The sequence below is a fragment of the Leiobunum rupestre genome, chromosome 9 (assembly GCF_980474605.1).
Source record: "Leiobunum rupestre chromosome 9, qqLeiRupe1.1.hap1, whole genome shotgun sequence".
NCBI lineage: Eukaryota > Metazoa > Arthropoda > Arachnida > Opiliones > Sclerosomatidae > Leiobunum > Leiobunum rupestre.
The window spans coordinates 22,471,420-22,596,761 of NC_143392.1; the positions used below are offsets into that span (position 1 = coordinate 22,471,420).

At 35.1% G+C, this 125,342-nt stretch overlaps 5 protein-coding genes across 7 annotated transcripts; 3 read left to right on the forward strand and 2 right to left on the reverse strand.

Annotated features, from left to right (window-relative positions):
• Positions 1-16,832: 16,832 nt before the first annotated feature.
• PH4alphaEFB (prolyl 4-hydroxylase subunit alpha-1) lies at positions 16,833-20,086 on the forward strand. Its single transcript, XM_090158050.1, has 10 exons — positions 16,833-17,177; positions 17,258-17,937; positions 18,001-18,052; positions 18,124-18,317; positions 18,381-18,554; positions 18,615-18,839; positions 19,353-19,418; positions 19,482-19,550; positions 19,612-19,708; positions 19,777-20,086. Exons 2-10 carry the CDS (start codon positions 17,278-17,280, stop codon positions 19,845-19,847), a joined length of 1,608 nt encoding a protein of 535 aa, XP_090014176.1. The 5' UTR covers positions 16,833-17,177; positions 17,258-17,277; the 3' UTR covers positions 19,848-20,086.
• mip40 (Myb-interacting protein 40) lies at positions 19,861-21,201 on the reverse strand. The gene is made up of 2 exons (XM_090158051.1): positions 21,070-21,201; positions 19,861-20,972 (listed from the first exon to the last, which is right to left on the reverse strand). Exon 2 carries the CDS (start codon positions 20,948-20,950, stop codon positions 20,159-20,161), a length of 792 nt encoding a protein of 263 aa, XP_090014177.1. The 5' UTR covers positions 20,951-20,972; positions 21,070-21,201; the 3' UTR covers positions 19,861-20,158.
• Positions 21,202-28,005: 6,804 nt separating this feature from the next.
• Positions 28,006-30,501, forward strand: LOC149926869 (uncharacterized). The gene has a single exon (XM_090157769.1). The coding sequence runs from the start codon at positions 28,006-28,008 to the stop codon at positions 30,499-30,501; it is 2,496 nt and encodes an 831-aa protein (XP_090013895.1).
• Positions 30,502-30,540: 39 nt separating this feature from the next.
• On the reverse strand, positions 30,541-33,103 carry LOC149926870 (uncharacterized). Its single transcript, XM_090157770.1, has 2 exons — positions 30,608-33,103; positions 30,541-30,549 (listed from the first exon to the last, which is right to left on the reverse strand). Exons 1-2 carry the CDS (start codon positions 33,101-33,103, stop codon positions 30,541-30,543), a joined length of 2,505 nt encoding a protein of 834 aa, XP_090013896.1.
• Positions 33,104-35,656: 2,553 nt separating this feature from the next.
• Positions 35,657-104,232, forward strand: kat80 (katanin p80). Of its 3 annotated transcripts, none has more exons than XM_090158034.1 (18): positions 35,657-36,195; positions 39,844-39,974; positions 78,084-78,201; positions 79,535-79,635; positions 79,719-79,760; positions 80,803-80,886; positions 80,955-81,070; positions 82,310-82,378; positions 82,443-82,596; positions 82,659-82,819; positions 82,882-83,060; positions 84,577-84,624; positions 84,794-85,134; positions 85,902-86,294; positions 86,377-86,624; positions 86,696-86,770; positions 96,075-96,191; positions 102,862-104,232. In XM_090158034.1, the coding sequence occupies exons 1-18, from the start codon at positions 36,150-36,152 to the stop codon at positions 102,992-102,994; spliced, it is 2,556 nt and encodes an 851-aa protein (XP_090014160.1). In that variant the 5' UTR covers positions 35,657-36,149; the 3' UTR covers positions 102,995-104,232. The 3 variants fall into 3 exon arrangements, with proteins under 3 accessions (XP_090014160.1, XP_090014158.1, XP_090014159.1); XM_090158032.1 differs by lacking the exon at positions 35,657-36,195 and adding an exon at positions 39,396-39,772; XM_090158033.1 differs by lacking the exons at positions 35,657-36,195; positions 84,577-84,624 and adding an exon at positions 39,396-39,772.
• Positions 104,233-125,342: the final 21,110 nt, after the last annotated feature.

Sequence of the window (125,342 nt, forward strand, 5' to 3'; positions counted from 1 at the left end):
CTTGTTGGGGAATTATCTGGTGTGTGAAATGTTTCTTGATTGTGGAGCTGAACCTCTTGATTTACTATTAGTTCTCCATTATCTTGATGTACTCTCCTCTTTTCTCATTTTGAGTTGTTGGATATATATAAATCTTAGCACCAGCGTCTTCCTCTAGCTCTGCAAGATTCTTTGTAGGTGTGTTTTGTCTTATGTTGGGGTCCTGAGCTTGGTTATAGTATATGTAACATAATTACTCATAAGTATGCCTCTGTATAACATTTCCATTGAAAAAAATTCAATGAGACCTTGTTTCACGCGTAACATACATTGAGCGGACCCAAAAATGCCAAAATGCTTATAATCCTTGCGCTATTGAAAAGGTTACCATGGAAATGAAATCATGTGATCGCGAAGCACGAGCTAAACTTGACATGGGCAAAGCCAGAAACGCGAGAGGAATTCTCACTAACTTCTCCTTTCTTTTTCAGCCTTACTCATCAGATGTTTTAGGGACGGAACCGTTCGTTCTGTGGAAAGTATGGACTTGAGGTGACGTGTTTAATACACCATTTCTTCAGGAAAGTTTCAAACATGTAGGAGCTATAAGGTGGTCCATTATCTGATATTATGCGTTGAGGTACACCATGTCTTGTGAAATGTGGTACCATGAATCTCATTAAGGCTTCTGCATTTGTACTTGTTAATTCCTGAGCCTCCACGTACTTTGAATAGTAGTTCACAAGTAGTATTACACTCTTCGAGTTGTACTTGAATATGTCTGTTCCCACAGTATGCCATGGTAAAGGTGGTATGTTATGAGGGTGTAACGGTGTAGGTATATTTGCTCGACTTCTTTGGCAGCAAAATAGGACATGTCAGAATGAAATCGGTAATGTCCTTTGTCATGTTGGGCCAATATACATTTTGGCGTGCTTTTGCCAGACATGCCGTGACTCCCTGAAGAACCCCATGAATTTGAGACATCGTATTATTTCTTAATTCTGTGGGTACTATCAGACGGTTTCCACGATATAGAAGGCCATTGCTTTCGTGCAATTCCTCCTGTAGTGACCAGTATGGCTGAAGTTCTTTGGATGCAATCTTATTGTGATGTTGAGGCCATCCTTCTGATATGTACTGTTTTAGTAACTGCAGTGTTTGGTCCCGTTGTGTTGCTCCTTTGAATGTTTGCTCTCGTTCTTCTGACATAGTAGTTAGACTGTACACTGTAACATGAGGACCCTCTAGGTGATTGGTGTTAATAGTTTCGTCGGGTACAGGTGCCCGTGATAAGGTATCAGCTATGTGAAGCAAGGATCCTGGAACGTATACCAATGTCGGGTTGTATCGTACCAATTCCAAGGAGAGTCTTTGAAGTCTTGGTGATAGCAAAGCTAATGGTTTCTTTGTGACGGCCAATAGTGGCTTATGATCAGTCGGTATTGTTACTGGTGAAGCTGCAATATAAAACTCAAAAGCCTTACAGGCGTCGACAACTGCCAGTAATTCCTTTTCTATTTGCGCATAGCGCTGTTGAGTCGGTGTCAATGTTCTAGATGCATATTCTATTGGTTGATTGTTTTGTAGCAGGACTGATCCTATGCCGTGTTGGCTTGCGTCCACAGAGATGACTGTCGGTTTATTTGGATCGAAGAAAGTGAGTACCGGAGCTCTGGTAATTACGTCTTTGAGGTGATCAAATTCCTTTTGGTAATTGGCATCCCATCGGAAATCGGCCGTGCTTTTTAGGAGTTGGCGGAGTACTGCCGTAATTTCGGAATAGTCAGGAATAAATCTGGATAAGAACTTCACCATACCTAGGATACGACGTAAGTCTGATTTATCCTTTGGTGGCGCCATTTCCTGTATCGCTTTAATCTTTTCTGGGTTCGTCTGAATACCTTGTTGAGAGATTATGTGACCCAGGTAGGATATCTTTGGGACCGCGAGTTGAATCTTTCCAGTACTAAATTTTAATCCTACTTTTCGAGCTTGTTCTAGGACTGCTTTTAGGAGTATCATGTGTTCTGCTGTTGTGACACTATGGATTAGGAAATCATCGGTAGATATCTGGGTTTTTGGGATGTGACAAAAAATGGTATTCATTGTGCGTTGGAAGATTTCAGATGCCGTAGCTATGCCGTAGGGTAAACGTGTGAATCTATATCTTCCAAATGCGGTGTTAAAAGTACAATAGTAAGAGCTTGGTTCGTCCAGTTCAATTTGCCAGAATGCACTTTGTGCATCTAGTACAGTAAATATTTTGGCATCGTACAAATTTGCGAATATTCCTTGTGAAGTGGGCATCTGATAATATTCCCTTAATAGGCTCGCATTTAACACTCTTGGGTCCAAACACACTCTTACTTCTCCATTTGGTTTAGTAGCCACCACTATGGGGTGGTTCAATCACGGGTACAATCACACCCAGTTTTTCCATTCTTGTTAATTCCATCTTTAATTTCGGTTTAAGTTTTTGTGGAATATAATGGGGGGTGATATATGTGGAACTGCGCCTGGTTTGAGTCGCAACGTATGTTTCCCAGGTAACTTTCCCATTGAATCAAAGCAGTCGTTGTACTCTGTTGTAAGTCTTGCGGTGTTTGGCCGGATCCGGAAGGTGACGCTAATGGTCGTGCCTCTCTGAGGTTTAATAGAACTTGTGGAAACGACACTCTATCCGATGTAAGTTTCTGAACTAACTGTACCACATCCAATGTGTAATGTGGTTTGACTTGGTCAACCGTGCTATGTGGTAAACGTGCAATTAGGCTTAGTTGTAAAGCTTCTGTACCACCTATTATGGGTATATTGTTCTGCCGTATGATGTGGAACAAAGTCGGGAATGTAGCAACTGTTGATGAACAGGGCAACATAGCTGTACCAATAACAACAATCGTGTGACCAGAATAATAATTTCGGGGCGTCTAAGCCTAACATAAAATACGGAATTGAGACCTAGCAGACGCCGAGGAAGGCACGTGACCAAAAGCGCGAGCTCTCTTTGCATTTTAGTACTAAGTGCTTGACCTTTCCGCAGGCCGTAGTCTTTAGACACCATCTGTTGGTGACTTTTAGTATAATTTTAAAGCAGGAGACAATGGCTCTCGCGACGATAGCACGAGCTTTCTTACCGATAGATAGCGCCTTATAAGGATAGCCTGCAGAAATTACGCGTTTCTGCTAGCTGTCACCTTCGTATTGACTCCCTTTGAAATATTTTATCTAGACCTTTATATACGTTTCATATATCTATGGGTAAAACATTGACTTGGGCTCCTGTATCTATCTTGAAAATTATAGCTTGACCTGCCACATATAATCTAGTTGTTCATGGATCACCTGGTACCTGATCTTGCCATGAAGTAAGCGAATGAATTTTGTGTACCGTGAGACTATATAGGTGTAGGAAAGGATCGCTCTCATGGTTAGTAAGGCTGCCATAGTCAGTTTCATTTGGTACCTGAGTCAAATGGTCCACTGGATGGTACGTAGACGTATGGGAAAGTTCATACTGGGGTGGTGATATATATTGATGTGAAGATTGATATTGATCTGAGGGTAGATATTGTTCCAATGTATTTACTGCACGACAAGTAGCCATGAAATGATCCAAGCCTCCGCAACCGCGACAACGTTAGCCTCTAGCTGGACAAGTTTGTGGAGGTCTATGTGAATGGTTACAACGTTGACATCTGCTGGTATTTGAATTTGAACGGAAGGTGTTATTCGGGCGTTGCCAAGGTCTAGGATATGTGGTGCGAGAAGTTGTGGTATCACTGTATGCCCGTGGTCGAAAGTAATCTTGTCGAGGTGGATCTGTCCGATCATTAGTACGAGCTGTTTTGTGTCGAAGTAGTGCATCCACCGAAGTGAGCATCTCTGTAGTCGAGTTACTGGTTGCACTAAAAGATTGAGATTGTTTATGTGCTGTTTCGTGAGTTTTACACAAGGATGTAGCCAATTGTAACGTTAGAGTCGGTTGTTGCAATAGTTTCTTTCTGAGTTCCGCATCCTGGATTCCAAAAGTAATGACTGTGGCAATAATGGAGTCCTGAAGAGATCCCCACTCACACCCATCAGCCAAAGTCTTGGTTTATAGTGTGAATCAAAAGCGGCAAAGATCTCGCCTAAGGTCCTGTCTGCTGGTGCACTTTGAAATGGGAGAGTTTTGTATAACTTCAAACCATCATCGCCCACCACGTGTAAGAAAATATCACGTAATTGTGGGGCATCTGCCTCCCCCGTCAATTTCACCGCTGCCGCAAAAATATAATACTTTTCCTTATAAAACTGTCATGATTCCACCGGATTCAACAAATTCAGTTGGATACTTGATATGAGCCATGAGGTAGACAAGGCTTAAATTGACGGCCTTGGACTGCAATCGCCAGTGCCGTATTTCCGCCTAGGCCAACCTACGCCGTGGCCTAGGGGCCCATCCTTGGAAGGGGCCCCCCAGTTACCGTAATTACTTTTGGAAATTCAGACAGAGCCTAGCGGTCTAGTTCGAGGGATAAGAGTAAATGCAGCGCGTGAAAAGGGGGCCCAGACTCCTTATTTACCTATGGGCCCAGGATCTCTAAGTCCGACCCTGGCAATCGCACCAAAAGTTCAGGAAACAAAATAAATCAACACCGCGGCGATGGAAAAGGTTCGACCACTTCTGACACCATATTGTGTTATTTAAATAAACTAACGATTTAAATAAATATATTCTTTTTATTAGTTAAAACATACGATCATGACTGGTTTGCGTGATAGCTACAACATAATGATCTAGGTGTTAGTTCTTAGAGAGTCATGTGTCATGACTCATGACACATGAAGCGCCCCTGGTGGATTAATCTAACATAATGATATAAACAATATATAACAATATTACAATTAGATGCCGTTGGATTGAAAACTTGTCAATAGGTGTTTTCATAAACTCCGGTTATGTTGTTTTCCCTCCGACAAAAATTTCCCCCGTCAGTCTTTGATGGGAGTTCAGTTCAGTTCGTTCCAGTTCTAAAACCATCGGCGCGACTCGCATGAATGTACGTCAACAAGCTGGCAAACATGTTTCCCGAAAAATCAATGACAACTAAAGACTACATATAGTTACATGTCCCTTCCTAGAGTATACCACCTCCTAGGTAGTTCTTTGATGGGGATTTTATGAAAACGCCTATTGTGGTGCGATTTCCACTCGAAGAAATTATTGGTCAGTGCTATGACGGGGCAATGTGGTGTCGGGAAATGACGGTGGAATTCAAAGCAGTTATGCCAGATTGCGAAAATGGAATTTCCCTTTCCGACCCTTGAAATCTCTCTTTTCGACTAAAATGTCCCTAGTTTTCCAAAACACTATAAACAATGATAAACAATTACTTGAGGACGTTATAAATCCAAAATAAACAATGTAGTGAAGAAAATGATACTTTTATTTTCATCTCGCATGCAATGAATAAAAATTACAGTTGGTACTAAGGATAGAGCAGGACTCATGTGGGCCAGTTATTTAGCAGACGACTTTCCAAATTGCCAAAAAAAATCGCAGGGGTGCCAGCTAAAGTGAATCCAACAAAACACTAATTAAAAAAATATATTAATTTATTCTTTCATAATAAGTCAATTTAATGAAGGCGTGCCATTTTTATGTTGGCTTTGAATAAAATAATTTTCCCCTCGAATTTCCCTAGATTTAGCTAATTTTTGATCAGATTTCCCTTTTCCCCTTTTACTATTTTAAGGGGTAAAAATTTCCCTAGATGTGGGAAGTTTCCCTCAATCTGGCATCACTTATTCAAAAGGTAATGCAAAAAAAGTTAAAGAAAACGATACCCTACAACAATCACGAACTCCATCTGGTGTGAAAAGATTTCCGATATTAACGAATTTTTCACTCTCTGTGGCTCTCTCTACAACGTTTTTAGAAAATTTACAGTTAGTCAAGTCTACGAAGGCTAATGATTAAAGCTACTCTTATATCGAAGATGTTCGGGTCATTTGGCCACATCTTGCCCGACATTATGTCAGTTATTAAATATTTATCTTCGCCCCTAAAATCCATTAAGGTTCCTGTCGAATTAAGCATCGAAGCTACTGGTCTTTTACACAAGTGTGGAAACTTAAAATTTGTTGTACTAGCGATCATTATGAAAGACACTTTAACCATTTTTGAACCTGCAAACAAGACACTTCAACACAAAGAAATGAATTTGACTGTTTCGGCACGATTAGTTCAATGGCGCATTAGCATCATGGAAGAAAACAGAAACATCGACTCAGTTTTCGAAAAGCAATATGAAGCTGTAATCAGTGCCGTATTTCCGCCTAGGCCAACCTAGGCCGTGGCCTAGGGGCCCTCCAGTAACCGTAATTACTGTATTCGAAGGCATAAATAAATAATATCAATCGTAATTTATATTAGAGAAATTCCTAGCTAGAAGATTTGGTTTTAAAATTACCAAACTTTCTGCCTGGCAGTTTACGGACGCAGCCTTAAATCACAATGTTGCATAATTATCGCATATTTAGTCGACGATTGTTAAGAGCTTTTATTTATTAATGTAGCCTTAGAGCTCAGACTTCTACGCTGAATCAGGGAAATTCAGGCACAGCCTAGTTCCAGGGATAAGAAAAGGGGGTCCCGACTCCTTATCTGCCTATGGGCCCAGGATCTCTAAGTCCGGCCCTGGCTGTAATAGAAATCTGTAAAAACCTTAATATCACTGAAAAGACAACAAGATCGATTCCAAATCGAAAAAAAAAGCTACTAACCACGCGCTAAACGTTTACGTTGTTGCAAGTTGTTGGAGCTCGAATTCGGACGAATTGCCTTTAAAGAACTCTATTAGACGTATCTCAAACGAAGTTTATGACTTCGCTATTTCGGAAGCATCCGAGCGGTTTTCTAGTCGAAATATTGAGTATTTAAATGCACTTGCCGCCCTGTTTCCATGTTCTGAATCATTTTTGGACCCTATTCAACTAGAACCGCTTATTAAACATTCATTGGTGGACGCAACTGTATTTAAAACAGAATCTGCAGTACTGAATAAGTCAATATAGGGACTTGGCAGTGCTACGTCACAGTTTTTTTTAAATAGTTTTTATCGTGGGGAGAAAAATAATACCACAATGGCGCCCATGGCCAAAGCTACGGAGTGCCAAGTCTCTATTTTTAGACCAGAAAGTCAATTTTCCATTCTTGGTTACATTTGGAAAATTGAAGCTACGTTTTCTTGCCTCAGTCGAGTTTTTTCTCCTCACCGACGCGGTATGTCACAAGAAAGAAAGAACCAGTTGGCATATGAAAAAGATTTGACAAGAGACTTGGATTAAGCTTTGGTTATTGATAACTTCAAAAAAGAAAAACCCCGTCATCTCCATTTATAAATGTATAATTTTAAAGTTACTTTTTAAACTTTTAATAAAGCGATGTTACCGTACCTGAATAAAATATATTAATTCCAGAAGCAAACGAAACCAGATTTTTGCTAATACCCTTTGCAGACGAGGCTTATAAAACCGGATTTGGACTCCGTTTATGAAACCAAAGTTTATTTTCTATAACGAAATGTGTCATAAAAAATAAACTACGGTAATTACTTAACTCAGTAAAATTATAAGCCACGTCTGGAAAGGGTATTAACTGTGTTTTTGAGCGGGGGTGGGGGGAGCCGCTTGATATAGTGTTCCGTAAATTTAACTTAATTCAGGTTTTGCAGTATAATCCAGGGCCGTTTTAGCCTTAGGCAAAAACGAGGGGCAGGCCACTTCCATTTTGGGTGCATCTTAATCATAGTAAAATGATTAAATCAGGGTAATCAAGATTAAAAAATCTAATCACGATTTAAATGAGATTAATCATTCTAATCATGATCTAATATTTTTAATCAGGATTTAATCATTTAAACGAGATTTAATCATTCTAATCATGATCTAATCTTTTTAATTAGATTTAATCATTTTAATTAGATTAAATCATTTTAATTAGATCTAAACATTTTAATTAGATTTAATCATTTTAATTAGATCTAAACATTTTAATTAGATTTAATCATTTTAATCACGATTTAATCAATATAATCGGTCGAATAGAGAATTTATCATTAAAATCAAAACTAAGTACGAAGGGTAATCAAGATTAAAAAATCTAATCACGATTTAAACGAGATTAATCATTCTAATCACGATATAATTTTTTAATCAGGATTTAATCATTTTAAACAGATTTAAACATTCTAATCATGATTAAACGTGATTTAATCAACTTAATCGTGATTAAATTTAATTTAATCAAAATAATCACGATAAAATCGGATTTAATCTTTTGAGGGGTGCGTCGTTAATCAAGGAAGTGACCTACAAGAGAAAAGTTTCCATTATTTCAACAAGCACAGCAACAGTCCTTGCAGGCCCTGGCTCCCGGAAATATTACTTCTAGGCGATTTCCTTGAAGGGTGTTTTATTTAAGCGCCTATTGAGTATGTGTTCACAATTCACTACTTAAAAATGTGCGAATTATTTGAAAAACTATATTCACTTGAAATTATAAATTTTTATGGATCGTTTATCATGCTTAGGGATACTGCTTCCTCGATTTCTGAAATTGGTTTCACAGTTTTCAAAAAGTATTTTTTTCACCACTATAGGTGCTAGATCAAAATTGCAATGTGAAAGTTGTAGAGCTTCATCATTAGTTCACAGAAAATCGAGACTTGAAAAGCTGGGCATGCCAAAATCTAGGAGCAACAAACACAACACCCCACACAAGGAGAACGCAACCCGTCAAAAGTCGTGGATTTTCTTGTGTACGTTTTTCATTGGCTAGACTCTTTAGCGCCTGCTGCCGTCGGAAGGGGAAAATTCGGAAATTGTCTTCTCCCCCGCCCGTAAAATAAACTAAATTTTTTTCCAATTGTACTTTTACTGGGAATGCCTTATCCACCCATCGGCTGCCTTACTGGCTTGAGCTCGAACGATCATATCGTCAAATCTTGGATAAATATATAATAGTCTTACACTATTATTTATCGAAGGTCAAACGCAAGATCGATTCCGGTGTTACTTCTCGGCAAACACTTCAGATAAAAGTGGAAAGCAGGCGAGATGACCATCCCGGTCTCGCGTCGTCGCGAGTTACGAAATTTAATGTAAAAGTCTCGTTCTCCTTAAAAAATCAATCTACGAGCTTCATCTATTAAAATTTCAAAACCGTTGAACAAGTCCTCACTTTTGAAGCCGAAACGAAGAAATCTACTTTGAAAGATTTGGACACATATCTTTACCAAATAAAGCCCGCCCACGAAATTGAGAGTATACGAGATGAGGAATTCGACGAAACATTAGAGGAAATCTTTGACGAAGACAATCGCTACACAAAGCATCTGCTGAAAAAATTGGTGAGCAAGTACCGGAAGGCTATTATGCCGCATACGAAGAGCATTATTATTCAAGTGATAACTTTCTTCAACGTCATTGAAGAATTGCAAAAGAAGCACGAAGAAATGGTGAAGAACGTGAAACGCGGGACCAAACGCAATTCCAAAAGCAACGTCGGAAATCTTCTCAAAGAAAGCTTTCTTCGTAAGGACACGGGCTTACTTTCAAGTTACAGAAAGTACTTTGACGCGTTGAACAAGCTGATGCCGCAGTTAAATAGGAGAATCAGTAGCTGTAAGGAGTTGTTTCAAACGGTTCTGGTTCTCAACCACGAGGACAACGATACGTTGCTGTCCTTGATGTACAGACCAATGACGCATCTTTTGTTCCTCACCCACCGCATCGAAGAGTTAATCTTTTTGCTAACCGGATTGTCTAACTTAGAAATTGATAAGCTGGTCAAGACCAAAAACGCGTTGATGAGATGTTTTTTGAATGGACCACGTATGCCAGCGCCAATTTCGCCAGAGCTCTCCCCGTCTAGAACGCTGGTTTCTACGATGTCAGCACCAACCATAACCCTAAAGCGATCACTACCGAGCGAAATGAAGACGCCCCAGAGAACTGGTGCTAGTTCCAAGATATCCCAGCCGGCGAAGATACACCTGAAAAAAATCCCCGCCATCAAACGTATCCAATCCCAGGAATTATAAAAGGTCCCCTCAAAATGTTAAAGCTCCAACGATAAAATTCAAAATTGTCAAAAATGAAATATTATCAAAAAGGGATCGTATTAAAATTTATATTTGAGAACGATGTTGGTCTAGTAATTTTGTTAAGCAATTCATATATGTATACCAGCGCAAAAGGACTCTTTAGTCACAAATAAAATATAGAAGATAAATCTTGATAATCACATTATAATTACTAAAGAGTCTCAAGTATCAAAATATTATTGAGTAAATACAGAAGTTTATAATAAACCCTTCGGGGTTAGTAACAACATAAGTCTATAATATTGTTCCATAAGTTTGTCACTTTGGGCTAGGAGTAACAAACACAACGAGAACGCAACTAGCCTTTAAACACGCTAACGCAGTGTTGTGTACAAATTTCATTGGACGGTGAACGTTTTACAGGTGGGGAAAGACAATTTCCGAATTTTCCCCTTCCGACGGCAGCAGGCGCTAAAGCGTCTAACCAATGAAAATTGTACGCAAAAAAATGTTTTTGTTGCTCCTAGCTTTGGGGGATATTTTACTGAGTACTAGTAACGGAGTGACGTCATCAGAAGAAGAACATCTCCCCCTAGCGAGGCGCTGTCAAAGCAAAGAATATAAAGCCCCAGGAATGGAAGGATTGATATTATTGGCCGCGTGTTTTGGCCGAGCTAGAAACTTACGGCAAAGCAAATCAGAGTAACCGGAAACGGTTACCGCAACCCGGTCTCTCTTTAAAAACGAGACTCTCGTTTTACGAGAGGCGCAAAAGTTCCACTAGACGAGTTTATATTCTTTGATCAAAGGCTACGTGTGACGCGTTAGCAAGCGGACGCAAAACTGCGACGAAGCCCGTAATGCAGTCTGTTGTGTACCTAAAAAATCTTTTTCGTTGAAAATGATTTCGGCGGTGGATTTCTGCCTGTTTGCTGCGTATTTTCAAAAAGCTAAGAGGTTCGTTTTCAATCTATTCGTTCTAAGTTAGGCTTAGCAAATTGAGTTTTGAGTGTTATATATTTTAGCTTTTTTTACTTTTCTTCGCCGGGGCCCAAGGCGGCTGTAGATTTCAATAATGCCGAAAGACAAACCTTTCACGACTAAATTTACTCGTCGAGACATTATAAACTCCAATATAGACTGGCTTGCATGCAAAAACTGTAACCGTTGGGAACTCTTTGAAAATTCCCCTCTTTTCGAAACAATGCAATTTGAGGATGTCACTGATGCAACGCCTTTCACCTGCAAATTTTGTGATTTCCTCATAACTCAGGACAAACTAGTTATTGATCTCAACGCCCTCAAGCACGAAACATCCTCACTTCATAAAACGGACTCCGAAATCACAACTAGAATTGATACTCTTGAAGCTACACTATCATCTACTACAGAGGGTATCAAATCTGCTCTTGATTCCCAATTTAACATTTTTACGAGTAAACTCTCTACTGCTTCAATCAGTATCAAAGCTGATCTTGATTCACACTTAAATATCCTGGCCATAAACCTCTCTGCTGACTCTGCGAAAATCAAATCCGACCTTGACTCTCAACTTCAAGGTTTCTCACAAAAACTCGACGACCAAACTTCCTCTATTGCAAAGACTGTTTCTGAAAAACTCGACCCTGTCCTTCAACAGAGAGAAAAGAACTATTTTAAAAAGATGGAAGATTCCTTTTGCTCCTCCGCTAAAGTCGAAGAACTTCTCTCTGCAACCAAATCTTCTTTCACCGCCAATATTGAAACTGCCTGCGCAGAATCTCTCTCAACTATCTCTCGGCGTAACAATGTCCTCCTTTTTGGAGTTAAAGAAACTTCTACTGAAGACGACCACCACTTTGTTTCGAACTTCCTTTCTGCAAGTGGCATTCTCAGTTTTGTTCGACTCTTCCGATTGGGCACTGTTCTTCCTCCTGAAGGTGCTCGCCCACGTCCCATAAAAATTGTACTGGAATTCCCGCATCATAAATACAAACTTTTCAACTTTATCCGGCAACAACGCCTCACGGATTCTGACTTTCCCTACTCTGCACGTGACGACTTCACTACCCTGCAACGTCACCGTTTTGCCAAAGCTAAAGAGGAACTCAATGCTAAATCCGCTTCTGGTGACCATAACTGGATTATTCGCAACTTTCAAGTTGTTAAAAAACGAAATCCAACACCTTCTCACAATGATCTTCCAACCCTTGGGGAATACCTTCCTCCTTCCTTTCTCAACTCCTTCTCGCTCCTCCGGTGATGCTCGTGTTACTCAACTGACTACCACCATATTCCATCCCCGGCCTTGCCTTCTAACTCGTCGAATTTCAACGGTGCAATTCCAAAGACTTTCGCGCTCCATCCGCCGCGCCCTCACGGTCCTCCCCCCGCCCCGGTTGAACTCACGTGCTCCGGACCCCTCAGGTCATTACCGTTTTCCCTCCTCTGGACATTTTCACCTCAACGCTCATGATTCCGTCGGAGTCAACTATGCTCTTCCCAGTACTACTCTCACCGGCTCCGCCTTTCATTTTCCTCCCAACCTCCCAAACGATTTAAACGTTTCCCCTCAACTCTACCCTCATCAGCCCTTTCAATAGTGTTCACTCTTTTAACGTGCTTGCTAAAAAATTTCGCCCATCCCATGCCACTTATACTCGCTCCGTTATCGCGAACTTTTTTCCTAGCTCCCCCGTGACTTCTAAACTAGATACTCAACATCTTACTGCCACCTCAACTATCTCCACCGTCCTCCTCACCAATGCGGCTGGTCTCTCGCGTTATAAACTTGATGAACTTGCCCATATTATTTCCATTAACGAAGTTTATCTCATTGCTATCACCGAAACCTGGTGGAACTGTGATATTTCGGACTCTGAATCAAAATCCCTGGATTCTCTTTATTCCGGTCTGATCGTAGGCGTGATCCCCGTGGAGGTGTCCGTAACCCTCACGGGGGCTCTGCTCTTTATGTTCTTGACACCCTACGTGTTCGCCCTTTTGACTTCAATATTATTGGTATCGATTGTCTGGCCGGAACTGACCTTTATGGTATTGAATCTGTCGCGGTACAAATTACTACCCCAACCTTAAGTACAATTGTTTGTGTACTATACCGCTCTAACAATATCGCCTATACAAACAATCCTTATGTTATCTCCCTTATTCATACTCTTTGCTCCCACTGCGATGCTAATCATCTTGCCCTCCTTCTCCTAGGCGATTTTAATTATCCATTTATTGACTGGTTTAACTCTACTGCCGCAGTCGGTGCCAATATACAAACCCAACTTTTTCTTGATTGTATTAATGAAAATTCCCTCACTCAATTTGTCTTATCTCCCACTAGACATGGCGATGCAATGTGTCGAGACAATATACTTGATTTAATATTCTCTTCAGACCCAGACCTTGTCTCTAATGTAAAAACTTTGCCGCCTCTTGGGTCCAGTGACCACGCTGTTCTTAGTTTTTCCTTTGCCCCAGCTTGTGACTCCCCCGTTTTTCGCCCTAAGCCAAATTTTTTTAAGGGTGATTATTCATCTCTTAATGCTCTTTTCTCCAAAATTGACTGGTCACTCGTGTTATCCAGTAGTTCTATAACAAATTCTTGGGCCTCTTTTCACTCGATTCTCCACGCCGGCATTAGCTCTTTTATCCCGACTACCTATCCCCTTCGTCGGCCCATTCTCTCACGCCGTACCGCCTTAAGCCGCAGGACCAAAACCCTTGCTTGGCACCGTTTATCTCTTTCAAAGAAACGCCTAGCTACCCTTCCCGTTATCTCTCACCACCTCGATACCTATCGCAAAGCCCGGAATGGTCACTCAAATCATTTGCGCACTCTTAGACGGAAGTCTGAATCTGCTCTCTCCAATCTCATCGCTGATAACCCCAAGTCATTTTACTCCCACATAAATAAATTCCGCGTGGCACGCTATAAACTTTTTGAGGTCCAAAAACCTGACGGTGCCTTTACAGTTTCCCCTAGGGATGCTGCTAACATTTTGAATAACTACTTCGCCTCAGCAGTCATAATTCAACCATTCCTCCCATGCCCCCCTCCCATTTCCCTACCCGCCAACCCTTGATAAATTTAGTTGCGAACCGTCAGACATCCTTAGCCTTTTAAACAAACTAAAAACCGATAAATCTCCCGGCCCTGACGCTATCCATCCACTCCTCCTTCGCAACTGTGCTGAAACTCTTGCTTTCCCCCTCTATCTGCTTGTCTCCCTTTCCTTCTCATGCTGTACCCATAGAAATCTCATAGGTAACTAGAATGCTGCCGTGTAACTGGCAAATGGGCCAAACGCCGTGGCAGACGATAGCCAGATCTCAGCCAATCAGAGCTCAAAGAGTGGTTCTGCCAAGAATTTAATGTCACCAGAGAGAATGACGTCACCCATCTCCCGCTATTGTAGCGGATCCAAGGAGGATTATTATCCTCCTTGGCGGAACCACTCTACGGCCTCTCATTGGCTGAAGGTTTAAGGCGAACTGGCGTCAAGCTCGGCCGTAGGCGGCAGCATTCTAGTTACCTATGAGATTTATATGGCTGTACCCTGCCGCCTTCTTGGAAAGAGGCCAATGTAACGCCTATTCACAAAAAAGGTTCACGTTCTCTACCGTCAAACTTCCGTCCTATTAGTGTTCTGAACCAAGTCCCTAAACTTTCCGAATCCCTAGCCTACGACCAATTAAATGCTTTTTTGCACTCCTCAAATTTTTTTTCCTCTGCCCAACATGGCTTTCTCCCGAAACGCTCTTGCCTAACCAACCTCATATCCGCCACTAATCACTGGTCGAGCTGGCTTGACAAAGGCTTTGGCGTTGACGTTATTTTTCTGGACTTCGCCAAAGCCTTTGATTCTCTCCCCCACCCTGCTATTCTCTCCGCTCTTCGCGATGCTGGTGTTTGTGGTGACGCGCTTGCTTGGCTCACTTCCTACCTTTCCCACCGCAAACAACGTGTAGTTCTACATGGTGAGATGTCTAACTGGTCAGACGTTCTTTCCGGGGTCCCTCAGGGCTCTATTCTTGCACCCCTTCTCTTCAATGTTTTAATCAACTCTCTTCCTGCTGCAGTTCGCGAGGCCTTCGTCGCACTCTTTGCTGATGACACCAAACTTTACCTTTGCATTAAAACTTCTACTGATTGCCTTAGGCTACAATCAGACCTAAACGCTGTGGTTTCCTGGGCTACCTCTAAGGGTCTCTCCTTCAACTCAGACAAATGTTCGGTCCTACACCTTGGTAAAAAAAACCCTAACCATATCTATACCATTAACGACGTCCCCATTAAAACCACACTTTCTGAGCGGGACCTTGGTATTTTGGTAGACCCTGCTTTAAAATTCTCTAGCCATGTCAATAAAGTCTGTAAAAAAATTCGTTCAACCACTGGTATTGTCCGGCGCAACCTCCTTTTCCGCTCTCCAAAACTAATCCGAACTCTCTACAACTCCCTTATTCTCCCCCACCTTGATTATTGCTCCCCAATCTGGAAACCCTCTCTTCTATCTGACATTACTGCCCTCCACAAAGCTCAAAATTCATTCACTAAACTTTCCCACAAACTATCTCATCATCCTGCCCCCACCCGCCTACGCCTTCTTCATATCGACCCTGTCCGCCTTCGTCATCGCGTTAACAACCTCTGCTTACTGTTTGATTTCTACCATAACAATTTAACCCTTAACCTTTCTGACTTTTTCTCCATCAATACCTCCTCTACCCGTGGTCACTCCCTAAAATTATCTAAACCAAGGGTCTCCTCCGCCCAGCGCCTAAACCATTTTTCATCCGGGGTCATTAATGACTGGAATTCTCTCCCACAAGACATAGTCTCAATTTCCAATCGCCACACATTTCGCCGCCATGTCTCTGATTTTTTACGTAACAAATGTCCCCTTTAATTATTTAGTCTTCCGCTTGTATATTGTTTTGTTTTTTTTTTCTACCCACTGCCCCTTTAGCCGTGCCATTTACTTGTCATATTCTCCTAAATTTTGATCTCTTATTGTCACTGAATCTGAAAATAAGTATTTTTTTTTCTGTCTAATTTCTTCTCATTGTTTCGAAGCTCCAAGAGAAGCCCACTCTGTGGCTTTTGGAGTCTTTGTATATTTAAATAAATAAATATAACATATTTGATACAACAGATATCGCGACGAGTGCAATTTATTATACAAAGCACTACAGAGTAGACTAACATAATATAATTTTAATTATGACTAACAATTTTTTTTTATTTACTTTTAAAATTGTTGATTACATTTCCATTAAATCCTAAAATTTTGGTATTTAATAGATATTTCAAATATCAATTAAAATCACAATTTTACGATTTTATGAAAGCGTAATCAACAATTTTAAAAGTAAATTTTAAAAAAATCGACTCTTTCGGCGACTCCTCCGCCCCCGCCTTATTGCGGCCCTGCAACAAATTACCATTTTAGTAATTTAATTACTTTTTACACAGCCGAAAAATATTTCCAGTTAACCACTTTAAACAATTTTCAAAACCGTCTTTAGAAACAACACAACACCCGAAATATCTACTTGAAGGAAAAAATAATTCATGGTTATTTTATGAAAATTGCGTATGCATTTCTATTCATTCTCCGAAACTACAGAAAAATTTAAAAAGAAGAGAAAAAGCACTAAACAACATCTTGAAAAATAATTACGCTGCTGCGTTTAAGCATTTGAGCATCCCGGGGCTATTACTGAACTATGCGCTTCAGATGAAATTGTTAGTTTTAAATCCCTCTCTTGGGACAATTTATCTTTAAAGTGTGGAGAAGCCGTGTAGCTTCCTAGACGCAGTCATCGGCCTGCCTACGTGACGACATTGACTTGGATTCGTTCGACTTCACCCTTTTTGCCTTTTTGGGGAGTGATTTTGCTAAGCAGCTACCCTAACGTTGTAATAATAACGGACTTTGGATCATTGCGATGGAGGATTAGATTTTATGTTAATTAGGCCTCTAGGCTCGCACTAAAAAGGAAAACCCGGTGGTTTTCTTTCAGGAAAATAGGATACTTGCGGTGATGTAGCTATGTCTGGGTTCAATGAAATTATAAGGTTACATTTTTAATTAATATCATAAAATCATTGTAAGTATTTATATTTGTTAATTTCTATTAAATTCCATGTTAGTTTGTATGTTGATTACGTTATTTTTTGTTTTATACAGAAGAAATTAATTTCGAAATCATGGGATCAATTTTTATAATCTGCTTAATTGGGACAATCGGGTTTCACTATGTCAGTAGTGAAATGTTTACTGCTGTAGTTGATTTAGAGAAGTTACTTCAGACTGAAGCGGAAATTGTGAAAACTTTAGAAAAATATCTATTGGTGGAAGAGAAACGTTTACAAAAAATTCGTAGTTTGCGGGAGGAATATGGGAAAATATACCAAGCTGCTAGTCAAGATACAAACAGTTTCTTAGCAAACCCTGTTAATGCGTATTTGCTAGTTAAGAAATTAACAGCTGATTGGAAGGCTGCTGAAACCCTTCTACTTGGGGGTGTTGGCAAAGAAATTATTGAAAACATGACGAGAAATCATCAAGGTTTAAGATTTCCTGATGATGAAGATCTCAACGGTGCGGCCATTGCCTTACTCAGGCTTCAAGATACTTATAAATTAGAAACATCGGCTCTTGCTCAGGGGAAAATCCAAGGAACTAAACAAAGCCCAGAACTGACCGCGGGTGACTGTTTCGAATTGGGGCGACAATCTTATAACAATGGTGATCACTATCATACAGTACTATGGATGCAAGAAGCCCTGGATCGAGTTGATGAAGAAAAGAACAAAACTACAGATAAATCTGAGATTTTAGAATATTTGGCTTTCTCTACTTACATGGTAGGCTCTTATTTCAGTATTTTAAATCATGAATTATCCAATCCACATTTTATATTTTTAAAGCAAGGAAATTCTCGTCACGCACTTAAATTGACAAATGATCTCCTGGAATTAGGTATCATAATCTTTTTTGGTGTTTAATATTACTGGTTTTTTATTTATATTAAAAATATTGTGAATTTTCAGTCCCAGACCACCCGAGAGCGCGTGGTAATAAAGTCTATTTCGAAGAGAACAGCCAAAAATCGGAAGGTCGCAAACGAGGGGATGATGGAGATGTCCCAATTGAATCTAAAATCTCTTTCACTGATACTGAACCCACTAAAGATATAACCGAAAGGCAAATGTACGAAAAGCTCTGTCGAGGAGAAAGAACACTGGTGAGCTACCACTGTATTTGAAATGAATGTCATTTGAATTTTATTTATAGTTTTTCTCTTTAGTCGCCAAGTGATGAAATGAAACTTAAATGTCGTTATCGAACAAACAATCATCCATATTTACTTCTTCAACCTGTGAAGGAAGAAGACATTTTTTATAAGCCAAAGTTAACATTATATCATCAAATCGTTGGGGAAGCAGAAATGGAAATAGTTAGGAGTATGGCCCAACCTATGGTAATATATTGTAAATAATTATACATTTATTACCTTTTAATTATAACAATATAAATTTAGCTCAAGAGGGCTACTGTGCAAAATTACAAGTCAGGAGAGCTTGAAGTGGCAAATTATAGAATTAGCAAAAGCGCTTGGCTGAAAAATGGAGATCATCCATCTGTTGCGCGAATAAGTAGACGTATACAACACGTAACAGGTCTAACCATGGACACTGCCGAAGAATTGCAAGTGGTTAACTATGGAATTGGAGGACATTACGAACCTCATTTTGATTTTGCAAGAGTAAGTATTGTCATATCAATGGTGTAACTAAGGTCTTTGGGGTAGTGATCGTACGGGGACTCCAACCCTGACCCGGTAAGTTTTCCAAATCCAAAAATAATGGAAAAAACGCTCGAGCGAGCCCTTAGCTACAACCAAAACGGGGATGGAGGGGGCAAGCCAGCCTATTCTCTCAGCGACTTCTCTCGTTCGAATGTACAAATGTTGCATCACACTCCTCTTGATAGCTGTTGTTTTGATTTCGTTTTTCTTTTAATAGAAATAAAGATGTGCTATTTTTGAATGAGTTTTGTCCCTTTTGTAGCTAGAAAATGCTTAAAAAAAATTCAAAAAACCCTGACCCAACCCGGTTTTTCTCTTCCCGACCCCAACTCAAATGTTACCCTGTACGATCACTACTTTGGGGTGCGTCCCTGAAACTGATCATGGGGATCATTGTTTTCTGGAATTTTTTATACCAATGTGACATTTTCATAATCATAAAGTTTTTTTAATTGATTTTATTAAAATCAGAGAGAAGAGAAAAATGCGTTTAAAAGTCTGGGAACTGGCAATAGAATTGCAACCTGGCTAACTTATGTAAGTATTTTTGCTTTCTGCTAGAAATTGTTTTGTCATTTTCTTAACATTTAATTTTTTTAGCTGAGTGACGTTCACGCTGGAGGGGCAACTGTATTTCCCCAAATTGGAGTAGCAATATGGCCAACAAAGGTATTGAATTTGTTAAATATGCTTTTCAAGTCTATTTTTGTAATTTTAAACTTTTTTAAAGGGATCAGCTGCATTTTGGTATAATTTACATATGAGCGGAGAAGGAGATATGCTTACTAGACACGCAGCTTGTCCAGTTTTAGCTGGTTCGAAATGGGGTAAGGATTTTCAAAAAAGCATAAATTTTGGTAATGGAAAGGTTTAATGCAATTTCACTTTTATACAGTTGCTAATAAATGGATTCATGAAAGAGGCCAGGAATTCCGCAGGAAATGCGGGTTAAGATTTAACGATTAAAAATCATTGCTGCTTTTTATTTTTTAATATAATCATGAGCGTAAGTAAAAGATTCCTGCGTCAACAAAATGGGCGTTTTATTCATGCCTTTATTTTTATGTTTAAAGTAGTATACAAGCTAGATTTTTATTTTTTAAAAACCATTAGTACCAGCGTCTCTTTACACAAAAAAAGCTATTACTAAAAGGTTAATGTTTTAGTGCCATAAAAAATAACAAATTTCCCGGTAAATGTATTTGTAAAGTGTGTAATATTACAACAACCAAATATTAAACATTTCTACATGTTTTAATAACACGAGTTGCTTATGATTATCCTGACCATTGGTCATTGGTCTCAGGAAGATCTTTAGGGAAAGCATTTTCAAACATAGTTTTTAAGACATTAGTGCTCTGTCTGTAACGTTCTTCATTCAATGCCGCAGAATCTTTCCACTTCTGACGGACCATTCTCCAGCGAGTAATGTGTTCCGTTAATAAAGTTTCCGATGCAGGAGCATCATTGGATGAAGAAACCAACAATTCTTCCTTTTCCTTAGGAAGTGGAGAGGGAATCCTTGGACTCTTATTGTGGTATTTCCTTGGTAGAGGAGCGGGTAAAGGAAGTTGATATATATTTCTATTTACATCACTCGAGTCATCTTGTGAGTCTTCAGTAACTTCGTTGTCTGGTGGCCTGGGTGACGGAGATCTACTACGACGATTTGAAGGTCCTGGAGAACCTTTTCGTGGTTTATTTCTAATCCAGGCTCTGCAAACTGGGTACAATGGTGTTTCAGCTCCAAATTGGGCTAAGTCAACACTACGGTCAAATAGTTTCAAAATGTAGCTGTTTTTCAGTGAGTAGTCGTCTCTACTCTTTCGTTTGCGCCCAGGTCTTCGGATTGTACGTCTTAGAGGAGTCATAACATCTGCTAACTTTTCAAGATCTTCTTGTTTAACAACTATGTCAAGGTTTTTAAGGCTTTCATCGGATGAAGAAGAACTTTCCTCAGCTTTGTCAACGAGAAACTGGAGGGCTCCATCTAATTTTTGACGAGCTCCTTCCAATTCACAGTCAACCTTTTCTTGCTTTATAATCCTGTTTAGGGAGTTGTGAGCCATGTTTTCCTGTAATCTTTCAAGCCTTGGCAAAATATGTAAAATTAGGTCATTTGAATTAAAATTAAATATAGATAATGAAGGTTATAATTTTAAATCATATCTATATAAAATAAAAATACCTTACGATATTAAAATATAGCGCCAAGAATTAATTTAGGCGCACTTTTTTAAATCGACATGTAGTTCAAAAATCCTGTCTTGCTAAAACATAGCTAACATTCTCACTTCCACACGTTCGCCTAGAATTCACCGGATAAGGCCAACTTGTGTAGATAGCATTAAACCAACAAACGACATAATATTACAAAAGCCTTAAGCGCCAAAATGTGTGATTTTGAGGTTAGAATTGATTGAGGTACACTCTGTTTGAAAAGTCTTCGACAGCTGAAATTTTTGCCCTCTTTTTAATTCTGCTAGAAAACTATAATAATGCAACTATAATGCAACTTTTATTTATTTTCCAATATCTTTCGTTATTTATTGGTTTCGTCCGCCAAAAATTAATAGTTTGGCGGGAACCGTCAAAACTCATTTTTGACAACTTTTTAAATATTGGTTCTACGGCACTGACTCGCGCGTTTTTGAATTCACAATGGTCGATTCATATTTAGAAAGTGGAAAAATTATCCCTCTACAACCAACGGTTGAGAAGTTATCGCGTTTCCAAACTTTCCTCGAAACTAGGAAACACCTAAAATGCATCAAGCGATTATAAATAACGCCACTTCGATGACAATTTGGAAACGCGATAACTTCTCAACCGTTGGTTGTAGAGGGATAATTTTTCCACTTTCTAAATATGAACCGACCACTTGTGAATTCAAAAACGCGCGAGTCAGTGCCGTAGAACCAATATTTAAAGGGCAACGCAAGCTCTGAGGCAAAAAAAGAAAAAGCATGGTGCTTTTTAACCCCCTCCCCCCCCCCACTCGATACTGGCGAGACCATGCAGAGTTTACCGTAAATTTCGCACTTTGCATACATAGGCACACAAATGCCAGCTCACTTGCGTTGCCCTTTAAAAAGTTGTCAAAAATGAGTTTTGACGGTTCCCGCCAAACTATTAATTTTTGGCGGACGAAACCGATAAATAACGAAAGATATTGGAAAATAAATAAAAGTTGCAATTGGTTTCATCGAGCTATCTATTATAGTTTTCTAGCAGAATTAAAAAGAGGGCAAAAATTTCAGCTGTCGAAGACTTTTCAAACAGAGTGTACAAGGGCAGCACTTTTTTGGGGTTATCCCTGGAAATAGGTATATATATATATATAAATATATAGAACGAAACCGGTCTACCGTTGGAATTTCTGGCTATTTTATTTAGTTTTTATGTAGTTTATTACTCGAAGATCTATTTGATCCGAGATTCTCGTCTTTTGTTTTGCTCGAAGACCTATTGGTACGAGTTATTAGTAAGTTTTTTAATTTCTTCAAATTTGTTTAGGCTTTAGCTATATTATCCCTTTTACCATATGTAACATAATTACTCATAAGTATGCCACTGTACCTTTATTCCATTTAAAAATCTTCACTAACGGTTTATTTCACTACGAACCATAAAAAGGTGGACTACGTTAGATTTTAACTTTTTTATTCATTCTAGTAATTTTGGGAGTCACGCTATTGGCTACTAACATATTTATTTAAGCCAATGGAAAACCTCTAAATTGAGAAGGAATTTTTTGCGTCGGAACTTTAGTCAGCCCAATGTAGCTTTATTGAAATTTATAAACTCGCTCGGTTTGTGCGAATGAAGTTAAAGGGGCTCCAAAGTTCGGTGGCAAAATGTGTGTAAAGTCAGTAAAGTGCGAAATTTACGGTTGACTCTGTCAAGGCCGAGTGAGGGGTTGGGCCCGCAGACTTGTAAATAGTGTATATTTTTAAGAGAGTCCACTGGACGCGGACCCCTCTGCCGATCTATTTTTTCGACGAGTCCAGGACTCTTCCCTCTTTTTCCCCCCCCCCTCGTTTAAATTTATATGTTCTTTAATCTCTCTTTATTCCTCCATATTATATTCGAAAATAAATGGCACCTAACCAGGCAAAGCCTATAAAATTTTTATGGTAATTATAAAAGAGACAGTCAGTAATCGAACTACAGCATCAAAGTTTACATATTTTCATATATAATCGTGATCGGGTAAATTAAAATGCTCGAAAATATTATCACAATTAATAGAGCTTAAATTTTGGTTTTCTACCTTTATTCATTTTAATAAAGCAAAATTTTGGTCTTCAATGGCACTGTTACAATTACTGTGCCTAATGGAATACAGAGCAAGACTATTAATTATGGACTAATAATTTCCATTCCCCACACGGGCCACACCTGTTTAAGTTAAAAGAGGTTTTTCCCTGGTAGGCCCAAGTTTTCCAAATTTTTCATTGGTCATTGTAAATTTCTATAAGCCTCACAGATGTAAAATAAAAAATATATATAGTATCATTAGAAAATTGATATCGTGAAGTCATTAGAAAACAAATAGTAACATAGTAAAATTGTAGTATAAACGTTTATTTGTAGCATTTGGGTCATTCCATGACAAAACGCCTGCCACAGAACACCCGACCCCTTTCGATTTTGCCCAAATTTTGTATACAGGGTTTTTTGGGCCTAGGAAAACGATTTTGACAGTTTCATAACGATCGGTTCAGCCGTTTACGAGATACAGCATACGCGTTTTTTCAAAAGTACGCCTTGACCCCCTAAATGTTTTCTACTATATCTTAAGACATAATTATCGCAAAATCACATGTAATACCTCATTTTAAAGACAATACGCACCCTAATATGAATATTTAATCAGAGTTGTCATTTGACGTAAATGTCATTAAAATCTGGGCCTTTAAATAATTTGACCTTTGTAGTTTTCGAGATATTAATTTTTGAAATTTACCCCTCAAATTAATGAAAATGCTATTTTATACACGAAACTAGTTGACCTACTAAATAAATTAAAAATATTATTATTTTGGTAATTTTGAGTTTAGAATATCAAATACACTAATTCTTAAATTAAGTTGAGTTATTTACATATTATTTTTAGTTTTGCATGTTATCTGTAGACAGAAGACATCACTAAATTGCTTGTCCTTAGTATAGTCTGGCGTTCAATATTATTGTAGCGTATCTTACTGCACCCTAAAATGGAAATGTGCTAGATATCTCAAGAAAACCCAATATTGCTCTTAGTCATATCGATTACGTTTTTAATAACGTAAAAATGTTTTAATATCTTTTTAATATATAATAGTTATAATTGAGTAGTTAAATATATTAACAGCGATAATTGAGTAGCGAAATAGAATTTATTTAACTGTATATTATCGAACAAAGCCCTGAAATGGATCGAAATTGTTCGTTTTGGAGAGACAGTAGTAAATGTCATTTGCAAACACTTTCGAAAACAGTTGGTATCAACAACCGTCTGTCCGAGGATGACAAATTAGTTCTTAGCAGCCGAACAGCTATACCTATGTCCAAAATAAGAAACATATGTCGTCACCATGAAGAACTTTTTATGAAAAGCTATTCAACGAGTCAAAAGAAGTGTATGAATCCTTTTGGGACTCACGACGCTGAAAGAAAGAGTGGACTAAAAACTATTTCATTGGATTTGTTCAAAAAATTAAAGTTACGAGGAATTGAAGTTATCGCTGGAAATAAGTTGTGCATCCAGTGTTTTATGTCTGCTGGAAAAAAAAGTAAAGGATGAACTCCAAATACAGTTGGACGTTTCAGAAGTTCACACTGCACAAGAATCACAAGAAAGCGATTCTTTTTCATTTAGTCAACCTTGTTCATCGGGAGATGCGACGCAAGACGACAAAGCTATAGCTTTAGTGGCAGTTAACGAAACTCTAATAAACTTGGGAGAATCTCCTGTTAAAAGAAGTAAGAAATATATTCAATTTGAAAGAATTTATATATGTATACATATATTTTTTAACTTTTGTACAGAAGGTTTGTCATCTCGCCAAAAAACAATTCTAAGCAGGACTAAGTTAAACGCTGTGAACAATTCATTGAAACGCAAATTAGAAGAGTCAATGGAAATTTCTCTTGATGAAACAGACGATAATATGGTTACGGACGATGTTTTTAGAAAGCTCGAAGAACATCGATTATATGAGAATATTTTGAACGAACTGAGAGAGAAATTCAATAACTCCAAGACATCATACGGCGAAAAGCTTCAGATCCTGACCTTGTCACCATTTGGAATACAACGCACAATGGAGGAATTTGGAGCACCAGAATACATGGTCAAACGAAGCAGGAATCTTAAATCTAGTCAAGGAATTCTTTCGCTACCAGAGAAACAATCGAAGGGATTAATATTGACCGAAGACGTTAAATCAAAGGTCGTTGAATTTTACGAAAATGACGATAACAGTCGTATGACACCTGGACAAAAGGAGTTTGTGTCAGTTAGAAACCACGAGACAGGTCAAAAAGAACATCATCAAAAGAGGCTTGTACTGCTGAACCTGAGAGAGCTCTATAACAAATTCAAGGAAGAGCATGATTTGACGTTAGGATTTTCGTCATTTTGTTATCTACGACCACCTTGGTGTGTATTAGCAGGTTCGTCAGGTACACATTCAGTGTGTGTCTGCACCTATCACCAAAATGTCAAGCTAATGATATCAGCTCTACCGTCTCCTTGTCCTTTAAAATGTGATATCGATTTCATGGCGCTCACCGTGTGTTACACTCAAAACAGGAATTGTATGATGAGGGTGTGCAAGGACTGTCCTGGGAAAAAATGGTCTACTTGAAAATGAATATTTAACGAACCTTTTAGAAGATTTTGAAAATATAAAGTTCATGCAATGGGTGACAACTGACAGCACAAAGCTCATGACCTTGAGCGAGAGTGTTGAAAACTTTTTCGACTCTTTGGCCATTAAACTACTTGAACTAACGCGTCATCATTACACATCTAAGTCGCAATCTAATTATAATTATCTTAAAAACCTCAAAAAAACTCTAAAACCTGGTGACGTAATTGTTCTCGGTGATTTTGCGGAGAACTATTCCTTCGTAATTCAAGACGAAGCACAAGGGTTCCATTGGGACAATTCTCAAGCGACAGTGCATCCCTTCGTAATCTACTTCAGGGTAGTCGAAAACGGAGAACTTAACCACTTAAATTTTTGTATTATCAGTGATACCAGAACACATACAACCAATACTGTTCACAGTTTTTTAACTTATCTAATTCCAAATATAAAAACACATGTTCCTAATGTTAGAAAGCTAATTTATTTTACGGATGGATGTGCTGGACAGTATAAAAACAAATACAACTTTTCTAATCTCTGTTGCCACAAACAAGATTTTGGTTTGGACGCTGAATGGCATTTTTTTGCCACATCTCATGGCAAGGGACCTTGTGACGGAATTGGCGGAACAGTGAAGCGTAAAACAGCAAGAGTCAGTCTTCAGCGACCAGTGACTGGACAGATTTTGACTCCAACAGATATGTTTAATTTCTGCCTATCAAACTTCGAAAATATCAAGTTCATCTATGTTAAAAACGAAGAAATTGAGCGACAAAAGGAACTTTTAAAAGAAAGGTTTTCTAAAGCCATAACAGTAAAAGGAACTCGAGGGTTTCGTAAATTCGTTCCGAAATCGTTAAATGAAATCATGGTTTCTCCGTTATCTAATGATGATTCGCTAACCACAGTTAAGGTTTCGACTTTAGAATTGTCAGATACTCGAAATCAAGAGGCTGAAAACTTTAAAGTGGGAAATTTGGTAGCCAGCGTCTACAAAGGCCAACTTTACGTTGGATTAATTGAGGAAGTATCAGAAGAGTTTGGAGACTTCTTTGTAAACTTTTTGCGTCCCCCTGGTATTTCGGACAAATACACATGGCCCAGAAGGATCGATAGCAGTTGGGTGTCAAGTGAAAATGTTCTATGTGCAATTGAAATTCTTGTAGGTTTACCAAATTCGAAAGGCTATCAAATCAAAGAACACGATAAAAATAAAATTACCAAAGCCTTTTCCACGTATAAAGAAGTTTAAGCTGTTTCGTGTAAATAAAAAATTAATTGGTGTGTAAACTATAAAAATAAATGGTTTTGGTATTTCATTTTGTGTGTGGTGGGGTAAATTTCAAAAATTAATATCTCGAAAACTACAAATATTACTTTGAGATTTTGAGTGATTATTATGTATTCGATAGTGGGAATTTTAAAAATGCTAAAATCGTTGACCTACGACTGAGGTGTCTGGGCAAGGTCAAAGGTCAAATTATTTAAAGGCCCAGATTTTAATGACATTTACGTCAAATGACAACTCTGATTAAATATTCATATTAGGGTGCGCATTGTCTTTAAAATGAGGTATTACATGTGATTTTGCGATAATTATGTCATAAGATATACTAGAAAACATTTAGGGGGTCAAGGCGAACTTTTGAAAAAACGCGTATGCTGTATCTCGTAAACGGCTGAACCGATCGTTATGAAACTGTCAAAATCGTTTTCCTAGGCCCAAAAAACCTTGTATACAAAATTTTGGCGAAATCGAAAGGGGTCGGGTGTTAAAATTAAAAAAAACTAGGTCGTTTTGTCATGGAATGACCCATTTGTAAATAGAAATATAAGTGTAGAATATAATAGAGTGCCGCGCGTGAAAACTGTACGTGTTTCGTAAAGAAGAGTTTTATTTTTTTATTGTTAGATGCGAATTGCTGTAGCTCGAGAAAAGACGTTTTAAAATTTGTATCTCGTGATAAATGATTTTTCAAAAGGGACTTGTTTTCCGTTAGGCTTAGTAAAAATAAAGAAAATTCGAAAAAGCGTTAGAGTCTGTTCGTCTCACACCAAACCGATCGGTGTTTCAGTCCGCCGATAACCGCTCTCCCTCACTAATTCCAGGACCTGTTTAAGTTCTATTACCTAAGGTAAAATAGTGGGAACAAAAAACTTCAAACTCCCAACATTTGGTGCCGAAACCCGGGAAGATCAAACGTCGCGATAACTAGTTCGCAGTGTGAGACAACTGATTGAAGTGAAAGAAATCAATCAACAAAATGCCAAAGAAAAGAAGTCACACAAAACGAAATCAACCTCAAAATTCGGAGGAGACGACTTCGAGCAGAGTAGTTAGAGAAACAGCTATCATAGAAGATTTAGAGTCGGAGGGAGATAATCCAAACCGACGTGAGCCGATGGAGTTACAACGCCTTAAGCTACAAAGAGAAACAGTTCGTTCTCAAATAAATAAAGTAATCAAGGAAATAGAGGATCTACTCAATAATGTTAACTCGGACGTCGCTGATGTCGAAGATCACCTTAATATACTGATCAGAAAAGAGCCAACGCTGACTTCGTTGGAAGAACAAGTTCAAGATCAAACGCTCAATCTAAAGGAACTCCAACGAGAGTTAAAGGCCGCCGACGAGTACGTGGATATAATCACCATCGCAAAATCAAGAGCTAACCGGAGAATAAAGGAGGCAGCAACGCGAGCTATCAACGCCAGCCAAGTTCACGATCCAAATAATAACATCGCAACAGCTAGTATGGGTCAAAATATGACCATCTGTCAAGTACCTTCGGTGACCAAGCTTCCCGAACTCAAAATGCCAATCTTTGATGGAGATATTCTGAAATTCAACGGGTTTTGGAGCAGATATCAAGCGGCGGTTGATAAAACCAACCTTCCTAAAGTAGAAAAGTTTAACTATTTGATATCATATCTATCAGGTGAAGCTAAAAATTTAATATCGAGTTATGAAGCTGACGTTTCTGATGGCTCTTACGACGAAGCTGTTAAATTGTTGAAAGATACCTACGGCCGGACAGATCAAATGATACTGCACCATCAAAAGTTAATGTTAAAATTAGAGCCAGTTACGAAAGTTAGAGATTTAAAAGCGTTGCGTAATTTGCTTTTGTCGTGCGAATATCACATCCGTAGCTTAAAAGCGCTAGGTTGTGATACTGGAAGTAGTAGCTCATGCTTGTGCCCGGCTGTCTTGCGCGCTATACCCGAAGAAGTGAGATTAGAATTTAGCCGTACGCGTACATCGGACGCTGAATGGAATTCCGATACGCTCGTAGCGTTTCTGCGCAAAGAAGTAGAAAGCCGCGAAAGATGCAGTCTTCTAGGCGGAGAAATCGAAAAGGAGAAATGTGAAAGCAAACACCCCGTAAAACCGCCAAAACCAGATTATCAAAGCGCCATCGAAAACCCTTATTCGAGTTCCGCGGCAGCCCTCTCAACGCGGGTAAATCAGCAGCCTTTTCAAGGAAATACGTATTGCATTTTTTGGGAAGTGGACACTCACGGGTCATCAAATTGCTCCGCGCATTCCATTGACACGAAACGAGAAAAAATCAGCAAGGATCGAAGATGTTTTAATTGCCTAAAAAGGAATCACAACGCGAGGGTTTGTCCTTCAAAATTTAGATCGTGTCGAATTTGTCACAAAAACCACAATATGGCCGTATGTCCATCAAGCAACGCCAACAAAGGGGCACCGAAATCGAAACCAAAATCAGAAGAAAAACTAAAACGTACCGACGAGAATTTCAGCACAGAAAACAAAACATGCGCCTCAGTTACGGTAAATCAAACTGTATTTCTACAGACAGGGCAAGCGATCGCGAGAAACCCCCGAGACTACCTTTCAAACAAGGTGTCGCGCGTAAGATGCTTGCTGGATGGAGGGAGTGAAGCCACCTTTGTCCATGAAAGCATTTCGCGTCAACTCAATCTGCCAGTGATAGGAATTGCCTCAATAGCTATAAACAATTTTGGGAACGAGACACCTGAGTCATCTCGAAGAAGAAAAGTATTGTTGACATTGGAAAACGTCAATCAAAAGGGAACCAAAATCGAAGTAGTGGCCATTGAGGTACCTTATATTTGTCAAGCGGTCGCCAATGTGAGCTGTGAAGCAATGAAGAAATTCGTGGAAGCAAACAATTATCAATTGGCGGATGAATTTGGACAAGGTCCAAAAGGTGCTTACAAGGTAGACGTTCTCATTGGAAGCGATTTCTACTGGGAATTCGTAACTAGCAATATGCAAAGGTTAAGCCCTTCGTTAGTGGCGCAGGAAACAAAACTAGGCTGGACTCTACAGGGACCCATCAACGTAAATCAAACTGGAATTGGGAATTATGAAGTGGTGCAAGTGCTACGAGTCAGTGTTGAAGAAAGATTGATATCGGATACGATCAAAAAGTATTGGGAGCTGGAGTCGCTAGGTATCGATTCAAACGAGGACCAAGTTCCGACAAACAATAAAATTATGGAAGAGTTTCAAAACAATGCCACCTTTCAAGGCGAACGTTATCAGGTTAAACTACCTTGGCTCGTCGAAAAATCAACAAAGCGAATGGGAAGTTTAATCAAACAATTTGAAGCAAATAGAGAATATTATGAAACCTACAAAAGTATCATTATGGAACAAAAGGACATTGGAATCATTGAAATCGTAGAGACTCCAGACACTCCAGGAACATTTTATCTTCCACACCAAGGAGTCAAAAGAGAATCAAGTAGCATAGGGATATGACTTCTTCTTTAGTTTGATCGTATTTTTTTAAATGTAGTTTTATTCTAGCTGCCAAAAGGAATGGTGAACTTGTAACTCCGAACGCGGCCCTTGTTACTCGAAACACCTGAAACTGATCTCCTTTGAATTTACCACCTTCTTCAATTACCCATAGGAATCTTAGACAATCTCGATCTTCCTTCTTTAATTCCACCTGCAGGAAGGCTTTCTCGAGATCTGATATTACGGCTATGGCGTGTTTTCGAAAGCGTAACCATAATTTAAGCAGCTCAGGATTTAAATTTGGACCAGATGCCAGGCAGTCATTTAGGGACGGTTCTCCAACGGCGTGGGCTGACGCGTCGTACACGATTCGAAGTTTGGTTGTGCTACTTGATTCTCTTTTGACTCCTTGGTGTGGAAGATAAAATGTTCCTGGAGTGTCTGGAGTCTCCCAATACTTTTTGATCGTATCCGATATCAATCTTTCTTCAACACTGACTCGTAGCACTTGCACCACTTCATAATTCCCAATTCCAGTTTGATTTACGTTGATGGGTCCCTGTAGAGTCCAGCCTAGTTTTGTTTCCTGCGCCACTAACGAAGGGCTTAACCTTTGCATATTGCTAGTTACGAATTCCCAGTAGAAATCGCTTCCAATGAGAACGTCTACCTTGTAAGCACCTTTTGGACCTTGTCCAAATTCATCCGCCAATTGATAATTGTTTGCTTCCACGAATTTCTTCATTGCTTCACAGCTCACATTGGCGACCGCTTGACAAATATAAGGTACCTCAATGGCCACTACTTCGATTTTGGTTCCCTTTTGATTGACGTTTTCCAATGTCAACAATACTTTTCTTCTTCGAGATGACTCAGGTGTCTCGTTCCCAAAATTGTTTATAGCTATTGAGGCAATTCCTATCACTGGCAGATTGAGTTGACGCGAAATGCTTTCATGGACAAAGGTGGCTTCACTCCCTCCATCCAGCAAGCATCTTACGCGCGACACCTTGTTTGAAAGGTAGTCTCGGGGGTTTCTCGCGATCGCTTGCCCTGTCTGTAGAAATACAGTTTGATTTACCGTAACTGAGGCGCATGTTTTGTTTTCTGTGCTGAAATTCTCGTCGGTACGTTTTAGTTTTTCTTCTGATTTTGGTTTCGATTTCGGTGCCCCTTTGTTGGCGTTGCTTGATGGACATACGGCCATATTGTGGTTTTTGTGACAAATTCGACACGATCTAAATTTTGAAGGACAAACCCTCGCGTTGTGATTCCTTTTTAGGCAATTAAAACATCTTCGATCCTTGCTGATTTTTTCTCGTTTCGTGTCAATGGAATGCGCGGAGCAATTTGATGACCCGTGAGTGTCCACTTCCCAAAAAATGCAATACGTATTTCCTTGAAAAGGCTGCTGATTTACCCGCGTTGAGAGGGCTGCCGCGGAACTCGAATAAGGGTTTTCGATGGCGCTTTGATAATCTGGTTTTGGCGGTTTTACGGGGTGTTTGCTTTCACATTTCTCCTTTTCGATTTCTCCGCCTAGAAGACTGCATCTTTCGCGGCTTTCTACTTCTTTGCGCAGAAACGCTACGAGCGTATCGGAATTCCATTCAGCGTCCGATGTACGCGTACGGCTAAATTCTAATCTCACTTCTTCGGGTATAGCGCGCAAGACAGCCGGGCACAAGCATGAGCTACTACTTCCAGTATCACAACCTAGCGCTTTTAAGCTACGGATGTGATATTCGCACGACAAAAGCAAATTACGCAACGCTTTTAAATCTCTAACTTTCGTAACTGGCTCTAATTTTAACATTAACTTTTGATGGTGCAGTATCATTTGATCTGTCCGGCCGTAGGTATCTTTCAACAATTTAACAGCTTCGTCGTAAGAGCCATCAGAAACGTCAGCTTCATAACTCGATATTAAATTTTTAGCTTCACCTGATAGATATGATATCAAATAGTTAAACTTTTCTACTTTAGGAAGGTTGGTTTTATCAACCGCTGCTTGATATCTGCTCCAAAACCCGTTGAATTTCAGAATATCTCCATCAAAGATTGGCATTTTGAGTTCGGGAAGCTTGGTCACCGAAGGTACTTGACAGATGGTCATATTTTGACCCATACTAGCTGTTGCGATGTTATTATTTGGATCGTGAACTTGGCTGGCGTTGATAGCTCGCGTTGCTGCCTCCTTTATTCTCCGGTTAGCTCTTGATTTTGCGATGGTGATTATATCCACGTACTCGTCGGCGGCCTTTAACTCTCGTTGGAGTTCCTTTAGATTGAGCGTTTGATCTTGAACTTGTTCTTCCAACGAAGTCAGCGTTGGCTCTTTTCTGATCAGTATATTAAGGTGATCTTCGACATCAGCGACGTCCGAGTTAACATTATTGAGTAGATCCTCTATTTCCTTGATTACTTTATTTATTTGAGAACGAACTGTTTCTCTTTGTAGCTTAAGGCGTTGTAACTCCATCGGCTCACGTCGGTTTGGATTATCTCCCTCCGACTCTAAATCTTCTATGATAGCTGTTTCTCTAACTACTCTGCTCGAAGTCGTCTCCTCCGAATTTTGAGGTTGATTTCGTTTTGTGTGACTTCTTTTCTTTGGCATTTTGTTGATTGATTTCTTTCACTTCAATCAGTTGTCTCACACTGCGAACTAGTTATCGCGACGTTTGATCTTCCCGGGTTTCGGCACCAAATGTTGGGAGTTTGAAGTTTTTTGTTCCCACTATTTTACCTTAGGTAATAGAACTTAAACAGGTCCTGGAATTAGTGAGGGAGAGCGGTTATCGGCGGACTGAAACACCGATCGGTTTGGTGTGAGACGAACAGACTCTAACGCTTTTTCGAATTTTCTTTATTTTTACTAAGCCTAACGGAAAACAAGTCCCTTTTGAAAAATCATTTATCACGAGATACAAATTTTAAAACGTCTTTTCTCGAGCTACAGCAATTCGCATCTAACAATAAAAAAATAAAACTCTTCTTTACGAAACACGTACAGTTTTCACGCGCGGCACTCTATTATATTCTACACTTATATTTCTATTTACAAATGGGTCATTCCATGACAAAACGACCTAGTTTTTTTTAATTTTAACACCCGACCCCTTTCGATTTCGCCAAAATTTTGTATACAAGGTTTTTTGGGCCTAGGAAAACGATTTTGACAGTTTCATAACGATCGGTTCAGCCGTTTACGAGATACAGCATACGCGTTTTTTCAAAAGTTCGCCTTGACCCCCTAAATGTTTTCTAGTATATCTTATGACATAATTATCGCAAAATCACATGTAATACCTCATTTTAAAGACAATGCGCACCCTAATATGAATATTTAATCAGAGTTGTCATTATATAATTTGAGGGAGTCCCGTGGACTCTTTAGCCCCTTCTAAAGACATTTTTTTAGGAGTCCCGTGATTTTTTTCAGGGGTTTTTGACGCGTGGACTGCCGCTATTTACAAGTCTGGGTTGGGGGGAATGAAAGCATGCTCAATTTTCTTATTTTTGCCACCGAACTTTGGAGCCCCTTTAAATTATGAGTAATTTAGAAAAATAAAAGGTTGGGGTAAATGACCAATAAGTGATCGCTTTCCGGAAATGGAACAAGTCGTCAAAGTGGGATATTCCACCAGCGTTATTAAAACCCATATCAAGCCTAGAAGAGCTAGGCCCAAGGTTGTTAAAAATACTGCGTATAATAGAGCTAGGCCTAGGATCAAAAGAACCAACCTTGTAGATGCGCCAGAAAATATCAACCTGAATTTCAACTATTTTTTTCCAATAAACCTGCTTCTTTTATTTCACAATGCAAATTTAGTTTAGAACGTGAGTCTCCGAGAACTTGATTAATTTGCAAATTAATTACATTAACAGAACTTGACACTATATTGTAGTTCATTTTAGCTCTAAAGCCTTGGTTGTTCAAACTGGTTTGTTTACTAAAATAATGGCCGTCAGTTTATCAGACGTAGAGCTAATTATACGACGGCATTATCGGCATTTGAGATTGGGTGACGTCATATATATGACATCAAATATGACGTCAAATATTACGTAGGGTACGGATGACGCAATATCTGTGAAACAAACCGTTAGTGAAGAAATATAACTAGTGGCATACTTATGAGTAATTATGTTACATATGCTAGAACGCTTAATCGAATGGCTGGCGGATAAAACGACAGTAACACCATCTACGATGCGCGCACGAAGCTTATTTTATCTAGTGATCAGGTCTACTTTGTGAATAGCGTAGGTACGGATGCAAATAACCATTTACAGGTGTTGTTGATTCATTAGTGGTCTTTTCCACTTTCTTTAATGGGTTTAGCTTGAAGTACAAAGCGAGAGAAGGCTGCAACTATTCAGAATGTGGTTTTCGGATTCATATTTTTCGAAAGGTAAATACAGCATATTATTTGTTATTTTACGAGATGATAGATTATCTTTTGAATAATTGTTGTATCTTATCTTTATTATTAAAAAAAATATTTTACTGTATTTAGGGCTATTTAGGAAGGCTTAGGCTAGCCTTTGCTCTCTGATTCTGTCACTCTTGTAAGCTAATGTTATGCAATTATATGTTACCAGGCCAGCCTGCTCATATCCAAAAGTTAAAAGGCCCCAAAGTTCGGTGGCAAAATGTGTGTAAAGTCAGTAAAGTGCGAAATTTACGGTTGACTCTGCCTGCCTCTGCCAAGGCCGAGAGAAGGGTTGGGGGGTATGAAAAGCATGCTCAATTTTCTTTTTCTTTTTTGCCACCGAAATTTGGAGCCGGTTAAGTTTTTTTTAAATTACCGTCTTGTCGCTTAATGCTTTTATTCTTTGTAGGGCTACGTATTATAAAAAAAGTAGTTCATACTATGTGCATAGGAAACCTGTATTATCTGTATGAGCAATTTTGGGGAAAAGACTTTTAGAATTACCCTTCATAAAAAGAGAAAGTTATTAAAATGTTTTAACGCCGTCTATTGGCTGATTTTGAAGAAAGGTCACCGCAAAATTTCGGGAAAGCGCGTAAGCGGCTTTTTGCGTCATTTCATTTGTGGGGTTCTCACAGGGTGGGTTTCCTCGGTGTCGATATTTAATTTAAATAGTTCTATAATAAAAATAAATTAAAACTGTTTAGCAATCTTTATTACATTTTTTCTTGTGTATTACATTCTTTTAATGGAATAAATGGTAACTGTTCCGCATATTATTCTGAAATAACAAATCACCGCTACCGCCGGAGAGCGCGACCAACTTTGCTAGTTCGTTTTTTTTTTTCAGTCAGTACGCGAACGCGACAAGTGATTGTAGTTGTGAGTGATGACTGTTCCGAAGAATGCTAGTTTCGTTGCTCTTTAAATCTTTTTATTTCGCCGAACGTTGCCTTCATTAAATATTTGTAACAATTCGTGAATATGCCTTTCTTATAACGTATTATTATATTAAACAACAAATGGTATTAAAGTAAAAGTGATTATTATTTTGGGCCTTGGTTTCGGGAAATAGCCGTTGGACTTCAAAAATGGCAAAACGCGTTTGAAAACGACGCTTTCTGATGGTCAAGACAATATACTGAGTTTAAAATCAATAATGTGCGACCGCGAATGCAATCGTAGTAGAACAACAAAAACACTTTGATATATACTGTTTCGTACAACATGGCTTCTACAAACATGATGCCGACCAAACGTTTTTGGAAACTACGTAAGTTTTTCTAAGTTGCCTTTACCTCATTCATGGTTTTAACTGGTTTTATTTTGTTAGAAGTTTATTAATTTTGTAAAATAAAGTAAATTAGGTACTAGTCCCTCTAAACCAGGGCCCTTTCCTTATTAAGTATGAAATTCCATTTTTGTTCTCAAGCCTATTTCATAATGAAAACCTTTATTATGTAGCGTTATAATGAAAAAGAAAATGTTGCGTATCACGTTTCATTAATGGAGTTTATTAATAACAAGTTAAGTTAAAATTCCTGCATGGTGTTGAGGGTGTTGGTTAGGCTTTTTACTGGTTTTTGGAACATAAAGTTTTAAAAAATCTAAAAAAAATGGTGTTTCAATTGTTTATGCATGATTAGTGAAGGAGAAGCGTTTCTGATGTTAACACATCCGTCTTAAATTACCTTCTTTTAAATTTGAATGTACCCTATTTCTTTTTCTGATTGCAATTTGTTTTTTATTTGAATGATTATCAAAATATCAGTTCACAAAAAAAACTGTTAATAGGGCTCTGAATTCAACAAACTTTATTCAGTCTCCCCGCAATATTTACTAATGGTTATTGTAGTATTATAATGGTTGTGTAAATTATTTTAAATCAACATTCCAAGTAAAAATTAACATGCCTCAAACTACTCAAGTTACAGATTTTTACCAAAAACTATTCCCTGAAGGGGAGATTTCTAAGAAATTATTTAGGGAACCAATAGGTACCTAATAGCCAAAATGTTGGTGTTAAATCTTTGGATATAATAGAGTAATGGCACTGTGACATACTAGTACGTCACTCATGCTTTTTCCTTTAGAAAATAAATCTGCGACCCAATAGGCAGCCAGGGCCAAACCTAAGGAGTGCTATTAATCTATTGTGATAGAGATGTGTTCTATGACCGATTTCAAAGCTAATAAACCTGTAATTATGCTAATAGCGTAATATTAAAGTTCCATTTTTCATCTCTTTCTAATTTCAATAACTTTCATCGCTGTATCCAAAAATATTTTGAACTTAATAAACTCTCCTGAATTTCATTTAATAATGAAAACATTTAATTTTAATATCTTTTTTATGTTATAAACCACTAAAAAAAACTTTGCATATTTTTCCAAGTTGCAGTCAATTTGTTTGTGGTTAGTTCATGTTAATTTGACACTGAAAGCATCGCGTCTGATTTTGAATGTCAAGAAACCTATGGTACACAATAACTATTAGTAGTACTTCTGTTTTCAATAACTACGCCGTAATGATTTGTTAATGATTAGAATTGGGTAATAACCCCCTACACGACCTCCTTAAAATAATCGACCATAATGAAAAAGAATGGCTTAATTAATTTTCTCGGGAGATTGGGGTCGCAGATAGCCGTAGCGTCCATCCCAAATGTAGGTCGCAACTCCAAGCCGGGCTTTCCGCTTCTACCGCGATAGAATAAGGTCAAAGGTTGGAACCCTGCCCATTTTTCATTCTCTCGGCGTTTTTAAAATCATCGCGTGCTGGGAGTAATTTCTTCAATCCTTTTTCCTCGCTACTTGCGCGAAATCAGAGCCTATACGGAATCGCTTGGCGAGAAACTAGTTTTCAATACCGCTATATATATTGTCCTTTAATTATTTTAAACTCTGTCTGGACGGATGTATGGCAGAAAATTCAAGCTGGTTTAGCCCCACAAACTCATTCTTAGTTTGATTTTGACCTTGATTTACGATATAGCTGGATATCTTAATTTCGTATTTAAGAATCTGGGCAACTTTATTAAAATTTTTATAAACAAAAAAAAATATATAATTTGGCCTTATTTTTGCAAATCTTTTGTTTTGATAATTTTTAATTTGTTTAAATTAATAAAAATTTCTATTTTTATTAAAGGGAGTATAAATTACCTTATTTCACATTTAATCCACCAGGTTAAATGCGCTAGTTACGTTAAAGGGACTTTCAAGTTACATATTGAAATCACCTAATTTAATATTTTAATTATCAGATTTAAAATTATTAATATTTTTGTTTTTATTATTTATTGAATTTTCATGGAATATTTGCTAATAAAGTGTAAGAGTATATAATTTTAAAATCTTATGAAGAGTCGCTTCGCCTACGTCATATTACGCAGGGCTGCCCCTGTACCTGAAAAACCTGGAGTTCGTGGAAACGTCAGGGAATTTGAAAATAAGTCCTAAAGTCAGTTAATTTAATGTTTCTTGCAAATAGGAGACGTCTACTAACATTTAGGCTAAAAATTGCAAAATATTGGTGTTAAATAAGTTAGGGTAAATCTGGAAAAGTCGGGGAATTTAAGCCTTGAAAAACTGGCAATCCTGTTTCGTCTGCTATTACGAATTCTTCCATCAAGCTCAAGAGAGTAGTACAGACAAGGCTGCCAGGGAAAGGTTAGGGAATTTAAAAATTAGCCTAAAACTTCAGGGAATTTAAAAACTAGCCTAAAAAGTCGGGGAAAGGTTAGGGAATTTAAAAATTAGCCTAAAAAGTCTGGTAATTTTAAGAATCTGTAAAAAGTCGGGGAATTCAGTTTTATTTTCACACGTTTTTAAGGTAATTTTACTCTAGATCTATGGCAAATTCTGTTATTATCATTTAGGTCGTTGAAATAACTTTTGTACTTAAATATAAGTTGATTAAATTTATTAACTTCTGATAAATGTAAAAGATAAAAACTGTCTAATTTTGGCCTTATATAACTTATATATAGTCAGGGAATTTGAATCTGAGAATATTGTGGCAACCCTGTACAGAAGACGACGTTATGACATAAGGGAAGCGACTCTTCCCAAGATAGGGGGAACAAAATTTTCACCCACTGAATTTCGGAATTGTATTTAAGTTATCGTTCCAAAAACCAATATCCCACGCGTATTTTAAAGCTCGCTAATTTGTCAAAAATCAGGTATAGAACACCAACGCCGTGACTTCGAAGTGCATTGATCGGAAATGTAACGTTTTAAGGAGTGAAGAGACAAAAAGTATTAGGAGATGCGTTTGTGGTAGGCTGGAGTGAAACAACCCTTTTGTTGTGTCGTCTGGCGATAGACGTATCTACTACAGACGCTGGAAAGGAGCGTGAGCGTGCGTACGCTCCCCCCCCCCCTTTCGGAGTACACCCCCGTAAAACTTCGATCGAAATTGCCTTCCCCCCTCGTTGTTTCCCCTCGAGCGGTTGGCTAGTCGTTCTCACAAAGCAATAGGTACCTGCCTAGAGCGGTCATCAGCTTAGACGTCTTTTCAACGCGATTTTTGCCGGGTTTTCGGATTTTAAATATATTTCTTTTTTTTTAAATTAATTGAAAAATTAGAACGCGTTATGGTGAAACGGTTATCGCTCTTTGGATTATCGCTAATCCTGACGAATGGATTAACTTGGATTAATTGAACCGATACCGCGTTATTAAAGTGTGAGCTGATTAGAAACTGGAAAATATTTTATCAATGTTTTACAACGGTTACCAAATGGCCAGTTCAATGGGATACTACACGGCTAATAGTTTTAGAAGGCAGAAACGCAAAGAAATCAAAGAAATTTCGCGCCAAACCTCTTATACCGTTGGTTGGGGTACGATATTTACAGTGTGTTTTGCGTATTTTGTTAATTTAAATTTTTAACAACGTGTTGTTTATTTGCAGAAGAGTTCGTAGCGCATGGCCAAAGCGTCAACTGCCTGGCTTTGGGTCGGAGGTCAGGCAGGGTCATGGTGACCGGAGGGGAGGACAAAAAGGTCAACTTGTGGGCCATAGGGAAACCGAATTGTATCATGGTACGTTGCATTTTTTTTTGGGACTATGTGTTGGTTTAGTTTAGTGTCGGTTTACTATTGAATTGGTTCGATTTATAGAGTAACAATGGTTGACGAAACTATCGAACTTTTTATTTTGTTTCGGTCGCGATGTCATGGTCTGTTAGTCGGCGTGTCCCCGATTTTAACCCTTCTGAAAAAAATCCGTTTTGGCACATAGATACTTGCCAATAACTTTGCCGTCCACATGTTCGTTGAAGGCTCGGAAGTATCGATTCTTCTTTGTGACAGAAAATATTTGTAGTTAGATAAACAAGCTCTGAATTAGTTTTCAACCATGGAAATAATTTATTAGTTAAATAATCTTTTAAAATATTTAATTCTTGACGTAATTTTAAAATAGTTTATTCTTGACGTAATTTTAAAATAGTTTATTCTTGACGTAATTTTAAAATAGTTTATTCTTGACGTAATTTTAAAATAGTTTATTCTTGACGTAATTTTAAAATAGTTTATTCTTGACGTAATTTTAAAATAGTTTATTCTTGACTTAATTTTAAAATAGTTTATTCTTGACGTAATTTTAAAATAGTTTATTCTTGACTTAATTTTAAAATAATTTTTCTAGACTTAATTTTAAAATAGTTTATTCTTGACGTAATTTTAAAATAGTTTATTCTTGACTTAATTTTAAAATAATTTTTCTAGACTAAATTTTTAAAATAATTTTTCTAGACTAAATTTTTAAAATAATTTTTCTAGACTAAATTTTTAAAATAATTTTTCTAGACTAAATTTTTAAAATAATTTTTCTAGACTAAATTTTTAAAATAGTTTTTCTAGGCTAAATTTTTAAAATAGTTTTTCTAGACTAAATTTTTAAAATAGTTTTTCTAGACTAAATTTTTAAAATAGTTTTTCTAGACTAAATTTTAGTTTTTAATCTTGGCTAAATTCCTGATGTTGTCTTTATTTTGAACTATCAAAAATTTTAGACAATTTTTGGAATTAGGTAAAGAATAATTGGAATAGAAAAACACCTGTGTGTATACTTTAATAAATGACAATAAAAGACAACTTTAAAATTACACCGTAAAAGAATGCTTGAAATTATGTTTTTAATCTTGGCTAAATTCCTAATGTTGTCTTAGAGCTCTGCGTAACAGATAAATTAACTGATAAAATTTCCATTAATCGAAAATATTTTGGTTAACTGTTTATTTATGGATATTATCCATGGATAAACAACGATTTAACATGCGCAAAATAATTTATATTTTCGGATAATTGTAGGTTATGGATAAAAATAAAATAAGTGGTTAATTTTTATCCAAACGCCGAACTCTATGTTGTCTATATTTTTAATTATCCAAATTTTTAGACAACTTTTGGTATTAGGAAAAAAATGATTTAAATTAAGTTTTTCTATCTGGGCTAAGTTTCGCTAAATTCCCAATGTTAGCTATATGTTTAGTACCTAATTTTTAATATTTAAATTATTAAAAATATTTAAGACGAATATAAGGGCTGAAACTAAGTTTATATCTGAATAATTTTTTTTATATTTGGTTTTTTAGTTTTATCAAAATAATGAAAATATTGAATATAATGGTTTTCGTTTTGAACTTTGGTAAATACATTTTTGGGTATTTGAACCGGCTTTGAATCATCGTAAACCAGAAAATAAACTTGTAAAGGCTGTCACCCCCCAAACGATAAAAAAGCAAAATGTTGGAAAAATGGTGGTTACGCATGAATCGGATTTGTCGCGGTTTCAACGACCTTCCCCAAATCCATATACCCCGTTGCGTGATTACTGGTCTGGGACATCAGCCGTGAACGGAGATATATTACATCTTCTTTATCTGTTACGTTTTAGTGACGAATTTCGGAATTAATTAAAACTCTAATTCGCATCACCTACTACGAAATAATTTCCATTTTTGAATTACGAAATGTCTCGTGTAAGCTTTAAGGAAAAATAATTAGCATTTTTTTTTAGCCCGTAAATTAACAATCTCTATTGACTTAGTTAACGTCCAGGTTGTGTATCTTATTGAGAAACTCTACTTTCATGTACGCGTACTTTGCGAAGCCAACTGAATGATCGCACGCTGAGTTTGGCTTCTTGAGTAGTCCAAGGTTGCTTAGTGGGTCCCTTATAACTCGATTATCTTCGCTTTAGATGGCATCCTTTTTGCACCCACCATACCTATAGCTTCCGATCGCTCTTTTTAAATTTCCAGTATTTCGCAATTCTTATCTGCCTGTGAGCGACGTGTACAAAAATGTCTTAACAGATGGTTTAGAATTTTGGGAAAATTCCTACGCTTTCTTGGCCATTTTTATAGTAAAAAAACTTGTATTGGCTAATAGTTTTTTCAGACGATGATTAAAATGGTTAAAGTTAACTTTTTATACTGAAATTTAATCGAATTAATCTGTTTTCTTTTATACTGAAATATATTAGAATTAATCTGTTTTCTTTTATACTGAAATATATTAGAATTAATCTGTTTTCTTTTATACTGAAATATATTAGAATTAATCTGGTTTACTAAAACCAATTTTCTAAGTATCATCTGGAAGCTTTCAAGCAAAAGAAATTGCGCAAAAATTTATATTTTATTTTGAAAATTTACCAAGGCTTCCCATCATACCTCAGGAATGCCTGCATTCTGTAAACCACCCTAAAATCTGTATTTTGTACCTTAATTAACTATGGGCTTTTATTTAATACTTAGGTTATAAATAATCGAGCCAGTTATCGTGATAATGAAATTCGGTTTTCAAATAAATATCTAATTTTGCTTTTAAATGATCTTTATTTGGTTGCTATTATCAAACGTTACGTACCAGTGTTCGAAAAATACCACCTTTTTCGAATATTGGGTGTGGTAAATATTGGTTTACATGGTACAGGATTGGCTGATTTAAATAAGTGATTTTTTTAAATCGTTGATTCAAATCACTCAATGTATTTCAATGGGGGAATAAAAATTGCCCAAAAAAAAAAGGTTCTTAAAAAATTAAAATACATAGAAAATCTGAGCAAACTAAAATATGAAATAATAATTAAAATTATGATTTCATTTAATTCAAGATTGCCTAACTGATAAAAGTAAAATATCCGTTAATTATTAATTGTATAAAAACCAATAAAGTTATTGATTTGATTTTAAATAAAATGCTAACCCTGACATTATATTGCAATTCCAAAAAGGGAATATATCAACTTTAGGAGACTTTAAAACTTTCATTACTCTACAAGTCTGTTTTAAAGAGAGGTTTTAGTTTTAAATACTGTAAATAATTCATGGAAATATATTGTTTACCACTTCTCCCATTTTATACCATAACGGTATTTACCACTGTTAAATACTACTTCGGAAACCCTGTTTGATACCTATATTACCTTATTTTTACCATCGAAAGTCTAATTATTTAACAGATTTTGGTGGGAGCTAACGTTTCCAAATATAATATCACCCCGTTCTTTAGAGAAAAACGCTTGTTCAGGATTATGAGTGATTTTTTTTAATGAAATTTACGGTAAAACCGGCCCAAAGGACCATCGATCTTTAAGTCATCGAAGTTTCAACCCATCGATTTCGTTGCTTCTAGGAAATTATTACTTAAAAAAAAGCATAGTTACGTAGGCTCGTTTTTCTGCGGAATGTATTTTGGTTGGAAGTAAATACCTACGCTTCGCGATACCCACGTTATCCGAGAAAAACCAGCCCTTTTTGCAAACGAATGTTCCTTAGGATGTTTCGCACTTTGGAAGCGGAAATTCTCAAAGTTTATTATAGCTTAGCTTTTTGCCCGCTTTTCGGAGTCTGCTATTAAAAACACTTTGTTTTTTAACCCGTTCATTTACGGGGGTAAGTTATTAAATAGACCGTTGTAGAATGTTATCACCGCATTAAACCTGCCATACTATACTTAAATTTATGTAAAATTTATTGAAATTTGTCCTTGAGAAAAAAACTATTAAACTATTTATTCCAAAAGTAGGGATGCACCGATGTGGGTACAGCCGATATATCGACTATTTGTGGCCAATAATGTCGGTCGATATTAACTAACAAGGGGAGTACCTGAGGTGTTTATTTCCGGTTTGGTTCAAAGTTGGGCGTAATGTAGACCGATACGAAATTTCCCAAAAGGAGACGTTGCACTACCCATTCGATTTGCCATGGCAACCGAAAATGTTTTTGACCACTTAAAACCAAAAAAAAATTCCATTTTAAAAAAGCATGGGATTATCTCGGTTTCAAATTTGAAATAAAAAATCGTAGGTCTAAATTAGGTCCGACTTTGTAAGTTATCTATCATAACAGTAGTGTATGTGATAAAATCATTTTAAAAGTCGGTTCAGTACGCTGTCATACCATTTTATTCTAATTTTTCATGGAAAAAAGTTTCATATCCGAATATGTTTCTTTTCATTTTACTGGATACATATTTTCGATCACAAATCGAATATCGTTGTTTTTTTATTTGTTTACACTCGTAACCTCCTGTCTAAAAAAGTATGATCTAGCTTCTGAAGTCTGGCGTTCGTGGCGGGCCAATCAAATAAAATATTATTAATAGTTAATCGAGAATTTTCTTATATTTCCTGAAAATATTTTTCTAATATCTGCCAATATCGGCTTCGTGTTTAAGACGATATTGGCCGATACCGATATTAAAAAAATAGGCTGATATATTGGTGCATCCATACTTTAACTATACCCCAAATTATATTAAAAATATTATAAATTATATGATATTACCAGAAGTAAACGAGCTAATTTTCCATACTGAAGATAGTTTAATTGATTTTATTTCAATCCCCACCTAGTTATATTTAAAAAATTTCAGTATGCTACAATTTTGGGCACTTTCTACGTAAAATATTTCTTAGTATTTTCATAATTCGTGTCAAGCTTTAGCTCCCATTTACATAGCTTAATATTTCTGAAATTACCAATAATAATAATAATGTCCAGCGACCATCCGGTGAAACCCTATCATGGCACTGTCTAACTTGTTTTCATACGCAACCGCTTGACAATGCCCACGCACGGTGGCCTGGATTTGAATTTTTCTCTTGCCTCTGCTTCTACGCTTTATCAAAATTCTCTCTAGGTGATTTTCATGAAAATGAAACCCTCGGAAGTTCACAACCGCGCGCGTTCTTCAACGGCTCTCCTTGTTGAGAAATAACGTCGGGGGGAATGTTTGTGGCGAACGTTTCAACGGCTCTGACCTTTTTATCATTTCTCTCGAACGCACCTTTTGTTTTTTCTTCTTCCACCCCAAGTTCCGACCGATTTAAAAAAGAAGTCGTTAAGAAAAGAAACGCGCTTTTGCAAATCCGGCGAGAGAGTGGAAGCCCATTGTCTTTCCCTTTCCGAAGATAGCGCCTCTTTTCAGCCACCTCTCCTATTCTTATGCATAAATATTGGCGCTTTCCAACTCGCTGAATTTTAAAAGTTCCGTTCATTAGAGACCCTTTTAAATTAGACGTTTAGAAAGTGACTAGTCAGTTGCCATGGAAACGCAGGGCCCCCAGGAGGTCCGATAAAGTCTTATATTTTCAAAAATGTCCGATAAAGTCTTATATTTTCAAAAATGTCCGATAAAGTCCTATATTTTCAAAAATGTCCGATAAAGTCCTATATTTTAAAAAATGTCCGATAAAGTCCTATATTTTAAAAAATGTCCGATAAAGTCCTATATTTTAAAAAATGTCCGATAAAGTCCTATATTTTAAAAAATGTCCGATAAAGTCCTATATTTTCCAAAATGTCCGATAAAGTCCTATATTTTCCAAAATGTCCGATAAAGTCCTATATTTTCCAAAATGTCCGATAAAGTCCTATATTTTCCAAAATGTCCGATAAAGTCCTATATTTTCCAAAATGTCCGATAAAGTCCTATATTTTCCAAAATGTCCGATAAAGTCCTATATTTTCAAAAATGTCCGATAAAGTCCTATATTTTCAAAAATGTCCGATAAAGTCCTATATTTTCAAAAATGTCCGATAAAGTCCTATATTTTCAAAAATGTCCGATAAAGTCCTATATTTTCAAAAATGTCCGATAAAGTCCTATATTTTCAAAAATGTCCGATAAAGTCCTATATTTTCAAAAATGTCCGATAACGTCCTATATTTTCAAAAAATGTCCGATAACGTCCTATATTTTCAAAAATGTCCGATAACGTCCTATATTTTCAAAAATGTCCGATAACGTCCTATAATTTTGATATTTTACTCATTTCAAATCCCGCCACTCACGAGGAGACTACCCGAGGTGATAATCACCGATTTTGTTGAAACTAGGTGGTTGTGTAAAACTTATTGGAATATGAAATTTCACCAACGGAAAAGTTGCAATGGGTATTAGTTTTGCCATGTCAACCGAAAATGTTTTTGACAACACAGTATGTATATTTTTCCCATTGAAAATAACATGGGAATCTGAGCACTTCCAAGGTAAAAAAATAATGATAATAATTCAAATTAAAAATTGTTAATTTTGATCAAATTCAAACAACCTAATTCCATTTTATTAATTTCGATAAAATTCGTTTATTATCGTCGATTCGGCGATTAGTTGGCAAATACAACTTTTTTATCTTCATATTTCGCTTTTCTCCATTTATACCGATTCTGAACAATTTTTACATATTTTAATCAAATTGACCAAAATTCATCAAAATATCATAAAATTAATTTAATTTGTCAATTTTTATCTATTTTTTTTTTGGTTTTGCTATTTTTCACAGGGGGGACCCTTAGAAGTGCTTAGATTCCCATGTTATTTTCAATGGGAAAATATACATACTGTGTTGTCAAAAACATTTTCGGTTGCCATGGCAAAACTAATGCCCATTGCAACTTTTCCATGCAAATCGGTGATTATCACCTCGGGTAGTCTCCTCGTCAGTTAAATTGCAAGATTTAGCTATATGATAAATTCCTATACAAAGTCATTCTAGTCTATACTTCTGTTACAAAATTATTTTGATTTTTACCCATTTCCCATCTATACAATAAGCGGTATGGTATATATTTAACGAAATACATTAATTAGTGATTTGTTTATCATTAACTTAATTTGAATTTAATATTATATCGTGATTAAATTACCATACTCCGGTTTGGGTGCTTATGAATGCGATAATTATAAGGGTGGGTAGGGAGGGTGTCACCGGAAGTCGAGTGTGTTGGTGCAATTAAACCGAAAAGAACCAGTTTGTTTATACCATGATGGTAAGTTTTTCCCTCAAATATTATAATCGGACATCTTCTCGTAACGCGACGTAACGAGGCCCCAGCAAAAAAAGTAAGCGTGCAAAATTTGCATCTCCGCAAAACTCAGAACCGTCTAATACCCTGGTACCAGGAAAAGTTAATTTCTCTTATAATCTTCACGGGTTTTATCCTCACCGCATTTCGTCATAATTATCAAATTCATGTATAATTAGCGTTTAAAATTAGCGAGAATATTTACTTATAATCTTTGTTTGTGGAATTTCGTCGAATATCTGGAAATTCACGCTGTATCGAGAAATTGATCATTTAACTAGAAACGCAATTTAGATAATGAAAGCCATTCTTTGAAATACGATGCTCGCTAATTTTTTCCTCCGAAAACGCTTAGCTGGCAATGACTGGTGAATACTGATTTGATAAAAGGTATATTCGTCTCACCCCTACCACTCAAACTATCTCTCATTCGCGTCCAGCCGGCCGTTCTTTGTTTTAGTGGTCAGTTAAAGAGGGCGGTCAGTTTTCGGACGAAAAGGGTAGACGCGACGGGGTGGGGACCTTCGCTCTCCGCGTGGGGGGGGGGGGGGGTTGCTGCGGAGAGTGTCCGTCTACGGCCATTGACCTTCATGCCAAAGTGCGTCTCTGCTAGGATTTCCTCAACTGTATCGGAAAGAGTCTCTCCCCCGTTTAAATCTTACGCCGAGGCTTAATGGAAATCTATTTTGTTTTGGATTTTTTATTTAGGCTTAGCAAAGGCCACTAACCTATAGTTGTTTTTTACCGATTTCTCGGGTTTTGTATCTCGATAGTTCAAGTTATGATATGAAAAAAGGTTTCTGTTATGTGGTAAATGTTTTTTTGGAGAAAGTTATTTATTTAAATCGTCTATTATACTTATAATATAATTATTTAAGTAACATCGTAATACCAATAAGTATGATAAGTGCCGTATTAACCCATGGCGGGGGCCCTAGCATGGGTCCCTGCTCTTGGTGGGCCTAGTTCAAGGGGGTCTCGATCAATTTATGTACGAATTAAAATTGATGACGTCACCCAGATGAGTCTCAGTTGTTTTTCAATATGATCTCATCTGGCTGACGTCACGATTTTACCTAGCAACGCAAAAGCCGTAATATTTTGTTAAAAAAACCACGCGATTGAGGCAACCTTATAGTTCCCTTTTTTACAAACCTTGGGCCTAGTTAGCCTTACGGATAATGTGGCACGAGTATGACAATTTGCAAACATTATCACCAAATTTATTTTGATTTTCAAATTTATTTTATTCAGTACAGAGCCTTCTAGCTAGGGACAACAAACACAGCACTGCCCACACAAGGAGAACGCAACCCGTCAAAAGTCGTGGATTTTCTTGTGTACATTTTTCATTGGCTAGACGCTTTAGCGCCTGCTGCCGTCGGAAGGGGCAAATTCGGAAATTGTCTTCTCCCCCGTCCGTATAACGTTCAGCGTAAAGGCTCGTGACGCTCGTCCAATGAAATTCGTACACAACCCTTCGTTAGCGTGTTTAAAGGCTAGCTGCGTTCTCCTTGTGTTTGTTGCTCCTATAGCTTCGTGTCTAAATATGCCCAAGGAGAAATGTACTGCTACCAAGGACGAAAATATACTACTCAGTTCGGTTACGAGTCCAAGTCTGAGCTGGCTGAAAATGTACGTGTCGAGAAAAAGGTTCAATCAAAAAAATAACATTAAAACCATAGGAAGTCTCATACTTATGATTATTATGTTACTTATTATATATTGTTTTTATAAAAATAGTTTCGGTAGCAATACCAATTCAGAGCAAACTAAATTACAAGTAGTCATTATTTTTATATAAGATTAATTTGAATTTTAGTTTAAATTACCGCCGCACACAAATTATCAAGATTGATATAGTCATTTAAAATAAATAATAGATAAATAACAAAAATTGGTTTAAATTAAATTGATTAAAATAAGAAATTGGTTTAAATTAAATTGATTAAAATAAGAAATGGGTTTAAATTAAATTGATTAAAATAAGAAATGGGTTTAAATTAAATTGATTAAAATAAGAAATGGGTTTAAATTAAATTGATTAAAATAAGAAATGGGTTTAAATGAAATCGATAAAAATAAACAGTTGGTTGAAATAAAATCGATTAAAATAACCAGTTGGTTGAAATAAAATCGATTATATAAAAAATCCGATTTAAATAAATAGATTAAAATAACCAGTTTTTTTAAAATAAAATTGATTACGTAAAAAAATCGGAGTTAAATAAAAATAAAGTAAAAAAAACTTGTTTAAATTTATACCAAAACCCCAATGGTATATTTTCGTACTTTTTTTTATTTCAATGCGGGTATTTTTTATTGAGTGTGTTCCGAAATACGGTTGGTGGTGTAAAAGAAAAGCATTCCGGAGATATTTTTAAATCTTATCAATGGAAGGTTAATTATGAGGGCGTACCGAGTATTTACAAGCTGTTGGAAATACACGTAAATTCGCTATTTAAAACCGTAGACAAAAGCCGCGTTCACACTAGACACTTTGGAACCGTTTTAAAACGATTTCGAAAGTACAAATTGTAAAATTTTGCTGTCGAATGTATTTATCGTATGGCTATTAATACAGTTGACTCCGAAAATGTTCAATTTTAGCTTTCGAAACCGTTTAAAAACGGTTCCAAAGTGTATAGTGTGAACACGGCTTATATGGGTGAAAACTACTCCTTCCGCGTTGAGTTTGCAAGTTCTCTCGCCACTGGTTAAAGTGGTTTTCCCCCGAGTTCTTAAGTTTAACTTTCGATAAAAACTTGTTGAGGTGAACGGTAATAGTGAGTGTAGAAAAAATTGCAAAGAAATAGCTTATTTTAATCTTTTTCGTTTTCGTTTCGATAGATTTGAGACCTGATAGAAATATTCTTGTTTTATTCATAGTGACAATGCACGGGTTAAGACACCTCAATAAAACGTGAACGGGGAAACTTGTAGAGGTGTAGATTGTACGTATACACTCGGCTACAATTTTGTCCGTTCACGTATATAAAAAATTATAAAATTAAACCATATAAAAAATATGGTTGATTATAAATATTAAACTTAATTTTTTTTATTCGTTAAGATTTAATTTAGCGAAGGAAACACATTTGAATAAAATTAATTTAATCATATTCAATCACTATAAATAAAATTAAACGATATAGTTTTGTTAAATATATTCTTAATACAAAAAACTTAAGAGGTTAACGGTAATAGTGAGTGTAGGGAGCTGTTAGCTCGCTTCGCATGAAGCGCTTGCCACCACCCTCCTACGCATTGTAACCCGGCCACCTGTTTAAAGGCATTAAAAGTGGCTAGATGACTTGGCCTATGGTGGTGCCTTGGGTATTAGCCTAGCTGATAATTATTATATATCAGAGGAATAACGACTCTAGATTGAATAAGTCTTGTATCTGATTAAGTTCAATCTGACTTACCGGAAATTAATAGGTCAAAAAATAAATAAATCCTCAAAGTTGCTACTCTTCTATATTTTCTAATTTTAATTATTTTTAATTCAGTCTTTAACATTTAACGTGCATCGCTGAAAAAATACCCCCAATAAATCAATTTTTAAAGCTTCAAAATTTATTAAAAAATATACCAGTGTTTCCTTGTAGACTGAATTTCGAAAATGTTAGAATTTGGAACAAATTCCTTAGATTTAAGATTCAAAGCGGCGTTTGTGCCTTTGGGGCGGCAGACGACGTAGCCGATTGCAATGATGACCTAGGGCAAGTCATAATGGTCGATTGTCCCCTAAACGGTTTCTTCCTTGTGCGATCCCAACTTAAACATCCTTCAAACTTTCCCACCGATTCTCTTGGCGAAATTGCCTCCAAAGGCAGAAAGTATGCAATATAATCGTGGTAATATTTTAGCAAAAAAAAAAAGATTACCGGTAATAGGTAATAAGGAGAAGTTATCTCCAGTTTTGACCCCAATTTAGCGTCGCTAACTGACGGGGTCAACAGATTCAACCCCTTCTCGATCATAATTTATCCGTCGTGAGGTGATTAATATCACCCCTGGAGACAGTGACGAGCAGGTGCGTAAACCAGTCATCTTTTTTACGGCATATTTTTTCGCGAAAACCTTGAATTTTCGACCAAGTTTTCCCCTTCTTGTATAACGAGGACGAGGGTAGACTGTGTATCATTTTAATTTCGTAGCATTTTCACGCTAGTCGACTTTATAAGACACGCGAAATAAGGCCACCGAAGGAAGTATTGTTTCGACGTTATCTGTCCCAATCGGACAACGGACGCTTTTCTACTATAAAGGAGAGAATACCCAAAACTCATTGTCTTAAAACATTACGTATGAGAAATTGCTGCTATTTTTCTCTCCAATCTCCCGTTTCAAGCCGAACTAATTGTTTCATTGTTTAGACCTTGGCGCTTATGCCTTTTTCAAAAACGTTACTTTCCCGATTGGGCTTAAATTATGTCAGTTTCGCTGGCTATTTTGTCTCTGTTGGCGGGTGCAACTTGGTCCTTTATGAGCTGCCATGGCGGGTTCCTATCTCTCATCTAAGGTTACTATTTTTAAATTTCAATGTTTTCAAAGTTATCTTAAAGTCCTATTTGTAAAAGCTAATTTTTAAACCAACTTTGTTAGCAAACTAGGTTTTGAATTGGGAACGTTTGAAATATTGTCGTAAATATAATAATTTTATACTAATCTTTGTAATTGAACAAATAGTTATATTAATACCGGGCTGCCACACGTCAGGGAAATTTAAAATGTCCATAAAAAGTCAGGGAAAGGTCAGGGAATTTTAAGAATTGGTAAAAAGTCAGGGAATTCAGTTTTATCTTTTTTAAGGCGATTTTTCTATAGATCTATCGGAAATTCGGTTATTATTATTATTTAGATCCTTGAACGGTTTTTTAACATTGAAATAACTTTTGTACTGAAATAAAGGTTGATTAAATTTATTAACTTCTGATAAATGTTAAAAAAAAACGATAATTTTGGCCTTAAAATGGTCGGGAAGAGCAGGGAATTTGAATCTGAGAATATTGTAGCAACCCTGTAATATATTAAACACCTTCATCGTAAGAGATTTTCAGTAGTACGTGTATTTTTTGTAAGAAGGAAGTGGTTGTCTTCGGCCGTTAACGCCTGAAGTTTTCGTTAGTAGATTTTAAAAAATGTACTATACCATCCTATATTTTCAAAAATGTACTATACCATCCTATATTTTCAAAAATGTACTATACCATCCTTTGATTTTAGCCAAATCCCCGAAAAGTCCTTTAAAAGTCTTATAATTTTGATATTTTGCCCATTTCAAATCCCGCCCCTCAGTTAAATTGTTAGATTTAGCTATAGGATAAATTCCTATACAAAGTCATTATAGTCTACACTTTTGTTATTGTTAACATGGTTAGCTAGTAGTATATTTTTGTGATAAAATTGTTAAATAGTTTTTGTAAGTTAAAATCGAAGATATAGATTTTGTTTTTAAATGCATAAAGTTAGTAAATGAAATGGCATATAAAGTCCGATAATTTAAAAAAGAATCCTACCAAGTCCTATATTTTTAGAAAAATATCCTAGAAAGTCCTATATTTTTAGAAAAATATCCTAGAAAGTCCTATATTTTTAGAAAAATATCCTAGAAAGTCCTATATTTTTAGAAAAATATCCTACAAAGTCCTAAATTTTTAGAAAAATATCCTACAAAGTCCTAAATTTTTAGAAAAATATCCTACAAAGTCCTAAATTTTTAGAAAAATATCCTACAAAGTCCTAAATTTTTAGAAAAATATCCTACAAAGTCCTAAATTTTTAGAAAAATATCCTACAAAGTCCTAAATTTTTAGAAAAATATCCTACAAAGTCCTAAATTTTTAGAAAAATATCCTACAAAGTCCTAAATTTTTAGAAAAATATCCTACAAAGTCCTAAATTTTTAGAAAAATATCCTACAAAGTCCTAAATTTTTAGAAAAATATCCTACAAAGTCCTAAATTTTTAGAAAAATATCCTACAAAGTCCTAAATTTTTAGAAAAATATCCTACAAAGTCCTAAATTTTTAGAAAAATATCCTACAAAGTCCTAAATTTTTAGAAAAATATCCTACAAAGTCCTAAATTTTTAGAAAAATATCCTACAAAGTCCTAAATTTTTAGAAAAATATCCTACAAAGTCCTAAATTTTTAGAAAAATATCCTACAAAGTCCTAAATTTTTAGAAAAATATCCTACAAAGTCCTAAATTTTTAGAAAAATATCCTACAAAGTCCTAAATTTTTAGAAAAATATCCTACAAAGTCCTAAATTTTTAGAAAAATATCCTACAAAGTCCTAAATTTTTAGAAAAATATCCTACAAAGTCCTAAATTTTTAGAAAAATATCCTACAAAGTCCTAAATTTTTAGAAAAATATCCTACAAAGTCCTAAATTTTTAGAAAAATATCCTACAAAGTCCTAAATTTTTAGAAAAATATCCTACAAAGTCCTAAATTTTTAGAAAAATATCCTACAAAGTCCTAAATTTTTAGAAAAATATCCTACAAAGTCCTAAATTTTTAGAAAAATATCCTACAAAGTCCTAAATTTTTAGAAAAATATCCTACAAAGTCCTAAATTTTTAGAAAAATATCCTACAAAGTCCTAAATTTTTAGAAAAATAATCCTACAAAGTCCTAAATTTTTAGAAAAATAATCCTATTTTTTATATGGAATGAGTACATTACAAAATGCGCGCTACATTTGAAAATCGGAATTCAAAATTTATAATTAAGAAATTTAAAACACGGCGGGCCACGTGTTGGCCATCCATGATTTATAAATATAAATCTTAAGTGCGTGTGCTATTTTAGACAAATATACTGGATTAGTTGCCAGGTTTTGGGCTAGAAACTCAATTGTAGCCCAATCTAGTTATTTATTTTGGCTATTTTTCAAAGATTTTTTCCGGTGTTTGAATTTGTCTCTTATATATCTTTAAGGTGTTTTTAATGGTTCTTTTGTGAAAAACTGAAACATTATCTCACATGTAAGTGATGCTACATATCTGAAAGATATTATTTACACCATTTAAATGTATTTACTGATTATTAGTAACTTTTTGCAACTGACACGGACTTAATTCTAAAAAAGTGATATTTAGGTAACACTGACTCTGAGAGGTAATATTACGTTTAAAAGTAATTGAAGCGAAATTAGTAAGTGGATCTCGTAATTGAAATGGACGCGGTGAAAGCTTTTTGAAAGAATGGCGAGGAAGAGAAATTTCGTATAAATTAGCGGCGTCCTCATTTTCGCTATCGCGGAAAAACGAAGAAAGCGCTTTCTGTTAATTAGAGACGCGCCTTTCTCCCGCTCTTCCCCGAGATGGGATTGCTATCGGCAAGGTTCCCTGGCCTCTCGCGCTTATCGAAATGGGCTGTACCCCGATAATGACTCGCGAGTAATCCACATATTGAAATTAGCCGAAAACCCGTTATTCCAAACCCGATTTTATACTTTTTTTTTAGAATTGTACACTGTAATTTAGTAGAGGAACCGTTGTTTAGATTTGACGTTTTAAGTTTTGTTAAAACGTGTTTTAGAACTCGTCAATTCATGATATGAATAATGATTTTTCCCGTTAAGTGTTACCCATAGCCTAGATAATTGTATTCGGTTTTTTTTTGCACGCCCATATTGAGGTCGTGAATGTGTCTGGTCAGATTTAGCGTTTTAGGATAGAATTTACATTTTGCCTTTAACCAATACTGGTTCCAGCGCTGCACTTTTATGTTTTGATATTTAAAATTAATTTTCGCGTTAGTACAGGTTTCATACAGGACATGGAAAAGGCGGAGAATTTGAAAATGGTTCCGAAAGGTCGGGGAATTTGAAAATGACCCTAAAAAAATCAGGCAATAATGAAATGAAATTTTTCTTTAGGATTTTACCTTAAACCGGTCATTTATTCTACAAAAATGACAAGGAAAAATTTGGCAAATTTGTCAAGGAAAACCTGGAAAAGTCAGGGAAATACAATCAGAAAATTTTGTATATAGTTCACTGGGATTTTGTAGTCAGGGGGTTAAAATATTAGTATAACGGTTAGGGAATTTAATTTTTGGTGGCAAATTTAGGTTAAAATAGGACAATTTTGGCTCAAAATAAGTCTCCGTAAATGACCAGGTAAAACCTGGAAAAGTCAGGGAATTTGAATCCGAAAAAACTGGCAACCTTTTATAATGCATCGTATAAATCCATCCAATTTGTAATGGTATACGTGAGCAGCAGTTGCGAAAACAAAACTACGCTTTGATCTTAGGCAAAAGATGAAGCAGTTTATTATTTAATTTCAAAAATAATTCTAGAGACATGTAGAGTTAGCTATTGCGTCAGGACCAAACGGGCAAAAAGGTTTCAACGATTTAAGTTTGGTAATTCCGTTGACACGGGGCTTTTGTAATTACAAAGCGTTTTTGGAGAGAAAGGCAGAAACGAGTGTATCATATTTATGGTGGATCACCTAATTTAACATTTTGGCCACCAGGATTATCACAAAACGGAATACACTTCATAGTATTTCATACCAGAAAACACGGATTACTTGTTAATACCAAAAACGGATATTAAATGTAATGATTTAATGTAGCAGGGTTGCTACACGTCAGGGAAAATGGGGAATTTATAAATGGGCCTAAAAGGTCAGGGAATTTTAAGTATTTGTATAAAATCAGGGAATTCAGTTTTATCTTGACACCTTTCTAAGGTAATTTTTCTTCCCGATCTATGGCAAATTGTTATTATTATTTAGATCCTTTGTTGAAATAACTTTAGTACTGAAATATAGGTTGAATAATCTTATGAATTCTGAAAATTGTAAAAGTTAAAAACTGTCTAATTTTGGCCTTAAATAGTCTGGAAAAATATAATCAGCTAGAATAATACCCAAGGCAGCACTTTTGGCTTAAGTCATCAAGCGCCTTATAAAGCCTTTAATTCAGGTGGCCGGGTTACAATGCGTAGGAGGGTGGTGGCAAGCCCTTCATGCCACGCGAGCCAACAGCTCCCTACACTAACTATTACCGTTAACCTCAACAAGTTTTTATGGAAGGGGAAATTTGAATCTGAGAATATTGTGGCAACCCTGAGTAGGTAAAAATATCTAAAAATGACAGTTCCGCGTGTCATTTACATATTGAATTTTCATAAAGTATATCAACAACGTATTTTCTATAGAACTATTTTCTGATCTATCAACTTAATATCAATAGTTAATCTTGGTCACGTGATATTTTCCGTTTTTACTTCCGTACACATTGCAAGAAGGCAATGTCCTCTGTCCCTTTCAGCACGACAACGTAATCTCCCCAATAATAATAGCCTTAAACGTTGCCTCCCGATCGAACCAGTTGGCAAACCCTTCCTCTCGACTAGTAATCTATTTTCTTTATTCCGCTCAAAAATACATTACGTAACTGTAGAACGTGCCAAAGTGTGGATTAATTCGTAAACATGCGTGCAAGAACCCATTGCGTGTGTCACTAATAAATAACTTAATGGCAATTCTGCTAAGCTTTTGTTTTTATTTCTCTGTATATATTGAGGGACCAACCATTTCAGTTAAGATTGTACGCCATATCTTTGATTGACAACAATTTCCATAGATTTATTTTTATTTCGATTCCAAATAATTTTATGATTTAAAAAAAATCTCAATTTTAATATTCTCATTAAAGATTTCCCGATTTTTTACCTCGAAGCCATAATTTCCAGGTATTTTTTACTGATTGCTAAAGACTCCTGATTTCTAATGATTCCAAATAATTTTATTTCTAAAATAATAGATTTTAAAGATTTCTCGATTTTTATGGATCTTTTCTGATAATTTTTCATTTTCTTAAATTATTTTCGATTTCTTTTCAAATTTCACAGATTTCTTAAGATTTAAACAATTTTTTAATTTCACAGATTTCTTAAGATTTAAACAATTTTTTAATTTCACAGATTTCTTAAGATTTATAACAATTTTAGGAAATTTTTTATTTTAAGAAATCTTTGTAATCGATTTATCCCCTAAATGAACACCAGTTTGATCGAATGGCTGTCCCCTCGTTATATATTATAGTTAGAAGGGTGACGTCTGTCCCTTGCCCCTTCGCGGCGACTTTGTTACAATGCAGTTAATGTTAAGGTCAATGACATCTCCGCGTACCGCTAGAAACGAATCGATTTTGTTTCGTAGCCGTTATCCTTCCGCGTGTATTTAATATCACTTATGACACCGTAAATGAAGGTCCCTCCAAAGAAGCTTAATCGCTCACTTCCGGAGCCTCGCTTCCGGCAGGTTGAAGACGCTCCTTTGTTTCCGCGTAACCCCATAACGAAGACGCGTCCGTCATCACTCTCTCTAACGAGCCCTATATACCGTTGAGATTTTCACCCGAGATTAAGAGTGATGTCATCTAGATTCGTTCGCCGTTTATCGTCGCTTCCGCGGGGAATACGTCACTCCGAGCTGGCCTAATGCGTGCGCGCCTCGAAATCTTCATCGCGTGATGGCTTCTCCCCGATCGGCCTTTCGTGATGGCTTCCCAGTCACGGGTCGCTCGCTTTTAGCTTCTGCCTTCGCCGTTGTTTCTGGTTGTTGAACTTCCAACTATATTTTAATCTAGGCGTTTATCTCGCGCCTAGATGGCGTTTATTGCCTGTTTTTTTGTGTTATGCACATTAATTGTTTTTGGGACTGTAACGTGTGATTTTTACCATTTGCAGGGTGACCACACCTCCTATATTTTATAATTTTTTTCTATACTTTATTACTTTTTTCTGTACTTTATTACTTTTTTCTATACTCCATTATTTTCTTCTATATTTTATTAGTTTTTTATATATTTTATTTTTTTCTATATGTTCAATAACTTCCTATATTTGTGGAATTTTTCGGGCTTCACCAGTTTTAATTATTTCTGATATCAAGAACTACAAAGCTAGAAATAATTTTAGAAATTTTCGCGCGTCCAACCAATTAAACCAAATTCCCCTTAAAAACCATGGAGTTTCATTTCAAAAGTACTTGAAACCTATATTTTCCTGTAATTTTGATTGGAATTTATCCTATATTTTCCTTTATTTAGCAAGCAAATAAAATCCTAAAAATCGTCTACAAATTTCATATTTTTCCTATAAGATTTTTTTTTAGTTTTCTGTGGTCGCGCTAAGTTTATATATCACCTAGGTGAAGTTTATTGCCTGCTTGTTTTTGTGATGCAAAAACACGTGACTTTTACCATGCGTCATCTAATGTTGTGTTCTGCGTTTCAAATTTATTTTCATATTTAGCTGAATGTGGTTCCATAAAATAAAATATTAAAGTTTAAAATGTTTTCATCGGCGTCACGAGCTTAACCTTTTTAGTACTTCATTGGCACGCGCGTTTCGAACTTGGACCTCAAATTCCGAAAACTTTATTGACTCCGGCGCGTGTTCTCTATCTTCAATAACTATAGTTTGTGACGTAGAAAAAACATCGTGACCTGAAAATGTTACTATAAATATTAAATCTTTTAGCCATGGTTTATTATAAATTGTTAAATTTTAAAAAAGCTGCTACTTCATGACTTAGAAAAAAAACTTTATTTTATTCGGAGCTTTCGGACCGTGGTCCTTCTTCAGCGAGTGACTGTTTGTATTCGTGTTAAGGAATCACTTGTAACAGTCACTCGCTGAAGAAGGACCACGGTCCGAAAGCTCCGAATAAAAAGTTTTTTTCTAAGTCATGAAGTAGCAACTTTCTGAAAATGTTACTTTTTTAATTTTGAAACCCGTTAGTAAATATTGAAGCAATATTAAAGGGGAACGGTAAAGCTTTAACCAGGTAGATAGACCCATAAAAAAATATTAAGTGGTTAATTTTTAATAAAATAAATTTTGGGAAATTGAAAAGCGCGCGTCTGCCGCGACACCTGGTGAGAAATCGGTGAGACAGTAAAACACGTTAAAGCGCGCGCTGCTGAAGACGCGAAAGATTTGTTTTGCACGCGCGGCGCGTTCCAGTTATACGAGACCTAAGCCTAAATTGCGCGATTTTAAAAATTAGGATAGTTCGCAAATCGCTCACTACGGTGCTGCTGGCGCTGGCGATTCACCTTAAGATGGCGGCGAAAATTCAAACCCAAATACTGGGCTTTATTTTGCGTTTCAACTTTTTAGGCCAAAAACTATTTTTTCAAGACAAAATAAGGTACGTGTAAGTATATTAAACGTCTTGTTGATCTTTTGTTGTGCAAATAAGGCGATATTTGAAAAAGCTTGGCCGTTCCCCTTTAAATGCGATAAAAATAAATTCGATTTAAATTATTTTATTTTTGTTATAAAGGTTTTTATGGGGAAGATGTTCCTATGTAATAAAGTTACTATTATTAAAAAAATAGCTGGGAGCCCTGGGCTTTACCACCACCCTCCTACGCATTGTAACCCTGCCACCTGAATTTATGGCATTAAAAGTCTAAGGTGGTGCCACGCGTATTAGATAATTATTATTAAATACCAAAAGTAAGAACTTAAAATGTTCGTTGAAACGCCACCGTAAACTTGAGAGGTACTGAATTTGATCGCGTATCATTCTTAATTCAGATCCTGTCCTCTTATTAAATATTGAAATTAGTATTCGTCTGGCGCGGCGGGATATCCAATTAATACCAAATTGTAATTCGTTAGTTCGGTACACGAACCCAGACTGTATGTCAACGCGGTTAATATTATTTACGATTCGGAGTGTCGACCCGAGATTGCCAATCTCTCGTTCTCCTCCGCGATAAAGGCCAGGCGCTCACTGCTCTTCGTAACGTCTCCGTCCTACCTTTCACGAGCCTTTGCTTCGTAACGGAGACGATGCTTTGTGGAAGGCAGGACGGATACGAAACGGAGAGCCAGTGGGCGCCTAGCCATAGTTCGTAGCCCGAGAAGCTGCTGCGGATTTTCAAACTTTTCTTTCAATCTCAAAGTGAGATTTTGCTTCTCGAAGCGGAACCCTACATTTTCTTTCACGGTATAAATGTTTTAAAACTTCCCACCACAGAGGGACCCACGCCGGAGCGATGGGTGAACACTGCGTAACCATTGTTGTCTCTTCCCAATTGGCAACGACTCGCGGAGCCAGTTCCGCCGGATTTTCGGAAGACGGAACAAAGATAATAACGAGGCCTCCGTCTTTACCCGGCTCGGTTTGGATCACGACTTCACGACTGTAACCCACGCCCCCTCGTGGCCAGATTGATCATCCCAATTGCGTCATTGCCCGTTGCGCCGAGTTGTTGCGAATTTCATATTTTTATTTAGGGATAAATTCGTGTGTTTCGAGGTTTTTTCTTGCCAGGATAAATTATTCTCTACAAGGTGTAGGGATATTTGTTTGGAGGTCGCGACCCTTAGGGTCAACAACATCCTGTTTAAGGGTGATCGAACCAACCCCTTTGACGTTTAAATTATTTTCGTATTGTTTTTGTTTCTTTTTCACCAATACTGCCCACGATTTAAAACTTTTATGAATTCGCTACGCCCCCTTTGGTTCGAAATTGAAACCTAGATAGGTAGTGGCTAAAGCAGACGCTATTAGTTTTCCTCATCGTTATTCGTAAATTTTATTTTATAAATAATTATACTTTTATACTTTAATATAATTTTTGCATCGTTTGATTATATTTTTATAAGTTTATTCAAGAAAAAACGTTCTTATGACTTTTTAGTTTGTCTGTAGCAGACGCTAGATCATATCCCTAGCCTTGGTGAAGCTAGCGCCGTTACGCCACCTAGACTATTTCGGTCGCGAACAGTGTTAGACATAAGGCACTAGTCACGGCATTTGACTACTAAAATTAATCGAAATCTAGGGACTCAATTTGACTAGTGAAAAATTTACTTAAATATTCATAAATAATGGCGAATGTGGCGTTATCACAAATTCATCATTTATCATTGAATCCCATTTTATTTAAATAAAATTGTGATCGGCTTAAGTCGTGTAACTCGAGTGATAATAAATTCCTATTTTAATTCTGACTGGTAAAGCAAAATTTTGGCTGTCCTTGTTTTTATACCCCCATTTTTACCCCCACTAGTCAGTGATTACTAAAATAAATTAAGATAGGAGGCTACTAAAAAAATATCCTTATGTACAACCCTGGTCGCGTATAGCTAATACCCTTTTTCTGGTATAGAGAATCATGGTCAGTTTAAGGGTGGCTACTGACCCCAGTCTGCTAAACTAATTATTACCATTAGTTTGACAAATAAATAATAAATTTTATTATTAAATGTCCATTTGTACCATGTTAAAATTTACTATAAATTATTTTAAACGGACGCAATTTTTTTAATATTTCACTAATTATCAATTGGCGTATCGAGAAGCGATATCCGTCACTAGTTTACGCAAAATCAGTTACAATGTTACGTCACCAAACTTTAAAACTTTGTTGGTCAAATTGACAGAATTTAACTAAGACCAGACCTTAAAATCCGGTTTAAGCCAGATTGAATGCCAGTTTTTACCAATGAAATTTAACGAAACTATCCGCAAGCCTGTTGCTGAGTTACTTTTCTCCACTTAAAATCAAGTGCTTTATTTAAATTCTGTCACAAAAATTTGTCAATATTTAGCACTTTTAGGATTTTTGCGTTTTTAATATTGTCTTTAAAAATATCTTCTAAACTATTTAAAAAGCCAAACTGAAATTAACTCTGTGATTTAGCGAAAAAAATATTATAATTTTTTAACAGGGTTGTCACACATCAGGGAATTTAAAAATGGGCCTTAAAAGTCAGAATTTAAAGAATTAAAAAAAATTAGGGAAAAGTCAGGAAATTCAAATTTATCTGGACACTTTGAATGTAATTTAGCTCTAGATCTATGACAAATTCTATGATTATTTAATTTCTTTAAAGTTTGGCTAATTTTTTCAACATTGCAATAACCTTTGTACTGAAATATAAATCCATTTTAAATATATTAATTTGCGTTAAAAAGTCAAGGAAAATCTCTTAAAGTGGTCAGGGAATAGTCGGTGAATTTGAATCTGAAAATTATCTGGAAACCCGGTTTAAAAATTTCGTCAGTTCAGTATTCTGTAACGGGTTCATTTTATCGTTGCGGCGTTTGAATTCAACTGCTTGTGAGTTTTCGAGCGGTAAAGCATTTTTTTTTTTACTTTTAAAACTTTGGGTTTCTACTTATTTAGTCACTTTTCAGTCACTATTTTTAAAATTGTTAGTCAGTTAAATCTCTAAATTTTTCTGTGTGACTCAGTCCTGTATCCGCGAAAACTGGTTTTAGTAGTATGAAAACAAATATTTGTGTTGTAGCAATAATGGTTTTCCAAAGGTCCGTTCTCACACTGCGCAATTTGTTGGGCTAATAAAGGTTTAACAAAATTGGCCAACAAAAGTAGCATAATGTGAACGAGGTTGAATTCGATCGCGCTGTCGAATCGTTTTCCATGTGTAATTAAGATTACATTGCGTGAGTAATCTAAGAGTTCGCCGCGATCGACTCGTGAGCGCTGTGAAAGCCGCAAATGTAATTCGGAAACGGTCTGGTAACCTCTAATTAGAGAATACACAGAAAGTAGTTCTGAATAAAACAATGTGGTAAGCAAAGACCATACTAATAAGTTATTGTTAAACAATTTTAGTTTATCCTATTTTAGTTGAAGTTCCGTAAACCAACAGGGTTTCTACGCGTCAGGGAAATTAGGGGGAAAATCGAATTTAAAAATGGGCCTAAAAGTCGGAATTTTAAGAATTTCTAAAAAATTAAGGGAAAAGTCAGGGAATTGTATGATATGATTTTTTTTCTTGACACTTTTTGAAGGTAATTTTGCTCTAGATCTATGATAAATTCTATGATAATCATTTATTTCTTTGAAAGTTTAGCGAATTTTTTCAACATTGCAATATCCTGTTTACTGAGATATACAAGTCCATTTAAATTTGTTAACTGCTGATAAAAGTAAAATAGAAAATAATAATTTGTCCTGAAAAAGTAAGAGCTAAATCTCGTAAAATGGTCAGTGAATTTGTATCTCTAAATTTTGTGGCAACATTGACCAATCTAAAATCGGTATTTAGTCCATAAGATACAATATTTTCAATAGGTGGTTTCTTTTCGCTTGTTCCGGGATTTCGGAGTAGGGTAAGAAGAGTAAGGCTATGACGTCAATTTACTCTGATTCTGTGGTGGCGAATAGTTCGAGCAGACGACAAATTCCGATTTACTCCTTTACACCTTTTCGGAAGTAGTAAAAAGAGTAGCCCTAATACTCCGGAACCAGCGAATAGTTTATGGGCCGGAGTAATTATCATCCCAGGAACAGGCGAATAAAACGTTTTAGGGTAAAAAGAGTACACTTTTAGTCCGAGAACAGGCGAAAAGAAACCACATAATATAAGAAGCAATATATATATTTTTCTGTTCATATTAAAAGTCGGTTTTTTGTTATAATTTACTTTAAATATCTGATAAGCCAGGGCTGATACTGGGTTGCTTTTTCAACTAAAAGTTACTTTTTTGAAATCGGTTACTAAAAGTTTCTATTTTGAAATTTATTAGGTTATCTCTACGAAAAAATATTTTGCCATTTTTAATTTTAGTACTGCCCATAGAAATCAGAAACAGTCTTTTAACAATATCCTTCCTTCGTAGGCTATTTTAGTTACAAGACTAGCGGGAGATAAAATAAAAGTACAAATTTGCGTAAAAGAGTAAAGTTCCTAATTAGCAAATACTTAATGTATTGCAATTTATTTAAAGGAAAAGTCCAGGTTGGGTAAAACTTGGGTCTATTTGAAAGATCATGTTTAAATATACTAAAAAATATCAGTCGCAAAATTGTATCTTTTTTTAATGACGATAAATTAATTTTTAAACGAGCGAAATTTACCGCCAAGCGAGCTGCCATTTTCTTTCGCCTTTCCTCCGAAGACCGCACGCGGAGCAAGCGCGTGCGGGGAACAGAGCGCTGTTAAAGCCTGTTATAGCGCGAGCAGCGCGTGATTAAAGTCCTAAAACGTGACCGCGAAACAAAAAATGCCAGATCGCTTGGCGGTAAATTTCGCTCGTTTAAAAATTAATTACTCGTCATTAAAAATAGATACAATTTTACGACTGATATTTTTGAGTTTATTTAAACATGATATTTCAAATAGACCCAAGTTTTACCAAACCTGGACTTTTCCTTTAAGCAATAAACTGTCATTTTTACTTTTAAATTCCGGTTTTTTTTATTTCTTAGTTACTTTTTGGTTACTGTTTTGGAAGCGGTTAGTTACTATTTCCACTAAAATTAGTTATGAATTTTAGTATCACCCCTGGAGAATCTCATTTGGTTTTAAAAGGGTCCTTATTTGGTACCCATTTTTTCCTTATTCGTACCTTGAAAAGTCCCTCTTTTGATTCCCAAATTACCTTTCAGATTTCGATGGGAGCCCTTGGAAAAAATCCAAATATTGGATACTTATCTCTTGAATTTTTGGGGGCGCGTCTGCGTAAACGAAAAGCATTTAAATGGAAGTGTAAAATCGCCAATCGGGCATTGGATGTCAAGGTTCAATCGGAAACAATGCCCTTCTCCTGTTGACAAACGAATAACCTTAAGGAAAACCCATTGAGTATCCTTGTATTAAAGCCGATGATTTTGTGGGGGCGCGTTGGGACAATTTTATTGAATGAAAGAAACCCTTTTTGGTGTCCGTATGAGTGTAGTATTCATTGAAATGGCGTGAAAGGTCCATGACTAAGCGACGGCCCTGAATCGCCCATCTCAAGGCGCTGTTCGTGTCTTGGCAATGATCAAGGATGTGAGCCAAAGGGTTGAAGGCTGGCCTACGCTCTTTGCAAATTACCCGCTACGCGTTACGGCGCGACTTTTCTGTTCAATGAATTTCTCCCGGTCACCGTTCGTCGACGAGAATATTCTTACTAATAATAGGCGCCTCTCAACGCCTAAATCCCACGTTTTCGTTTCCAAGAAAACTCTTCCCGCAAAATTAGCCTTGAAAAAGATATCGCTCCCTATTGTTTTCACTTTTTTAGGCGTTCATTTTTAAAGGAATATTTTTGCAGAAAATTAAATCAGACTGCTTGGCTTTTTTAGCTGCTAATTTATACGTTTGCATCGTTCCTGGTCCCTCTGGACTTTTCTCGGAACCAATAGGGTAAAGTAGATACTAAATGTTAATTAAAACCAAATTATTTCTTTAGTAAAGTAGATACTAAATGTTAATTAAAACAAAATTATTTCTATAGTAAAGTTAGATACTAAATGTTTATTAAAACAAAATTATTTCTTTAGTAAAGTAGATACTAAATGTTAATTAAAACAAAATTAGCTCTTTATTCGATTTAAGAAAGTTCTAAAAATTAATTTATGAAAATTGTTTAAGTTATCTCCCCGAGTTCTTCGGTTTCCCCTTTGTCATAAAACTTGTAGTCTAACGGTAATAGTAAGTGTTGAGAGCTGTTGACTCGCGTGGCATCAAGGGCTTGCCACTACCCTCCTACGCGGGGTTTGACTGATTTAAATCCAATTACCTTTTTGAAAAAATCTCAATGGAGGAATAAAATATTGTCAAAAGTAGGTTCTTAAAAAAATAAATACATAGACAATCTGAGCAAACTAAAATGTTAAATAATAATTAAATTTAATTTAATTCAAGATTAGCTAATTAAAGTAAAATAACCGTTACTTATACCATTTATTGTTTAAAATTTAATAAAATGAAATAAAATCAGTTTTAATTAAAAAATCGATTGATTTGATTTTTATTAAAAAGTTACTCATACGCAATTTAATTCTGTCCCCTGATTTAAATGCATTTAAGGTCGCTTAATTAAATAAGTGATTTCTACCAAAATCATTGATTTAAATCACCTATTATACTTCAATGAAGTTATGAAAACGTACAAAAGTAAGCTCTCTAGCGATGTCAATTCAGAGCAAACTACCTTAAATCTAGATTTCAATTTAAGATTTAATTTACGATACCGCTGATTATTATGAGGCATAAAATGATTATTTTTAAGCTGGCAGCAGAATGGGAAATTAAAATGTTCTTCGTTTTAGACTTTACTTTGACGTCGTACCTCAGCGTGACCTCGGTGACCTATGACGTCCGCTTAGGCTTCCCTTTGTTGTGACCAGTGCCATCCTAATAGTTAATTTTAAAGCCGATATATATTTAATTTTGTTTTAAATTTTTTTTAATACTGAGCCAATTTTTTTAATTGAATTTAAATAGTTTTAATTGGAAATTGAACGGTGTTAAAAAGTGAGGGTCTTGAAATATCAGAACGAATAATTTCTCCGCCCGCGTGTGGCGTCCAATCGTTGCAGAATTCCACCAAATGTGACTAATATTTCGAGCGTCGCGAATGGCAGACAGGTGTTTTTAGTTGCAATCATCGAGAGAAATAGAAAATAAGCCACGGTTAATCTTAGTAGCGTGTTTTATTGTACGATCGACCCCGTACTTGTAAAAAATATAGTTTGTTTGGCTTACTTTTCATTATTATTGAAATATTCGAGGTCGAATTTCGATTCCCTCAAAACCAGCTGCTTTTTATATTCTTCCCAATATTCACGTTCTTATATTCTTTATTTTGGTAAATCGCGACGACACCGATTCACGTAATTGGAATAATACTCGTACAAAAGGGATAAACTGGGTCAAACTATGTTTCTTTATTTATTTTCCCAATAAAATCGCCCCCTGGTGACAGAAATCGGCGCGAGACCGTTTTGAGTAATATTGACGCCTTCCGTCATCGCTTGTCGGCGCAGTTCGATGCGCGTTCGTACGTAACCCTTATACCTTTGTAGCTAGATTTTACCTCCTTCGGTACCTTCTGCCGATATTGCCAGGTGGTGGATGGTTGAGCGGATATAACGAAGCGTTGACCGACCCCCGGTTTCCATGGCTACCGCCCAGTCGTTTTCTCCGAGTAATACTCCTCCGAGAGACGGACGGGTTTCTTCTTTTTCTATTGTTCGAGTTTCATTGGATTAAAGAAGCCAGCGGCCTTTTAAACGGATTAGCCGCCAGCTTTCAACTGTGTTACCGCGATCCCGTTGGGAATGCTGTAGGAGGGAAAACTGAGAAATCGCTCGTATAATTCCCAGACTGGTCGTCTCTTCCAACGTATACCGTAATCCCGTTTTATTACAGTACGTGTTAGCAGAAGTATATTATTAATCTGGTAGGAGAGAAGTAGTCAAAGTGGGGTGGCGGGGTGGTTAGCGTTTTCGCCTCGAAGCAAGAGGATCCGGGTTCGATCCCAGTTTGTTTCACTTGGTGAAAAATCGGTACCACTCCTGCGTTGAGTTTTCTCCCCACTTGTTTAAGGGATTTTCCCCCGATCTATTCGGTTTCCCCTTCCATAAAAACTTGTCGAGGTTAACGGTAATAGTGAGTGTAGGGAGCTGTTGGCTCGCCACCACCCTCCTACGCATTGTAACCCGGCCACCTGAACTAATGGCTTTAAAAGTCGCTAGATGCCTTGCTAGCTGATTATTAACCTGTACTTTCGAATCACGGAACCTGCTAATCGTGTGCGGTTCCAGATATAAATCGGAAAAATACAAAATTGAAGCACATTTATTTTTCATGGTTTTTATTCTAGACTAGTCTAAAGGTTTAGTTTTACTTTTGGGTTCGACAATATGAGGCGAAAATGCCGCGAAATTTAAATTTGTGAACAATATTAGACTAGTCATGGAATGAAAACCCTTTTTATTTTTTGGAAAAACGGCTTAGGTAATTTCCTACGGAAAATTTTCCGACTTACAACTCTAATACAAATTTATGTTATTTATGTTATAAGTGGGTAAATTTTTCTGGGAAAATTGTGTTAGACGGAAACAAGGTTGGCTAATTTAAAAAAACTGCTTTTTTAAATCAATGATTTAAATCATACAATGTATTTTAATGTAGGAATAAAAATAATTACTGAAAAGATTAAAATACATAAAAATCTGAGTAACCTAAAATATTTAATTTAATATTGATTAGCTAACTCATGAAAGTAAAATATCCGTTAATTATTCAGGAAAAGTCATTAAGTGTATAAAAATCAATAAAATAAAAACAATCGATTTATTGGATTTTTATTGAAAAAAAGTGCCAACCATATAGGGTAAGGGAAAACCTGGAAAAGTCAGGGAATTTGAAATTGAAAAATCAGTGGCTACCCAGAATATAACGCTTGTATTACTACGCCTGGCGGTGTAAAAACCAAACACCCAAGATATTTATTTAACGTTTAAACATTTTTAAAAGTCAATGATTTTGTGGACTTTTGAAGTAGTGGTTCGAACAAATTAAATTATAAAATATACGTTACTTATATCGTAAGAATTATATTATGTACTTCTAACGTCATTAATTTGCGTCATGAACCTAGAAAATTTCAGTTGGTCACGTGCCCATCTTAATTGTAAAGTCGCAACCCTATAGAGACTGGAAATGAAGTGTCGTATGACCTTGTCATTCGCGGCGAGCCGACGATGTCGTCTGCTTGGCTGGTTTCCACAGACGCGTGCTTTTCTTAAGCCTTAGTTCTGATTGGATATGTGTTTTCCGATATTGGATAATGTGTATTTAATGTTTAAGGCAGAGCTTTTCCGCTCTCTCGAATCCCAGTCACGCGAAAAATTGCCTCCAACAGAAAATGGCCAGTTTTCCATGCTCCGTGCGACTACCTAACTTGTGTTTACTTCGACGGGGGAAAGTATCACGATGTGTGGCATTTACGCTGTTGCGCCAGGCTTGGGAAATTTCCTCGTAGCTGAGAAAACCCCTTTAGCAGTCGACCTTGGAACTATGCATTTTTTACTGTAACGACGGTAAATTTACGATCAATTAGCCTCGAATGATACTACCCATAGGTAGGCCACACTTTTGGTGTCCAGTCTCCACTGGAAGGTGGTGTCTTTGGTCCTCCAGTCTCCATAGAAATTGCAGGTCTCGGAGACGGGAGCCGCCGATGTATGATACTAGAGTTGTAAGGCCTATTTCCCGGAAATTTTTCCGAAAAAAGAAAGTTTTCATTCCATAATTAGCCTAATATTGTTAGCAAATTTAACTTTATCTGCATTTTCACCTTATTTTATTGAATCCAGAAGTAAAACTTAAGCTCTAATCTAATTTAGAATAATAACCCTTAAAAGTAATATATGTTTCAATTTTTAATTTTTCGAAATTTCTCTAGCCGGAGACTTCTTCATCAGGTCGATTTTATGGTACCCTACGGGAAGAAATTATTTCACAATATAGCAATATTATAAATAGAATAGCAGAGGTCCTATAAAATCCTATATTTTCGAAAATGTACTATAACAGGGTTGCCACACGTCAGGGAAAAGTCAGGGAATTTCAAAATGGGCCTAAAATGTCAGGGAATTTTAAGAATTGGTAAAAATTTAGGGAAAAGTCAGGGAATTCAATTTTATCTGGGTACTTTTTGAAGGTAATTTAACTCTAGATGTATGACAAATTCCACGATTATCATTTATTTCCTTGAATGTTTGGCTAATTATTTCAACATTGCAATAACCTTTTTACTGAAATTTAACTTCTGATAAAAGTAAAATGTAAAAAATCAGGAAAAATCTCTTAAAATGGTCAGGGAAAACAGAATAGTCAGGGAATTTAAATCTGAAAATTTTGTGGCAACCCTGTATAACATCCTATATTTTTAGCAAAATCCCAAAAAAAACTTATAAAATCCTATAATTTCGATATTTTGCCCATTTCAAAAACCGCCACTCAGTTAAATTGCTTTGATTTAGCTATAGGATAAATTCCTATACAAAGTCATTCTAGTCTATACTTTTGTTATTGTTAACATGGTTAGCTACTAATATATTTTGTGATAAAATGGTTAAATAGTTTATTTTTTAAGTGTAAATCAAAGATTTATTTCACTAAATATAGATTTTGTTTTTAAATGTATGAAGCTAATAAATGAAATAGCATAGGTATATAGTCCTATAAAATCATATAAATTTGAAAAAACTAATATAAAGTCCTATATTTTTAGAAATTTAATCCTATTACTTCACTGCAAATCATAGTTTGCTTAAAATTTAGTGAGGTTTTGCATTTCTATACCTATATTCAAACAAGCAACCAAGTTAGCAGGCTTGCTAGATAAGTGAGGTAACTATGAAAAAAAAGGGGAAAAGCATTAGCAGAACAAGTTTTAGGAGCGTATATTTATTTCAGGTTACATTGATAGGTCTCTAGGTTAATTTGGATTTACTTCCTGTCGAAATTGAATATTTACTGTTTTTGCAAAGTATAGATTTCATCTAGATTTAAAAAAAAATAGCGACATCCTTATTTTCAATGCCACCGATGTCAAGAATGGTATTAACCTCGTGAACTTGACACCGATTTTAAAATGGGACTCGCTATCGGAGCCATCAAATTGAATGTCGGTTCATTTATTTCCTCACACGCGTAATCAATTCTTTATTGTCGTGTCAGACTATTTAATTCGTTTTTAATTCGGTGTCAAAGGTTACGAAACCGAAGCTATTAGGCTTTTTTAATTTAGATCATCATCCCCTTTAAATTATTAATTAATTAATAGTAATTGTCGCTCGCTTAACCAATTTTACTAAAATTTCATTTAAAATCTTCTTCTTTTTTCATAAGTATTTCAACAGATATTAGCATAATCTTCTATGAAATCTTATAATTTGACTACAAATTTTATATTTTTCCAACAAAATATTTTGAGCTTTTCTTGATCACTCACAGAAATCCCAAAACTATTTATCGTGGATCTCTGGTGACGAAGATAGATAAATATTATTTTTATTAATATTTCTAAAATTGGAATGAATATAATTATTTTTGTTTATACCAAATAACCAGTTTGATATCTTCGCGGTGCAGGAAGACAAACCGCCAAAACGATTTAAATTTAAATGAGAGGCTTTTAAATTGTACCAAACCACTCATTGAGATATCTTCTATCAATTTAATTCGAGGGATTTAGGGAGTTTTATTGAGACCTCCGGGTTCTTTGATGCGTAACCCCTTCTTGCCTCTCGGATATTTCGGCGAAAACGGTCTCTCGCAAACACCCTGAGAGTCGCTCTTGACGTAAAACTTCTCATAGTTCGTCATCAACGCGGTTTTTATCGGCTTTTTTGGCTAATTCGCGACCAGAACTTCTTTTAGTCGTTTTTTTACGACAAAGGTTATTACCCTTATTATTAATATCCAAGGCTACCATGGCGTAATAGATACGCTTCCTTTGTTACGGTTTTCAGCTATGAATTTAAATTAGTTTTCTGCTTTTTATTAAAAAATTTATATCTAAAGGACATAGTAAACACGAAGTAAAAAGTTACGGTTTTCGCGGTCAGCTAAAAATTTAAATTAGTTTAGTACTTTTTATTGACATTTTTCCATCTAAAAGACATTATAATTTTAAATCTACCACGCGTTTAATAAGTGTGAAAAAATTACAAAAGTTACGGTTTTCGTGGACAGCAATAAATTTAAATTAGTTTTATACTTTTTAATGCATTTTTTGAGATCTAAAGAACATGGTACACGCGTGGTAGATTAAAAAATTACTAAGTGTGAAAAACAATTACAAAAGTTAGCTTTTCGAGGACATCTTAAAATTTAAATTAGTTTTGTAATTTTATCTGAAGAGCATTGTATAATGTTTTTGTTTTGCAAAGTTGAAAAATATGAAGTTCGTAATTTTATAACTAAACTTATATTATAACAAAGAAGTCACGAGCGTGACTGCGCGCGTTTGTAGTTGACTGTCTTTTTTGTCGCAGTCATAGTTTGGCCCTCGTGAAATGTTGAACTCCATTAATGTTAAAAGCTGTATTATATTGCGTTTCATTAAATGAAGCGTAGTTCCCACCGCGTCGCTTCGTTTAGATCGATGCCTGTGTGTGACACTTTTCGTTGCGTCCTACTTAGAGTTCAAGCCTTTATTTCACCCTGTTATAGTTGGTTTTCTTACGAGCACGCTAGTGTGCAATTTGCGTAACTTTCACTGCTTTTCTTCATTTTCGCGAGGAAAAATTAGCTGCGATATTTTGATAAAAAAATTGCGAAGAAATAGCTTATTTTAAATCTTTTTCGTTTTTGTTTCGATAGATTTGAGAGCAGATAGAAATATTGTTTTACTCATAGTGATAATTCACGGGTGTATACACCTCTCTAAAACGCGAACGGGGAAACTTGTAAGGGTGTAGATTGTACACACTGAGCTACAAGTTTGTCCGTTCACGTATGCTATTGGGTCGAATTCCCAATGGATCGAATCAAAAATTATGCTTTCCCAATTGATCGAATTCTAATTTTGCAATCCCATTGGGTCAATAAAGAAAGCAATATAAAATTGAAATCTGTTTATGTGGTTAGGTTAGGTTAGGTTTCATGCTTTCACTTGTGAGCAAACAAAATGTCGGTCGAATGGGATTTGGTTGAATGAGAATCAACCCAATGGGACAAAAGCATATTATAAAAGTATTACATATAAATAAATATGGTTTATTATAAATATTAAAATTAAATTTTTTTATTCGTAAAAATTTAATTTAGCGAAGGAAACCCATTTGAATAAAATTTTAATTTAATCTTATTCAATCACTACAATAAAATTAAACGATGTACTTTTTTTTTATTAGTGATTGTAACGTGTGGGACAAATTTAGTCCGCTCGTCCACCTGATAAATCAGGGCGACATATGTGTAACGGCCACGCCAACGGGGGGATACGTTTGGACAGGGGTGGGGACACCCGTGGCGGAAGTATTCCGACCACCCATTGGGGGATTGGTGATCGTCCTCACACGGCCATCCACAAACTCTGGGATTACAGGAGTACGCCACTACTCCCGGCTAAACGATATACTTTTGTTAAAAATATTCTTAATACAAAAAACATGAGGTTAACGGTAATAGTTAGTGTAGGTAGCTGTTGGCTCGCGTGGCATGAAAGGCTTGCCACCACCTTCCTACGTATTGTAACCCGGACACCGGAATTAATGGCTTTAAAAGTCGCTAGATGACTTAAGCCTAAGGTATTAGTTTAGCTGATTATTATTATTATCTAATAGGTGTTTCTATAAAATAAAACAATTAAAATTAGAAGTACAAAATGTTTATCTGCGTCACGAGCGCCAGTTATTTCAGTGCTTTACTTGCACGCGAGTTTCGCATACTGGTTTCGGATTCCGTAGGGTCTCGCGACTGCGGCGCGTGCTCTCTGCCTTCAAGAGCTACAGCTAAGTGACGTAGACAAACAGGGTTGCCACGGTACCTGGAAAAGTCAGGGAATTTCCATATACGTCTAAAAATCAAAGAAAAGTCGGGTAATTTTAAGAATTAGTCTAAAAATCAGGGAAATGTCAGGGAATTTATTTTCAGTTGCAAATAGGAAACCTTTACTAAAATTTAGCCACAAAATAATCCAGGGAAAATCTCATGAGATAGTCAGGGAATTTGAATGAGGTAAAACTGTGGCAACCCGGACAAAACAATGTTTTCAATCAGGGTTTTAACTTCATTCAAATTTTATTCTAATTCATAAATAATGAAATTGTCACTTCGCGGTATAATTGTTTCTAATGAGAGTATCTCGTACCTTTTATACCGTTGTGATCGAACTTGTAGACTATTTAAACACGCGCAAAACGCGTATATCCTCCAGGAAATAAACGCGTTGCCCCAACAACGAACTCTCCGGGGATAAATGAAAGGTAATTAACCCTCGTTCTATTTACCCATCCTCGATTCGAATATAAATAAGATCAATTTCCTGTTTTTGTCCGTTGACAGACTGGCTTTGAAAGCGACGTTAAACTAAGCGGGAAAGCTGGACAAACCAGTTTTACAATTCCAAATTGTCATTTTTTCCCCGATAGGCCTTGGCACACAAAAATACGTTGTCCTTCTAGTACACTAATGCTAATAAAAGTTACGACGCTTAATAACCCTAGTCGTCAATATTGGCCACGCCATTCGCTGATACTTCGAAATGATTATGATATACATTTTATTTTTCTCGTACAATTGTTGTACTCTATTCTTGAAATCGTAAAGGATCTTTATTATAACAAACAGCCTTCTCAAGGTTCTCCATACCGTCTACCGTAGAACTGGTTCAATTTGCTAACCGCCATTAATATTCTGTTGATACCCACACCATCCGTTTGTTGGCCGCCAATGCTGTTGATAAATTTATAATTTATGCAAATTGCCCCTTAATTTCGGTTGACATTTTTTCTCGTAATCCTTGCGCCACGTTTCTCGGACATCCCACTCGATTTTCCACCGTTTTCTGACTAATTATTAACGTTCTTCCTGTTTCTACACCCTTACATTTATTACCTTATCTAGCGGCTTCGCTAAGCGAATTGGTATGTTCTAAAATGTTTTAATCATTTTAACGTGTCGTCACTTTAAACATTTTGCAATCACGATTTTCTTTGAAGTGTTTTCTCTCGTTTTCGGAATTCCGCGGGCCTCTCGATGCTTATTTTAGGGCTCGGAAGATTCAATATTGTTGACCTACATATAGACCCACTAATATTTTCTTTGAAGTTTTATTCAAACAGTACTGCTATTATAACTTTTACTTAAAAGCGGTTTGGAAGAAGGTTATCTAACAGACTTTATTTAATTTTTGGCTATGTCGATTTTACCGTCACTTGCGGCTCGGTGTAAGTACCAGGTTATAATAGCATATTTTTCTATTGGCGTAGACTACTTTAATACACGCTTAAATATATAAGGGTCTATGAGCCACCATCCATACGCCAAACAGTGCCGTATGAAATTGACGTTTCATTTCAAACGTGGTTTATTTTTAATCACGTATTCACGATTTTGGCCCGCTTATTAGCTATTTTTTTCTCCACTACCGGCAACGGTAAATCGTGCATACCCGACTCTAAACTATTTCCTAAATCAACGAACTCCAGTTTGTTTATATAATTTTTATTGATCGGCCGAAGATAGGTTTATTCGGTTACGCTAAATTGCCCTTTTTCGTAACTCATTCAAATATTGAAGAATACGATGTTTATCAATTATCGTTTCTTTTCCTCATTTAGAAAATGATACATTTTTTATCACCCTTATTAAAAAGAATTCGTTAGTCCAGAAAATGACACTGTCACGAGAAGGGGAAAAATTGCTACGATTTAGGTCAATATATGTTTTTTTTATTATTTTATACTTCAATGTATATCAGAATTTGAGAACAATATTTTCCGTAACACCCCTTACGTCGCATTTTACATTGTTATCACGTTCCCCTTCGCGTTGGGGGAAATGTTTTTGGGGTCAGTTTTAGTTATATTAGGTAATAGATGTGTCCAGCTAGTTCCGGGGGAAATGGGTCAACTTTGTCCAAACCCATATTTCAAATTAACGGAGTAACCCAGTCTCGAGGATAGAATAATAATTTCACGTACGATAGTTTTTGGGGTATTTTTATTAAAAGGTTTTCAATACCTTATATTAATTCGTTGTACATTGAGAGAGATCGTTTCTTACGGAGGCCCACCCAAGTTGGATATTTTTGTTTCTTAATTTCCTTCTCTCGCTAATGAATTTAATGGCTGTAATGACTGGGGTGTTATGTCTAGCCAAGTAGCGAACGAGGAAAAAATATCGGTGAAAGTGCGGTGATAATAAATTTGGCTTTGTCTGTTGTTTAATAACCAAGACAAGGATGTATTTAGTTATATTTGGGGAGTGGATTTGATTACATATTTCTCTTAAAGGTCCGTAATTTACCCAATTTTACATAAATCCGAGGGAAATCGGCAAAGGCTTTATTAATAATATAATATTAAATTTAAATTTGAACAAATTTCCAAGCATCTTTTACATTACCAAACCGAAGATGAATTTTTCGAGGTACCAGGTTTTGGAAATAAAGTAGCGAAACGCGAACACGGTAATTTAAATGTTTTAGACAAACCGAAATTTTCGAGGTACCTGGTTTTGGAAATAAGGTTGCGAAAGGCAAACGATTTAAATTAATTTTCAGACAGACAAAATGTTTCTAGTTACCTGGTTTTGGAAATAAGGTAGCGAAACGCGAACACGATAATTTAAATTAATCTTTAGACAAACCGAAATTTTCGAGTTTCTTGGTTTTGGAAATAAAGTAGCGAGACGCGTACACGTTAGATGGCACCTGTGTTAAATGGTCCGAAATTCAAATTATTGGCTCGAAATCTCACTTAAAATTAAAATTTCTTAATGCAAAAAATTCCAATTTTTAAGTAAAAATCAAGGAAATTTATGAGGGTTCAGAAAGTTTGCCCTAATGAATACAACTTTGCATCAATAAGTTTTTCTAAGTTTTCTTATGAAATATTTGACTTTATTTCTTCTTTTATATTATAATATTGAACCCATTTAGCTTAAATGGCAATCATAAAATAAGTAAATCGGGGAAATATTCATGGGAAAACCTGGAAATATCAGGGAAATCGGGTTGCCAATAGCTCTATGAACCCTGCATTAATTTCCAGACGATGGCATATTTCTGTCGAGCTTACTTGGCACGCCGAAATATATTCATAGTGTTTAAATAAAAATAATTATAATTTTCCAACTCAACAAATCAAGACCGAGTTATGACAACTTATTTATTTAGCATCGTATTTGTTATAAGCGTAAATACTTGAATGGAAATAAGAATAGGCCTTGTACAATTAACACGAATTTGGAGAATTAAGTATGAGTATACAAAGATATACATTTGCGGTACACCCGGACACACGAAGAAACCAATAATGGTATATATACGGATACGTAACGCCTTTTTTAGTATTGTTCAAACGACTTTTATCATTCTTCGTGTACCCTGGGTTAGCGAAAGATGTGCATTTTGTGAAACAAAAATTGCTAACGTACTTGATTGCGTTAGCCGGCGAACTGACCATGGACTAATTAATTAGTCCCTGTCCCGACGTTGTTGTTAAAATTTCTAGAGCGCTTTGCTTAACCTCTCTACGCGAGCCGTTAATAAACTGCTTAAATTTCGATATTATAAAACACATCATCTGCTCGGCAGACTAAAATTGAGCACTGTGAATTTCTGGCGTTGGCCACTACGTGGCTGTTTAAACTGAAAGCGCTATTTTTGAGGTATTTTTGTTGTTATAAAAATTATTTTTCTTTAACATTTGTGTCTATTTGGTAAAATACATTTTGCTCTATTTTGATAATGGGATATTTTAAATTAAAAAACGCGGCGTGGAAATTGAGGCCGTGGCCTAACACTGGGAGTTTGTTTCGGAATTTTTCGGGGTTCGTCTGCTCGGGTCCATGCGGGTTTGACCTTGTTTCGGCGGTTGATGCTTTACTACGTCCTCGTGTCTGTCTAATTCAGCGAGCGGACCTTGCGATAACAGCGCCTTACTAGGACACTTCAAAATGTATCAAAACATCGCCGCTAATGTTACCCACTTAGGATTAATTTGCTCTAAGATTACGCGGTTACGAATTTTCGGTGGTTTTGCTTGTTTCATAGCATTTTCATCTCCATCTTAGAAACTTAATTTTATTCTAGTTAAAATAAGTAAATTATAATTTTAATCCGATCTTTACGTATATTTATTTTTTTATTTATATTTTACTAACTTTTATTCATATTTTACCAACTTTTATTCATATTTTACCAACTTTTATTCGTATTTTATTAACTTTTATTCGTTACCAACTTTTATTCGTATTTTACTAACTTATTTCGATTTTTACGTATTTTATTCCTATTTATTTTAGTTTTACTTATTCTTTTTGAAATTTGTTTTTCAGAGCCTGAGTGGCCATACAACAGCCGTGGAATGTGTCAAATTCGGCCATAACGACGACTTAGTTTGCGCTGGCTCAGTGTCCGGAGCGCTCAAAATATGGGATTTAGAAGCGGCCAAAAGTGAGAAAAACTTTTATCTTGTTTTTGTAGTGTTAACATTATTTTCGGCAAATACTCGAGGACTTCCTTCGGACCAAGGTCGATTCCAGCCCTTTCCCCATTGCAGGATTTTTAAATTGAGAAAGTCAATATAATAAACTTCGCAGAGATATAAATTTTCCTGTACGCTTTGAAGCGTTTAATGTTACCGGTGCCCGGAAAAACTGGTTTGAATTATGTATGAATCTTCGAGAGATTCTGATAAAAAATTCTTCGCGTACATTGTTTTTATTGCATTTTTATTAGGCAGCGTGGGTGGTGTTTTACCCTTTCCTTGGAAGATAACTTTCATAAATTCGTCCACTACAGTTTAGTGCTCTTAGATAAACTGTACCCTGGACGAAAAATATCTTATTTGGCATTCTTTATTTAATTTATTATCCGTAAAATCGTTGTAATGGTTGAAATAATCGGTATCCGGTAACATTATCGATAGGTTTTGGGATCGGGGAAATATTCGGTATCGATAGGTTTTGGGATCGGGGAAATATTCGGTATCGATAGGTTTTGGGATCGGGGAAATATTCGGTATCGATAGGTTTTGGGATCGGGGAAATATTCGGTATCGATAGGTTTTGGGATCGGGGAAATATTCGGTATCGATAGGTTTTGGGATCGGGGAAATATTCGGTATCGATAGGTTTTGGGATCGGGGAAATATTCGGTATCGATAGGTTTTGGGATCGGGGAAATATTCGGTATCGATAGGTTTTGGGATCGGGGAAATATTCGGTATCGATAGGTTTTGGGATCGGGGAAATATTCGGTATCGATAGGTTTTGGGATCGGGGAAATATTCGGTATCGATAGGTTTTGGGATCGGGGAAATATTCGGTATCGATAGGTTTTGGGATCGGGGAAATATTCGGTATCGATAGGTTTTGGGATCGGGGAAATATTCGGTATCGATAGGTTTTGGGATCGGGGAAATATTCGGTATCGATAGGTTTTGGGATCGGGGAAATATTCGGTATCGATAGGTTTTGGGATCGGGGAAATATTCGGTATCGATAGGTTTTGGGATCGGGGAAATATTCGGTATCGATAGGTTTTGGGATCGGGGAAATATTCGGTATCCTAAAAAAATTCGTGATTGCATAGTTGTATTATCTTGTATACCGTTTTAAAAAAAAATCGCCCAATTGTCATTTTCACTTACCATAAAGCCACCTAGCGATATAAAACAAAGTTTCTACTTAGTAGATCAAAATTAGTAAATAATCCGCTAGGTGTATCTATGGCAACAGGCGGTCGGTCTATTTCGTGCACTAATTTGGAGTAACTTCTTTTACAGTTTTACGAACCCTAACGGGACACAAATCAAACGTGAAATGCCTCGATTTCCATCCGTACGGAGACTTTTTAGCCTCTGGCTCCGCCGACACCATGATAAAGGTGCTAAAATCATTTCCTATTTCGTATTAATTTAATAATGAAACCTTGAGCGAATTGTTTATTTCACCTTGTTTTTTTTGCAGCTTTGGGATGTCAGAAGGAAGGGATGCGTATATACGTACAAGGTCAGTATGACATATCGCGTCTTTTGCCGTGAAGGCGGGAAAAATAATTAATGAACCAGTAATTTCTCGAGTGTATATGTCATTTAGGCCTCTAAGTAATTGAAATATTACTTGTCAAGGTGGCTAGGCTTATTACGTTTATAAAATTCATTTATTTTCATGGAATTGCTCACTTCAGATTTTTACGAGGGGAATTAAAACAGAGTGGTTTCTTGAGCGACACCCAAAATTTAGCTTTAATTTTTTTTGCTACTTTGCCCTAGAATGGCACTTTTGGTGTTTTTTAAAAATCTTGAGGTTTTTTAGGTAGGCTTGGCCTAATTTGGAAATTGATTGAAATAGTCGCCATCTGTTGGTTTATCGCGATAAAGAGATGATCGTAGATTTGCCTTTGCAATACGTTTAAATTTTTTTTTTTAAATTGCTACTCATCTGATCCCGAATTTGAACGTACACAGAAATATCGTAGTTTTGCAACACCCAGATTGAGCTACATTTTGGTGTTTAAGGCTTTTTGCTGACACCATAGGATCATTTTAAATATAAAATCTTAAGGTGTGGCAATTCTGAAAAGTCTGAGCCAATCTACGGTTTAATGTTCTTAGGAATATAAAAAAAAGTTATTGCTATGTTATAGTGTTAGTGTTACAACACCCAGATGGCGCTATATTTTGGTGTCTAAGGCTTTTTGCTAACACCATAGGCTCCTTTTAAAAATAATACCTAAGGCGTGGCCATTCTGAAAAGTGTATGAGCCAATCTACTGTTTAATGTTCTTACGAACCTAAACACGTTCTTCCTATTGTTATAGTGTTAGTTTGAAATAACGTGTTTATATCATAAAATCATTGTACATTAAAATGTGTTGGCATAAGGATTAATTTGTCATTTAAAACGCGTTAAGGCCCCAAGGTAAAACTGTAGGGGCAAATTGAAATTTCTCATTGGTGACCCATTTATTTTTGCTTTAACTTTGTTTACAAAATGTTATCGTTGAGTAATATGTGAAATTTATTAAATTTATATTATTATTTTATTTAAGGGCCATAATAAAGCAGTCAATAGTGTGATATTTAGTCCTGATGGTCGATGGATAGCATCGGGAGGCGAAGATGGCACGGTCAAGGTAATTGATTTCACTTTTAAAACCCAGCTTGTGTCGTGGATTTAAACTAAAGGTCATTTATGTTTTAGCTATGGGACCTTCCTGCTGGTAAAATGTTAGCGGAGTTCCAGGGTCATAATGGCTCTGTAACGGACGTCCAGTACCACCCTAATGAGTTCCTACTAGCGAGCAGCAGTGCTGATAAGTAATTATCATATTTTTATACTTATAATTCATAAAATGGGAGTAATCAACTTTTGCGTACGGAGAAATCTTAGAACTGGTTTTGGGTATAATCATATTTTCACATGTTGAGGCTTAGTAATCTGACAGTGTGGCGAGGCTCAGGGTAAAGGTACAGTCTGTTACTGTAGATTTTCGCCAAACTTTCGAAACATTGGTGCATTGCTGAATTATGTAAATTTGGTTAATTATTTTGAAATAATTATTTCCGAAAATTAACTGAAGGAAAAAACCTTGTGTATTCTACTAATTTTAACACTCATCGTAGTACGTTTCAGGGATATCTTTAATAATTTCCGCGAAGATTAGATTTATGTCTATCTCATGAGGGTTATAAATTTCACCTTTACGCAGAAGCTTACGTTTTAATAGGGGTATTTTACTCTCCTTGAGTCATTAAATGTATTAGTACCTTTAATGAGAGGAGTGGCGGTAAAAGCGATAGCTGTATTGACGTATATTTGGATTAGTCTTTGTATTCAAAGCTTATTCAAATGAGTGTTGACATTTGGTAATAAGTTATCAAGCTCACTGTTGGTTAAGTTTACCGTAACTTGAAACCATTTTGTATCATTTTTTTCTCGGAATATAGCCTTGAAATGTTGTAATAAATCATTGGCAGGTAGTTCTAGAGTAGGTTGTCGCGATAATGCAAGTGGGCAATTTTTGTATAGCTGGCACTCTTCCAATAGGTTTTTTCCAATATTGAAGCTGTCACGGGCCTAAGATCGTAAATTATATCAGTTAGATTGGGTAGAGGCTTATAAAGAAACCCCTTTTCCATCTTGGGCTATTTAGTAATACTAGGCAGACTAAAATGGTTTTGGATTACGGGCTTACTTTGTTTTAAGTCTACATTCCAAGCCTGGTCAACTTTGGCTCGTCAAAGCGCGTTCAATGACGATGTATTGCCATACAGTCATTGCCTGTTTAGATTTCATAGTTGACGAGTTGAAATTTTATATTTCTCGAATGAGTTACTTTTGTAGCTCTGTTGTTTAGAGGAAGTTCCCACAGCAAATTTTATAGCTCTCTTGACCTTGAAATTGTTATAAGATGCATAAGTGTAAAACGGGAAACTTTTTGGGAAACAAAAGCTAAAAAAATGAAAATAAATTACCCCTTCCATAAGGAAACTTTTACATTATAAGCCCATTAAATTATTATATTTAGTTTTATATAATAATTTGTTTTCTTTAAGGAGTGTCAAATTCTGGGACTTGGAAAGCTTTAATTTGGTGTCCTCAAATGATAATGAATTGGGTGTCAGGTAAGACCAGTGTTTTCGTAGTAAATGTTAACGTAATATGCTAATTTCAATGTTTTTCATTTAGGTGTATACACTTTAATCCAGAAGGCGACTGTTTATTCGCGGGTGCCCAAGATACGTTGAAAGTCTATGGTTGGGAACCTTCCAGGATGTACGACTCTCTAGTCATGGGGTGGGGGAAAGTGGCGGATTTGGTCACATCCCAACAACAGCAACTTGTAAGATGGTACAAATAGTTTAAATTTCATACAGTGCGTGTAAATATTTTTTCCTTTACAAGATTGCGGGTGCCTTCTCTCTAACGAACGTCTCAGTGTATATAGTGGACCTTAAAAGGGTTCAACCATTCTGGTCACCGCCTAATAAATCCAGGCAACCTCATCAAACTTCTCAAGCTTATATCAATTCGACGTCTTCCACCGCCAATACCTTCTCTTCAGGGTATATATAAATGAATTTCATCTTGAGTTTTGATTTAATTGTTTCGCTGTGTTAAACTGTAGGACGCATATGAGAAGGAGTTTTTCAAGAGGTCATCCATCAACTGACAATGTAGAAATGAAGATGATGGAAGACACGGACTTTTCAGCTCCAGAAGTAGACCCCGGAGATGATAAAGACTCCTTTGCTGATATTAAGCAAGAAGATGATTATAATGAAATTTTTCATCCAAGAAAAGAATGTAAGAAATTTTGGATTTATGCTTGAAGCTTTTTATATTATTTGTAATATTTTTTATTTATATTAATGCCCTTTTATATTTTTAAAAGTTTCTTAAACCTAAATACGTTCTTGATGGCAGCGATATAAGCTTCAAATTGCTGTATTTTAATACACTAAGCCCTAATCGACTTAATATGGCAGAAGTTTTGACTACTGGTCTTTGATTGGTGTTCATTTTTATATGTTTGTGCCTTACCCATTAAAATTGTTTCTCAATTCTAATAGGCGCTTCAATAAATACATATCAAACTGCACAAATTTTATTTCTGACTTTCACAGTTATTTTATTGAAGCGCCTATTAGAATTGAGCAAACAATATGCCGAAATTTTTATGCAGTGGGCTTTTATTAGCTTATTAAGTCTGTAGTTTTAGCAGAACTAATTGAACCAAAGTTATCAGACCACTATATATATTTTTTTTTAAATAGACCTAATACCCAAGGCACCACCTTCGACCACATAAGCAATGTTGCTTGTGCGTGGAAAGGTTGAAGACGTTTTTCTTATGAATCCTTAGTTTAAAGCTTCCTTTAAAATTTCATGCGCCAAGTGTCTATCGAGCCTACGTTTTACTATCGCCACCTACAGTCTCTCGGAGATGTTACCCATTATTGGGCTTCACTTACATCTCAATGGATAAAATAACACGTGATATTGAAATGATGCCTGTCCTTACATAATTTTGAAACGCACGCTCATAAATTTTCACATAATTTTTAGTGCTCGCTTAAATCACAGAATTATGCACAGCGTTTACATAGGGAATAATATTATTATTATTATTATTATTATTATTATTGGAAGGGCTGGCAAGCTGCGCACTTTGATACCACGTAGGGAATATAGTACCCACAATTCTCTAGTGCAATTTATCGTGGCAGTAGATGGGGCTGTACATCAGCTTCGTATTAACGAGATTTCCTTAAAGAAAATGTCTCCCAGTTTTCAGGTCAATTCCAATAACTTTGGTTCATTTACTTCTGATTTTATCTACAAAAAGAAGTATATAAAATCTGTAACAAGAGAAGAATCCTTCTAGGCCCTAAAAATTAAACCAGAGTTGATGCATATATCTCTCCTGATGATGTAAAATGAAGAAATTACACTAGTTAGAGATATATATACTTATTTATTATCCATATTATCTTGATGTAATAGTTTTGGGAAACAAGTTACGATTGATTTCACCCTACCTGTCACAATTGTTTCTTCTAAAACGTAACCCGAAAAATTCAGTGGGCTAATTACCATAGTGGAATACGGAGATATATTCTTTCATTTTATATACTTCTAGTGTTAGCTAAGTTTAAAACAAAGTAGGTTATAAAACAACTTTAATTAGCTTTTGGCCTTTTTTGTTTGTGTTAACTAAATTTACCCAATTTTTTTGTTCCATGTTGATGTACATTTTTGTACTTTGTATAATTTTTGTAAGAAATTCTGACTCCACTCTTCCCTTTATTTGTTAACACAGTGTGCCGCACTCCTCCCAAGGATGACCCCTTCCCGGCCCCTGTTGAGGGTATGCATGCTTTCCTAGTTTTTATTTGTTTGTGGATTTTTTGTAATAGTATTATTATTTTTGCACAATAATTAATTGTTAACAATTAATTAGCCAATTAATCCATTGACCCAATAAATGTGCGATTTGAAAGTTTGGGGAATGTTAAATAAATTTCTTTCGCATTTAGATCCAAAGCCATTAAAGAGTTTGGATTCTCATCATATTAAAATAATCAAACCTGAACGTTCAATAACCAAATCCGGAAGTGCCTATGACATAACTAAAATGGCCCAAGTAACAACAGGGCTTCCACCTGGTATTCAACAGTCCCTAAATAATCTACAACAGCAGCAACAGAGGACAGTTTTCCAGTCGTCCCAATCACATTTGAACTCTGTGTATACTAAAAATAACAACAACAGCTCCTCCGATCTCAGTAGCCGAACTGTAACCGTCAATCCTACAGTGCTTACCAACGCAGTTAGGCCCATGGAGAAGAGGAACCATAGCTCCATCAGACAGTCAACAGTACGTAATATCAGAAGTGTATATATCCATCTCTTGATACCGAAAATGTTGTTCCGTTGAACCAAGTAAATTCACAGGCTCCTTTTTCCAAAAACATTATGAAAGATAAAAATATTAAAATATTAATCTTCATGTGCGAGTACTCGGCTTGAAACTTGAAAATAGTTAGAGCCTCAAATTGAGGCTTAGGTTTAACTTTAGAGTACTGGAAACTATTATTATTACCAAGGCAATACTCGCGACCTTTTAAAAATGGAGGAAAAAGCTACAAAAAAATTCCCTCTGGTCCCGCCTTAAGATCTCTTATTGGGCAAGGTACAAGTCGTAGTTGTTTCAGATTGGTCAGTAATTTTAAATGTAGTAAATTAAACCAAACCCATAAGTTACATAACGTGGGGTTCCCTAGCTGTTTATGGTCAGTTATTTGGCGGTTCATCAGTCCATTATTTTCTTGTAATCCCTTGTATGGCCAGTTATGACTTCACAAATATGGCTTCAAATAATAAGCTCGGCTCGAAACCTATAAATCAAGGATTGCACATGCCTAAATATTAATATAGTGACTTAGAAAAACTATTACATTAGTAAAACGTGGTTTATAAATAAATGAAATTACCTGCATGTATGTATGGTAATTTTTACATTTTACAGTGGGTAAAATTTGAGTAGTTATGCTCATTGAAACCTGAGAATGTACTTGTTTCACTTTCGATGTATCCTTCTGGTAATTTTTTTTCCTTTTAATCATGACATTCCATGTATTTCAGTTGGAGGCAACTCAAACCATGACATCCACATCTACGTCAGCAATATCTATTGTTCGCCCAGTCATATCGGAACAACCTCATATCATGCAGAGGTTGCAGCAGCAACAACAACAACAACAACAACTTGCCATGCAACATCAGAATCACCAGTCATTGCAAATGCAAAATCAGCAAACCATTATCCAGCAAAGCCAACAAACTATGCATCACATGAATCAAATGCATTCGATGCAACAACAATCCATTCATCAACAACAACAGCAACAACAAATAATTCAACAGCAAGCGGTTGTCTATCCTGAACAACAAAATAGGGTCAACGCCAATTATACCGATTTTGTACCTCAACAAAGGGATCAACCCGCTGGTCTCGAAATGAATGAATTCTTACCAGTAAGAGCGTAGTTTTTGAAAATCAATTCAACCTTGGTTGAAATGTTGTCTTAATAACAATTTTCAATTATATTACGTGTAGAGGCGGCTACAAGAGACTCTAAGGATAGGTGGCTCTTCCCAAATTCAAATGTCTGAAGCGGAGGCGGTTGCTTCGATTTCCCAGGGTCATCAACAAATGTCAGCCGTTTTAATGCATAGGAGGAAAAACCTTCAAATTGTACTGGCTCAATGGACGACCAAAGATAGCAAGACTGCCTTAGAATCGGCTATTCAAATGTCAGATTCAAGTTTAATGGTGGATATTCTCAATGTGATAACCCTTAGGCCGTATGTATTACTGTTTTTTACGATTAAAATGTCTTGCGTGTGACACCATTTTAAAGTCATATCCAATTCAGGGCTTTGTGGAGCTTGGACTTTTGCCAGATGCTACTTCCAACCATATATGAGCTACTGCAAAGCAAATACGAAGCGTAAGTACTGTTGTGTTTTACTCAGTCACCATAGGATCTTTGGAACTTGGTTGCCAGTTAGTGAAGGTTAAATGGCTCAGTGTTGCCAGACGTATGATAATTATCATACATGTTGATAAATTGGAGAAAATGTTTGAGATGTACGATATTTTCAATGGCGTACTATATAGTAGGCATTTTTTGATAATTCTGCTTGAGCGTACGATAATTATTGAAATTGTCTGAAAACCAGTTTAAACTGACTTTAAACTGTTAAACAATAGTTTTCTATCAGTCGCGCTTTATTTTTTGAAGTTAAAATTAAAAATATTTATTTCAAAAGATTAAGTCAGTATTTCACTCAATTCAAATTTACCGCTAGTTTTCAAGCGTAATATAATTTATTTCTGAAATCGATAGTTTTTTGGCTCTGCTACGATAATTGAAGTAATGGCTCTAGATGGCGCTTCCGATTAAAGGTTTTCGCTATTTCATGTAGATGGCAGTAGCGTCTCTAGAAATTATTTTTCTCGACTGGAGTAAAGCTAACGCACACAGATGGCGATAGCGTTGCGAGGACAATTTCAAATTAATGTTTTTGTTAGATAAAAATTCGTTTAAATTGAGTTCAATAATTCCTACTACTTTTAATCTATTTATTTTGATATTGAAACTGCTTTTATAATATGGTGTATTGTCATGGCAGAATTTTAAATTTTGTTTCAATCTTTAATGGTATCATAAGTAACATTTATAGAGAAAAGTATGGGGATATTTGTAATAATACGTTTTATACCAAAGTAAATGATAAGTTTACTGTTAAATAGTGTCAATTTTCAATAAGCTTGGTGCACCCTTATCAGAAAGATCCAAAAACTAGTCTTTGAGAGTTGCAAATCCGTAGCCACATATTGATTTATGTTATTTGGCAAAACACTTATCATTAAAAAATTAATAAAAGTCAGGGAACTTGTTTCCAAAAGGTCAGGGAATTTTAAAATGATTACAAAAGGTCCGGAAAAAGTAAAGGAATTTCAAAATAGTCCATAAAAGGGGATTTTAAAATTACACCAAAAAAATTAAAATACATATTTTTCAAGATTTTACCTCAAACCATTTATTTATTCTACAAAAATGGTCAGGGAATTTAATTCCGGAAATTTTGTACGAACCCTGGCCAGGAAATTTGAATCTGAAACTATTGTGGCAACCCTGTAGGCTGCAAAGATAAATGTTTCGAGCAAATACCATTAGCAGTAATTGTGTAGATAGATACTTATCTCATAAGAGAGAGATACTTTTGATAATAAATGATATATGTATATAACTTGATCAGGGGTGATTCGAGTAACGCTGTGACGTTCCGTTTTCACGCTTCTTTCGGCCCGGTGTATTTTTATTTTGTATCAAGTCTCCCTGCCCCCTGTGTGTTGTGACGGCCTTCTCTATAGATAAGCGGCCATGCGGAAAGTTGCTATTCACGGTAGTTCCACTCTCATCCGCTTGAACCCCAGGGCGCTCCCTCGCTTCATATCAAATGTTTGTTTTGTAACTCGGCAATTCAGTTTGTTCCCGCCGTGCTTGCGCTTTTCGCGATAAAACAAGCTCTACTGATTATTACAGAGATTAAGCGCGACTATAAAACGTGTACAGTTTAACGCCTAGGTGGATACATTTTATAACGATGTAGAGATTTTGGAGATTTTATCATTACTTTTGGGATTTCAATGTTAATTTACCATAGAGAGAGTTAAAAGATTTTGCGATTTTAGACAAAGTGTACGGGATTTTGGTAAATAAAATGGCGGCCATAGCCAAAGCTACGAGGTGAAATTACTCTTATTTCTTGACAAATTAATTAATATATACACTCAAATGAAATTTAATTTAATTAAAAGATAAGTTTAAATTACATTAAAGATGCACCCCTCGAAAGATTAAATCTGATTTAATCATGATTATTTTGATTAAATTCCATTTAATAACGATTAAGTTGATTAAATCACGTTTAATCATGGTTAGAATGTTTAAATCTGATTAAAATGATTAAATCGTGATTAGTATGATTAAATCGCGATTAGATTATTATTGATTAAATCTGATTAAAAAGATTAGATCCTGATTAGAATTATTAAATCTCGTTTAAATCGCGATTAGATTGATTAAATCGAGATGTTTTAATCTTGATTACCCTGATTTAATAATTTTACTATAATTAAGACGCACCCAAAATGGGCCTGCCCCTCACATTTTCATAAAGTTACTGATAAAGGCGATTTAAATAAATCAATGTTAATAGCGAAATGAAATGATTTATTTATTCCGACGGTACAATAAATTTAAAGTAATAGCGAAATTTAAATTCTATTGTACAGTCACTTGGATACAGCGGAAATTAAATAATTTTATTTGATGTCTGCTTGGATGTAGAATTTGGCGTAGGTGGTAGGCTTGTTGAGAAATAAAACATTGAGTAACAAACATAAACAGCTACTTAGGGTCATAGTTCGTAGAGAAACGGTCCTTTTGAAGTCCGTGGGACTCCGATCGCAATTGTCACACACAGTCTGTTTTGACGGCTATTTGGGGGGGGGGTCATTTTTGTAACGACTTTTACTTTAGGGGGGGGGGCTGTATTAATAAAAAGGTCCGTCCATTTTTGGCGTCTGACACGTAAAATTGTATAGATCGAATTTCTAACCTTACCAATGTAGATTTGGCCATATTATTATTAATATAAAGATGTTAGAAGCTCCGCCGTGCACTTCTCTTCATTTCACGGGCATTATGGGGTCCTTTTTACCCCCGGGGGGAGAGGGGAAAGGTCCGTATTTTGGGTGCCTTCAAAAGCGACACCCCTGCGCCAAAAAAACGTTACCATTTGGGGGGGCTAGACTAGGGATAGAGTATAATATTATTCACCTACGTAGACGACTTTTTGTATTCACGGGCGCTCTTTTGATAGATATATATTTTTTGTATCCTTTAGTACTGGCTTCTGTATTCAGATCGGGCTTAGATGTAGATATCACATAAATCTTGCTTCCTCCATTGATAAGCGTGATTTTCCTTAGCGCCTTCGCGAGCAAGGACAGTAGAATGCTGTTATTTTTTCGCCTTATTTAAGGTTTTATTTGCTATAATACTTCAGGGGTACCTTATGCTGGCTGTTCTATGTTCGCTCTTCCCCCCATCCGTCCGTTGCCAAAGTACCAAAAATATAACAGGCGTGCATTATTTATTTATGCCCCTTATTTAAATAGGTTTTTCCGTGTTTGCTTACGCCTGGTTTGAGGCTTGTTGCGTTTAGTTATGGTTTAAAACTTGAGATTTTTGTTGGTCTTTGCTGGATCTAACAAGGCGTAGACTAACATTAGATTTTTTTGCTTTCCGTTATTGTAAACAGAGGTGATTTTAGCGATTTTATAATTCTTGTGTATTTTTTTTATAATTATAATATGGTCCTGTTCTATATATTTTTAAAGATTTTAAGTTTTATCTCGGACGATATATTATCAAAGTTATCTATCATAACAGTAGTGTATAAGATAAAATCATGGTAAACAGGGCTGGCTGATTTAAATCAATTTGTATATAGTATTTTTGAAAAAGAAAAAACTTCGCCAATTGCTATAATTTAGGTTTAAATATAATCTTTCTTGTTCTTCCCTCTAATGTTGCATTGGATTCTACATGTGGGTGGGGATTCCGCCGATTGGTTTTTGTAAAGTACCAAAATAGGTTTTAAAAATTAAAAACTTTTATGATTATTAAATTTAATAAATTCATCAAATATACATATATATAGATTAAGTCTTTAAAATTAAAACATATTTTTTTAGGTAAAACTATGATACTAAATTATATAAAACTTTGAAATTTTAATTAAAATCAATAAAAATCCGATTTAAATTAAAAAAACGATTTATTTGATTTTTTTTAATCCAAAAATTGCCAACCCTGATTGGTTCGGTACGCTGTCATACCAATTTAATAAAAATTTTCATGAAAAATAGTTTGCAAGAGCATATCCGAATGTTTCTTTTCATTTTACTGGATACATATTTTCTTTCACAAATCGAATATCGTGTCTAAAAACAGGTATGATCTAGCTTCTGAAGTCTGGCGTCCATGGCGCGGCCACTCAAATTAAATATTATCATTAGTTAGTTAATCGACAATTTTCTTATTTTTAAATGTTTTTCGGAAAATATTTTTCGGTCAATATCGGCTTCGTTTAAGCCGATATTAGAAAAATAGGCAGATATATCGGTGCACCCCTAATTTGATTTATTTTAAAGTTATATGACCAATTTAAATATGACATAGAAAATTCTTATATAACAATATTAAAATTGTATAAAAATTATGTTTTAGTCCGATCTTACAATTTTGAGATTTTTATCCTATAATTTGAATAAATGTTTGACGATTTTCGAAAAAATAAATTCGCAATACCACTAATAATATAGAGGGATGGTTACTTCTATCTAGGAAAAGGAATTTACTTTCGGTGTTACCGTTTCAGAAGCGTTATATTTTTGAACGGTCTCTCTAAGGACAATAATAGAAGTCAATCCTTTCTATGCTATAAGCATTTGACGTACGGGGCACGTCTTAAGCTTTATAGAGTTAATCCTACTATAATAGAAGCGAAAGCTATTATAATTCGTACGCCTTTTAGTTCACACTACCCCGATAAAAACCGTTTTATATTCATGGCGTTTCCCTAAAAATGCTTAGCGCGAAACTTACTATTGTGGTGGGAAAAAGCCAGTTTTCTCGAAGAATTTTTACGTTTCCGGATTAACTTAGAGGGTTTAAATTTATTGAAAAGCACCCACGGTTGACTGCGTATTAGAATCGGTTGAATGTATTATTATTTTGTAATATTAACTCCTTAATTCATTATTATATTTTAAATTTCAAATTAATATTAGATGCAGCGTTTACGAAATTACACATATTTAAAACGTGTTCCTAATAAACAGCCCCTTTTATTAGTAAAAACCTCTTTTTCGTTCAAGCTGAACGTTTTAGACAATCTAATTATATTTTTATAGAGTAGTATCACCTAGTAGCTTTGGCCATGGCCGCCATTTTAGGCGCGTTATTTTCGGTATAGGAAAAAGCATGGGTGATGTAGCACTGATACTACTCTTTTAATAGGCTGAACCTTCCTCTAGTGCTTAAAATAATTTTGATAATTCTAATATTAATAGTTAACGAGATATAAGGCTATAACTAAAGGGTAGTTTGGGCGCTTGCCCAACTTGTTTAGCTCCGGGGGTCCGAATGAAAACGTAATAATTAAATTACTTTGAAATTTAAAATTGTCAAAATTATTTTAAGCACTAAATAAGAGGCTGTTCTACACGTAAATATTAATTTTATAAGTTAAAACGCAAAAATAAAATAGATCAGCTTGAAATAGCGCGAAACTAGACAATGGCCACTGTAGTCTTCCCCCTTAAGGAGCTGTTGAATAAATTAATTCTGGGGTAGGGATTCCAATTGACCACTCCCTCCAATTTTTGTCTTATTATTAATTATTTGACCCCCTTAATGCCTCTTAATACATTGATATAGTACCAATTTTGAATTAATATTCACGGCAGCTTTTACGAAACTAGGGAAATTGCGCCTAAGGTAGTTAAAGTTACTTAAAACTTGTTCTTTATAAGACAACCTCTTTTAATGACTTTTGGAATAAATTAATTTTGGGCAGGGCATTCAAATTAACCACTCCCCAACTTTCAATTAATTTTTAAACGTGATAATTAATCATCCTTTGCTGTTATCGCCTTTAAACCAAAAATATACTTTTCTATTTAATTTTGGTGGCGTTGCAATAGTATAACGTTTTGGTGTATTCCAATGTTTCTTTCTGCTTTACTATTTCCCTGTTAAATTGACGGATTTTGAAATGACGTTTTAGCGCGCGACACTACAGGTACATGTCTTGGGCACCAGGGCACACAGCCTTCTTTTCGTGCTTTTTTTGGCCATAACATGTAGAGGTATTTTAACGCGCAAAATGAATTTTAAAAGCCATCAATTTCGAAATTAGTTTTAACCTATTAATTCCATTTAGTGGTTTAATCTATCAATGCTATTTAGTAAAAAAAAAAATAATAATATCCAAGTTTACAATAGGGGTGCTAGGCTAAAAAAAATAATCAGCTAGGCTAATACCCAAAGCACCACCTTAGGCCTAAGTCATCAAACGACTTTTGAAGCGCTTAATTCAGGTGGCCGGGTTACAATGCGTAGGAGGGTGGTGGCAAGCCCTGCATGCCACGAGATCGAGCCAACAGCTTCCTACACTAACTATTACCGTTAACCTCTACAAGTTTTTATGGGAAGGGGAAACCGAAGAACTCGGGGGAAAACCCCTTAAACCAGTGGGGAGAGAACTTGCAAACTCAACGCAGAAGGAGTTGTTTCGAACACCTGGAAATGTCAGGGAATTTAATTCCGGAAATTTTGTACGAACCCTGTGATAAATCTTACGAAATACTCGGACCAATAAGTCTTCGAGAATAAAATCAAAACGCGAAACTCGGACCAAATAGATCTTTGACTGAACAAATGAAGATTTCCAGCGGTTGGCCGATATTTCCCTATTTCGACATCATCTGGTTTGCGACTAACTAGAGCAAAAAAGAAAAACTAAGCCTAAACATTTCTAATTTAAAAACGCGTTGCGTAGCAACGGAAAGCCGAATAATGGGATAATGGTGGATAATGAAAATTTTTAACTATCGTGAGCCACAAAAGAAATATTTAAACGCAATCTTCGATGGAATGGTGTGAACAACTAATTTAGCACCAATAAAATTGCATCGTCTTAAAGGGAATATAACCTGCAAAGCAATCTTTATGGAAGACAACTTCAATTTTTCAAATACAGTGGCGCCAAACATTTTTTAAATCCAAAGGCAAGAGCGACCATATCTGCAAACGTTGTTCCACACCAAATACCAGAGGTTATATTACCTTGGAACAACGTAAAAAATGTCGTTAAGGAAAAAAGTTATGCAAAATTATCGTACTTTCGATTTTATATCGGAGAATGTATTGTTTGGTTTTGGATTTCAAACGCCATTTTATGGGTTTCGTGGCACGTTTAGCGATCTGGTTTTCCTTAAAAAAAACGCTGTATTTTTGGTCGAAATTTGGAGGCAACGGTAATGCGTATTGTTTTTCTTCGTCTGTTGAAAGTGAAGAGGAGGGGGGTAGACCAGGGGGGGCTAATTATAGGTATACTTGAAAACGGTTCGGTCATAAATCACTTGGGCCAGACATTTTGACCATCATCGTTTTTCGTCGGACGAACGGTTCGTACCTTCAGGGGGTTTTGGGAAAGAGAAAGCGTTCGAAGCGACCCCTTCTGGCATTACTAAGATATATTTTTAATATTGTTTTGTAGTTTAAGTAAAATTAGTCTTCATTTTTATTTACATAAAATTTACTTTATTTTTATTTACGATTTGGAAAAATTTAACTTCCAAATTATAACTCATTTTCATAAAGAAATGTCGATAAATTTTATCAGAAGTATATAGTCTTTTTCGAGAGTATCTATCTATGACGTAAAAATGAAACACGCACCTACGCGGTTTTTGAGAAGTTTTATTGGCCTAATCGCGCCTAGTACAATTTATCAATGTTAAATATACAAATTACGGTGCTGTAACATATTTCCTTATTCGTAAACCATATTTTCCTGATAAAATAAGAAACCAACATATGTATTTTATCAAAGTGCCTATTTTTTAGATCTACTCAAAATTACGGGAAGATTGGTAATTGTGTCACATTCGCCAAATTTTATTGTCATAACTAGTGCTCGGATTTCGATTAATTTTTATCCGTGAATAAAATAAGCTCGGCGATATTTAAATATTTATTTAAATTACCAATAGTTGAATAAAAATTGTAAAATGTTTAAATAATCGAAAGTTAATAAGCATATTATTTAAATAAAACAAACAATTATTTAAATAAATGCCACTTTCATTCAAATAAATGCTTGGTTGCGTAAAAAACATAATTAAATAAGTTGAAATGATATTCTTTATACCAACGATTTTTAAATAAATCGGAATTTTTTTGGATAATGAATAAACAATTCCGAGCACTAGTCATAACCAATTTTATTAATTCCCAAAATGACTTCCAAACTGATATTTTTTGGGTAATACTCAATTGTAGAACTACCCACTAAAATAGTTATTATATTGATAAAATCAAAGACTTATTTTATCGTAAAATCAACGTGAGCCGTGTTTCAAAGCTAGTAACATTAGCAGGATAGCAACGTGGATACTTCTCTTAAGAATTATTTTATATACTTCTGATTTTATTTAATAATAGTGTTGTAACAATCTCGTACGCATCGATCTTAAGAGATTTAAGTTCAAACGACCATTTTAACAGAGGCTTAACGCGATTGAAGAAAATGGTTTTGGCCAAATCTACCAATCTTTACAAGAGTCCCTAATTTGAGCTACTTTCCAAAGTATTCTTTCTCGCATTAAACGTATATTTATCTCGAAGTGCATCTATAGAAAATGGTCAAATTATTCGTTTGAAGACGTGGTATGGGCCGCAAAACCATTTTGGCTCTTTTGGAGCCGGGGGAATATAGGTTGGCCACCCTACCCCTTCATTTAGTTTTAAAGCGGCCCCAAATTATCTTACCTTTTGGTGTCTTATGGCTAACGTGCTCTCCTCTTTTATATAGGAGTGGCAGTTCCATACCCTAAGAGTAAAAAAAAATAGACCCATAATTATGGAATTGTAAAAATAAAATGCTTTTTCGTTAAATTGGCTCGTTTTAAGAGTGTATCATTTTTGGGTTTTCTTTGGAGGTATTTTCTGCCGCTAACCAACCGCTCCCGATTTGCTAGTTTGTAGTTTTATCCAATTTATTTATTTTTGACCGCGTTCGCCCTTTTAAATTGAACCCAAAATGTATTTGGGTGATGATTCCCGGCTGATAGTCTCCGCCCACACCGAGAACGAGCCCGCAATCGTAGCGGAGTGTTGTCCCCCCCTTACCAACCGGTAGAGGGATGGTTTACCCCAGGAAAGGCGGAGGGGGCGTGGTTTTTCTGGCGGGAATCATATTCTATCGGTTCAACCGAATTCATTCTTGATTGAGCCAATTGGAACATAATAGTATTTTTCTTTAGAACATGACGTTTTTTCTGTAACTGGGGAAAGTTGATAATAGATATTGTCTATATATTTTGACCTTTCTAGATATTGTTATAAATCATTTGTCCAATTAACTTAATTTGTTCTCAATTTCGTGTAGGTACATGGCCGTCGGCTGCAATTCTCTGAAAGTGATACTGAAGAATTTCGCCTCGATGATCAAGTCGAACATAACGGCGCCCCCTGGTGTAGGAGTCGACATTACGAGGGAAGAAAGGTACGAATTATTTTGGTTTATTTTACTATAGATGCCCTTAGTTTTTAAATCTAAAAATGCTTCTAGCCATATAGAGCGAATGTCAGAAGTTCATAGAAGTGTGCTACTATCGGTTATTAATGGAATTAATATTTATTTATTCTTTGTTTAAAACCAATCCCTTTTATAATAGGAAGGGAACCATAAATATGCTTTCACGAGTGTTATACTTTGAATATATTTTCCATCGTCAAAAAACATTATGTACATTAATTTCGATAAAATAAGTTGGGCTGAAACAAAATTATAGGTAAATAAAAGTATGGATTTGTTTTGCGTTTGTTGCAGCCTACTTCCAGGGGCTAGTAGGCCACACTTTGAAGCTCTCTGGCGCTCTTTTAACTCATCGTAGGAAAATGGGGAAAAACAGGCCTACTTCTCCACTCACCCCCGACAACTCCTTCACATTTTTGCCTAATCTTTTGAAACACCCTGTATATAGTTCTGCTAATATAAACTATTGTGGTTAATTTGTAGCCAAACAAACTATAGTGGCTAAAAATTCGGTAAAATTCCTTATTTAGGTACGGCTTGTCATTAACAGATCCGCGACAATTTGGTCTATTTTTAGGGCGATAAAAAGTATCTTTATTACAAATCAAGGGGTCGCGCCTAATTTTATGTTCACTTGGGCTTGAACAAATTCGTCACGGACTCGTGTATCACTTTTCTCTTTCAGGCTAAATAATTCTTTTATTGAGAGATTCAGCGCATATCCATTTGAAACATCCTGTATGTACAGCTCAAATAGGAATGCATTTAAATTTGGCACTAACTAGAAAACATTTTAATTATTAATCGTCTCCAACGCCCCAGAATTGGAATTAATAATTGTTTATTTAGTTAACGCTTATACAGTGAATCCCTTTTAAATCGGGGAGGTTACTCGTTTGACAAAGTTAAAGATCTTTTCAGGGGGTAACGCCAATAAAGGGAATTTTTTAAATACTCCAAGTCTTACTAGATGGCGCCAACACTTTGCAACGTAAAAATTTCGAATTAATTATTTTGGCGTTTTTACGTCGATTCCTAGCAAATACGTAAGACTAAAATATGGTTCAATCTCTAAATTCGTCTTCGTGATACAAAGTTTTCGTCAAAATGTTTATAAATAAAATGTTGTCTGCTATTTAAATTAGAAAACTCCAGAAAAACGTTGATATCTGTACAGTCTACGCAATTGCAGTGACTGGAACGAGAAATTCTTAGTACATAATTTCCTTTACTATCATTTCTTTAAAAATTAAATAGAATCATCTTTCGTGAAACATCCGTAGATGGCGCCACGTTAAATACTAAATGTCCAATATTGACGAGATAAGCGAACTCTAGTACCGTTTTGTTTCGCGCGTATCATCCGCTACAGCTGGTAGTCGCTGATGAGTTCGACCCCATTAGTGACCCCGCGTGATAAGTACCAATTGTTTCACCCCACTAATCAGCGAGTACCATCATCCTAGCAGTGGGGGGGCGGTGTTTATTTATTATACAATTTGTATTTTTTGGTATTGGTGGAAAGCATTGGTACGGTGTAGTGGTATAGTGTATCTCGCTTGGTTACGCGGTATGATTAACCCTTGGGGTTAAAAGCTGCGGGTTTGTTCTAACCAATTTAAATATGTCGGTTGAGAGGGAGGACTGGCCTGCGGGGATGAGACGAGCCCTTGTTCCGCGGAAGAAGCGCCCTCCAGCGGCGTCCGTTTCCCCGTGCGCGCCCGTTTAGTCTCTTAATTATGTAGATGGCCTTGTTTATTAGGGCTAATTCTAAGCTAAGCTTTTCATTTCAACCGTAACGCGCCGCCACAAACGGAAACATAAATATGTTCTCATCCAGACTGAATATAATCGGCACTACGTTTCCTTTTTTATTTTTTTCAATTTAACCGATGTCGGTTTAGGTTTAGTTTTCCTTGTATTTATTTCAAATGTAAAAAGGATTTAAATGGTCTTCAAGCTTTGTCTACGTAGGCGTAGTACTATGCTTGAGCTATTAAGGATGAGCTAAATTAAACAATTTTTGTAAATTGATTTTAATCTCCGTTTATACCTTAATAGTAGGCTCTATAGCAATTTCAATCCAGAGAAAGCTTTAAAACTAGTTTTTAATTAGAAATTTAAATACATTTTTAAATAAAGTTATTTTTTAAATTATTGAGTTAAATCGCCTATTATACTTCAATGTGTTTTACGAAAATTGGCTCTATAGTAATGTCAATTAAGAGCAGACTAATTTTAAAATTAGTTTTTAATTTGAAATAATATTTTTAAAATCAGTGATTTTTTTTAAATCACTAATACTTTAATGTATTTTATAAAAGTGGGCTCAGTGATTTTTTTAATTTATTTAAATCACTTATAGAGCAACGTATTTTATAAAAGTGGGCTCTATAGCTATGTCAATTCAATGCGAACTATTTTTAAAATTAGTTTTTAATTTGAAATGAAATTATTTAAAATGTTGTTTAATCCCTAGATTCATTACTAAACTATAATTATCAAAGCTATCTGTGTTATAAGATGAATATAAACTAATCTCTACTACCAAAAACAAATAATACTGAACTGAAATACAAATTCTTAATATTTAACGAAAACCAAATTTCGTCATAGAAGTTTGGTTCTTAAAATCGATTAGCCAATAGCTGTTGAAACGCCATGCCACTAAAGATAATATTGGTTACGCCTAACCATCATTTTGCTGCCAATTTCATCGTCGTGTAATAAATAAAAATTATTAACGATAAAATTGCTTCCTGGCACAATTTTTAACAACTAGATCCCAAGGTTCAAAATCCATCACGAAAAAAGCGTACATTACTAAGAAAGAAAAAACAATTTTTTTCGAAAGTTACGGATAATTTCATAAATTTTCTTTTTAAAATCCGTGGGAAATGATGATTTTTTCGCGCTTAAACCTTTTTATTTTTAATTAATAATTACAGATCAAGTAACCATTAATACCAAATTACAGCGTATTTCCGTTGCTATAATATAAAACGTAATAAATATCTCATGCGTGTAAAAATTTATCCCGTCGGATTCAGTGTTTAATTCAATTTAAAAATAGCTTTTTTAAAATCTAAATAATTTCGACTTGACTATCGCGGGTAGCCATGCGTTGCCATCGTGTTTTTCCGAGCGCTGTCTAAACTTTTAAACTTCCTTTTTATCAAAGGGAGAATAAAAATGTAATCGGAAATATCGGTGTCCGTTACCACCTTATTGCAAAGACCTGTAGAGGGAGCCAAAAAACGTTTATAGTCACGCGATCTGGTCTATTGTCTTATTGGGTCTAACACGGTAGGCACGAAGGCGTGCCATATCTGATTGCGAAACCGTGTGATCGCCCGTTTGCAAACTGCCACCACCTGCGGAATGGCGGCGCTAGTGTCGTAAGCGGACACCGGTAATTAAGTGACAAAAGAGACGGATATCGGCGTATTTCTTAGCGCGACTTCGGTATTTAGCGGCCTCTGATGGCGAGAGATACCGTTACATTCTGACTGTTTATATTATTTTTTATTCGTGTTTAATAGTTCGTAATTCGGGAGTGGTTCCTTCGTATTTATTGCCTTTCCCACGCGCTCCCCAGCTGTTTTCCTATTCCGAAAAACGATATTTTTTTTTCGTTATTATTATTCTTATTATTTAAGGGGAGTGAAATCAAATGTATAGAGAGAATAACGCGTATAGCACCTGTTTATCGCTTTTGTTTCGATATTTTTTTCGACTTTTGTAGTACCTTAAATTGGTTATTACGGTTCGTTTGACGTTTCTATGAAACGAACAGGATTATTTTGCTCGTAATCGAGATGCCGTGCAAACTGAATCGTCGGTTTTTTTGTTGAACAAGTTACCAGAAGTATAAAACATTTATTAGTGAGATATATAGTTTTTCGCTTGGTTTATAAAATTTGTAAATATCGCTACGATGCTGTGTTGTAATTAGGAAATTAGCGAGCATTGGTACCTGCGTAGAGCCTGCAAAGTTACATGTTTCCCTTTTATGGTGTATATGAATCCTTCTGTGGTAATATACTTCTGCTGTTAATCCACTCCCGAAACTTTTAGTCGTTATTTACACTATTCAAAAAAGTCTTTAAAAGCAAATTTAATTTTTATTCCTTGTTCGTCCAATCACAGGGTGACCACAGTTTAAATATTTAATATTTTTTCCTATAATTTATCGTCTTTCAATTTTTCTTCAATAATTTCATTAAATTTCCTATTACACCCTATATTTTAACTCTGAAGTCTGTAGAAATTAAAACAGTTGATATTTTACCCTTAGAAGTCCTTAAAACGTCGTAGTTTTTAAAGATGCTTATTCCAACACTGTTCGCCGATAGTTTTCGACTATTTCAATCGGTTATCAACTTTAGTTTGAATGTTATACCTCATTTAAACAATTTTTACAATCGTTTTATCTTATTGTATAATTAATTTTATCCTATTTTTTTCCTTTTTTCTCCCAATTTTCTTCCTATATTTTCCTATATTTCATTGATAAATTTCCTATAATCCCTTTAAAGAATTTTTAAATATTACCCCTGCAATCAATAACTCAGACCAGAAGTATATAATATTTATCTTAGAGAGAAGTAACCATCTAATGTTTTTATCTCGAAACACGCACTTTCGTAAGCTACTGCTGATTTTTCAAAAATTCGTTTCGTGCTGAAAAATAGCTCAAATTGAAAAATGCCTAGAACCTACGGAGATTCACGTTTTAGTTTAATGCCCTAGCTCTATACTTCTTCTATAAACTTCTGCACGGATGTATTCATTTGTAAGTGGTTAGTCATCTGTAAAATCGGTTCGTAAGATAAAACTAAATTTCTACCTTTATATAAAAACAATTACCAAGCTATCTCTAATTTAGAAATCACGAAAATACAATAAACAAAATTTTGATCTATAGCTACCAAATTTCCGCCGGTCTCTCGCCAGGGGGCTTTTTCCAAACCCAAACATCCGTCTAAGGTACCCCCCCTTACAAGTACCCAATAATGGGCTATAAAAACAATTTTGTTTTAATTCGGTCGAGTAAAAAAATGTCGGTAAAATCTGTAACGAAATCACGTCCCTTTTTTAGACAACATTTTTTGTCGTCGTTGGAATCGTTTTTATTTTACCGCCTTCGATTTTCGCAGATAAAGTATCGGAACGTCGCTCTAGGGCCACAATTTTATGTATATTTCTCGATACTTCAAGTACGCGCCTAGCATTTTCTTCGAGCCGTTTACTTAGAACTTGGAAGTAAAAAACTGTTGGGCATTTTGAACCGAGAATTTGTGGTTCTTGAGGAATATTTGTAACCCGGGGGCCGAGGCCCGCTGGTTCGAAAATTCTCCTAGATTAATCATCCTTCGGTGGCCCTAAACCCTATAATTAAATTTAACGCGCCTAGCCCCCTCTATACGCCAAGGGTGGAACTATTATACATCATTTTTAGTGTTTTAATTCTCTACGTGGTATCTGCCTATAGTTTTTATTCGGTTTTTTGAGGGGTATACGAACTTGGGAGTGTTAAATCTGTTATTTTGGCTTATTTTTACGAAAACCCTACATTTTACCCCAAAAAAATACCCATTTTTGAGTAGAAAACCCCCAAATTTTGGGCTTGAAATTGCACGTTTTGTGGTGTTGGTGGTTTGGGTACGTTTTCCTCGGGTATGGTTTCGTGGTGGTAATAATGGCAAAATTGGCTGATTCCAGGAGGGTTTTAATAACTTAACATGTTGTAGTTCAACACGTGAATAGTAGAACGTTTAAAATTTGCTATGTTTTAAATATACAATACCTATTTTATAATATTTAAGTACATAACTTTTAAGTTTTCAATAGCTATAACCAGAATTGTGTGTCTCATAGTGAGATGTATTAATATACCTGCTATTATTATTATTGTTCGCTTGAAACATGTATCTTCGTAGGCTCCCGCTCATTTTTCAAAATACGTTTTCCAGAAAGTAATACCGGGAAATTAATTTATTAATTTTTTAGAACTATTTAATATGGTTAATAATAAAGTATAATTAAAGAAATATCGCTGAGCGTCATGCCGGTAGTGTGTACTTCTGATAATAATTTGGGTAGTGTATACTTCTGATAATAATTTGGGTAGTGTATACTTCTGATAATAATTTGGGTAGTGTATACTTCTGATAATAATTTGGGTAGTGTATACTTCTGATAATAATTTGGGTAGTGTATACTTCTGATAATAATTTGGGTAGTGTATACTTCTGATAATAATTTGGGTAGTGTATACTTCTGATAATAATTTGGGTAGTGTATACTTCTGATAATAATTTGGGTTGTGTATACTTCTGATAATAATTTGGGTTGTGTATTCTTCTGATGATAATTTGGGTAGTGCGTTCTTCTGATGATAATTTGGGTAGTGCGTTCTTCTGATGAAAATTTGGGTAATGCGTTCTTCTGATGAAAATTTTAGAGAATAAAGATTTGTAAAATTTTTATCTACGTATAATAGATTAGCTACATAATACAACATAGAACAATAGTTTATAAGCATTCTTTTATTATTTACAATATAAAACAAAATAAATTTATGTAAACAAATGATATTTCTTTTAACAAGCGCAACTTTTGATTTTTCTTGCAGATACAACAAATGCATGAGCTGCTACAACCAGCTACTGTCGGTGCGGGCTTTCCTGCTGAAGCGGCAGACCATGCAGGGAAAGCTGGGACAAAGTTTCCGAGAACTGCACATTCTGATGCAGGCTCTCGAATGACCTTTAATGAACCGGCCTTTGAAGAGGTTCCCCACCAACAAGTTGGTCTTATTCCCCAGCGTACGACAATTGCCAGTTTCCAACCATTGACAGCGTGCCTCCAAATTCGCTAGAAAAACAAACATTCGAAATAAAGTCTTTTGCCTGTTAACGAAACAATTGCTAATAATGGACTTTTTAATCGTGGATTTTTGTGGAAACTAAAACGCTCGGATGCGGATAATGAATTAACCGAAATAACTTAATAATAAAATTTCATCGGCCGTCCAACATTTTTTATACCAGAAAATAAAATTATCCTTTGATACCAGAGAGTGTTATATACCGCGTGTCAACCTTTTGGGACCAAAATTGCGAACTGATAAATAAATTAGGCTTAAGTGTGTTTTCAAAATGAAATTGCCTTAATTGGAAAACGGACGTTTTCGCCCCATCTTCGTTGAAACTGAAAGTGAACTTTTTGATAAAGGCCAAACAAATCTCTCTAATTTGTGCCATTTGGTGGATTTTTTTTAATTTATTTCGTAAAACTTAATTTTTTTGTGCCTATTCGTTTTTAACCGCCATATTGTCGCCATTTTAATTCCTACCCCCTTGAAATTCTGCGCGGGTGCAATAACCAAAATTCGATGACGTCATAAATCTAAGTAACGCCCCCATCCATAGGACACGCCCAACTCACTAAGCTATCGTCGTGGTAAATCGCTTTTTTAACCAAACCTAAATCGATCTCTCGTTAAAATAAAACTCGATTGTAAAACGAATTGATGTAATCGTGTAAATAATATTTCTGCTCACGGTAATATAAATATTTTTAACTCGATAGAAATTTGTGAGTTTTCTAACTACTCCCTCACTACTGCCAAGTTACATTGAGAAAACAATAAACGCGAATCACGGTCGCTCTGCCTTGACCAGATAGATGACCAAATGGCCTTTTTGTAAATAGAAATTCTACGAAAACTGTATGAAAGACTAACCAAAAAAGTAAAGTTAAAAGTGGCGCTTTAATAGTATTAAAAATAAACCAATTAAAAATTAAATAACCAGTATGAAAGTTTCGGATTTTTAATTTATTAACTATTAAAATAAAATCACTCTTATAGAGAGATCAATAACTGTTTTTAATTATTGTATATTCGCCTCTTAATTTGATTTTTGTTAGAGTCGACTATGTTTTTTTTTAAACGAGTGACTGAAAATTGTCTCATTTAATAAAATTTGATTTGAAGATAAAACTTTTTCTGAATTTGTTTTTAAATAATTTGATCATCAAGATTGTTGATGATTGGACGTCTTGCGCGGCTTCCGTCGAAGGGGGCTCCTAATTGATCATAATAGTCACGAAATAGCCGCTTTAATTGCTAAGAAACCCTCCTTTTTTCCTCTCATCATTATTATTATTACCTCCGCCGATACGCGGCGCTGCCGTCATTTTCCGCGATGATATATTATTATACAGGGTGTCCACTAAAAATGAACCAGGGCGAATATCTCAAAATCTGTTATAGGTACGATTTTGAAATTTTCAAGTCATATACAAGATGTAGGAGGAAACCTACTGCGAAAATGTCGATGACCTTGAACCATGTCTTCAAGGTCACCCAAAAACTAACTCGAGAACCATAAGTGTAAGAAAGTTGGTTCCAATTAGAAAAGTGTTCCACGTGACTTTGTAGGTCTAATTAGCTTTGATTAGATCGAATTTGACCAATAGGAAGTCGAGGAACTGTTTTTCAAAATCACTAAGGTCGTTAAAATGAAAATTGAAAGAAAACGCACATAACTCGTGTTACATCGAAATTTGCTAGACAAACTCATTATGGTGGACGTTTTTCAAGTTTGTAAAATTGGATGACCTTGAAGAAATATTTTGATAAATTTGTAAAATTTATCGCGTTAGTTTTTGGATGACCTTGAAGACATGGTTCAAGGCCATTGAAATTTTTAAACTAAGTACCCTCAATCCTGATGAGGATGTGTAGCAAGTTTTAGTACTCTAACACGAGTATCTTTAGAGTTATCAGCTCCCGAACCTCGCTTTCGACACGTTATCAACTTAACGAACTTCTTGTTTTTCATCTAGCATTTATAGGCTTCCTATTGGTTAAATCCGATCAGGTCAAAGCTATTTGTACTTAAAAAGTCACGTGGAACACTTTTCTAATTTGAACCAATTTTGTAACACTTACGGTTCTCGAGTTAGTTTTTGGATGACCTTGAAGACATGGTTCAAGGTCATCGACATCTTCTATACGACTTGCAAATTTCAAAATCGTACCTAAAACAGATTTTGAGATACTCGCCCTGGTTCATTTTTTAGTGGACACCCTGTATAGTTGTTGGCTTGAGATGAATCAGAACCTGTTTTAGTTTTTATTCTTTTAGGGGCTGTACCTTTTATTTAATACCTTTCTCGTTATAGCTTCGTCTATAGCTTTTAAATTATACCGTCGTACGTGTTAAAATTGTAGATTCGAGATGCAGTAGGACTCGCGAAGTGCAGACATATTTGCGTCTAATAGATTCTAAGGTCTTATTGAAATTTGTTAGTAGTACGTGACAGTGAAATAGATCAGAATACAGTGGAACCGTTAACGAAATATTCATAAAAATTTAGACGATACCAGAACTTAATTTCTTAAGTGTGCTTTAAATTTAAGTTTCAGTTTAAATTTTTAAACTTAACCGGTGTACGTGTTAAAATTTAGAATATGAACGCAGTAGGACCCTCGAAGTTCATAAATATTTGCACCTAGAGTGCTTTCAATTTGAAACTCATGACGTCACCAATGTTATTCTCCTATTGAGAAAAACCGGTAACTGTCATGGCGGCCACGGTGAACACAACAGCTGTGACGTCACATGTTTTCAAAAACGTATCAAACGAAAGCTGATTGAAAGTAGTATGTGCGGGTAAAATAGATTTAAGATAAGCTAAGTGTGCAATGGAAACCCTGACAAATGTAGTAAATACTTCATGAAAATTTAGACTAGACTATATAACGACTTTCATTTCTCAAATCTTAATTTCTAAATTTAATTGCCGAACAATTTGAGCGTCTTTATCATCGAATCGACGTTATAGCAGATATAATTAAGGCATTAAAATATGATTATCAACTCCGATCACATAATATTTCATTGTAATATTTTTCACTTCTATCAAAGTGTTTTGAGAAGAACCAGTCTTTTCGTAAAATATAATGACGACCAAATTAGGCGTATCGATCGTGTAGTAAATTTAAATTACACCCATCATTGTATACCAAACTCGTTTTCTTCGCCCGAGTTCAGATTTGGCTTAGCTCAAAAATCGCTTTCTTTTGCCAAATATCTCATAAACATCGTAGTACCATAAACCTATAATATTATTCTAGTGTTGTTAGATTTCCGGAAAAATAAAATGCGGAAAAATTTCCAGAAAAATAAAAAATTGAAACATAAATTTCTTTTTAAGGGTTTTTAATATTTTTAACTTTTTATCGATATTAAATGACTAATATCAGTAAACATACTGCAAAACATTAATAGTGTTACATTGTTAATCAGTTTAAACTAGTCTAGTGGTTTAGTTTTACTTTCAGATTCGAAAAAATGAGGCGAAAATACCGCTTTATTTAAATTTGCAAACAATATTAGACTAATCATGGAATTAAAACTTTTTTTTATTTTTTTCGGAAAAAAGGCCTCTGTCATTTTCCGGAAAATTTTCACTATATTATTCTATAAGTTTGTCCCTTTGGGGAATATTTTACTGAGAGCTAGTAACGGAGTAACGTCATCGCAAGAATAAAATCTCCCCCTAGCGAGGTGCTGTCAAAGGCTACGAGTGACGCGTTAGCAAGTGGACGAAAAACGGCGACGAAGCCCGTTATGCAGTCTGTCTTGTGAATAGCTCTCAGTAAAGCTTTTGTATGTGCAGAATAGGAAGTGTCACACTTATGTGACAATATTATACACTTATGGTAGTACCATAAGTAACATATTAACAATAAGTATGACAATTGCTATTGCTTTAATGCTAATTAATAATAATAATAATAATAATAATAATCAGCTAGGCTAATACCCAAGGCACCACCTTAGGCCTAAGTCATCAAGCGACTTTTGAAGCCTTTAATTCAGGTGGCCGGGTTACCGGACCTTTTTTCGGCACTGATAGCTTGAACTCGCGACTTACCGTTTTGGATGACTACGTTTTGATATAAATTTAAGCCTAATATCGGAGAGCACGTTCTGGAGTCGCGAGGGGCTTTGGCTTTGTTTTGAAGCCCGCGTGCGAATCACGCGTGATAAAAAAACATGAGCTCGTGGCGTTGAGAAAATCTGTTTTAATTTTTAACATTTTAGCCTAATATTCCGCCTATCTATCGGAAACTAGATATTTCGGCTTAGCGGAAGTCTCGAGCGTATTTTAGACACTAGAGGGCTCTGTGCTGAGAAAACATCTTTATTACGCAATAACTACGAAAATCAGTTTGGTTGTAAACCTCGTTAATTGTCATATTTATTGAGACATAAATTTTTGTAAGTCTATATATTATAATCTATAATACTTGAATGTGTGAGAATACCAGACTATGAAAGTTTTAAAATGAAAAATCAATAATGCATTCAGGTGCCATATGGGCTAGTACATTAGCCTCTGGCATACTTCGTTCGCGAAAGTTCGTCTGCTTTTTAATTACAAAACTTAAACATAGATGGCGATTGCCTCCTTGAAAGAGAAAGTTTTTTTATCGCTTGTTCTGAGATTTCGGAGTAGGGAGGGTGAGAACGGTAAACCCTATGACATAATTTTACATAGATTAGTTTGAATAGTTCGAGCAAAGACAATATAAACATCGTATCCTAGATTCGAAATCACTGCCTCACGCTTAGTCAATAGCGTTTACTTACTTCCTGTCGGAACTCGGAACAAAATTAGCTCCATGGTTGCTATGGTAACCAACTATAAATAGCACCCTACAGCCGCAACTCACGGGGCCGATTTTTCGTTACAAAACCGTCAATCGGAAAGCTCTTTGAATTCGAATCTAGGGTTTGGAGTTCTATATATTATCTTTGGTTCGAACACAGACCACCCACCCCAAGAGGGACAGGTATCGGTGGTAGTAATTTAAGTTTTTATGTCTGGAATGGGATGCGTTTTTTTGCCATCTCACGGAAGTAGAGGCAGTTTTGAAGGTACAAAGACGAACACGTGTAACAATAAAAAAAATGTATTGTAGAAGCTGGCTCACGCACGTCTTTTTATTTTAATTAAAGAATTTTCACGCGCTATTTTCTGTTTTCTGTAATAAAAAAACCGCATCACAATTGAGACATCCTTTTTCGAGGTTGATGCGAGTCCTTCTTGGGGTAGTTGGTCTGCGGTTCGAAACAGAATAAAATCGTTTTCCCAAAATGGCAGTCTGTGATATAATCGTCTGCTTCTACAGGATTATGGATATAGTCCCGCTGTTGAGGAAGGTTAAAAAATGCAGCCCCCGTACTCTGACGAAAAGTTCACGGTACTGTGAAGTCATTCTCTCCACCAGAACAAGCGAATAGGTGTCCTGTACCGGATTTACTGAAGGCACTAAGTGAGCAGATTTTGATGGTTATTTTCACTGATTTTTTCAGTGACTAGTCACTGATTTGCAGTGGCATAATTTGAGCTATTTCAATCAATGAATATTCACTGTTAAATAAGTGGTTTTGAAATCTTAAACTGTTTTCAAAAACTAAGAGACGTCTGCTACAAATAAAACAGGGCAGATAATAAGATATTATTCTGTTTCTTTTATTCATGTATACAATTTTTTTGCCGTTGGTGGGGGCCCATATGCCTGTGCCTAGTAGGCCTAGTTCTTATTCCGGCACTGTAGGAGTGTAGGAGTCCACCTTTTGTTCGAGAACCAGCGAAAAGAATCCACTACAGTGTCACGAAAAATCGCAAGCAGACGAACTTACATAACAAGCGAGTATCAGCTTAGAATCTTTGCCTTCTCAAATTCTTGATATTTGAATTGGCAAAATTATGCCAGGTTACTTTATTCGCGATAAATACCAGTTAAAACACGTTTTTGATCTAAAAATTTCAAAATAACTACCTTCGTAAACGAAGTCAGTGTTTTATAAAAGTCGATTATATATATTCCGATTCAATACTTTGAAATTATTTCTTGGAAGTAAGCGTCAGTTTTCAATACGAAAGCGTTTTAACTTTCAATGGACGCTTCAATAAAAGATACTCGGTTTCTACTCCCCTCTCCAAATTCATCTGGGAAGGAGCTATTTCCGGTCGGTCGGTTAAACGGTTAGAATGGCTAGCCAAAAAGTCATATTTAAGCCAATTGGAGACGCGTTTTTGCCCTCATGAGAATTTTGCGTCAGATAAGAAACGCGTCGGCTCACGTGTATAAGGAACATACTAATGTTCATTTTCGATAATATATTTTAAGGTAAAATATATAATGTTACTAAAACTAAGTATAAGAAGATAATAATATTATTATTATCATCCTCTTATGGTATAAATAATTAAAATTATATGTAATATTTTTATAATACCGGGCAATTTTAAAGCTTCTCATGGAGGCAGAGTTAATTCATTTCGTATAAAATTATCTTTTGGAAAAAAATGAAAACTCATTCCTTTAGAACTAAACATATTACTTTTTCAGTACGGTATGCAACAAGTGTTTCCTTTAAACCAGGTAACTTTTTTTGCATGTTAAGGCTTAGCAAAAAACCGATGTTACGTTCGAGAAAGTTTCCAGCTTTCTAATATTTCAACAAGCACTATATAAATAATAACTTATGAGTCTTGGCTGTCGGAAATATTACTTCTTGGAAATTTCTGGGAATATGTTTTATTTAAGCGCCTATAGACGCTTCAATAAATCATCCGCCTAAGAAATCGCCAAGAAGTAATATTTCCGAGAGCCAGGACCTATGCAAGTCACTGTTTATAGGTGCTTGTTAAAATAATGGACATTTTTCACAAGCGTTCCCCATGGCGTTTCCTTTTAACCAGGTATCTTTTTTGACATATTAAGGCTTGGCAAAAACACGACGTTCTGTTTACAGGTGAAAAGATTCCATTATTTCCACAAGCACTATATAAACAATACCTTGCGGGTCCTGGCACTCGGAAATATTACTTCTTGGCGATTTCTTGGAAGGATGATTTATTTAAGCGCCTATAGGCCTTGGTCTCAAGCAAAAATTAGCACGTTAAGATTATTATTCCTTATAGTTCCCTGGAAGTTCCACACAGCGCCAAGTTGGTTCGCGGCGCATGTGTGAACTTCGTAATCAGGTCGATAATTTTTGTAAGGGTCAACGAGGTTTAGGGGGCCTTTAAGCCAAAGCCTATATTTGTCAAGTCGACTTTTAGCGTCTCAATTCTGCGTGAAAAGACGTAGCACTAAGAATGGAAGAACGCGAAGCCGAATCTTTGAAAAGACTGCATTATTAGGAACAGCGCGATTTCGCAGCACCCCCTGGGGACCCACGACTCCCTACTCTTTCATAGTTCAATAGAAAAAGGACCAGCCGAGTAAACAGAAATAGTCGGCTCCGTAAATTTGGCGTACCGGATTTTTAATCTTAAAGTTATTTCAGAAATCAGAAAATTATTTTGAGATTTCAGAGCGCAATTTTCGTGTTGATCTCTGTTTTTTAGGCGGGTTTTTAGATTTTGGAACTAGCTTTCGCCGTTCGCCCAGATTTCAGGATTTTGAAGCTGATTTCAATATTTAAAAAATCAGTTTTTGATTTGCATGTATATCGGACCCCTCGATAAAATCTGACAGATTGCCTATAGAGTAATTTCACTTCGTAGCTTTGGCTATGGCCGACATTTTGTGCGAGTTTTATTCACTATGCAAAAAAGCATCGGAGGCACCGATTTAAATAATATGTTATAGCATTTAAATAATATGTTATCGCATTTAAATAATATGTTATAGAATTTAAATAATATGTTATCGCATTTAAATAATATGTTATAGCATTTAAATAATATGTTATCGCATTTAAATAATATGTTATAGAATTTAAATAATATGTTATAGCATTTAAATAATATGTTATCGCATTTAAATAATATGTTATAGCATTTAAATAATATGTTATCGCATTTAAATAATATGTTATCGCATTTAAATAATATGTTATAGCATTTAAATAATATGTTATCGCATTTAAATAATATTTTATAGAATTTATTAATATGTTATAGCATTTAAATAATATGTTATAGCATTTAAATAATATGTTATAGCATTTAAATAATATGTTATAGCATTTAAATAATATGTTATAGCATTTAAATAATATGTTATAGCATTTAAATAATATGTTATAGCATTTAAATAATATGTTATAGCATTTAAATAATATGTTATAGCATTTAAATAATATGTTATAGCATTTAAATAATATGTTATAGCATTTAAATAATATGTTATATCATTTAAATAATATGTTATAGCGTTTAAATAATATGGTATAGCGTTTAAATAATATGTTATAGCATTTAAATAATATGTTATCGCATTTAAATATGTTATCGCATTTAAATAATATGTTATAGAATTTAAATAATATGTTATAGAATTTAAATAATATGTTATAGCATTTAAATAATATGTTATAGCATTTAAATAATATGTTATCGCATTTAAATAATATGTTATAGAATTTAAATAATATGTTATCGCATTTAAATAATATGTTATCGCATTTAAATAATATGTTATAGAATTTAAATAATATGTTATAGCATTTAAATAATATGTTATAGCATTTAAATAATATGTTATCGCATTTAAATAATATGTTATAGAATTTAAATAATATGTTATAGCATTTAAATAATATGTTATCGCATTTAAATAATATGTTATAGCATTTAAATAATATGTTATAGCATTTAAATAATATGTTATCGCATTTAAATAATATGTTATAGAATTTAAATAATATGTTATAGCATTTAAATAATATGTTATAGCATTTAAATAATATGTTATCGCATTTAAATAATATGTTATAGCATTTAAATAATATGTTATAGCATTTAAATAATATGTTATAGCATTTAAATAATATGTTATAGCATTTAAATAATATGTTATAGCGTTTAAATAATATGGTATAGCGTTTAAATAATATGTTATAGCATTTAAATAATATGTTATCGCATTTAAATAATATGTTATAGAATTTAAATAATATGTTATAGAATTTAAATAATATGTTATAGCATTTAAATAATATGTTATAGCATTTAAATAATATGTTATCGCATTTAAATAATATGTTATAGAATTTAAATAATATGTTATCGCATTTAAATAATATGTTATCACATTTAAATAATATGTTATAGAATTTAAATAATATGTTATAGCATTTAAATAATATGTTATAGCATTTAAATAATATGTTATCGCATTTAAATAATATGTTATCGCATTTAAATAATATGTTATAGAATTTAAATAATATGTTATAGCATTTAAATAATATGTTATCGCATTTAAATAATATGTTATAGCATTTAAATAATATGTTATAGCATTTAAATAATATGTTATCGCATTTAAATAATATGTTATAGCATTTAAATAATATGTTATCGCATTTAAATAATATTTTATAGAATTTATTAATATGTTATAGCATTTAAATAATATGTTATAGCATTTAAATAATATGTTATAGCATTTAAATAATATGTTATAGCATTTAAATAATATGTTATAGCATTTAAATAATATGTTATAGCATTTAAATAATATGTTATAGCATTTAAATAATATGTTATAGCATTTAAATAATATGTTATAGCATTTAAATAATATGTTATAGCATTTAAATAATATGTTATAGCATTTAAATAATATGTTATAGCATTTAAATAATATGTTATAGCATTTAAATAATATGTTATAGCGTTTAAATAATATGGTATAGCGTTTAAATAATATGTTATAGCATTTAAATAATATGTTATCGCATTTAAATAATATGTTATCGCATTTAAATAATATGTTATAGAATTTAAATAATATGTTATAGAATTTAAATAATATGTTATAGCATTTAAATAATATGTTATAGCATTTAAATAATATGTTATAGCATTTAAATAATATGTTATCGCATTTAAATAATATGTTATAGAATTTAAATAATATGTTATCGCATTTAAATAATATGTTATCGCATTTAAATAATATGTTATAGAATTTAAATAATATGTTATAGCATTTAAATAATATGTTATAGCATTTAAATAATATGTTATCGCATTTAAATAATATGTTATAGAATTTAAATAATATGTTATAGCATTTAAATAATATGTTATATCATTTAAATAATATGTTATAGCATTTAAATAATATGTTATCGCATTTAAATAATATGTTATAGCATTTAAATAATATGTTATAGCATTTAAATAATATGTTATCGCATTTAAATAATATGTTATAGAATTTAAATAATATGTTATAGCATTTAAATAATATGTTATAGCATTTAAATAATATGTTATCGCATTTAAATAATATGTTATAGAATTTAAATAATATGTTATAGCATTTAAATAATATGTTATATCATTTAAATAATATGTTATAGCATTTAAATAATATGTTATCGCATTTAAATAATATGTTATAGCATTTAAATAATATGTTATAGCATTTAAATAATATGTTATCGCATTTAAATAATATGTTATAGAATTTAAATAATATGTTATAGCATTTAAATAATATGTTATAGCATTTAAATAATATGTTATAGCATTTAAATAATATGTTATAGCATTTAAATAATATGTTATAGCATTTAAATAATATGTTATAGCATTTAAATAATATGTTATAGCATTTAAATAATATGTTATAGCATTTAAATAATATGTTATAGCATTTAAATAATATGTTATAGCATTTAAATAATATGGTATAGCGTTTAAATAATATGGTATAGCGTTTAAATAATATGTTATAGCATTTAAATAATATGTTATCGCATTTAAATAATATGTTATAGCATTTAAATAATATGTTATAGAATTTAAATAATATGTTATAGCATTTAAATAATATGTTATAGCATTTAAATAATATGTTATCGCATTTAAATAATATGTTATAGAATTTAAATAATATGTTATAGCATTTAAATAATATGTTATAGCATTTAAATAATATGTTATCGCATTTAAATAATATGTTATAGAATTTAAATAATATGTTATAGCATTTAAATAATATGTTATAGCATTTAAATAATATGTTATAGCATTTAAATAATATGTTATAGCATTTAAATAATATGTTATAGCGTTTAAATAATATGGTATAGCGTTTAAATAATATGTTATAGCATTTAAATAATATGTTATCGCATTTAAATAATATGTTATCGCATTTAAATAATATGTTATAGAATTTAAATAATATGTTATAGAATTTAAATAATATGTTATAGCATTTAAATAATATGTTATAGCATTTAAATAATATGTTATCGCATTTAAATAATATGTTATAGAATTTAAATAATATGTTATCGCATTTAAATAATATGTTATCGCATTTAAATAATATGTTATAGAATTTAAATAATATGTTATAGCATTTAAATAATATGTTATAGCATTTAAATAATATGTTATCGCATTTAAATAATATGTTATAGAATTTAAATAATATGTTATAGCATTTAAATAATATGTTATATCATTTAAATAATATGTTATAGCATTTAAATAATATGTTATCGCATTTAAATAATATGTTATAGCATTTAAATAATATGTTATAGCATTTAAATAATATGTTATCGCATTTAAATAATATGTTATAGAATTTAAATAATATGTTATAGCATTTAAATAATATGTTATAGCATTTAAATAATATGTTATCGCATTTAAATAATATGTTATAGAATTTAAATAATATGTTATAGCATTTAAATAATATGTTATATCATTTAAATAATATGTTATAGCATTTAAATAATATGTTATCGCATTTAAATAATATGTTATAGCATTTAAATAATATGTTATAGCATTTAAATAATATGTTATCGCATTTAAATAATATGTTATAGAATTTAAATAATATGTTATAGCATTTAAATAATATGTTATAGCATTTAAATAATATGTTATAGCATTTAAATAATATGTTATAGCATTTAAATAATATGTTATAGCATTTAAATAATATGTTATAGCATTTAAATAATATGTTATAGCATTTAAATAATATGTTATAGCATTTAAATAATATGTTATAGCATTTAAATAATATGTTATAGCATTTAAATAATATGGTATAGCGTTTAAATAATATGGTATAGCGTTTAAATAATATGTTATAGCATTTAAATAATATGTTATCGCATTTAAATAATATGTTATAGCATTTAAATAATATGTTATAGCATTTAAATAATATGTTATAGCATTTAAATAATATGTTATCGCATTTAAATAATATGTTATAGAATTTAAATAATATGTTATAGCATTTAAATAATATGTTATAGCATTTAAATAATATGTTATCGCATTTAAATAATATGTTATAGAATTTAAATAATATGTTATAGCATTTAAATAATATGTTATATCATTTAAATAATATGTTATAGCATTTAAATAATATGTTATAGCATTTAAATAATATGTTATAGCATTTAAATAATATGTTATAGCGTTTAAATAATATGGTATAGCGTTTAAATAATATGTTATAGCGTTTAAATAATATGGTATAGCGTTTAAATAATATGTTATAGCATTTAAATATGTTATAGCATTTAAATAATATGTTATAGCATTTAAATAATATGTTATAGCGTTTAAATAATATGTTATAGCGTTTAAAGAATATGTTATAGCGTTTAAAGAATATGTTATAGCATTTAAAGAATATGTTATAGCATTTAAATAATATGTTATAGCGTTTAAATAATATGTTAAAGCATTTAAATAATATGTCATAGCATTTAAATAATATGTCATAGAATTTAAATAATTAACAATTAATATGATATTCGTTAATTTGAACAGGGCTAAACGTCACTATTGTATCGAAGATCCATTCTGCACTTCGGGGTAACCCGGGGGTCAGTGGGTGAAAGTAGAGAGGCCAGCGAACGACCGTATGCCGTACAATTACATAATAGTTGGCCGAAATTCGAAACGGAAATAGGTGTGACAAAATGGTCTCGGGTCACGCTACCCCCTTACATAATACGAAAGAGATTTCGAATTCCCTTTCTCCCCGACTGCCCTCCCCTCGTGACCCTGACGTCTCTGAGTACGCTCGACGTACTTCAAATAAAATGCAGGTAAATTTTCGTCTCCATATTACGTCGGAAAAACGCATAATAATAGTTGACGGTATTTGGGTCCCTTTTGCGATTTCGACTGAAGTGCCGCGAAATATTTCGGAGTGCGTTTACAGACAAGTTTGAATCAAGACACGACAAAGCGTCCTTCCGAAAAGCCTCTTGGTCTGTCCATATCCGTCAATCTCTGGAAGGCGACAAAATGAGCAATAATTGCCTCCTATAATAGCGCTCTCTTCAGACGGGATGTCATCCCGATCTCCGGAATCGTCCAGGACCGTTGAGTGCTCTTCACTCGACACCCCTTGGCCCGTTTTTTCCACACTCGCCATCCATTTGCACCCTATACACACTCCGCAGTGACGATTGGGACATTGAGGACTTCCCCACTATTGTAGACATATCTCTATAGGCCCTTCCATTTGTAACGAATATTTGAGGATATTTCACGAAGAATGGAATATTTTAGAAGTATTCATATTCCTATCTTACTAAAGTTATTCGCTTGAAAATTGTATACTTCGCAGGTTCCCGCTGATTTTCCAAAGAAACATTTGGGAAGAAAAAATAGTGATTTTCTAATAATATTTAATCGGAAAAATATGGTTTAACCATAGATAAATAACCATACGCAGTGTAATTTTAATATTTTACATCTGCAAGTGAAGTAATAGACTCGGTACATTTGGAAACGCGATGCGGATCGTGCGGGGTATACATCCGTGATTTGGAGGGAAATTCTCGCGAGGGGTCGGACATTCAAGGATATCCCGAATACTTTCCAAGAAATCAAACCCGAAATCCTGCCTGGATTTCTTCAAAATCCGGATATTTTTCAAAATCTCGATATCCGGCAATAAATCCAGAAATCTGGCAAGAATTCCAGAAATCCGACGAAAAATCCCGAAATCCGATGTGAAATCTTGAAATTCCGAAATCCGAAGTGAAATCTTGAAATCCCGAAATCCGACGTGAAATCTTGAAATCCCGATATCCAATGTGAAATCTTGAAATCCCGAAATCCGACGTGAAATCTTAAATATCCTGAAATCCGGGATAAAAGTGAAGAAATCTTGAAATCCCGGACAGTAGTTAAGAAATCCGAAATCCAACAAGAAATCTTGAAATCCAGCGTAAAATCCAAGATTTCAAAATCTCATACACATTTTTGGTGAATGTCCGATCCCTCGAATTCACGCCCTGGTAAGTGAATTCTATAGTACACGATTTATTATAAACTTCTATCAGGGCCACCGAGAGCGGGCCCGGGCCCCAGAAAAATATTATTTTCGGGCCCCAGTAGAACCGTAACTATTGGAGATAACTATACATTTTAGGGGAGAAGAACACCTCGTTTGTTCCGAATCGGGGCCCTTAGCCTGCGCGGGCCCCTGTAATTTCTATCGATTTCCCGCACTCTTGTCGGGCTGGACTTCTGTTGTTTTATACCTTTATTCTAAATCGAAGGAAATTAAAAAATTAACGCGACACGCAAAAGTGTGATTTAACGACCCTGTTTATCCCAATTTGTTGACAATAATTGAATGAGTGCTTAGGCTCCACTTCGCGCTTGGTCGCGCGGCCAACCGAGCTTGTCGAGAACCCCTAATGACCCACCCACGATATCGCTAACCTATCGAACGTATACTAGACAATTCATTGTTTTCGCCCTATCGAGAGGTGTCACGAACCTTGTCATCGGAAGCTCTCCAAATACAAGTACTTGTTGAGAGAAAAATTCGCAAAAATATGGTAATACCTTTATCAGGGGGTCTCATCTTTTTATACGTTATATAAAAAATGGGGGAGCGATGCCACCCGCGGGTCTAACTTCTGTCATCCTCCCGTAGTCTTAAAAAAGGGGGTGGTGCCATTTCGGTGCCCCCCCCCCCCGAATCGGATGATAACTCCGGGAGCGTTAAAAAGCCGCGTTGGCCCGGGTCACGCCAGAACGCGCCAGCGGGGGCCGTTATCAAAGAACCCATTCTGACGCCCCTCGCTTCGGGAGCCACCCCCGCTCAACGACACGTGCCGCGCCGAAGGCTGTACTCGATAAAAAATTGGGCATTATTTCCCAGACTTTACTATATCATTATTAGGCCCTACGGCCAACCTCGTTCGCGCCCCCCACCCACGTCTATTATAGTCAAAGTTTGCGCCAGGAACATATTTTGAAAAGCGAGCTTGTAAAGTTTTTACGAACGTCCTGGCGTCGACGCGGATTTGTTACGTTCAATCTCGGGGACGTCGCTTCAAAGACGAGCCGGCAAATGGTCTTAATATTCCCTCTTCACGTGTGACTTTATTTCTAGTTTATTACCGTCAAGCTTCGGATATATTTTTAATTTATTTTTCGCCTAACAAAGAAAGGTCTTCTTTTTGTTTCCAACGGTTACGGATGTGGCTTGCACTTTCCCCTGCGGTTTCCTATACGCCGACTTTTAACGGCTACTTTCACTTACAAAAGGGACTTAAGCCACGGTCACACTAGAGATTAAAACAAATATCGTTTTCCATTTGACTGCTCTCGAGCACTCTAGATCGCTCCGATCAACATTTTATGTTTCATTAGCGTGCTCGGATCTGCTCCGATCAATATTTTATGTTCCATTAGCGTGCTCGGATCTGCTCCGATCAACATTTTATGTTCCATTAGCGTGCTCGGATCTGCTCCGATCAACATTTTATGTTCCATTAGCGTGCTCGGATCTGCTCCGATCAACATTTTATGTTCCATTAGCGTGCTCGGATCTGCTCCGATCAACATTTTATGTTCCATTAGCGTGCTCGGATCTGCTCCGGTCAACATTTTATGTTCCATTAGCGTGCTCGGATCTGCTCCGATCAAGTTTCGCGTGTTCCATTTCGCGCTCTCGGGTACTCCGAGATCGCCCAAAACCGATCTGCCAATTTCGACAGATCAAGGGATCGAGATCGAGATCGAGATCAGAGCAAATTTTCGCGTGTTCCTTTTAGAACTTTTGGCAAAATGGCAGACCAAGTCGCGAAAGCAGACGAAAAACAAAAAAGCGCGGGAATATGTTCATGGAATGTTCCATTTGCGGTGTTACTCTAGTCGATTGGAACGAGATCTATTAAATGGAAAACGCTAACAGTTTGAATTCCAATGACCGCCGACGATAATTCTTGGTTCACAAGTGCGAAATCGGTTCACCCCGGTTCGCGTATAGCCAAGGCTTAACGTCATTTCAAATTAGGACCAGAATTTTGAAGATACTAAAATGTATCCCAAAACAATTAGTTAATCATGTTTACTATACATACAGTAATATTATTTGACATTATTTAGATTTTTTTCCATCAATTTTTGAAAATACGAGCAATTTTACTTCCCCACCTTGTCGTTTTGAAAGCGATTCCAAGCGAACCGACTTGGACGATTTGTTTCCCGAACCAACACGAAGCGATTTCTCACGCTGGATTTGAAAACTATAGTTATCTACTTAAGACGAAACGATTTTAGGCTTAAGATGTATTGAAAATGAGTTTTATTTACGTATTAGTATCAAGATGATTTACGCATTATTATCAAGTATATTTACGCTTTATTATCAAGTAGATTTACGCATTATTATCAAGAAGATTTACGTATTTATATCAAGAAGATTTAGATTTATACTTCGGGAGAATGAACTTGCAGTTTTGGCAAGTATCCGAAAAGTTTTCTAATTAGCAAAGCCCTGTTCCAACGGCAAGATCAAACTTCTGTGCTTCAAATCGAAATATCAATAAATACATTCTTGTGATTTCTGAATTGTTCGAAAAGATCATGAAATGATGTAGTAGTCTTTCGATTTTTTTAATATTTTAAAAGACAATTTTAAGATAGCCGATAAATTGAAGGTTAATTAATTGAGACTGATTTCTGTAAGAATTAGAATAATTGAACTCCGTCGTTAAACGAACTCAAGCATGACATGTATCGAAGCCGTCGGTGGCATTTCTGATTGGTCAAATTTTGGTCAAATCAAAGTTATTTGAACTAATAATATGGCGAGCATCAACTTTCTAATTGGAACCAAATCCGTAAACCCAACGGTTCTCAAGATATTTTTGAATGACCTTGAAGACCTGGTTCAAGGTCATTAAATTTTACACTAGTAAATGTCCCCCTGCACGAGGAATGTTCCATAAAAATTTGAAATAAAGAAACGTTTTTCAGTTATTTATAATTTTTTGTTTTTAGTGGACACCCTGTAGTGGACACCCTTTGTAGCAGGTTATTTTTAGAACCCCTTCGCATTTCTTAATTAACGCGCAGACTTGTAAAAGTAAGAGACTGTGACGTAAGAACGACATTAAAACAAGAAGGCCATGTTAATTTATAAAATGAACTATTTATTTTATAAAAACATCTATTTCACAATTATGGATTAGTTTTCAGCACAGAGCCCCTTTCACAGCGAGATATACTACTCAGTATCGTTGCGAGTCCAAGCTGGACAGACAAAAAGGTTCGGTCAGAAACAATAGAAAGTGACATACTTATTATAATTATATTGCTTATGCTTCTGCTAATATCGTGGTTATTTAGTTTAATATTGTAAATATTGAATTAAAATACAACTCCATCATATATAGACAATACACTGTTAAAAAAATTCGTTCAGAAGACGTTCAACTTAGAACAGTCTGTTCAGAAATGAACGATAGCGTTCTAAAGGTATGTAACAAAGAACGGTGTGTTCAAGATATTTTATTTCGTTCAAATAAGAACGAATGCTCTTTCGCCCTCTGGAGGAAGGCTTGTAAACTAAACAATAGAATAGATTCGTTCCCCTTAGAACAGGTTTTACACACAATCCCATATGGATTTCTTTGTATTGGTTTCATGTACATGTACTAACATATAAGCGTGACACTTTCAACGTATGACCAAAAGTAACAAATAAGTGTGACACTATTTTGCGGTAAACGTCGTAAGGCCAAAAGTAACAAATAAGTGTGACACTATTTTGCGGAAAACTTCGTATGGCCAAAAGTAACAAATAAGTGTGACACTATTTTGCGGAAAACTTCGTATGGCCAAAAGTAACAAACAAGTATAACATCCATAAAGTAATAAATGAGTGGTTTATAGTGCACTTTGTTATAGGTAGTTTTTTCGTATATTATTATGTTGTTTTAAGTTAGTGTACTGGTTGTTTAAACTAATACTCGTAGTAATTTATTTACAGGTTGAGTAAGAACATGTTGTAAGGAAGTTGTTTTTGTAGTACAGTGTGTTTGGAAATTTACTGAAGATTCAATTTCATTGTTGGAGCGTAGCTCCTTCACTAGCGACTCAAATGGAGTTAGGTCTGTAACGCTGTTTCTCAGAAACTACCCCACGTATTGAAAAGAAACTTAACACAAATAACGATATAAATAACCTCCGTTTCCTAACGAAGTGGAAAACGAAAAAGGGTTGTGAAAGGTCCAAATTTATAGGACACGCACCGTTTTTTTTTAAGTAAACTTTTATTCGATTGGCAAGGTAGACGAAATTCGTTCGGAAATGTAATTGCCCAAGTTCCAGAATTAAAATTTACAGAAAATATTTCGTAATATACTGCAATTTGGTTTGACGTTTTCAGCATAAATTCTAACATCGTTTGTTACCAGTTCTCGGCCATACGGCTGAGAATAGAATGTTATATCTTTTGCGCTATGAAAAGGCTTTATTTATTTTACGCATATCACTTTCATGGTAGATATTTTAAGCTTAATAAGATGGTTGTAGTTGAGGTTGGAACTAAATTCAAATAATCTAGTTTTAGGCCGGGTTTTCCTTTTCGGTGGGCCATGTGTTATGTTAGGTTACTTTTATTAATTTAGCATAATGAACCGCCGCCAGGAGACATTAGTTACAATTTTGAAAGCGATAACTTAATGTACTCTTTGTATTGGATAACGATAAAGCATTCCAAGTCGAACAATAAAGCGTTCTACCGCGAACGACAAAGTGTTCCGCGGCGAACGAGAAAATGATCCACGTCGAACGACAAAGCGTCCCACCGCGAACGACAAAACGTTCTAATTTGAACAAAGAAGGTTTGTTCAATATAGAACATCTAAGTTCAATATTGAACCATCAACCATCGTTCTTTATCGAACGAATATTTTTTGTTCATTTTAGAACAAAATGGCGTTCTGTTACAGGGACAACCTTCTGAACGGCGATTTGTTCAAATTAGAACAATTTTTTTTAACAGTGTATGGCTCCAATAACTTTTTTTAATTAAGCCAAGGATATTTTTATATTTGGTAAATTGACATATAGAAAAAACTGCCCATTAAAATATTTCCCAGCATCGAAAATTGACTTATTATAAATATATGCGCATTTTTTTCCCCTCCATTGAATTTATAAATATTTCGTCAACGCTGACATTCGCGTAAAAATAGACTTCGAATCGGCGAAACTGGCCGGGCGCGCGCGCTCCCTGTCCCTAATTAGAAGGCGGGCGGAGGGACGGGACAGGGACGCGGTGCGCGCGTGCGCCAAGTGCGTCATTCTTTGCACGGAAAAACGGAGCGAAAGAGCGCGAAAAATCTGTTCAATTGATTTTCCACTATTCCTCCCCTCCCACAATTTTCAACTCTACAAAGAATTGTCGACCAGGCCCGAACGGACTGTATATTTTTTTATAGAATGTAGAAATAAGGATTTTTTTTTATCATTGAACTTGGAACTAACGCGGAACGATTCCCAGTCTTTCCTCCGCGGACGAACGTCGTCCGTTTATTTGTTAACTAGGGGTTTGAGACCCCAGCCTGACATTGTGACTCGAACCGAACGCCCTCTGGTATTAAACTGGCGCACGTGTCTTAAGAATTTAATTGTATCGAGGGGGGTCGATCTTCCCCCTATTTCTAGTTTATAAACCGTCCGTTAGGAGGCAGTGCCTAGACTTCCTAATTTTACTCGGAGGGATGAAGGATGGTATTACGATTTTTTTTTGTATAATAGGCTGCTTACGGATTACCGATAATCCGTCGATAATGACATCCACTTTTTCAATGCCAGGTCTGGTAAAAATATAAAAAGTTGGGTCAAAACTCACCTGCCCGAAATTTTGACGGATTCCAGTCTGAGATAGAAAGTAAACAATCTTGGGAGTGTGCGCTGACCCAGTAAATAAGTTATACAACTGGCCGGGAGATGCAGGGGCGTGAGCTCTTTTGGGGGACATCTTTATTTAGTTATAAGGGTCTAATAGTGCCCCCTGAAAGCCCCGCGACAATAACGACGCGTCCGAAATCGTAGGAGCGGAAGTTATTAAGAAGGATTTGTCCGATTTGTTTACCGTCCAATTCTTGATGTCTTGGTTTGTTGACTACCTGCCTTGACGCGTTGTCATCTTGAAGGATCGGTGGGTCGGGGACTTTTTTTCGTAGTTATCCATCAGCGTTTCGTCCTAAAAAATATCGAAAAATATTCTTCGTGGATTGAGAGTTTCGTTTTAAGGCTATAGATTTCCCAAAACAAAATTTAACATTTTAATAATAAATCAATAGATATACCTATTTTGACCTGTATTATTTGTGGTGTATTTCTGTAACATAACTTTTGATTGACTATTTGGTTTTGTACTTTCTATAAATTGTAATTTTTGAAATTTAATACTAAAGTTTTTATCGTTTGGTGAAGATTAAAGTGTAGTATATCTTGTCATCAACAAAACAGATAATTTTGTTTAATTTTTGAAAATTAATAATAACATATTTCATTGTTTTAGGAAGATCAAAGTGTAGTATATCTTGTCATCAACAAAACAGATAATTTTGTATAATTTTTGAAATTTAATAATAACATTTTTCATTGTTTTAGGAAGATAAAAGTGTAGTATCTCTTGCCATCAACAAAATGGATAACTTTTTATCATTTTTGAAATTTAATAATTACCCTTTTCATTGTTTTAGGAAGATCAAAATGTAGTATCTCTTGCCATCAACAAAATGGATAACTTTTTATCATTTTTGAAATTTAATAATAACATATTTCATTGTTTTAGGAAGATCAAAGTGTAGTATCTCTTGCCATCAACAAAATGGATAAATTTTTATAATTCATTTAAATTTAATAATAACCTTTATCATTGTTTTAGGAAGATCAAAGTGTAGTATCTCTTGCTATCAATAAAATGGATAACTTTTTATAATTCATTTAAATTTAATAATAACATTTTTCATGTTTTAGGAAGATCAAAGTGTACTATTTCTTGCCATCAACAAAATGGATAACTTTTTATAATTCAGTTAAATTTAATAATAAGCTTTTTCATCGAAAGTGTAGCATGTTTCCCCAGAAACGAAATAAATGAATTGGCTGTGATAAAACATTTTTTAAATTTAATAATAATTAAGATTAAGTGTAGTATCTTTCCGCATCATCTGCTAAAAATATCTCGATGTGCACCAGGTGTACCCAAAAGTGGTGATTTTTGGTAAATGGCAATTTCGACATTCAAAATATTTATCTCAAATATGTACTAAAATCTTATAATAAAAAATAGGTGCTATATGATCGGAAATTCAACCTATTCAGTTTAATTTGGGTGTCCTATCTGAAATTTCGTATGCGGGTCCACGCGGAATATCACAGTCACGTGTTGCCTTTTCGGCGTTATGCAAATTCCTACTTGAAAATGACATGGGAAAAAATTCATTTTTGCATAATCCCTATGACGACTTTCACTTTCCAACAATCGCCCATTGCTGAATCCGGTTTCAGAGTTTCAGTATACGTATAGCTTGATATAATACGTAAAAAAGATATTAAGTACGACGATAAAACGTGTGGAGAGAACTCGTATAGACAGTGTATCATTTCTTGGCATTTTTATTTAAATAGGGTTGCCCACAGTTGTAAAAAACCGTTGAAATTTATTTAAAATTTGGAAAACATTATGAAGGTGATTGTTTTAAATTATTATTTGAAAAATTGGATTTTGAGATATTT

Coding starts and splice junctions, on each gene's coding strand:
- PH4alphaEFB (XM_090158050.1), top strand. CDS start 17,278: ATGGGATCAATTTTTATAATCTGCTTAATTGGGACAATCGGGTTTCAC. Junction 18,840..19,352: donor CTCATTTTGATTTTGCAAGA/GTAAGTATTGTC, acceptor TATTAAAATCAG/AGAGAAGAGAAAAATGCGTT. Junction 19,551..19,611: donor TAGCAATATGGCCAACAAAG/GTATTGAATTTG, acceptor ACTTTTTTAAAG/GGATCAGCTGCATTTTGGTA.
- mip40 (XM_090158051.1), bottom strand. CDS start 20,950: ATGGCTCACAACTCCCTAAACAGGATTATAAAGCAAGAAAAGGTTGAC.
- LOC149926869 (XM_090157769.1), top strand. CDS start 28,006: ATGCCAAAGAAAAGAAGTCACACAAAACGAAATCAACCTCAAAATTCG.
- LOC149926870 (XM_090157770.1), bottom strand. CDS start 33,103: ATGCCAAAGAAAAGAAGTCACACAAAACGAAATCAACCTCAAAATTCG.
- kat80 (XM_090158032.1), top strand. CDS start 39,649: ATGTTTTACAACGGTTACCAAATGGCCAGTTCAATGGGATACTACACG. Junction 79,636..79,718: donor CCGCCGACACCATGATAAAG/GTGCTAAAATCA, acceptor TTTTTTTTGCAG/CTTTGGGATGTCAGAAGGAA. Junction 96,192..102,861: donor GACATTACGAGGGAAGAAAG/GTACGAATTATT, acceptor TTTTTCTTGCAG/ATACAACAAATGCATGAGCT.